The 142,094-nt window shown below is 47.4% G+C and overlaps 4 protein-coding genes and 1 long non-coding RNA gene across 24 annotated transcripts; 3 read left to right on the plus strand and 2 right to left on the minus strand.

Annotated features, from left to right (window-relative positions):
• The first annotated feature begins 39,511 nt into the window (after positions 1 to 39,511).
• Positions 39,512 to 42,547, plus strand: MYOG (myogenin). Its single transcript, XM_004028184.3, has 3 exons — positions 39,512 to 40,182; positions 40,957 to 41,038; positions 41,652 to 42,547. Exons 1-3 carry the CDS (start codon positions 39,637 to 39,639, stop codon positions 41,771 to 41,773), a joined length of 750 nt encoding a protein of 249 aa, XP_004028233.2. The 5' UTR covers positions 39,512 to 39,636; the 3' UTR covers positions 41,774 to 42,547.
• A 4,480-nt stretch (positions 42,548 to 47,027) lies between these two features.
• Positions 47,028 to 99,335, minus strand: PPFIA4 (PTPRF interacting protein alpha 4). 17 transcript variants are annotated; one of them, XR_010135013.1, is made up of 31 exons: positions 99,177 to 99,335; positions 86,581 to 87,212; positions 82,308 to 82,409; positions 81,714 to 81,878; positions 81,356 to 81,430; positions 81,024 to 81,113; positions 80,238 to 80,429; positions 79,811 to 79,957; positions 79,416 to 79,550; positions 77,495 to 77,578; positions 77,091 to 77,222; positions 76,825 to 76,887; positions 76,038 to 76,129; positions 73,923 to 74,031; positions 71,824 to 72,032; positions 70,103 to 70,343; positions 69,620 to 69,655; positions 69,267 to 69,400; positions 68,827 to 68,993; positions 66,505 to 66,598; positions 65,922 to 66,003; positions 65,358 to 65,558; positions 64,747 to 64,809; positions 64,101 to 64,127; positions 61,770 to 61,945; positions 57,993 to 58,090; positions 57,157 to 57,332; positions 54,008 to 54,076; positions 50,010 to 50,190; positions 49,691 to 49,799; positions 49,195 to 49,287 (listed from the first exon to the last, which is right to left on the minus strand). XR_010135013.1 is itself a non-coding variant. In XM_063709386.1 (30 exons), the coding sequence occupies exons 2-30, from the start codon at positions 86,956 to 86,958 to the stop codon at positions 48,938 to 48,940; spliced, it is 4,068 nt and encodes a 1,355-aa protein (XP_063565456.1). In that variant the 5' UTR covers positions 86,959 to 87,212; positions 99,177 to 99,335; the 3' UTR covers positions 47,028 to 48,937. The 17 variants fall into 17 exon arrangements, 12 of the variants coding, with proteins under 12 accessions (XP_063565456.1, XP_030869796.1, XP_063565460.1 ...); XR_010135015.1 differs by lacking the exon at positions 49,195 to 49,287 and adding an exon at positions 49,337 to 49,426; XM_063709386.1 differs by lacking the exon at positions 49,691 to 49,799 and having other exon boundaries at positions 47,028 to 49,287.
• A 2,954-nt stretch (positions 99,336 to 102,289) lies between these two features.
• On the minus strand, positions 102,290 to 118,367 carry TMEM183A (transmembrane protein 183A). Of its 4 annotated transcripts, none has more exons than XM_019028950.4 (8): positions 118,144 to 118,367; positions 117,855 to 117,944; positions 116,915 to 117,082; positions 110,780 to 110,939; positions 109,688 to 109,868; positions 107,275 to 107,355; positions 104,875 to 105,030; positions 102,290 to 102,975 (listed from the first exon to the last, which is right to left on the minus strand). In XM_019028950.4, the coding sequence occupies exons 1-8, from the start codon at positions 118,250 to 118,252 to the stop codon at positions 102,790 to 102,792; spliced, it is 1,131 nt and encodes a 376-aa protein (XP_018884495.1). In that variant the 5' UTR covers positions 118,253 to 118,367; the 3' UTR covers positions 102,290 to 102,789. The 4 variants fall into 4 exon arrangements, with proteins under 4 accessions (XP_018884495.1, XP_018884497.1, XP_018884504.1 ...); XM_019028952.4 differs by having other exon boundaries at positions 110,780 to 110,936; positions 118,144 to 118,346; XM_019028959.4 differs by having other exon boundaries at positions 102,881 to 102,975; positions 104,875 to 105,022; positions 110,780 to 110,936; positions 118,144 to 118,348.
• A 15,971-nt stretch (positions 118,368 to 134,338) lies between these two features.
• Positions 134,339 to 137,188, plus strand: LOC134759113 (uncharacterized). Its single transcript, XR_010135023.1, has 3 exons — positions 134,339 to 134,504; positions 135,246 to 135,373; positions 137,033 to 137,188. It is a non-coding gene; the product is annotated as an uncharacterized lncRNA (long non-coding RNA).
• Positions 137,189 to 138,204: 1,016 nt separating this feature from the next.
• Positions 138,205 to 139,107, plus strand: LOC101140204 (alpha-1,3-mannosyl-glycoprotein 4-beta-N-acetylglucosaminyltransferase-like protein MGAT4E). Its single transcript, XM_004028179.4, has one exon. It carries the CDS (start codon positions 138,296 to 138,298, stop codon positions 139,052 to 139,054), a length of 759 nt encoding a protein of 252 aa, XP_004028228.1. The 5' UTR covers positions 138,205 to 138,295; the 3' UTR covers positions 139,055 to 139,107.
• The last annotated feature ends 2,987 nt before the right edge of the window (positions 139,108 to 142,094 follow it).

Consider the following 142,094-nt stretch of genomic DNA (forward strand, 5'->3'; position numbering starts at 1 on the left):
CTCACTGGCTGCGTGACCTCAAGCAGAACACTTTTCCTCTCCTGGCCTCAGTTTACCCATCCTACACCAACAGCTGGTAAGTCCATTCCAAGGTGGGAGAGATGGGCTGAGATGGAGACCACAGAACTGGGTCCTTCCCCCTGGAAGTCTTCTAACTCCCAGCTCCCCCGTGAGGCACAGATAGCAGGGCTGAGAGAACGGGAAGTTTGTGATGGAGGCGAGTAGAGGAAGAGGCAAGGTCACAGATCTATAATGAGGAAAGGACAATGAGGGAGGCTGTAGGCAGAACAGGTGGAGCCAAGGTGTCTGGAATGTATCCTGAGTCAAAACTCTCTGGCTTTCACAGTGTGTCCAGGACCCTTAGACAAGATGACCCTCCCCACACCAGGGTCCCCTCACACACTGCAGCCATGCAACCCTCCAAGCTTCACCTGCCTTCAAAAGCTGAGCCTTGGTTTCCCCACCTGTAACAGCAGTGTAGGAATACCCCTCAGTGTAGGATGGTTATGAGAACATAATGAGCTGGCTTTTGGAAAGCGTCTAGCACTGATATTTTATCAAAAAGGCAAGCAGGCAGCACCAGGCCAGTGAAGCGTGGGGGTGGAAAGGGAAAGAGAATACAAAATTATGAAATCTGCCCTGCACAGCCAGGGATGCTAATGTTGGTACCAAATCCCACAGGTACCTAGTTTAGGTGCCCTCCAAGATGCCCAATGCAAAGCTTCTATTTTCCATGTGACTCAGGGGGTGAGATAATGCCACAGTAAATGTAAAGATCCCCTGTGGTCCTTTTACCTGTTGATCCTACTTCTTTTCTTCCTAAGCCCCTGTCCTGGGTTTCTCCACTGGCCCCTTGCACCTGCAGCCTTCCCACTGTGGGCAGAGGTGGGTGGGGAAGAGGGAGGGCTGAAGGGGAAGCACTCCTGGGTGAGGGGAACCTTGCTGAGCAGCCCTGCTGTTTTCTCCCTGGAACTCTCCAAATTGGACTATACTCCCCAGGTCAGAAAGTGCTGCCCAAGGAGGCTGAAGTATCCCAGCACACCCCTCCAGAGCCCAGGAAGGAAGGCAAGGAGTACTGGCTGTTAAGGCTTGGCTCAGCCCTGTGGGGAGAACTTGGGGACTGGAGGAGGTTTCAGAATTTTTCTCTGTCCTTTCCAGGAGGCAGAAGGATATTTTGGTCCCTGTCTTGTTTTTTCAGCATTGCTCTGGCCAGTGTGTGCACAAGGAGGAGAACTGTTGGATAAGAGCAGGCATTTGGGACAAAAAGATTTCTGGGTGTCAGGAAAGCCCTTAGCCCTTCCCCCAAGGGGCCCATAACCATGCCTGTCTGCCCCTGCAGTGACTTCCTGGAAGTTCTCTTCCTCTCCTTTTCTACCACCCTCCTTCTGCTCAGATTTGCACCCTGGATCTCTGCCTCCTTCTCCCTCCCTCCTTCCAGCTCACTTCTTCCCAGTCAGGGCTTCTCTGTGCCAGATACTGGGCCCACGGGAAGAACACAGGCTGTGTGTTTCCCTGTGTGTTTGTGAGGCGGTGGGGAGGCATGTGGTAGGTCAAGGCCGTCTAGTTACCATTCCTCCAGACAGCATGGAACTGTTCCTACCTCCTAAAGCAAGGTTGTCCTTCACATTTCTTTCCTAATCTCATCATCATTCATTCATTTATTCTGTTGGGTAAACATTTCTTGAGCCCCTTTTGTGTATCAGACAGTGAGCTGAGCATTGTGGGTAGAGGCATAAAAAGGCCATAGTCTCTCCTGCAGGCTCCAGAAAGAGTTCACACTCAGGTAAGGAAGGCATGAAGGGCCCCAATACACAATCCCTCCAGTGAGAATCAAGACATGTTTCCTGGGTCTTGATACACTGAGGACCACTTAGGGCTCCACAGAGGAGCCTCGGGACCTCCAAGGCTGGGAAGGAGGGTCAGGTCTTGGGGGCTCAGGGAGCCACCCTGTTTTAGATGAAGCAGCTCTGGTTATTTCATGTATGGGTTCCTGGTATAAGCCTTTCTTTGAACATTGTGGCTCTTAAAAAAAAAACAAGTGAACATCTGAGCTTCAATCCAACCTCTCCAGATAAGGAAACTGAGACCCAGAGAAGGAATGAACTTAGCCATACCCATCCAGCAGTGAGGGGCAGGGCTTGGTGCCCAGGAGGGTCCTGGAGGTGAGCATCATTTTGAGGCCTGGTCCCACCTACCCTTCAGGGAATCCCTTGAGAATCCCTCAAGCATCAGCCCTTTAATCTTAGAACTTGATGAAGTGAGGGTTCTGGGCTTTCACACCCTCCCCACCTTACAGCAGAGGGAGGCAGTGTTAGGTGGACACACCTGTATATAATTATAAAAGCCCCTCACGGGTGCACAAAAGTTTAGTGTTTATAAAAGAATTCCCTTCAAGCTCATTCTTGTTGGTATAATAAAAATACAGAAATTCTCACAGACAGTATCCCATTGAATGCTCACTATACACCAGGGAGATAGCAAAGCAGGTGTTACTAGTCCCTGGTCACAGATGAGAGAGGTTCAAGGGAAGCCACATGGCAGAGCTAACACTAGAACCTGGACCGTCCAAGGACTGAGCCAGGTTTGATGTGTGGCTTTTTGTTTGTTTGTTTGATTGTTTTGTTTTGTTTTTTTGAGACAGAGTCTCACTCTGCCACCCAAGGTGGAGTGCAGTGACGCGATCTCAGCTCACTGCAACCTCTGACTCGTGGGTTCATGTGATTCTCCTGCCTCAGCCTCCCAAGCAGCTGGGATTACAGGCGCCCACCACCATGCCCAGCTAATTTTTGCATTTTTAGGAGAGAAGGGTTTTCACCATGTTGGTCAGGCTGGTCTCAAACTCCTAACCTCGTGATCTGCCCGCCTCGGCCTCCCAAAGTGCTGGGATTATGGGTGTGAGCCACTGCACCCGGCCGTGTGATGCATTTTACCCATGAAGGTGTATGCGACGCTCAGGAGGTGATTGGAACTGCTGGGCCAATTGGTCTGAAAGGGCTTCCTCAAGGAGGAGAATCTTGGGCAGCCCCATCCACCATTTGTTTCTTTGGCATTTGTGAAGGGCCTATTATGAAGACACCCCCCAAGAGCTGCAAGCATGGGGATTGGAGGCCCGGCTGGGTCAATCCCTGCTCAGAATCAGCTGGAGCTCCCGGTGGTGTGTTCCAGGGGTCCCAGACAAGGGAGGAGCATACTGGCTGGCAGGGGCTGGGAAGGATTCTGGAGAAAACAACACGTAGCCTGGGCCTTGAAGGAGGCACCGGATGCTCTGTGCTTGCAGAGATGGGCTGGTGGCCTGGAGGAGGACTTTGTGGGCAGAAAGTGAATGAGCAGCCTGAGCAAGGGGCGTGGGAAACTGCCTGGTGTGTTCTGGGCAAGACCAGGGGCTAAGCAGGGGCACTGGATTCAGGCTGGGCAGCAGGGTGATAACTAGGGGCCACATTGCTGAGGTCCCCAGGGCAGACTGAGAGGACTGTAGTGGGCGATGCACCCACTGAAAGGCCTCACCCACAGAAGGCCTCAGCCCCAGTCCCAGATCTGCTCTGTAGCACTGGGTGAAGTCTGACCACTCCCCACACCTCCCTGAGCCTCAGTTCTCTTATCCATAAAAGAAGAAGAATAACATTACCTCTTTGACTTTATGCGAAAGTGCTTTTTAGGTTGTAGATCACTACACAAATATACAGCCTACTCTGTTGATAATGGGAAGCTTTTGAGGATTTTTGAGGATTTTCTGAAGGACCTGAAAGATGCTATAGGAAGATCATCCAAGACGCTGTGCAGAGGGGAGGAGGAGAGGGTGAGAGCAGGCAGACCTGCCAGGAAGCAATCATGGTCAAAGATGACGAAAGGTTAAACCTAAGAGGAAGCAGTGGGAACAGAGATGAAGATGGACAGGAAAGATGTCTCGTGGGAGGACTTCCGGGCATAGTGGCTGGGGGACTGAGGAGGCAAAGATGACTCTATTTCAAGCTGAGTTCCCAGGGAAATGCTGAGGAGGATGAGGGAGATTTGACGGACAGGCTGGTTGGGGGGATGGGGGATGGGATACGAAGTCCACTCCTGGACAGGTTGGGCTGGCTGTGCCCATGGGAGGGGTCCAGCAGCCTTCTGGAAATGGCCAAAGGGTGATCGGAGCTGGAGCTGGGTCATCGCAATGGAGGTGACAGTCAAGGCCCTGGGAGAGATGAGGCCACCCAGGAGAGGATGCAGAAAAGAGGCTGGGGAGAAGCTGGGCTGTGCCCACAGTAATCAAGAGGGAGGACAGCCAAAGGGGAGGAGCAGGCTACCAGACATTTCAGGAAGCAGGGGTGCTGAGTGGTTCGGGGCTGAGGGCTGAAGGGCAGCTATGATAGGTCTGAGGGGGATGTGGTGGATTTCGTGAAAAGAAGGGTGTGGAGACCTCAAAGAAGCTTCAGGGGATGGGGGAGTAGGAGCGCCTCTCAAGGGTTGACACTGCAGCAGGTAGGCAAGGTGGAGGCCGTGGGTGCAGATGAGTCTAGTTTGAAAGAGCTTGGCAGGGATGAGAACAAAAGATGGATGGTGAGCTGCAGGAGAGAGGGGTCAAAAAGAGGTTGGTTTTAGATGGGGAGCTCTGAGCATGCTCACAGTCTGAGGGAGGGAAGCAGTGGCAAGGAAGAGATGAATCAGAGGGAAACGAAGCTGAGCACAGACCCCAAGGAGCTAAGCAGTTAATGACAGCTGGCTGGGCACAGAGCTCTGGATGCCCCCAGACCTGGAAGTATCTAGCTCTTCACCAGCTCCAAGCCCTCCCCCACTGCCACTGGGTCCTAAGGAGAGGCTCCCAGGTCTTCAACCCCAACCCAGGCCTTCCCTGAAGCCCCTCCACTCCCCCACCTGACACAAGGCCAGCAGTTGGCCAGCCATGCTGCAGCTCCATTAAAGACTCAGCCTTCTCCCAGCACCAGCTCCTCTTCATCTGACAGCCTGTGGCCCAGCCCCTACCCCTAACCCTAGCCCAAGGGGCACCAGTCACAGATTTCTTGGCTTCTCTGCCCCTGTCTGAGGCCAAAGAGGTGCCTCTGGGCAATCCACCTGCCACCCCACCACTGTCTGGGAGATCCACCATGTGACTCATAAGCGCTCATGCTGTCCTGTGCAGCCCACCCCAACCCAGCCAGCAAATGCACCCGCCTTCCTGGACTCCTCCAACAGCACCTCCAAGGGTTCAAAGGCAAGCGATCCTCTGTTTCCCCTCCCCTCACTACGCAGAAGGGGAAATTGAGGCAGGGGAGATGATGATATCTGTTGGAGGTGAGGCAGCCTGGTATCTGACTTCCTAATCGCTCCCTTATTCCTCCCCACCCATCAAGAGGTGTCCTTGTCCCTCAAGAAAGACAAATACCCCCACTATCTTCTGTATGTTCCAAAAGGGAGAAGAAGGCTGTCAAGACTAGAGAAAAGAAGGAAGGAGGGGCAGAAGTAAAGTTGCCAGACTAAATTCAGGACACCAAATTAAAAATTTTTAACAGCTTTATTGAGATACAATTTACATAATATAAAGTTCACCCATTTAAGGTGCACAATTCAGTGGTTTGAGTTACTATGGAATTGTACAACCATCACCATCATTTAATTTTAGAACATTTTCATCACCTTTCCTCCAAAAAAACTTTGCACCCATCAGTAGTCACTTCCCAACCCTTCCCTCCACCACCCATCCCTAGCAACCACTAATTTACTTTCTGCCTCCATGGATTTGCCTATTCAGGACATTTCATATAAATGGAATCATATACATAGGATACATGGTCCTTTGTGACTGGCTTCTTTCACTTACCATAATGTTTTCAAGGTTCATCTGAACTGTGGCATGTATCCATACTTCATTCCTTTTTAAGGCTGAATAGTATTCCATCCTGTGGACAAGCCACATTTTGTTTAGCCGTTCTTCAGTTGATGGACATTTAGCTTGTTTCCACTTTTAGGTTATTGTGAATAATGCTGCTATGAACATTCGTGTACACTTTTTTTATTTTTTTATTTATTTTTTTTGAGACGAAGTTTCACTCTTGTTGCCTAGGCTAGAGTGCAATGGTGCAATCTCGGCTCACTGCAACCTCCGCCTCCCAGGTTCAAGCAATTCTCCTGCCTGAGCCTCCTGAGTAGCTGGGATTACAGGTGTGAGCCACCACACCTGGCTAATTTTTTGTATTTCTAGTAGAGACGGGGTTTCACGATGTTGGCCAGTCTGGCCTCAAACTCCTGACCTCAGGTGATCCACCCACCTCAGCCTTCCAAAGTGCTGGGATTACAGGTGTGAGCTACCACACCTGGCCCACGTACAGGTTTTTGTGTGAGGATGTGTTTTCATTTTTCTAGGGTAGATACAGACAGAAGAAAAGGCAGAACACATGTCTGGCCCTTTCTCACGTTTATCCCCTGTGTCATCACCCCACCTGGGTGGGAAGCTATTATGATCCCCTTTGCCAGATTAAAACACTGAGGCTCAAGGAGAGGCCTGAAACCACTGAGTGCTGGAGCTGAAACGTGAGCTCAGGCCTCCTGATTTCCACTCCAAGGTTATTTCCAGTTCATCACAATAGCCCACTCAGAGAGTCTGCAGTCCACTGAGGGAATGAAACAGAAGGAACTGAAAAGCAACATCTTCCACGTGAACCATCACCTCATCCTTCTGAAGTCCTAACTAGTGCTTCATGGACCACGTCCTGGGGTGTAAGGGCTGAGACTGAAGCCAGAGGCTTCATGGAAGGAACGAGTTTTTGCTCCACTCAGTAAAAAGCTAACTGGGATGAAATGGCCCCTGTCCTCACCCAGTATCCCTGGGTCCCCTGAGAGCCTGCAGGAGAGCCCACCATGTACACATTCTCATAGTTATTTCTCTGAGTGAAGCCCCTCCCAGCAGCGATGGAAGCCAGGTGTGGAAACACTAGGCATTCACTCATTATACCGAGGAATCAGAACTGGTCACAGAGGCTTGGCCACTGATTCCGGCTTCAGCCCATTCCCTCAGCTCCAGTCTTATCCTGGCCCCAACTCCCTGATGTTAAGCAGAACTCAAAGGGCTAGTCTAGAATCATTCCCTTCAGATCTGCCTCACCCCCTCTGCCCTGAACCCTGTCACCAGCGAGCACTGGGCATGGAAGGGAATTTGCGCTAAGTGCACGTTCCTCAGGTCAGGATAAAGAGGTGGTGGATGGCCTGGGCTCCCTGGTCCTCTGTGGGCTCATCCCAAAGTCCTACCTTCCACACCAGAAAAGCAAACAGCAGCTTGCTAGAGGGGTCCACTCTACAGTTAAAAGCCACTCACTCCATCTGGCTCGTCAAGTGGGGTGGGAGACACAGAGGAGCCCTTCACTTACTGAGCTTTTCTATTTCAATCACTATCCCCGGCCCGAGTTGGACAGACTTCATCCAGGGCTTAAAATAGCTCCCGGTGCATAGAGCTCAAGAAACATTGATTAAATGTTCAATGTTCAAAATAATACACTTCAAGAGTACAAGAAGGAAGTCTCACAACGCTTTATGGTTTAGAATTATTTAACTATCATAGCATTGCCGGTGAAATAAGTATAATCATTTTCCCATTTCGCAGAGGAGGAAACTGAGGCTGGGAGGCGGGAGGTGGGGAGGGTGGATCGGCTGAGCAGCGGGATCTAGAGCCAGAAGCAGCCGCCCAGCTCAGGGCTGTTGTCCGGGGCTCGGGGTCCCCCTGCTGGCCTAACGGAAGCCTGGGCGTGGGCGATGAGCTGGGCAGGGCCAGACCCCGGTCCCGCAGCCTGAGTTCCCTGCTCCGCCGCGCTGGGTGCTGGGTTCCCGCGGAAGGGAGAAGAAGGAGGAGCCATAGCCGGGCTCAGCATTATAGCGCCTGGCGGAGCACTGCGCAAGGCTTCAGGTGAGATGCTTCACCCGACATCATGGGCCAGAACAGACGAAACAGGCAGCGCCTCAGCTCCCCACCTGCCCGAGCCTCTCCTGAGCTCACCTGCAGAAAGGCCAAAAGGGACGACGCCTATGAAGGCCCAGCAGACCCGCCCCCTTGGAGGGAAGAGACAGATTCGCTCTCCTGACGTCCAGTCCAAAGTGCTTTGTTCCCACAGCATTGTCTCCTCCCGTTTCCAGGCAAATCTAACCCAGCCCCAAGAGAACACTTCCCTCCTCTCTGGATCTTGTTGCCCAGGCTGGAATGCAATGGCGTGGTCTTGGCTCACTGCAACCTTCGCCTCCCGGGTTCAAGCGGTTCTCCTGCCTCAGCCTCCCAAATAACTGGTATTACAGGTGCCTGCCACCACGCCCGGCTAATGTTCTATTTTTGGTAGAGACGGGGTTTCACCGCGTTGGCCAGGCTGGTCTTGAACTCCTGACCTAAGGTGATCCAACCGCCTCGGCCTCCCAAAGTGCTGGGGTTACAGGCGTGAGTCACCGGGCTCGGCCTTCCAGCTCCTTTACTTTCACCCCACTTCATCTAGCTGCTCTACAATTCCCACAGTGAGGAGGGCTAACTTAGACTCATCCACCACGTCCAGAAGTTACCCCTTGTTGGGGGACGGCTGGCCCTCGACTGGGCATGGAACTCTCTGTTATTTCAATACTCCTCAAAGGTTTTAAGTTTGGTCTCTAGTGCCGAAAAATTTGGCATGAAATCTCACTTATGTCTCTTCTTAGTGTGTGACTTTGTGCACATTACTGAACCAAGAAGCCTCCGTTTTCTCATCTGTAAAATAGAAATTATAATACTTTCCTAATGGGCTGTTGGGAGGATTCAGTGATACATTATACAATCAACAGCACTGTTCCTTGCATTACAGCGAGTGTTTGGTAAATGCTAATAATGATCATTACCTTTCCTACCCTAACACCTAACTAAAGAGAGAATGGGGTGAAGGGTACATGGGCAGGTAGTTCTGGAGAGAAAAGTGCAGAGTGCCCCATCACGTGCTTGAGTCTTCTCCAACCTGGCCACCTCCTTGCGTTCCCACCCCGTAACTGCAAGGGGGTGGGTGGCAGCTGCGTCCCTCCCCTGCCCATGCCCTGACAGTGCCAAAGGGCTGGCACAGCTGCTGCAGTGGCCCAAATGCCTCAGGTTAGGGCTAGGTAGGAGACAGCTGGGGGTAAAGGAGACGTGTGAGGAGGCAGAGCAGGGGCACCCTTCTCTACCAGCATGTGCACTCACCCTGCAGCTTCCTACGCCTCTCAGGTCAGCCAGGGACCTCTGACCTCACTCCTGTCCAGCCTGAGGGGGCTTCCCCATCTTTCCCTATGTTGTTCTCTGCCCTCTAGTACCTCCTCCTCCATGGCTGGACCCACCCAGTCTCCCAGCCCCCTTGCCCAACTCCCTCTCCTGCCCACATGCTGCCCAGCTGTCGCTGCCCCTGAGCTGGCACTCTGCCCACCTGCACCACTCATGAATCGCCAGCATTCACACTCTGACCCTGGAACCTCCACCTGTTCCCCTCGGTCTGAGCAGCAGGGCTGTGTGGCCCCATCTGTTGTCCTCCATCCAGGACTCAGTGCAAGGGACTACACTTCAACCCCCGCCAACTTCCACCTGCTAGGAGGGGGTGGGAAGGACTGGCTGGGATGATGTCTGATTTGGGGGGCTCCTTATCTCCTGGAAGAGCAGGCCTTGTTCTCCCCTGCCCCAGGCCCACCAGCACTGTCTTAAAAGACCAGCATTATAACTGAAAAAGCAAAAAGCCCACACTTCCCAAAGGACATTTACATATTTAATAGCATTCTCCTATTACATTTCAGTTGTTGATGGCCAGCCCCTAAATCAGAAGCTGGTCAGTGCAAGATGGTAAGCAGAAAGACACAACAGTGGCAACATTTTCAATTAATGTTTCATTATACAAACAATATGTGAATGCGTTTTCCTTGATAAAAAAGTGAAACCACTGTAGTTCAGGCTCAAATTCCATTTAACCAGTTCCCTAAATCAAGACCCTTTCATCTAAACGCAGAGGTGACCATTGTTACCAGTTTGATGTGTATATTTCCAGGAATTTTTCTATGTATTTGCATAATATAAGTGTGTGTGTATATGTACATTTACACACAAGTGTGTTTACATTACATATAAATAAGAGTATGTATATACCCCTATACACACATTTATATATGCAAATATATATATATTCAAAAAAAATGTAGTACTATCATGGGTTTGGGTTTTGTTATTTTTTACATGAATTGTAAACTACAAATATTCTGCAACTAGATTCACTAAAAAAGTCTTATCGAGTCAGTACATCTAGCTCTGCAATCTCTAAATGATACATAATTCTAGCATAAACACATCATAGTTTGTTTAGCCATTTCCCTATTGATAGGCATTTGTGTCTCATTTTCTCCCACTACAAATAAACATGTCCCTGTCACAGATTTTAGCCTTCTCCAATTTGGTCTTACCTGGTCCCACCTGGTCCTGTGTTCCTACCTCTTGTGAACAAAAAGATTTATCATTTAACTCTTTTTAAGGGCACAAATGTAACAAAAGTGTCCTTGGGAACATTTTATTACAAATGTTTAGTCATTTTTTTCAAAACCCTAGGTCCCACCATGATGATTTCTGTATCCACTCAGAAGCAAATTATTGCTGTAGGAGAGAGAGCTGCAGTCAAGGAGGTAGAAGGAGATGCAAGAAAAAAAAGTGAAGAAAGAAAAAGGTAAAAAAAAAAAAAGGGAAAAGAAGGAGCAAGAAAGAGAAAGAAGTAAAAGAACATGCTTATTTATTACAGCACTCTCTGCAACAGGGAAAAACTGGAACTGTCCAACAGAAAGGAAACAGTTAAGTAAAACTTGGCATGTCCATTCAATGGAATATTACTCAGCCATTAAAATAATAATTGTGAAGATTATGCAGGAGCACGGAAAATGCTTCTGATATTAAGTTACAAAGTAGACTACAAAATTAAAACTACATTATGATGACAACTATGCAAAATGATGTGGGCATACAGACATGGGAAGGCAATATAGACAAATGAAACCAATCTGATTTGTTGGAGTAGCAGAATTGTGGGGGCACTATTATTTACTTACTTCCATTAATATTGCTATAATATGGTTTGTGCAATATATGATTAATGCCAAAGTGAAACAGCAATGGAAAGAAGGCAGGAAAGGAAAGTGAATAAAACAGAAAGAGGGGAAAGGGAGGAAGGGAAGAAGAGCATGAAGGAAGGAATGAGAGGAGAGGGTTGAAGAAGGGAGATGAGAAGAAGGAGGTTGGCGTCAAGCCCACGTTTGAGGCTGGGCTGTCTTCAGCAGATCTGTCAGTCACAGTGTCGATGCAGGCTTTTCTTCCAGACCCTTTGGATCGACAACAGTTTTCACTGTTCATAGAAGATGGGATCTCCCTCCTCCTTCCCTCTTGTATTCTTTGAAGCCTGCCAAGGAGCTAGGGATACCAAGCTCAGGACTGTGCTCTTCAGGGACGGAAAATCTAGTCAGGTGGGGAGAGATGGAGGCATAGATACGTGAGCAAACTATGACAGCCAGCCCACAAATGCTCAAATAGAGATCTAATCCTCTATTTGGACCCTCTATAGGGTCCCAGAAGTCTTCACAGATCAAAGGACATTTGAGCTGGGGCTCAAAGGATGGACAGGAGATTTCCAGGCAGAGAAAAGGCAGTGACATCCTAGGTAAAAGGCACACGTGCAGAGGAACTGGGGCCTAAATACACACCCATACCACGTACACTACCATTCATATGGCTAGACACAGGGCTCAGGAAAGACAGAGACAAGAGATGATGCCTTGACTTTATCCCCAGGGCAATGAGAAGCACTGAAGGGTTTAATCAGAGCAAAGGCACACTCTGATTTGTCCTTTAGAGAGATAACCCTCAAGACAATGAGGAAAGTGAGTGGGAATAGGGCAAAGTGGAGAGAGGGAACATCAGTTAGGAAGTTACTGTAAGAGTTCTGTTGAGAAGAGTAGGACCCTATGTTGGGCAGTCAATGGGGTGAGGGGAGAAGGATAACTCAAGAAATTCTTAAGTAGAAACGACAGAACTTCATTCATTCATTCATTCAGCCAGTGTCTTTTGAGGGCCTGCTATGGAATTGGGTATTCAGAGATCAAAGAGAGTCTGTGTCCTAACAGGGAAGACAGAGGGTTACAGATCAATGTGAAAAGAGCTATGATTGAGATAAGCCAATGGGGCTGCGGCCGTGAGACCAGGAATTGATGGGCCATGGGAAGGGAGGAAGGTCTCATATGACTTCTAAGTTTCTGCCTCCCATGGTGAGTGAAGAGTGGAGCCATCCACTGAGACAGGAGGCACAGAGTAAGGCCATGTCCAGCATATGTCTAGAGGCAGATGATAATTTTTATTTGGGCCTCTCACTCTTCCTTTGCTCCTGACCCATTCAAAAAAGGCAAATGTAGCTTAAAGAGCTTGTTGCCTTCCTGACAGAATGAATTACATGAAAAGCACCTAGAATAGTGCCTGACACATAGTAAATGCTCAACAAATATTAACAAAGAAAACAAGAAAAATTCAGAAACATAAAGCAAGGTTCATACTTAGGAAGGTGCCTCTCTCCCTTCCTCCATGAGACCAGGGAGGAACATGCGACTCCTGGCCCTGAAAGGCAGGTCACAGGAGACTTGACAAAACGAGAACGTAACCAAAACTAAGAAGAGCTTGTTAAAAAGAGAGTGTGACTATAAACATGCAAAAACTGAGCTCACTGCTAGCAGATAGGACACCTGCAATGAGGGGAGAGATGGGGGAAGAGGGGTCTCAGCAGTTTCTTCCCGTGCAAAGAGTTTGCACCATATTATTCGTTTGAAGAGTATAAACTGTGCACATTGCAAATCACATTCATTGCATCATATCATAAAGGAAGCCACCAAAATTGTGAAGTTTTTTTTGTTGTTGTTCTCATGCTTCAACTATTGTGTTTACTGAAATTTTGGAAGATGAAGCAGAGTGTGGAGACATTGTTTATGTTGATGCTGTTGGGTGGTGTAGTCATGGAAACTTGTTAGAAATATTTACTGAACTAATTCCCCAGATGAAGGACCATGGAGAATTAAAAGGCTTTGAAGGCCCCAACTCATCAGACCTCAGGTCTTACTGATGTGACAAGACTTGTAAACACTCTAATCTTGTTTGAAACAATATCGATGTCCGGGTTGAACTTAAGCTGCCCACATGGACAAGGTGACTGACTACTGGAACCTGCTTTCATTTCTTACTGTTTGACTATTCTGAGCACAATAAAATCACTAATCATAAAGAAATGCAGGTCAGGCACGGTGGCTCATGCCTGTAATTGCAATGCTTTGCGAAGCCAGGGCAGGAGGATCACTTGAGGCCAGGAGTTCAAGACCAGCCTGAGCAACATAGGCCTTGTTTCTACAAAAAAATTTAAAAATTCGCTGGGCATGGTGGTGTGTGCTTGTAGTTCCAGCTACTCGGGAGCCTGAGGCAGAAGGATGGCTTGAACCCAGGAATTCAAGGCTGCAATGAGCTACGATTGTGCCACTGCACCCCAGCCTAGGTGGCAGAGTGAGACCCTGTCTTTAAAAAAAAAAAAAAGAAAGAAAAGAAAAGAAAGTAATGCAATGAATGCAATGCTATGTGATGGACATAAAGTCATATTTTAGGATAAATTCTCAGGTTTTGTTAAGTCTGAATCTTGCTCTAAGTTTCTGTATGCTTACCTTTTTGAAGTTCACCTCTGTGTTCCAGGTACATTCCAGGTGTTTCACACGTACTCATGCATTCAAGCCTTACAACAAACCTGCGGGATAGTTTCTAGTATTATCCCCATTTCACAAATGAGAAAACTGAGGCACAGGGAAGAGGCAACCACTTTTAAGTGGGGGAGCCTAGACTCCAAGTCTGGTAGTCTGGCTTGAGTGCTCTTAACCACTTTACGTATAAACTTGAGAATGTATTTATAATAAATAACCAGGCTTCCTCCCTATCAGTGGGGTCTCATTTCCAGGGAACTTACTAAGCTGAAAGTGAATTATGCTCACCAAGAAGACTCAGTTTTCCTAGAGCTTTACAAAGCACTGGATAAATCCCAGAGCCCGAAATGTCGTAGTGGTCAGTGGTCTAACATTGGGAATGTTTGGGTCCATTTTCTCTTTTTTCATGAAGCGATTGGGATCAGCACTGAGAACCATCACAGTGATGAAAATCTGGGACATGTATTGAGATGTACCCTGACTAAGCACACTCCATGGCGCCATTTGTTAAGTACCTGTCCTTGTGGACTTCACTGATGTTCTCAAAATTGACCCACATCTAGCATGGGCCAGTAAGAGTGCATGTTTACATAAATTGTGTTAATTCAACTGCTTTTGTACTGTTGTTAACAAACCATAAATTTGTTCAGCTAGCTTCACTAATATAGAAAACTATATTGTTTTCAAACATTACAGACTTCAGTTATGAAGTATAGTGGAGTAGTTTACTGATTAGTTCTCTCAGTAAAGACAACAACAAATATTCAGACAAAAGATTTAAAACCTCTTTGTAAATGCATTAATAAACTGGAAAAGAATGAAAGGTAAATTCAGAAGCCTAAAATCATGAGAAGCAGGCGCCCAGAGAGGTAAGCCTTATACTGATGTTAGCCTTTACATTGAGCTTCAATTTCCACAAACCGAGGGGGCTTGTCAACAGTGGGAAGTCCAACAGGGGACCATACCCCCAGCATCAACCCATAAACCTGAAACCCAAAGGCTACAATTCAGTCTAATGGTGAATTCAAAATAAATCAGTGCCCCACCTGCCTACCTTAAACCTGACACTGAATAGAAGGGAGGAAAACATCTCCCTTGAAAATTAACAACTACCAGCTAGCCCTTATGTAGCTTTGCTGTACAAATTCACACTATCTTGCTGGTTCTAGAAACCTAAAGCCAATAATTTGCTTTCTTGTGATCCAGGGCTGGCAGTTCCCTCAGGTGACTGGCTGATGCAGATGAAAGACTCTCCTGGAGAAAAGGAAAATATCTTTAAGCCAGGCATCAGAGAATTCCCAGAGATACAGTTTTGTTTTTCTTTTAATTTCAGTTTTCAAGGTACATGTGCAGGCTCGTTACAAGGGTATGTTGTGTGATGCTGAAGTTTGGGCTTCTACTGATTCCATCACCCAGACAGTGAACACAGTACCCAATAGAAAAGTTTTCAGCCCTTTCCCCTCTTCCTCCCACCCTCCTTTTGGAGTCCCTAGCATCTGTTGTTCCTGTCTTTATATAAATGTGTGCCCAAGATTTAGCTCCCACTTATAAATGAGAACACGCAGTATTTGGTTTTCTGTTCCTGAGTTAATTTGCTTAGGATAATAGCCTCCAGCTGTATCCGTGTTGCTGCAAAGGACATGATTTCATTATTTTTCATGACTGTGTAGTATTCAATGGTGTGTATGTACCATATTTTCTTTATCCAGTCTACTGTTAATGGGCACCTAGGTTGATTCCAGGTTTTTGCTATTGTGAATAGTGCTGTGATGAACATTCAAGCGCGTGTGTCTCTATGGTACAACTATTTATCTTCCTTTGGGAATATTCTCAGTAATGGGGTTCCTGAGTTGAACGGTAGTTTTAATTTTAGTCTTTGAGAAATCTCCAAACTGCTTTCCACAGTGGCTGAACTAATTTACCTACCCACCAACAGTGTATAAGCTTTCCCTTTTCTCCACAGCCTCACCTACATCTGTTTTGACATTTTAATAATAATTACTCTGACTGGTGTGAAGTAGTATCTCATTGTGGTTTTGACTTGCATTTATCTAATGATCAGTGATGTTGAGATTGTTGACATACATGCTTGTTGGCTGCATGTATGTCTTCTTTTGAAAAGTGTTCATGTTTTGCCCACTTTTTAATGGGGTTATTTGGGTTTTTTTCTTGTTGATTTGTTTAAGTTCCTTATAGATTCTGGATATCAGTGCTTTGTCAGATGCATGGTTTGTGAATGTTTTCTCCCATTCTGTAGATTGTCTGTTTTCTCTGTTGATAGTTTCTTTTGCTGTGCACAAGCTTTTTAAAGTTTAACTATGTCCCACCTGTCAGTTTTTTGTTTCGTTGCAATTACTTTTGAGGACTTAGTCATATTCTTTGCCAAGGGTGATGTGCAGAAGGGCTGTTTCTAGGCTTTCTTCTAGGATATTTATAGTTTGAGGTCTTACATTTAAGTATCTAACCCATCTTGAGTTTTGTATATGGTGATACACAGGGGTCCAGTTTCATTCTTCTGCATATCGTTAGCCAGTTTTCCCAGCACCATTTATTGAATAGGGAGTCCTTTCTCCACTGCTTCTTTTTGCTGACTTTGTCAAAGATCAATTGGTTGTAGGCTGTGCAGATTTATTTCTGGGTTCTGTATTCTGTTCCATTGGTGTACGTGGCTATTTTTGTACCAGTACCATGCTGTTTTGGCTACTTGTAGCCTTGTAGTGTAGTTTGAAGTTAGGTAATTGATGTCTTTGGCTTTTTTTTTTTCTTTTGCTCACGATTTTTTTTTTTTTTTTTTTTTTTTTTTTGGCTATTCAGGCTCCTTTTTGGTTCCGTATGAATTTTAGAATAGGTTATTCTAATTCTGTGAAAAACAGAATTTGTAATTTGACAGGAATAGCATTGAATCTGTAGATTGCTTTGGGTGGTATGGACATTTAAATGATATTGACTCTCAGTCTACGGACATGGGATGTTTTCCCATTTGTTTGTGTCATCTATGATTTCTTTCAGCAGTGTTTTGTAGCTCTCCTTGTAGAAATCTTTCACTTCCTTGTTTAGATATATCCCTAGGTGCACATGCATGGCTATTGTTGCATTCTTGATTTGGCTGTCAGCTTGAACATTATTGGTGTATAGAAATGTTACTGATTTTGTATGTTGATTTTGTATCCTAAAAGTTTCCTGATGTTGGTTATCAGGTCTCAGAACCTTCTGGCAGAGTCTTGAGGGTTTTCTAGGTATAGAATCATATCAGCAGTAAAGAGAGAGAGTTTGACTTCCTCTCTTCCTATTTGTATGCCTTTTATTTCTTTCTCTTGCCTGATCCCTCAGGCTAGGATTTCCAGTACTATGTGGAATAGGAGTGGTGAAAGGGGGCATCCTTGTCATGTTCCAGTTCTAAAAGGGAATGCTTCCAGCTTTTGCCCATTCAGTTTAATGTTAGCTGTGGGTTTGGTATAGATGGCTCTTATTATTTTGAGGTATGTTACTTCGATGACTACTTTGTTGAGGGTTTTTATCATGAAGGGATGCTGGATTTTATCAAAAGCTTTTTCTGCATCTATTGAGGTGATCATATGGTTTTTGTTTTTAATTTTGTTTATGTGGTGAATCGCATTTATTAATTTGCATATGTTGAGTCAACCTTGTATCCCAGGAATAAAGCCTACTTGGTTGTGGCAAATTAACTTTTTGATATACTGCTGAATTCAGTTGTTGATTTGATCATCTATATTCATCAGGAATATTGGTCTGTAGTTCTCTCTTTTTCGCTGTGTCTTGCCAGACTTTGGTATCAGGATGATACCGGTTTCATGGAATGAATTAGGGAGGAATCCCTCTTTCTCGATTTTTTGGAATCGTTTCTGTAGGATCGGTACCAGCTCTTCTTTATATGTGTGGTAGAATGTGGCTGTGAATCCATCTGATCCAGGGCTTTTTTTTGGCTGTAGGTTTTTATTACTGATTCAACTTTGGAAAAGAATCCATGCTCTTAATCTTGTATTATGTTGCCTCTCATAATGAGTTAAATAAGTGGAAAGAGATATCCTATTTATAGTTTGAAATACATAAAATTATAAATATGTCGATTATCTTCAAATTATAAAGATGTCAATTCTCCCCTATATTAATCTGTAGTTTCAATACAATTTCAATCAAAATCTCAAAATCCCAGGATGTGTTCAGGTGTGAAATCTTTCCAGATTTTGAGGTTCACTTGTAGCACAGGGGGCAAATCAGATCACTGCTCTGCCCCATGTTGAAGTCAAGAACTGGACCAGCCCTTTATTAAGCCCCTAATACATTCTGGTCACTGCACTAGAAACTGGTATACAGTGACGAATGAGACAGACAACGTCCCTCAAATAACTGAAATCATACAGAGTATGTCCTTTGCCCATAGAGAAACTAAGCAAAATACCAGTAACAAAAAACTCGAATATCACCAAATGTCTGGAAATTAAACAACATACTTCTAAATCACCCACAGAGGACAGAAGAATTCACAATGGAAATTAGACAATTCTGTGAACTAAATGGTTATAAAGACCCAAGATATCAAAACATGTGAGACACAACTAAAGCAGTTCTTAGAAGGAAATTTATATTCATATTATTAGAAATAAAGCCTTAATACATACAATAGAAACGAAGCATGAAAATCAATAATCAAAGCATCCATTTCAAGAACCTATTAAAGAAGAGCAAGTTAAACCCCAAAGAAATGCAAGAGAGAGTATAATAAAGATAAGAGCATGAATCAATGAAACAGTTGGAAAAAAAAAAACCACAGAATAAAAAAATCAACAAAGCCAAAAGTTGATTCTTTGTAAAGACTAATCAAAAACTTTTCAAAGACAAAACAGAGAAAACATATATTCCAACATCAGGAGTTAAAAAAGGACCATCACTACAAATCAGATCCTACAAATGTTAAAAATGTAAGGGAATGTTATGAAGAACTGCCAATACATTTGAAACTTTTCACAAAATGGAAAAATTCTTGAAATACACAAGTTACGAAAATTAACACTAAGATAAATAGAACTTATTATGTGTCCTATTTCTAATGAAGAAATTAAATCTGTAATTTTAAAATTTCCTAACTCTAGGACTACATGGATTCCCAGTTGAACTCTTCTAAGTATTTAATAAAGAACTGGGCATAAATTTTCCACAAACACTTCAAGATAATAGAAAAAGAAAAACACTCCCCAATTTGTTTTATGAGGATAGTATTTATAAATGTGGTACTAAAACCTGACAAAACTTTGTAAGAAAGGAAAATTATATATCAGTCTCCCTCATGAACATCATTGAAAGTCTAAACATAATATTAGCTAATCAAATACAATGATATAAAAATTATATATAAAAACGACTTGACATTTAAAAGCCAATAAATGTAATTCACCACATTTACAGAATAAAGGAAAAGAATGAATGATCTCAATAGATGCAGAAAATGCATTCGATGCTTATTTATAGTAAAATACTTTCAAAACTAGAAGTAGAAAGGAACTCCATTAATCTGATTTTGTTAAAATATTTTTAAAATAACACCAAATATTATGCTAAGTAGTAAAATATATAAAGATTTCCCCTTTGAAATCAGGAACAAGATAAGGATGTCTGCTATTATGATTTCAATTCAACATTACACTGGAGATATAGCCAGTACAGTAAGGCAATACGAAATTAAAATGAATAAGAAATGTAAAACCAAAAATCTGTCGTTATTAGAGAATAACATGACTGTGAATATAAAAAGTCCAAAAGAACTTATATATGTAAACTATTAAAACTTAGAAGTGCATTCACCAAGGTCACTGGATATATGGCTAATATTAAAAAGTAATTGTATCCCTATATGCTAGCAATACACAATTTTAAAATAAAAAACTTACAGAGCCTATATATATCAGCATCAAAAATCATATACCTAGGAATAAATCTGGTGAAAAATATTAAAATTCTGTACAATGAAGACTACAGGGCATTACTGAGAGATATTATAGAAAATCTAAACACATGGAGAGATACACCAAATTCATGGGTTAAAAGACTCAATATGGTGAAGATGTTAGTCCTTCCCCAAATTCTAGGAGTCTTTTTGTTTGTTGTTTGCTTGGTTGGTTTTCTGGTAGAAATTGGCAAGCTGGTTCTAAACGAAGAAGACAGTCTTGAAGAACAAAACAACTGGTGCAAGGGTAGGTGGGAGACAATATAGTCCAGAAATGCATATATATAGTTACTTGATTTTCAACGAAGATATCATCGCATTGCAGTGGGGAAACAATCATCTTTTCAATAAATCATATGATGTCAGTTGAACATCCATATGATGGGAAAAAGTAAATGTTTATTCCTCCACCTCAAACCACATACAAAATTCAGTTCCAGGCATATGAAGACATATGTGTGAAACATAAAACAATAAAACTTCTGGGAGAAAACAGAAAAACAGTATCTGTGTGACCTTACAATGAGCAAAGATTTAACAGGAATGAAAAGCATTAACCCTAAAGTAAGAGACTGACAAACTAGACTTCATTTAAATAAAAATTTTCTGTTCACCAAAATACATGCTTAAGGGAGTGAAAAAGCAAACCAGAGGAGAAGACATTTGTAGTTACACACACACACACACACACCACATTACAAAAGACTACCATTAAGAATATCTGAAGAACTTCTGCAATCAATGAGAAAATGACAAATGATCCAATAGAAAAACGGGCAAACTACTTGAACAGGAATTTCACAAATGAAGAAATCTGAATGACCAGTAAACATCTGAAAAAATGTTCAACTTCATTAGTCATCAGGAATATTTAACTTTTAACACAAGAGATACCATTTTATTACCTCCAGATAAACAATTTAAAAAATTAAGTCTGACAACACCACCATTCCTGGAAGTATAAGTTGGTGCAACCACTTTAGAAAAGAATTTTTACACTATTTAGCAACATTTAAAATGCATATCCTCTGTGACTCAGCAATTTCACTTCTATATATTATATATACCCTAGAACAACTTTTCTGTATAGGAAATCAAGAGATATGAAGTAGAATACTCATTGCAGCATAGTAATTAGTACTCCCAAACTTTCCATTGGTAATAAAATTGAGGAATAGTTGTGGTTTATTTATACAATGGAATTCTGCACTACAATGAAAAGAAAATGAATTGAAACACACACAACACAGATGAAAGAAGTTAGTCACAAAAGAAGATGTATATACTTTGACTCCATTAACAAAATATTTAAAAACATATAAAATCAAACCACATATCATTTAAGGATACATATAAACAATAATAAATCTACAAAGAAAAGCAAGGAAATTAGAAGCATGAAATTAACAATGACTTAGCTCAGCTCAAGGAAGGAATGGGTAAGATTATTCAAAGAAAATGCTGCCAGATTATCTTTCTTAAACTGGATTGGCAGGGATATGAATGTTGTTGGATTATTTTATACATTATAATTTGTAAATATCTCCTTCTATTTAGTAAAATTTGGTACAACAATTATAACTTTATGGATGTCGGATCATCTGGCTCAAGATGGAAAAAAACATGGCTGCCTCTGTACTAGAATTCATTAACCCAGCAGACCATCAGTCATCAGCATTGTCCGCAGGAAGCCCCTGATGACATGTTTTTCCTAAGAAGAGGGAATGTCCTGGCCATTCTGTTTATATAGTGTTATTAGTCAATTTGGGCTGCCATAACAAAATATCATAGGCTAGTTGGCTTTAGCAACAGAAATTTATTTTCTCACAGTTCTGGAGGCCAAAACTGAGATCAGTGTGCCAGCATGGTCCGACTGTGGTGAGGGCTTTCTTCCTGAATTGCAGATAGCTGCCTTCTCCCTGTGCACTCATCTGGCATTTTCTTGATGTATGCATGGCCTGTGGGTGCAGACGGGTAGTGAGGGAAAGAGAGTGCATGTGCAGGCAAGCTCATTAGGTCACTGATCCCATCATGAGGGCCCCACACTCATGACTTCATGTAATCCTAATTACCTCTCAAAGGCCTTATTTCCAAAGACCATCACACTGGGGGTTAGGGCTTCAGCACATGAATTTTGGGAACACAAGCATTTAGTCCCTAACATATAGCCACCCAGATTAGCTAATTATCACTTTGGCAGATTGAGAGGGGCCAAAGTGCATAGGACTTATCAAAAGTATGTTTTCTTAGAGGGCGAGAATGACAGTGAGGAAAGAGCCCAAGGATTCTCCCCTCAACCCCCAACAAGGTTGAGGATTTGCTTGGCTTTGAAACTTCGAAGCCCCTCTGCTGTGAGTGGTGCCTGCCTCTGGTACCCTCATGTTTTCCGTGCACATTTCATCTGCCTGGCAGCTGCTGGCCCTGTCCAGCCAATGGCTCAGGAGGGAGCACACCGCTTCTGTGCAATTTCTTGAAATGGGCACTTCCTTCTAAGAGAACTGTTCCCCAGAGAGTTCCTCGACATCTGCAGTGATGGAGAGTCCACGCACAGGCTTTGGGATGGGGGAGGCAGCACAAAGAGAAGAAGCTTTAAATTCTAAAGCAGAGAAAACAAAACTCCTGCCAGAAGCAGGGGAAGATGGGGAACGAGGCAGGAATCTAGGAAGCTTCTGCTTTGGTCTCAGTATTGGGGTTTCATAGCACAGATGGCCAGGGTTATTTATAACTTGCAACAGGCAGAGTTGAGATCGGTGAAATGCAAGAGGCTTGGCTGACGATGGTTGTGGCCAGGGTAGGGATTGAGACCTCCAGAAGCCCTCCTAGAATGCAGGACTTTGTTTTAGGGATGGGGGTACCACCATGGAAAGGTTATGGAGCCCAAGCCCCCTCCTACAGGCTAGATGAGAAGTTTTCCAGAGAGCTACTGCTTTTAGGAATAATCATAGTCCCATTAATAATAATAAATAATACCTAACATTTTATTAGCTGACCGGGTGCCAGGCAATAAGCTAAGTGCGTTATTATCCCCATTTCCAAAATGAGAAAACTGAGGCTTGGTGAGGGTAAGGAACCAACCTAAGGCCTCATATCCATAAGTAGTGAAGCTCTCTATCTGCTCTGTATGAGAAGGAGGAGAGGCCAAGGGCCTAATATCACATCTGTGTCACAGCTATGTCACATCAGCCCTTTGCCACCCAACAGAGGCAAGATCACTGGGGTAGAAAATTGGGCAAGGAGCTTTGATAGGGGGGCAGTGACAGGAATCTGGAAGGATCTGGGGCTTGGCAGGCCCAGGAGAGGTCCAGAAGGGAGGCTCTAGACAACGTGTGTGTGTGTGTGTGTGTGTGTGTGTGTGTGTACCTAAGTGATCACCTAGGTAAAGGTGGTGTGATTATATGTAGAAGATATTAAATGAATATTTCCTGGCTCTTGAAGACAAGGCAGGCAGGCTGCTAAAGTCCAATGTGGCTTACTCCATTCTGCCATCTGTCACTTTAGACAAGGACTTCCTCCTCCCTACTTCTCAGTTTCTCCTCTTTAAAATGATGCAGTTGGCCTAAGATTCTTCCCAGTTCTGATAATTTGTGCATCTGTGATTTCACTGTGGTTAGCACATGTGGAGGAGGGGGAAGGCTGGATGTCAAAGGTCAAAGGTTGGTTATCAACCACCAAGGCTGGCAGCCAAGCCCTGGCAAGGACAGCCAGCAAGATCAAAGCTAAAGGAAAACCAGTCAGGAGGCACTGTCTGCTCCCCAAGCTCGAGCCCAGGAGCAGCATGTGCAGGGAGTGAGACGCCACAAGCACAACTGATCCTGCCAGCACCCACTCCCAGGGCTCCAGGCACTGGTGCCAAGTACCAATGGGTGGATGGAATGCTCAGAAATTCACAACTCCAGGAGCAAGGCTGTCTGTCTCAGGATAAACAAAGCCCCAGGCAACTTGATGCAGCTCACCTACTCTTCCGGCTGCAACAACCTTTTTGAAGGTCAAGTCATCCAGCCCCCGGAAGCAGTCTACAGTTCTACGTCCCTCTGAATTACATCCTTGTTTTTTCCCAAGGTCAAAAGGGCCAGTAATTCACCCCTGGTCATAGAGCACGTGGCTATTCACAGGATTCAGATCTCTGAATTCTCACTCTGTGCCACAGAAGGGACTTGCTTCAATGACATGGACTTTATTGCTTAGTTTCGCTACTCAGTGAGTATGTAGCGAATATCCACAATGTGCACTTGCTGAGTGTCTACTGTATACCCACTCTAAAGAGGAGTTGTCACCAAGGTTGTCCAAAGTCAACCTTAATGGCTATAGATCTTAATGGAGAAGACTGTCCACTGACTTTGGAGTAAGCCAGGCTGGGTTCTAATCCTGCCTTTATCTTCCAATAGCACCACAGCAAATTTCTTAACCATACAATATGATTTGGCTCTGTGTCCCCACCCAATTCTCGTGTCGAATTGTAATCCCCACCTGTTGAAAGTAGAGCTTGATGGGAGGTAATTGGATCATGGGGGCAGTTTCTAAGGGGTTAGCACCATCCCCCTAGTGCTCTCTCGTGATAGAGTTCTCGTGAGAACTGGCTGGGTTTTTTGTTTTTTGTTTGTTTGTTATTTGAGATGGAATCTTGCTCTGTTACCCAGGCTGGAGTGCAGTGGCATGATCTTGGTTCAGTACAACCTCTGCCTCACTACAACCTCTGCCTCCCAGGTTCAAGCAATTATCCTGCCTCAGCCTCCCAAGTAGCTGGGATTACAGGCACCAACCACCACAGCTGGCTAATTTTTGTATTTTTAGTAGAGACGGGGTTTCACCACATGTTGGCCAGGCTGATCTCGAACTCCTGACCTCGTGACCCATCCGCCTCGGCCTCCTGAAGTGCTGGGATTACAGGCATGAGCCACCGCGCCCGGCTGAGATCTGGTTGTTTAAAAGTGTGTGGCACTTCCCCCCACCCGCCTGCCACTATGTGAAGAAGGTGCTTCCTTCTCCTTCACTTTCCGCCATAATTGTAAGTTTCCTCAGGCCTCCAAGTCATGCTTCCTGTACAGCCTGCAGAACTGTGAGTCAATTAAACCTCTTTTCTTCCTAAATTACCCGGTCTCAGGTAGTTCCTTACAGCAGTGTGAAAACAGACTAATACACCATGACTCCTGGTCTGAAAGCTGGTAATAATACCTAGCTCATAGACTCACTGTAGGGACAAAATAGTTAATGTGCCTAATGCATTTATCACAGTACCCAGTAAACAGGAAGGTCCTAAATGATGATGCAACTGTTGATGATGGCATGGTGATGATGGTCACATTGTCCCCCTGAGGCAATCCTACTCTGGACCCAGGTACTTCCTTGACCATCCAACCCCTACCAGGTGACATTACATGAAGAATGCAGCTGGCTCTAGGTTCAAGAATTTAAAACAAACAAACAAACAAACCACAAAACCATTGCTCCTTGCCCTTGGACCAGGAAGTATGAGAGCTCACAAGCCAACAAACAAACAGCTGCTTTCAGAAATCTAGTAACAGCCAAGAAAGATGAGGCCCGTGTTGTGGCCACAGCCCTACTGAAAGAGCAGGGTAGGAGGACCCCGAATCGGGGAAGGACAGGTTCCTGAGCTCCTATCCCAGGCTGGCCCCTGACCCACCTCCCAATGCCTCTACTTCCCCACCTGTAAGCTCAGGAAAGCAAACCACAGGTGAGATGAGCCACAGCTAGAAATCTGAAGTCAGGGCTTTGTCTCCACTGTGGGGGAGCCAAGATGGGCTGAGGATGTGGAACAAGTGAATCACTAAATGTCTGGCTGCATGAACTCCTTCAGTGGTGTGAGGACACAAGGGTTTGGCACTCTAGAAATGGAAACAGCCTGCTGATAAAAATCCTTGTGCCTGGGAAGCAAGTCCACCCAACCCTGCCCCTACCACTAGGAAGCCATCTGCTTTCAGAAACAGAAAAGCAAATGGGTCCTGACTTGGGCTGGCCCAAGCCCCCACAGAAAGGGGAATGCAGACAGGCAGGGTGGCTCAGGGAAAACACTCCAGGCACCAGGGTCTGGAGGGTGGAACACAGTGTTCCCACGGCCCGCTATGCAGGGAACGCAGCAGATGGAACTGCACTGACTCCAGGGAAACATTTGGTTCCTTGTCTCACACCAACTCACTGGAGAGGATGGTAAGGAAGGCCTGAGAATAGACAAACAAAAGAGAAGGTCACGGAAAGGCAAGGAAGCCAAGCCAGGAAGCTGAGCAGAAATTTCCTCAGATCCTTCCAGAGGCCCTGAGCAGGTGGTGACAAAATGCCAACACCAGAAGGAACTTTCTAGAACACTAAATCCAATTCCCTTATTTTATGGATCAGGAAACAGGTCCCTAGGGAAGTCAGCACTGTGCAGTGGAAAAAGACTGTAGAGTCAGGGAGATGTGAACTCCATAGCTGTGTGATTTGGTGCAAGTTTATTAACCTCTCTGATCCTCAGGTTTGTCTTTTGTAAAATGGGGACCCTGTCATCTCCACAGTCATGCCGTGAGAAGGGAGTGAGGTACTCAGCACAGAGCAGAGCCTCAGTAAATACCGGCTTCCAATTCTCAAAGTCACATACGGGTTAACGGCAGAGCTAGAACTAGAATCCAACGTCCGAACTTTCCACACTCCTTACTCCAGTTACAGAAAAGAGTCAAAGAAAAGACATGCCTGTGATGTGCCACTGGGGGTGGGGTAGGGAGAGGGCAATGAGATGTTAGAAGGGATTTTCTCATGACCAAAGTACGGGAATGCATTACCAAGGGTTCCATTTTGGGAGCTTATTTAAGTGTGTGCCTGAGATGGATTAAAGGCTGGGAATGAACTAAATGTCATCTTGATGACCTGTTCAGCCCACAGATGGTAGAATTCAATTTACCAGAGTTAGGGCTGGCTATGCCACTCCCTAAACCCCTCCAAAGAAAGGAAATGATATGCATTCTTTCACTCAACTAACATTCATTGAGCACATAATATGACCTGTGAACAAGGTTTTCTTATTATCATTTTTGCCTATGAGGAAATGAAGGTCCCAAGATATTACAGGAAGGTTCCATGCAGCTAGCAAGTGGCGGAGCCAGAATTCAATGCTATCTTAGTCTGCTCTTTGCCCAATGCCATATTGCATCTCCTGTCTTCTGATAGACTGAAAGGGGTAAAACTGTGCTAAGGCTGAACTTCCTCAGAACAGTGTGCATGGTGTGCATAGACAGAAGGGTTCTTAGAAGAACTCCCCAGCTTGCCCCTTCCTGGGGGTAGAAATAGCTCCTGGAAGCTGCCTTGGGATCTTGTTTCTGGAGCTGCTCTGGGGAGGAATCTGCCTAGGATCTCCTGGCTCCCTCGCCAAGGCCAGATCTATCCACCAGACAGAGCTTCCCAGGCCCCTCCCAGAACATGTTCACTGCCCAGAGCTCCACTGCGCTTCCCATATTCACAGTCCTCTTATTAGAACTGAGAAGCAGGCAAACAAAAAAATTCAGAGCCTGACAGGCAGATGCAGTCCCTGTCTAATGGTGGAGACACCATCCCTGACCTCAGGGAGCCCCCATTCTTTAGGGGAGATGCAGCCCTACTCCGCCAGAGAGCTCACAGGATAATAGAGTGATTGAAGAAACACTACTTATGCTCTCAGGAAGCTCCCAGTGTGATGGAGGAGACAAGGACAAAAGGATGTAAATTAATAACAGAGCCAGGCATGGTGGCTCATGCTATAATCCCACCACTTTGGGAGGCTGAGGTGGGAGGACTGCTTGAGCCCAGGAGTTTGAGACCAGTCTGGGCAACATAGTGTGGTTCCATCTTTACAAAAAAACAAAAAATTAGCTGGGCATGATGGCATGAACCTGTAGTCCCAGCTACTCCAGAGGCTGAGGAAGGAGGATCACATGAACCCAGGAGGCTTAGGCTGTAGTGAGCCATGACTGCACCACTGCACTCCAGCCTAAGCAACAGAGTGAGGCCCTGTTTCATAATAATAATAATAGGGCTAATGCTTATTGAGTGCCAGGCACTTTATAAATATGAAATCATTCAATCTGTATAACAACCCTGTGAGACACATCTCATTTTTATCCTTATTAAACAGATGAAGAAATGGAGGTTGCTATGGTCTGAATGTATCCCCCAAAGTTCATGTGTTGGAAACTTAATCCCCAATGGAACGATATTGAGAGGTGGGGCCTAATAAGAGGTGATTGGGTTTTGAGAGCTCTGCCTTCATGAATAGATTAATGTCATTATCTTGGGAGTGGGTTAGTTATCATGAGAGTGGGTTGTTATAAAACCAAGTTTGGCCCTCCTCTTCCTCTTGCTTTTGCCCTCTCTTGCCCTTCCACCTTTCACCAGCACAAAGGCCCTTGCAAGATGCTGGTGCTATGCTCCTGGACTTCCCAGCCTCCAGAACCATGAGCCAAATAAATTTCTGTCTGTTGTAAATTACCCAGTCTGTGGTATTCTGTTATAGCAGCATAAAGACGAAGACAGAGGCACCAAGAGGTAAAATGACTTACATAAAATTACAAAGCTTTCAAGTGATAATTCCAGGATTTAAAATCCAGGCAGTCTGGTTCAAAGATCTCTTAAATAAAAGAGAAAGATAAAGTGAGCCACTGGGCAGTTCTGGAGACTCTGGGGATCCTCTGGCTACTGGTGGACTCCAGGTGGGCCAATGACAGTTGGTTTGGTCTGATAAGGCTGCCTAAGGATAACAGAAGAATAGTGTTGCAGGTCTTGCAACATCTGGACCTGGATCCACATCTTTCTGGATGAGGGTCCAGAAAGCCCTGGATCACAAAGCAGGCCTGCTGAGATCAGCATGGGGGAGCCAGAAGTAAAAGCAGTGAGGATAAGACCCTTAGAGGAAGAAGGCCTTGTGAGGTGTTTGGATCAAGCACCCAGGAAAAGCCAGTGACCCTGCCAAGGAAAGAGCTCACTGGGGACATAGGAATCTCACAACAGAAGAACGAGAGTGGGGAAGAACATAAGAGAACACCCAATGGTAGAGTTTCCATTGGGAAGGCTCTTGAGCACCAAGCCTAGGGGTGAGATTGTGGACAGGGAGTTGGCGAGAAGGCAAGCAGCATCAACAGCACATTCCCTTCACCCCTCATACCCAACAGGGTACTCAGCACAGCTCTCTGCAGGGTGCCCATCTTGAATGCTGTAACTAGTTGCCTTTGGAATAACACACTGATCATGAGCTGGGCTTTGGCATGAGACAGATCTGGGTTTCTGCTCCTAGGTTTACAACCTACCAGCTGCCTCTCTGAACTCTGGGGGCTCATCTGCAAAACAGTGATCATTGTAATTACCTTATGGCATTATTGTGAGGATTATGTAGCACTTAACTCAGGGCTTTATTTTCACCTAGCTTAGTAATAACCCATGGGTTATATAGAATTTTAATTTCCAAATATTTGGGGATTTTCCAGAAATTTCCATTATTGATTTCTAATTTAATTCCATTGTGATTGGAGCACATACTCTTTGTTATCAGTATTTTAAATTTTATTGAGAATTATTTTATAGCCCAGTGTATGATCTTGGCAAATGTTTCATGTGTCCTTGAAAAAAATGAATATTCAGTTATTGTTGAGTGGAATAGCCTACAAACGTCCAATGGTAAAACTGATGGATAAAGTTTTCTATTTCCATAACGACTTCATCTACTTGTTCTATGAATTACTAAGAGAGCAGCATTGTCATCTCTAACTAAAATTTTTGATTTCTCTATTTCTCCTTTCAGTTTTGCTTTGTGGACTTTGAAGGTCTGTTGTGAGGTATGTATAAATGAAGGATTAATATGTCTTATTGATAAACTGACCCCTTTTATCATTATGTAATGTGTCTCTTTATTCCTGGCAATATTCCTTCTTCTGAAATATACTTTTTCTGATATTAATATAGGTACTCAAGGTTTCTTATGATTAGTTTTTGCATGGCATACACTTTTCCATCCTTGTACTCTAAGCTGTATCTTTATATGTCAAATTAGTTTCTTGCAGACAGCCAATATAGTTGGATCTTGCTTTTAAATCCAGTCTATTTTGTTTAATGCAGCTATAGATATGGCTGAGTTTAAATCTACCATCTTGCTAATAGTTTTCAAATTGTCTCATCTTCTCTTTGTTCCTTTTCTTGCTTCTTTTCCTGTATTCTTCTAGATTAACTGAGTATTTTTAAAACATTCCAATTTATCTCTGATTAGCTATAACGGTTTTGTTTTTTAGTAATTGCTCTAGTGTTAATAATATGCATCTTTAATTTATCACAGTCTACCTTCAAATAATATTATACCACTTCTCATATAATGTGAGAAACTTACAACAGTATACATCTAGTCCCCACTTCCCATTCTTCATCCTATTGTTGTCATACATTTTATCTCTATTTATGCTGTAAACCCCCCAACACATTATTATTTTTGCTTTAAGTAGGCAACTATCTTTGAAAGACATTTTAAAACGAGGGGGAACAGTCTTTTTATATTTGCCATATGTTTACCACTTCTGATGCTCTTCATTCCTTTATGTACTTTACATTCCCATCTTGTATCATTTTCCTTCTGTGTAAAAAACTTCCTCTGACATTTCTTATAGTGAAGAATGGCTAGTGATGAATTCTCCCAGCATATTGTTGTCTGAAAAAGTTATTTTGCCTTCATTCTTGAAATATATTTTCATTGGATATAGAATTCTTGGTTGACAGCCTTTTCTTTTGGCACTTTAAAGATGTTGCTCCATTGTCTTCTGGCCTTCATCGTATCTAATGGGAAATCATCAGTTTTCCTATCTGTTCCTATATACATAATGTGTCTCTTTTTCTTTGGCTGCTTTAAAATTTTTTCTCTTTATCACTGGCTTTCAGCAATTTGATGATGTGCCTTGGTGTGGATTTCTTTGTGTTTATTCTTTTGGGGACTTATTGAATTATTTAGATCTGTGAGTTTACAGTTTTTATTAGATGTGGAACCTAGAACATTATTTCTTCTAGGCTTTTCTGCCCTTTTCTGGAACTTCAATAACACATATGTTAGCCCACTTGATATGATATTATCCCACAGGTATGAAGCTCTTTTTGTTTTGGTATTTTTCTCTGTATTTCATTTTGGGTAGTTTCCATTGCTTTGTACTCAGATTCAACAAACTTTTTCTGCAATGTCTAATCTGCTAGTGATCTAATATTGACTGAGGGTTTGTGTCCTCCAAAATTCATATGTTGAAGCCCTAACCCCCAATGTAATAGTATTTAGAGATGGAGCCTTTGGGGGATAACTGGATGATACGGGAGGGGTCCTGGTCTCATGGGATTAGTGTCCTTATAAGAGATACCATAGACCCTAAGATCTCTCTCTCTGTCTCTCCCTCTCTCTTTCTCTCTCTCTCTCTCTCTCTCTCTCTCTCTCTCTCTCTCTCTCTCTCATCCACACATCAAAGAAAGGCCAGGTAAGCATGAGGGCACAAAGGTAGTCATCTGCAAGCCAGGAAGAGAGCCCTCACCAAAATCTGACCATGCTGGCACCCTAATCTCAGACTTCCAGCCTCCAGAGCTGTGAGAAAATAAAAGTCTGTTGTTTAAACTACCCAGTCTTAGGTATTTTGTTATGGCAGCCTGAGCAGACTAATACATAATACTATCCGGTGAAAGCCTGATTCCTTTTTATAGGATTCCTTCCTATCTGCTAAGTCTTTTTTTTTTTTTTTTAGATAAGGTCTCACACTATCTGGGCTGGAGTACAGTGTCATGATCACAGCTCACCATAGCCTCAACCTCCCAGGCTCAGCCTCAGCCTTCCAAGTAGCTGGGACTACAGGCATGCACCAGCATGCCTGGCTAATTTTTTGGTGTTCTTTATAGAGACCAGGTTTCACCATGTTGCCCAGGCTGGTCTCAAACTTCTGTACTCAAGTGATCTGCCCACCTTGGCCTCCCCAAATGCTGGGATTACAGGTGTGAGCCACTGTGCCCAGACCCCTATCTGCTAATTATATCACGTTCCTACCATTTCTGAGTCTATATCAATTAATTGATTTTTCTCCTGATTATGAGTCACATTTTCCCCTGCTTCTTTGCTGTCTGCTAATTTTTTACTGGATGACTCACTGTGAATTTTACACAACTGAGTGGTTAGATTTTGTTATAATCCTTTAAAAAGTATTGGACTTTGTTTTGGAAGACAGTTAAATTAATTTGATGCTTTTGAGGCTTGTTTGAAACTTTTTGAAGGCAGATCTAGAGTAGCTTTTATTACTAAGGTGTGACCCTTTTGTAATCTCAGTTAAATGCCGCATGTCTTCAATGAGGCCTCTCACTTTGGCTGGTGGAATTGAAAAAATCCCTGGCCCTATGTGAATCTAGGAATTGTTTGGGGCTTTTTTGTTTTGTGTAGTTTTGTTTTGTTTTGCTTTGTTTGAGACAGGGTCTCACTCTGCCACCCAGGCTGGGGGTGCAGTGGTGTGATCACGACTCACTGCTGCCTCAGACCTCTTGGGCTTGAGCAGTCCTCCTACCTTAGCCTCCAGAGTAGCTAGGACTACAGGCATACTCCGTCATGCTCACCCAATTTTTAAAAATTATTTCTTGTAGAGACAGAATCTCATCATGTTGCCCAGGCTGGTCTCTAACTCCTGGACTCGAGTGATCCTCCCACCTTGGCCTCCCAAAGTGTTGAGATTACAAACATGAGCCACCATACCTGGCCTAGGAATTGTTGAGATGAAGAAGACAGCAGGGATTGTTGGACTTGTTGAACAATTAGATGTGGAAGGATAAGAAATGAAGAGCAATTACTGGGTGGGTGGTGGCATCAGTCACCAGTAAGGGGGATATTGGAATGGAGGACAGAGTGAGTGAATTCTTTATCAGATAAATTTAATTTTAGGAGTCCGCATGACATGGAAGTAGAGAAGTCTACTAGCACCTCGGATATGTGATCCAGCTCAGGGAAGAGGCAGAGGCTAGAATATAGACTTGGGAGTAATTAATACATAACATAAATACATAATTTAGTACATAAAGTTAAGAGACGTTAACATTTACCAAGCATTTATACACATGGGAGTTAAACTAGGTGAAAGAACGAGATTACAAAGGGAAACTGTAAAAAAGCAGACTAAAAATTAAAAATCCTTCTTAAAGGGTGGGCAGGGGTGAAGTGCATGAAAAGAACAAAGAGGAGAGGAGAGAGGAAGCAAAGAGAGGAGGAGAAATGGTGAGAAAAGTTAGAGAAGAGCCAGGAGATGAAGGGGTCGTGGAAGCCAAGAGAGCAGAGAGTTTCAAGAGAAGCATGGTCAACATTGTCAAATGACACGGACCAATCATGTAAAATTAAAACTGAGAAATATCCAGGCGATGGTGCCCAGTGAGGGTCTCTTTGATTTGGGGAAGACCCATTTTAGTAACTTGGGAAGGTAGAAGCCAATAAGTAGACAAGCGAATGAGAAGTGAGGAAGTGGAAAGAGTAAGTGTAGACTCCTCTTTCTAGAAATTTGGTGAAGAAGGGAAGGTTAGTTTTCGAGCCCTAGCTGAGGAGGCTCCATGGAAAAGAGAAGGATTTTTTTTTTTTTTTTTTTGACGGGACAGACTTCAGCATGTTTATAGGCTCTTAGGAAAGCCCAGCAGACAGGAACAATGGAATGAAGTCCTCAGAGGAGATAAGAGTAATGGGATCAATAGCACTGGCAGAGTTCCCCAAGTCTCTACAGTTAATAGGTGGCAAAGTTACTTATGACTGGTAGGGAAGAGACATGATTCATCACTGCACTTTAAAGATAGAAAAACGAAGCCCACAGTGAAAAGAGAATTGCCTCAAACCATACAGCCTGGGACTTAATAGAAGAGATCCACCCCCCACCCCTGGCCACATGACTTTCTATCCCAGAAGACTCCCTCTGTATCAATGTAGAGCCTTGGCCACCCCTGCAGAAACCTAGGAAATGGTGGATGTCTGAGTCCCAGAGAGGAGAATGTAGGGAGGGTCATAGGGCACATTCTGGGAAGGGGTGGCTCTCCGGAGAGGGACTGGGGAGGAGAGGACAGAGCTGGGAGGAAAGCAAAGGCATCTCCACCCAGGCAGCAGCTGCTTGCAAATATGTTACAACTTGTCAAACAGGCAGAAATAGATGCAGTCCAGGGAATGGAGGGGGTGGTGGCATGCTAGGGCTTCTGAACCCACAGAGAGGGCAGATTTGGGGGGTGGGAGGGAGTAGCAGGGAAGGGGACAGCCAGGGGAGCAAATCCACAAGTGAGTATGACAAATATATGCCGAGCAGTTCTAAGTAGGTGGAAATGGGTCCAGAGAACCATCTGGTTACCTTTCAGTGAGGTTAAACCTGGGAGCCGAAGAGGAGATGGGAAAAGGACAAAATATCTCTAGAAATCTACCCTCTCTGATCCTGTGAGTCTTCAGAGCTAAACCTGGTTCAGACAAAACAGTCCTCCTACCCTGACTCCAAGAGCACTTCCTCCAGATGCACATGCTAAGTCAGAAAAAAAAAAAAAAAAAAGGCATCCTGACCAGTCAGTTCGGCATCTTGGTTTACAGATGGGGAAATTGAGAACCAGAGAGGAGACAGAACAGCAACATGCCCTGCCTTAACCAGGGCTCCCTCTTCTACTTTCCCTCCGTGTCCTGATAGTATTTGTCCTAACCAGGAGCTGAAGGCCCAAAGGCCCTGTTCCCATAGGAACATAGGATACTTGTAAGAAATCCCTGCCCGTATTTCCAAAGGCCCCACCAGAGCCAGGTCCCCAGTTCACAGTGCTAAGCGTAGTTCTGGTTACTTTTAAAACCAGCTCTCTGCTTTGTCTCCACCAATCACCTCCCCTTGACCCTCATCCACTCTCCTCCAACCCAACCCCTTCCACCTCCGGGTCTGCACCTTCCCACACCCTAAAGCCAGAAATTCTTGAAGAATGATCCTGGCTCTGAGCATCAGATTCCAGGCAGGGACGGGATTTCCCAGTGGTCATCCGATGCTCAGTCCTCCATGGAAACAACGTGTGGCTTCAGAGGCCTGGTGGAGGGGGGACCCTCCCCTCCTCCTCACATCTCAATCCTGGCATCTGCCTCCAAATCTCCCCTGTCTCAATCCCTCAGGCCTCTGCCTGGCACCTCCAGCCCACTCTCTGTCTCACACCTCTCCTGTATCTTCTTTTCATCTCTCCAGCAGTACCTCTCCTGATGTCTCTCTGAACCCTCCATTCAAACTCTCCAACCCCTCACTGTCTGCCTACTTGTGGCCCCAGGCCCACCGGGAAATATCTACTCACTTGCTGCTTACTACTTACTCTTCCTCACCTGCCAGCCTCACAGAGGGAGAGGAGGCTCTGGGATTCAGAACAGGCACCCTTCACACTTCTGACACTCATCCTCTGTACACTTGGGCAAGTCACTTCCCTTCTCTGGGCCTCCATTTCCCTATGTGTGGAGGAAGAAGGTGGACTAGTGGATTCTAGACTGCCTTGCAGCTCTGACATTCTGTGATTCTGTGATCTGTTCTCATCTTGCTGCAAAGCTACTGCCCCACAAATAATCAATGCTGATTTGCATGTAATTTTTATGCATCTACGTCCTATTGAAATGCACAAGCATTTGCCACCCCCCCCCACCCCCCCACCCCTGACCTCGTCCTCATCAATAATACCCAGAGACCCAGCCTAGGAAAATATATGGTGGGACCTGTTTGGAGCAGCCAGAGGCCCCCACCCTTCCAGACCCTTCTCCTTCTTGCTCCTCTATTCCCAAGCACATGAGAATCCAGAATGGAAAATTTGCTTTGATTTTAGCCAAGCACCACGGCAGCCCAGGTCAGCCCACCTGCAACATCAGCAGGGACTACAAGACGCTGAAGGCCAGAGAGCTGTGACTGGGTGTGCAGCAGAAGGGGTAGTAAGGAGCAGGGAGCAGGTGAAGGGGATTTCTGAGCATTTTGAAATCCAGCCGCTACCATGCAAATGACATCAGCCCAGCGTGCAAATAGACAGAATCAAGTTGAAACAGTCAGGGTTGGGGAGCCAACAATGTGGCCCTGGAGCCCCAGTAGGGGATAAGGGCTTCCTCTGGAGGGCGCAGGACTGCTGGAGGAGGAGGCTACAGTCAGGGCAGGGGGCCCTGTGTGCCCAAGCCAGCAGGGATGGGGATTAGGGCCGGACGCCCTGCTGTCAGGTTGGAGCTGATGGATCGCCACTGGTGGCGGAGCACAAAGGCTGTTCTGTGCTTGGCACCAATGTGTTCCCATCCATCAGAGGGCAGCTTGTGGGGGTGGAGGGGTGTACAGGGGGAGGAGGACCAAGCCTCTAGATGAGGTGTCTCCACAGCTCGGCTCTGAGAGAAGAACAAGATGGGTACAGGGCCAATCCCCCCCATCAGGGTATGGACAGGTCAAAGACACCTGGGTCACTCTATCAGCTCAGACCAAGAGGGTCTGTGCTCCACAGCGGGCTTTGACATGGTCCCCAAACCACTGTACTCAGACATACACAAACACACACAGAGACAGGGATTCACAGAAACCAGGCACACAAGGTCACCCTAACCTCCCGGCTCTGCCCTCATGTTTGGTCAGAGGCAAACATCATCCAGACACAAGGCCAAATGCATGCCCAACAGAGCTTCTGCAGGCAAGCGCCGAGTCTAGGCACTGCTCTTGCCCCAGGTCAGGTCCCAGCCAAGGAACTGACACAGAGTGGGTTCTCAGTAAATATGTGTTGAGCAGATGAAGGAGTGAATTAATAAATTCCTTCTCTGGATTACGTCAGCACTTTCTCTAGCCTGCTGTTTCTACCTTGGTTAGATGACTTTGTGTACTCATTCTCCTTACTCATCAGTGAACACGCTGAAGGCAGAGAGGGCATGTCTTAGTAACCCCAGCACCTGACACAACGTGCTGAATGCACAGTACTTGATAGAAAAAAAAAATGGATGAATGAATAAACACATTTGGGGTGGAGCCAGGTTTTCCCTCCTCCATTCCTGCTGCTGTGGTCCCCTGCAGGGCACACAGAAGTAGAAGAGAAGACAAAGCAAGAAAAGGGAATAACATTTACCAGGTGTATCCATGTGCCAAGTACCCTATCATTTAATACAGCCGTTCCCCTATTGCTTGCATACTCACCATCCTTTGCTAGCCTGAAACATGCACCCTCTCCCAGCCGAATCCATCCTCCTGCCTCTGAAGAGGTTGTTCAGACCTTCATCATCTCATTCCTGGATGACCATCACGCTGTTCTGTGCGGTCTCCTTGCCTCAGCTCTCAAGTCCTTCCCTGCCCAGCTGGGCCTCCTCCCCTTGGTGCAAGTTTGTCTCAAATCACCCCCTTACCTGAACCCCAAGCTCCATACAAACAGCCTACCCAATGTCCCCTTCCCCTGCTCCCCTCTTCTCATCTGAATCCTACCAGTTCTCCAAGAGCTGGCCCAGCATGCTCCCCAAGCCTTCTGCAGAGCACCAGTCTTCAGCAGTTTTGCCGTCCCAAAAATTCCCAAAACACTTTTGAAGAATCTACTCGTTTGCAATTGATCAAAGCCCCCATGTTTGCTGTAGAATCAACATAGCTCTCCCTTGTCTTGTAATCCAGCTTTCACATGTCAACCCATGCTCACCAACTACACAGTAAGGTCTGGAAACCACCATAGAGCAAGCCAGCTCTGCCTCCATTTTAGAGGAAGAAGACACATTATTTAGAGGTAGGTCACACTGGATCCTGGAATAACAAAAGATGCAAATATGGGGGTTCCTATAGTGGCTTCAACATGACTTCTTTTCTCAGGGCTCATAGGACTGGAGTGTAAACTGAGGTTTTTTTTTTTCTTTTTTGTTTGGCAGGGGATGTGTTGGAAATAGAGACTCTTCTTCAGCCCAGCTGGTCAGGGGAAAGCAAAGTTTAGAACCCACACAGTACCTATGCTTCTACTTTTTTTTTTTTTTTTTTTTTTTTTGAGGCAGAGTCTCGCTCTGTCACCCAGACTGGAGTACAGTGGTGCGATCTCGGCTCACTGCAACCTCCTCCTCCTGAGTTCAAGCAATTCCCTGCCTCAGCCTCCCAAGTAGCTGGGATTACAGTGCCCACCACCATGCCTGGCTAATTTTTGTATTTTTAGTATTTCACCATCTTGGCCAGGCTGGTCTTGAACTCCTGACCTTGTGATCCACCTGCCTTGGCCTCCCAAAGTGCTAGGATTACAGGCATGAGCCACCACGCCCAGCCTACGCTGCTACTTTCTATCATGCTGGTAAGGCCAAGAACAGAATTAAGACCTCACTGCTCTCCCTCAACATGCTTAGGGTTCTTTTATTGTCCAGCTATGTTCCCTCCTTCCCTCCATTTCCTGTCCCAAAAGGACATCAGAATTCTCCTGGCTCCCTGCTGTGAATAATGAGAGGAAGGAACACTGGTTCTTCACATGCCTCGCAGATCTCACGTTCCCTGTGAAGTCTCCTATGAGTCCCCAGCAGGGTTCCCCTTCCTCTTATTGTCCTTGCCACTGGCTTGAACTTGTCAGTTTGATCTGTCATAGGATAAGGAGCAGGACATTAGTCTATGGGGAGGAAAAAACTGGGAACAAAGGATAAAAGATAGAGGGAGCAGATTGCAGCTCAAAGCAACACGTCAATGGAACGGGCTGTCTCCTGACGTGAGCAGAAGCTGAACAGTAGCCGCCTCGGAGGAGATTTGGGCATCAGGGGCTAGGTAGAAAGAGGTGATCACCGTTGTCTATCAGATGGTAAGTTCGAGGGCAGGGACCCTGTCTGGGGTGTCCCTATAATCCCCAGCCCTAAGACTGAGCCTTGTTCACTGCTGGTGTCTAAGGTCTGCCCACTGCATTGGAAGGAATTTGTCCTCTCAGACCCTGAGGCACCTACTGAGAGGTGACCATGGCCTGAGAGGCCTGAAGATTAAATAGTCGCTGCTCTACCTGACATTTGAGACCTGCATGATACATGTAAAATTGATGGCTCAGACAGGAAGAGGCAGAACAACCAAGCCCAGTGGCCAAGGAGAGAGGAGATTTAAACTGAGTTTGAAGGGCTCTGTTTTTTCTATTTTTTCACCCCCGTCCCCATTAATGAGCCAGGAAAATTCTGGTGTTGGAAAAAGAGTTGAGGAGGTAACATAGAAGGACAGATCAATGGTCCGGAGTGAGACAGGGAGGAGACAGGGAGCTTAGTACATCTTGACCTTGCTGCTCTGGGGAAGGTGGCAACGTGTAGGCTGTAAATTCTAATCTCTGCTCTGACCACGGCTGCTGTATTAAAGAGGAAATTTCTCTTTACCCCTGCCAAGAAAACCAAAACCCAAATAATTTCTCTTGCCTCAATTTACCCCCAGATGACACCTAAGAGAACATACAGCTCAGAGCTGCTTGGGAACCCCAAAAGTGGAATCTGTTAGCTGCTCTGAGTCTTGATCCTTCTTATCCCTGGATACTGAGTGCCCATGAATGCCCAGAATCTGAAGCAGTCCCATTCTTTCCGGAGGGAAGTCTTTAAAAGAGTCTCATCGACTGATGTAGTGTGGTTAAGGTGCTGTCAGGAAGCAAGGAGATGGATAAGTTGGCTCTTAAGGCCCCTTCCAGCCTAAGCCTACCCTTCCTTGTTCCCTCCTCCCCCTATACCCACCAGCTTCTTCGGGACTGCAAGGAGACAGCAGGCAGGCCGCCCAGCTAGGAGTAATTGAAAGGAGCAGATGAGAGGGGAATGTGTCCTCCCCCAACGCCCCTGCCCCACAGGGGTGCTGAGAAATGAAAACTAATCAAATTACACCCGACGGCCTCCCGACCCGTGCACAGGAGCCCGCCTGGGCCAGGGGCAGGCTGGCTGGGTGGGGTGGGGGCCATGGGGGAGAGAGAAGGGGAATCACATCTAATCCACTGTAAACGTCTTGATGTGCAGCAACAGCTTAGAGGGGGCTCAGGTTTCTGTGGCGTTGGCTATATTTATCTCTGGTTCCATGCCAGCGGGGAGGGTTTAAATGGCACCCAGCAGTTGGCGTGAGGGGCTGCTGGAGCTTGGGGGCTGGTGGCAGGAACAAGCCTTTTCCGACCCCATGGAGCTGTATGAGACATCCCCCTACTTCTACCAGGAACCCCGCTTCTATGATGGGGAAAACTACCTGCCTGTCCACCTCCAGGGCTTCGAACCACCAGGCTATGAGCGGACGGAGCTCACCCTGAGCCCCGAGGCCCCAGGGCCCCTCGAGGACAAGGGGCTGGGGACCCCCGAGCACTGTCCAGGCCAGTGCCTGCCGTGGGCGTGTAAGGTGTGTAAGAGGAAGTCGGTGTCCGTGGACCGGCGGCGGGCGGCCACACTGAGGGAGAAGCGCAGGCTCAAGAAGGTGAATGAGGCCTTCGAGGCCCTGAAGAGGAGCACCCTGCTCAACCCCAACCAGCGGCTGCCCAAGGTGGAGATCCTGCGCAGTGCCATCCAGTACATCGAGCGCCTCCAGGCCCTGCTCAGCTCCCTCAACCAGGAGGAGCGGGACCTCCGCTACCGGGGCGGGGGCGGGCCCCAGCCAGGGGTAAGTGGCCATCCCATCCCCCTGCCCCAAGGGGAGGGGGCCAGAGGGAGGCACCTGGACAGCCTCAAGACCCCAAGAGGGGCTCAGAGGGTTGGAGCAGGTGCCAGACAGGGTCGAGGGGCTGCAGGAGCCCTTCCCTGGTCAGAGCTGGGCTATCCAGCTGACCTCCTGTGTCCTGTGTTCTTTCCAGACAAGATAAAGGCAGTGGGGAGGAAGTGCAGAAGGGGTGGGGGTGGAGAACACAGGACTGAAGAAAGATCAGGAGCAAGGCCACAGTCAGCCCGGGTGAGGGTGAGGATTAATCCCAGCGCCTGAGTCAGAGCCTAAAAGGCCAGGCCAAGTTCACCAGAGAAGACTGCTTTGCCCCCTGCCCCACCCCCATCCTGGGTGCGGCTGAGCAGAGAGAAAACCCGCTCAGTCTCATTGGAACTCCAGCAGGCCTGCACAGAGCGACCTTCACTGGGCCACAAAATCTGTCTCCATCACCCTTATCGCCAGAGTCAGGAGAACCAGGGACCCCTTTAAGCTGGTGTCCTGTGAGAGCAGAACCACCACCCAGGATGGAAGCCAGGAAGGCCTGGAAGCAGGGCCTCTGGGGTGTGAGAGGAGCTAGTTACAAAGATTCTGGGGTTGGGGATGGCCTGGGCTGGAAGGCCACAGCCTGTGGCCCACCCTCCAACCCCACCACAGGTACTTCTGCCCACTGGGACTAGGCAGAGAGAGACATCAAAGAATGGCTGTGCCCCGACCTTGGGCCTTCGCCCTGTCTTGCAGGTGCCCAGCGAATGCAGCTCTCACAGCGCCTCCTGCAGTCCAGAGTGGGGCAGTGCACTGGAGTTCAGCGCCAACCCAGGGGGTAAGTGAGGCCTGACTGGTGACCTTGGCTCCAATCCCTCAGTCCCTCCCTGGGCCAGGTTCTCCCCTCTTACCTTATTCCTTGCTCCGGTCCTCTTCCCTTGGGTCTCTCCAGGGACCTGCTGACTCCAGGGCCCAAAGGGTGGGCTGGGAGGTTCTGTGTGCCCCTGCCGTCTTGACCAGCAAAGGAGTGATAGTAGCTCCTGCAGCTCCCCAGCTGATGCCTGGTGGTTGACCTTCTCCACAGAGAGGACAATGTCCCTGCCCCAGGGGTCCCTGTGAAGTGCTGAGTCAATGCTGCAAAACTGGGCCGAGCAAAGGGCAGGTCCAGTCTCTGGGGAGCTCCATCCTGCTCCAACTTGAGTGGCTGCTTCCAAACCCTACCTACTAGGGGAGTTCAGAGAAGAGGCGCATACACACACACACACACACACACACACACACACTCACTCACAGAGCATGGGGAAAGGCAGGGACTAGGGAGTAGAACTCCGGAGCTTTGTCATTCATCTGTCCTGGAAAACCTCTGTCACCCCAAGGGTCCCATCCTCTATTCTGGGCCTCAAGAACCCCCACTGCTCACCCAGGTACCACCTTCCCACCTCCCCTTACAGATCATCTGCTCACGGCTGACCCTACAGATGCCCACAACCTGCACTCCCTCACCTCCATCGTGGACAGCATCACAGTGGAAGATGTGTCTGTGGCCTTCCCAGATGAAACCATGCCCAACTGAGATTGTCTTCCAAGCCGGGCATCCTTGCGAGCCCCCCAAGCTGGCCACAGATGCCACTACTTCTGTAGCAGGGGCCTCCTAAGCCAGGCTGCCCTGATGCTAGGAAGCCAGCTCTGGGGTGCCATAGGCCAGACTATCCCCTTCCTCATCCATGTAAGGTTAACCCACCCCCCAGCAAGGGACTGGACGCCCTCATTCAGCTGCCTCCTTAGAGGAGAGGGCATCCCCTTTCCAGGGAGGTAAAGCAGGGGACCAGAGCGCCCCCTCGTGTATGCCCCAGCTCAGGGGGCAAACTCAGGAGCTTCCTTTTTATCATAACGTGGCCTCTAATTCCACCCCCCAAGTGAAACGGTTTGAGAGACACAGTGTCCTGACCTGGACAAGCTGTGCACGTCTCCTGTTCTGGTCTCTTCCCGATGCCAGTGGCTGGGCTGGGCCTGCCCTGAATTGAGAGAGAAGAAGGGGAGAGGAACAGCCCTCTGTTCCCAAGTCCCTGGGGGGCCAAACTTTTGCAGTGAATATTGGGAACCTTCCAGTGGTTTTATGTTTTGTTTTGTTTCGTGTGTTGTTTGTAAAGCTGCCATCCGACCAAGCTCTCCTGTGCTGAAGTTGCCGGGGACAGGCAGGGAAAAGGGGTTGGGGCCTCGTGGGGGTGATTTCTTTTGTTAACTAAGCATCGTGTGGTTTTGCCATTGTTTTGTATTTTTTTTTTTTTTTTTGCTAACTTATTTGGATTTCCTTTTTTAAAAAATGAATAAAGACTGGTTGCCAGAAGAGTGTCGGTGATGATGCAGAGGGAGGGAAATGACTGACAGCCCTGCCCCTTCCCACTGAGCAGTCCAGACACACCCTAGTGGGCGGGGCTCCACAGCGCTAAGGGCCTCATCTTGCTGGTGGTCACTAGGCACTGGGGACCCCTGCTCTTTTTACCATGATAAAGGAAGTCGAGCATGTCTGGACCTCAGTCTAGGTGGAGACCAGATTCCACAGACATCCTTGTGGGACACGGAGGACAACTGGCTATGACTATACTTCAAAGCCACTGCTCACAGGCTGCTGTGCTCTGTGTTATGTCCCAACAGGTCCTCTGGTTTCAGTTAACTGAGCACCTCGTAAGCCCAGTGCTCAGCCCACAGCCAGGGTGCAGAGCTAGAAGTTGTGGTTTCCCTTCCCTAGTCCCCACCTCTGCCCTGGTGTCACAATACCAGGAGCCCTGTAGAAAAGTGGGAGGTGAGGAAGGGGGATCAGACACTGTCATTTCCTTGCGGGCCAAATAGCATGGCCCCTCCCCATTCTCCTCCATTCCCTCCAGGCAGAAGGGGATTGTGGTTCCTGCTTGCAGCTCCCAGCATGAAGGAGATTCAGATTTAGCTCGGGGAGGGTAAAGGGGGCCACAAAGAACAATCGAAGAGAAGCTGGGGTTCTCTTCAATTGGGGTGCTATTTTCAAATATTAGCTTCCTGAGGTTAGAAGGTGGGTGGGAAATTGAGAACAGAGATTTTTGGGTAGACATTACATAAGGATTAACTGGGGAGTTAACAGGAGCTAGAATTCAAATGGAACATGGACATCTACTGAAAACTTTATTAATTCCAACTGCCTGGGGCTAAGTTCATCAGATTTATTGCAAATTATAAGTTTCAGAATCATTACCGAAGCAGGGATTCAGAGCATGGTACATTCCAGCCCTACTTAATCCTTTGGGGCCCTTGACAATGGACTTAACCCAGTGTTGCCTGAGGCTCTAGCGACCACCTTGCACCAGCTCCGGGCTCAGCTGGGCCATCTCTCCCACGCCCACCCTCCTGACCTTACTGCTGGAGAGGAGAGTTACCACTGTGCCCCCCGAGTTTCTTCAGAAACTCTGCCTCAGGAAAAGAATCAGAAGAAGCCTCTGGAGGCTCCCAGAACTCAGGCGAGGGTGCAGAAGGGAGGGTCTCCCCCACTGCCTGCTTGTCCCAAACCAGTCAGGCAGGGCTTATTGGGAATTGCAAATTGGCCTACTCTGCTCCCATTGGTGGGATTTTCTTCTTTTCAAGTTGGTATCACTGAGTTTACTCTTTCCCCCTTGGAGGGGCTGGAGAGGAAGACCAAGGTCATTTCCATGACTCTTAGCCCTGATTCACTGCCCTGGGGAATGAGGAGGGCAACCGGGTGGGCTGCAGTGCCTTGGCTCTGGAATCTACATTCACTCCCTTATTACCCTCCGAAAATACTCAGAACACATTCATGGAGGATCGTCTCCCTTCAAGTTCATTTCCTCTGCCCCTGGCACCTCCCACACTCCCAGGGTGGAAACCACCCTGTCACCTGCAGCTATAACCTGCCCATCCCTTGCCCTCCTTCTTACTGGGATAAGAAGGGCTGGCCAAGGAAGGCACTCAGCTCTGCTGAAGGACAGGTTCTGGGGCTGCTGGATATATTTTTTAAGTCTGCTCCTCTTCAGTTATCCTGACAATTAGACAGTGAGGGTCACATTCAGACTCGGGAAAGAATGAACAGTCCTCAGCAATGATACTGGGTGCAATAGATCCCTACCATGGTGGAGTGTAGTCACTGTCTACTTACTTTTTCATGTCTTTAAGTCCTTAAGGGAAAAACAGTTTGCTAGAATTCCACAGGTGTGAATGGCAAACTCTGCTAAGCAGCAGGCCAGCCTCACTCGTTATTTTCACAGAATAAACAATTGCTATCAAAGCATGGGGACTTTCTTAAATTAGCAAATGCTTAATCTTCACAACAGAATTACAGAAAAGACTCCAATTAATGAATAATGAGTTGGAGTTCTTTAGGGAGATTAGCTCAAATTTGTTCTTTAGTTGGAAGCACCTACAATAAATCAAACTGGATTAATCAAATGTTGCTTAATAATGGACTTTAGGGAATCCACTACAATGAAAAGATAAATATTACTTAAAATTGGCATACCAATTGTTGGTGTGTAAATAGGAACTTCTTCGAGTGCTTAGATAATTGGTGTGAATTGAACGCTTACAGTACTACTTGTGGCACTCCGACAAGCATTCCTAGGGATCTAACCTCTCAGAGCAATTTATTTGGTAGACTGGAAAACCTTCTTAAGTGCTACAGGTGTAGATGGGGTGGATCAACTGGAGAGGGAGGCGGCAGAGGGATGGCGGAGGGTGAGAGAAAAAGATACCCCTCAGCTCAGGTATCTGTTTCCTGGGTAAAACGCCACCCCAACATGTTAGGTTCCTTGGGCTTCCCCGGGCTTCTGGGCCCCAGGCTTGGGCAGAAAAGCCTGAGGGTGGGCCTGGAAGACTTCAGGCTGAGCCAGGATTTTGGCTAAGGAAGCTCAACCCAGTCCTGAATAGAAACTCCAATCACAGCCCCTCCACGATTCTGGCTGTGCCTCAGCCCTGTCCCCCTCTGCCACAGGTCCCCACTCGGATCCAGACTCCCTGCCCCTCACTGCTTGGAGCATTCCTAGAGGGAGCAAAGGAAAGGGTTCTAGGAAAGACACCTAGATTCTTCTTTCCTACAAGTGCGGATGGAATCATGATGTCCAGTTCTCACCTCAAGCCCAGGATGTCCAAAATCAAACTCCCATTTACACACAAGTCGGCTCCGTCTATATCTCCTGTCCCAGTGGAAGGCAGCACAAGGAAGTCATAGTTTTCCTGGATCCCTTCAGTGAAGATCTCATTCCCATAGCCAGCCAGTCTCCAAGGTTCATCAATTTTACCTTTGATCCTGGAGAGGGTAGCAAGGGACCCCCAGAGGCCTACAGGCACAGGGCCAGTACCTTCCCTCACCTCTGCTTTCCCTCCCTGGGCTGTGTCCAAGGTGCCTTGTCCCACTCCCTCCTGTCACTTGTGCCCATGGACTCTGCTGTCCTTGCTCCATCCATGTTTGGGGCACCATCAGCCTTAAAGAGGACACAGGATGCATGGTGCACTGTGCTACACGAAGGGGAGTTCACCACTCAGGGGAGCAGGGGAAACACAGCCCCCCAAAGATTCACAGCAGCCAAAGACCACATGAGTTGTACACACAAAGGAGTCAGGGAAAGGGAGCTGGGTAGCTGGGGAAGGCTTGTTGAGGGGCAGGGACTTGAGTTCACTTAAAAGAGAGGCTAGCAACATTCGATAAGCATTGCTTTTCATCATGCTACTCCTAATGAAAAAAAAAAAATGATAAATACTCCTGGCACTGGGTCAGGAGTTTGAACATACATATCATAGTTAAGGACAAGGAACCGGAGTCAGGAAGGCCTAGGTTTGAGACCCACAACTGTCTCTTACCAGCTGTATTATCTTAGTCTTAAAATGTCCTGTTCTATAAAATGCTGAGAATATATCAGAATTGTGAGGATTCATGAGTTAATATATTTACTATATTTATTTATATATACTATATATAATATATTTACTATATATATATATATATATATATATATTTGCCAGAACAGTGTCTGGCAAACTATAGTACTCAGTAATTTTTAGCTTTTACTAATATTAATCCTTATACAACCCTCTGAGAGAAGGCTGGTGCATTTATTCATTTGAAGATATACACCTAGGGATGGAGAGATCAACGAGACTGCCCTAAAGGAGGTAACTCACAGCCCAGCGTGGGAGGCAATCACTGCCCAGCCTGTGCAGTGTACAGAATGTCTGGAGAGCAGAGGTTGCTGGTTAACTAGTTCTGCTGGGGAGAGGCAGGTGATGCCTCCCCAGTGATGCTTGAAGTGGTCTTGATGGCTTAAAACTACAAAGGTAAGGACAGAAGCAGTCATGCTGCCTTCTGGTGATGGGGTTGGGTGGACACCATGTTTCTGAGTTAGGTGGACTTGAAACTGGTGGGAGGAGGAGAGGTGAAGAAGCCAAGTCATGAATGGCTTCTTAGGCCACACTGAGGAGGAACTGCAACTCTGATCTAAAGGTGCTGGGAGCTGCTGAAAGTGGGAACGGTGGAGTGATGTGACCAAGGGGCATTCAGGAGAAGGAACTCCAGGAGCAGCAGGAAAGGGTGACAGCCTGACCAGATGAGCGAGATGAAGGAAGACATCAGGTTCCTCTCTCCTTATCTGGTCCTCTACCTACTGGGCACATGCAACCCAAACATTAATCTATCAGTCCTGTGCTTATATAAATAAATAGATAGTTATTGACTACAAGTTCTGAAAATTGTGACATTTCCTTCCAGAGTACAGCAGCCTTTACAACTGTGAAAGAAGCTGGAAATCTCAGGTGAGCTCAGAGTTAAAAAAAAAAAAAAAGACTGGAGGCCATTTGTACATTGTCTTAAAACCAGGTTGTTTATTGGTACGTACACATCCACACTCACACCCACCCACACACACCCATACACCCATTCCTGATGCACTGAGCAAATACAGTACTGAGAAGGGACCTGATGAGATACAGGAGGCTGGTGTGGAGGGCTCGGGTCACTGGTGACTCGCCAAAAAAAAAAATATATTGACTATGAGGCAAGGGATACACCAAGACAACAGCCTTCCATCACTGTTTGCACAGATTTCTCTTCTTAACACCTCCCTCCAACACTTCTCAAGGTGCTCTGAATGGACAGCTATCCTGGCACAGCTGCTGCCTTACGACATGGCCAACAGTGGCAGGAGTTGTACAGGGGAGAGGCTGGGACTGAGTCTCCCTTACAGCCAGCCCATCAAGAGCACCCTGAAGGATTCAGATGGCTATGCATTGCCCAACTCCACCAATCTTAGGAATCTCCATCATCTTAACATTCATTACCCAGGGATGGGAGCTGTTTATCTCTATCCAACTGATTTTCTGCTCAATAATCCCTCCATCTCCACTCCCAGCAACCTGATGGCAGGGAGGCCAGGGAACACTAAGGGAGAGCAAGGGCAGGTGGCTGCCTTGCCCAAGCCTAGGGGAGAGCCCACCCCACCACACCAGTGATGGGCCTCTCCTCTACCAAAAAGGAGCAGCAGGCTCTAAGCCCTGGCACTGCCCAGGTGCCATTGCTCCTTCTGGACTGGGTGCCCTGGCCCATTATCTCACCTGCAAGCCTAGTCCCTGCTCAGAACTCAAGGTGATCAGGTTGCAAAGCAGCTGCTCCAGCCACCTGTAGTATGGCACTGCACTGGCCCCTATCCAAGAAACACGTGCCAGATGCTTTTCCTTTCCTCTCACTTTGATGAAGCCCTCGGTTCCATCATCCCACCCTGAACATAAGTCTTGAACATTTTCAGGCACCTTGGTAGGATGAGGGAGTAGGTGAGGAGGGGGTATTTCTTGGGAATAATATTCCTACCAAATCAGGACCTGTATCCCTCAGCTTGGGTTCCCATCATGCTGCTGGGGAAAGCAATGAAAATGGTGGCAGCTGGGCGGATCTTAGGAGTTCCAGGAGGAGGCAGTCCCTGCCCACCGAAATAGCCCTGGATGAGGGTTAGGTGATTTGGGGACAAGCAAGAGAGTGGCTGCCTTCACCAACATTGGATTTCCTGGACCTGGGACATGAATCACTGTAGGAGAAGCTATTTCCTTCCTGGGAGGTCAGAGAAAGGAGGTCTTAGTCTGCCTTTTCCCCAAACTTGACTTTAGGGTCAATGTATATTCAATCCACCCATTAGGTTCATTTTTATAGGGTTGGGATTACTAAAGAAGTGAGGCAGAGGAGGAGAGAAGGGGAAGGGATGCTGGGAACAGAGCTAGCAATGCATGGTTAGATCTGTTCTGCCCTAGAGTCAAGATCCGCACAACCTCCCTTCCCCACAGCCCAGCAGGAGCTCCACCCGATGGTTGGGGCAGGGGACATTCCCACTGCCCTTTGGGCTTAAGGCTACCAGAAGCCATTGGCTCTCCCTCTGGCTGGTCTACCTATGCTTCTTATTAGGCGGGAGCTTAGAGTTTCCCCATCCTCACCCTTGGCTCAGAGCTCAGGGATCCATTTCTCTCTGGTTCTTCCCAAACCCAAATTTGGGATTCAGCTTATGCCAGGGCCTGGAATCTCTACCTCAGTCTTCCTCCTCCCAGCCTCACCATCCTGTGGGAGAATGGGGCCTTCAGTAGCCCTTCCCAGCCCCTCCCTGACCCCAAGAGAATGGGGGCAGGAACTGCAGTCATGGTGATGGGTTGGGAGAGTGGTGATGCTGGGGATGCCAAAACCAGCTGCCAGACCATTTGGCACAGCCAGACGTGGATAGACACCCTAAGGTTGAATAGCCCAAGCAGGGCTGCGTCTGAAATGACCCTTTCTTGGAAGGATCATCCCAGCCTGTGGCCCAGGATCCCGGTCCTGGTGGAGGTTGCAGTGCAGACCAGGCTGGGTCCAGAAGAGGAAGGGTGGCTTCACATCCACCCTGGGCTGCCCTTCTCTCCTTCCCCCAGAATCCCAAGCATGGACAACCTGGGTGCCTCCACAATACCAGGAAACCCCAGCCACATCCACCGGACTTACAACGGACACACGGTGGGATTCAGGGTAATGGGGTGCCGAGGGGGTGGACGAATATATTCTGAGATCCAGGGCAACCGGAAAGTCACGGACGAGACTAGGAGCTGCGGAAGGAAGGGGAACGAGCAGGAGGGGTCAGGGCCAGAGGAGCCTGTGAAACCCAGAAGGAGGAAGCCAGCCCTGGGGGCCATGGCTAGTCCCGGAAGGCGGAGAGCATGTGTCCGTAGAGATAGTGGGAGTGAGCTGAGGGAGAGAGAGAGACAGGCATCGCACTGTGAGGCAGGTTGCAGGGCATCTGCGAGACAGGTTGTAGGATGTGTGCGACAGCGGCAACGCAGCGTGCTCCAAGCGCAAAGCGCCCCGGGCCAGACGAAGCAGGAAGGGGCAAGCCGGGCAGTGCTGGTAAGCGGGACTGGAGCGGCAGGGCCAGGCCAGCAGCCAAGGGCAGGTGCGTGGGGCCGAGGGCCAGCAGCAAGGTGCCCGCGTCCCCGGGCCTGGCCCACTTACCCCGAGCCACGGGCACACCCCCGTCAGACCCGGGGCGGGAGGATGGGGGGTCAGCAGGAGTAGGTCCGAACCGTGGAGGTCTCCAGTCTCTGCGACCCCGCCGTCCCGGCTGGGAGAAGTCGGCAGCCGCGGGAGAACACACAGAGCGGCGGGTTAGTGCGCGCACACGCTCCCCGCGGAGCGTTAGTGCAGCTGCAGCGCAGGAGCGCGGGGCACCAGCCTCGGCCTCGCCCCTCTCCACCCGGCCCGGCCCTGGGGTGCCAGGAAGAAGCCCGCGCTCGGCTGGGCCTCGGCCATGCCCAGCCCGCCTGTTACTCACCTTCAGGCATGATCTTCTTTGGTGGGGCCGGTGGGGGCTGCAGGGGCCCCAGGGTGGACACACGGAAGCCCGCCGGGAGGGTCTCCGCGGAAGCGCTGAGCATGCCTCCGCGACCGTGGTGCTCACGCGGCCGGAAGCGCTTCCTCCAGGAGGGCGCGCGGCGAAACACCTTGTCATCCCCCTGCACCATGGGGGACACCAGAGGCCCGAGGGCCCTGTTGGAATTGCCATCCTCACGCCCTGCCTGGAGGGCGCCAGTCGCCGCTGGTTCAAGGGGCACCACTCCCACCGCTTTGGAAAGAGGGAGCGAGGTCACTTCCCCTTTCTAGCCTTGAGTTTTTCCATCTGTACAGTGAATCGGGAAACCCTGCGACTCTGAAATTCCCTGTCTCTGGGTGGCGGATGGAGGGTGTGTGTGTGCCGGGGAAGAGTCTTGTTGGATCTGCCATCCTGCAGTTGAACTGTTTCCCAGCCCACCGCAATCTTCTCAAAGTAGGCTTGGCATGACCATTCACCTTTCAAGGCACTCCTCTGCCTCAGCCCATGGGAAGTGACAGCCAGTCCCTACACACACTGTCCTGTCCTTCTGGGGCCTCCGAATGGCTGTAGCCCAGTATACCAGAAGAGTACTATGTCGGGCGGGAGTCAGACACCTGGCTTCTAATCCTGGCTCTGCCATTTTACTGGCTATGTGACCCTGTACCAGGTGAGTGACCCCTCTGAGCCTCAGTTTCCTTATCTGTAAAATGAGAATAATAACATCTGCCCTACCTATTTCTCAGGCTGCCTATCACTAATGAGATCAGATGAGATCACCCTGTAACAGGGATGGGTCAGGCAGACCACCAAGCAGATGCAGTCTCCTCCAAAGGACATGGCAGGCAGCCCCCTGCCACCTGCCCCCCTCACCCATGCCAGCCATGTCTCCAAAATAACCATCTCTGCCACAGGGCACCCAGGGCCACAACCCTACAGGATTCCCCTCTGCACAGGCCTCCCCACCCCACACTTCAGAGCCTTCATCCACCCTGCTTGGAAGCCATGCCCAATCTCCCTCCACCCCATGTTCTCAGAGCTGATGCAGGCAGAGTGGCACTAGCAGGAACAATGGACATTCACCCACCTGTTCTTGCCTCAACAACCCCTCCCAGCCCTGCCCCCCTAGGGTTTGTTGTGTGTGCCAAGTGGGTCAAATGCTCTGATAAATTCTCAGCACCATGTACCTCTCGGTCACAGCACTCATCCTAGTAGCATTTTTATATGTATTTATGAGATTATTTCATTAATACAGTCACACACCACATAATGTTTCAGTCAGTAATGGATGGCATATACAGTGGCGGTCTCATAAGATTATAATACTTTTACTGTCCCTTTTCTATGTTTAGATATACAAACACTTACAAATGCCAACAGTATTCAATACAGTAACAAGCTGTATAGGTTTGCAGCCTAGAAGCAACAGGCTATACCATATAGCCTAGGTGTGCAATAGGCTATACCCCCTAGGTTTGTGTAAGTACATTCTGTGATGTTCACACAGTGATCAAATTGCCTAATGATGCATTTCTCAGAACTCATCCCCGTAGCTAAGCATCATTAAGCCATGCATGACTGTATCTCTTTCCTCCTCCTTTTCCCACCTCCTTCCTTTCTCCCTACCTCCATGCCTTTCACTTTCTCTCTCGCTCTTTCTCTCAAATTCTATGCTCCATGGGGCAGAAACCATAACCTTTTTTGCTCCAACCAATGTATCCCCAACCTCTGAGCAGTGCCTGGGATCACATTAGGCACTCAATAAATATTCATTAAATGAATAGGTGGCAGCTGGCTCTTTATGCAGGAGTCCCATTCCTGAGTTTGTTAGGAACTTCCCTTGTCACTGCTGTCCTCCCCATGATCCTGCTCTTACCCTAGCCAGAGCCTCTTTTCTCTCTCCCGCCTTCCCCTTGTCTCCATTTCCACCTTCAGCCAACCCTAAGGACCTGTTTCTGCATTCCTCCCCTGTCCCCTAACAGTCAGATGTTATTCCTTCCTGCTCCCCTCCTCCTTATTTCCCTTGAGTCCTCATCTCCATGTGCAGGAAGAACTGGATACCGCCCTTAAGAGCCTTGAAGCTTGAGAAGGGACACTAAGAACCAAAATCAGCAGAAGGTGTGGTTGCAAGAGACAACTCAAGGTTGCTGATGATGTGCTAGACAGTTGGACAGGAAGCAGTCTCCTTGGACCCCAGACCCTCCCCTCACCCCTAAATCTTACCTTATTCTCAGGACCTGGCTTCTACTCTACACTTCCCACAAAAACCCTCCTCTCTAGCCCACACCTAGTTGAATCCCAAAAACTCCACTGCACAGCTCTATGTGCACCCCAATGTCTAAACAATAACTCCACCCCAATGTCTGGAGGCTGATAGGCCAGATAGCTCCACAAGCTTCCCGGAGGAAGTGGAACAAGGGGGAAGAGCTCAGAAATCAGACTCACATCTGCTTCAGTCCTGCTCTGCCACAGCAGGTAAGTTCCCTCTTTGAGCTTCAATTTCCTCATCTGTAAGATGGGCATCATAACCTATCTCATGTGGTGATCATTACCATAAAGTGAGACATCGTCATCACTAACCACCATGCCTGGCACAATGCCTGGCACAGGGCAGGCATTCAAAGAATATTTTTGTAAGGATTGAAGGACTACATAGCTTCTAAATTAGACAGCACCACACTAATAGATATATGGGAGTCATTTCTCCAGACAGCAACAAAGAAAGCAGAGATCCTGAGTGCATGTGGAATTAGTGGGAGGGTCAATATCACAGGGGCACTGGGAAAACAGATCTGTCAGAGTTGGGACAGCTCTGGGTCGGGGGAGGGGGGGCTGCCAGTTTAGCCCCTTTAAAGTATCTAAATGACCAAAAAAAAATACATATATAAGTCTATTCTTTTCTCCCAAACTTCAAGGTACCTCTGTGAAGAAAACACTTCCACAAATTCTGTGTATTCCTTAGAGTGCCCTGTGTCCCCCTGAGGCAGAGCAATCCTTCTACAAAGGTGGATTTTCGCCCTGTTAAACCCTACTAAGAAACAGTGATCGGACTGAAGACGGAGCAGCGAAAAACACACACACTCTGGGCTTTCTTTTAACTTGTTTGGAGCCAGATCAACTAGGGCAGACCTGACAGGCAAGGGCAGTGATAGGAAAGTGAGGAGGGAGGAAGAGGAGGCGGGGGCCAAGGAGGGGCTATGACCTCAGCAAACCAGTGCAAAACAAAACAGTAAGATGCTTAGGTTGGCATCTCAAAGGGGACCATATGGCTCAGAATGCCAGGGTCTTCCCTCAACTCAAGGGGAATGCCCGATGAAATCAAGTGCAAGGGACTGTTCCTTCAGTGACCAGGAGGGCGGAGAGAGGAAAACTTTAACTTGGTGTGAAGGTAGACCCAAGGGTGAAACTAGAGAAAGCTGGGATGGTAAAAGCCCGAGCGTGTGTTTAGCTGTGCAGACTGCACTGGTGAGCGAGAGAGCAAACCTGTCATTTAACAACCTCAGCAGGGCATCCGCCTCCACACACCCACACTCTTGGAGGACAGGCTGGAATCTTACTGAGCAGGCTGGAGGTGTGCTGAGCTCAGCACTGAAGATACATGGTCTGAGAGATCAAGAAAAAGGTGTGATCCCAAAGATAGGGCCTTTGGGGAAAATCTTTGATCCTATGTGGATAGGAAGGCGGGGCACAGAATTGGAAGATGCTGGAAGTACAACACATGGGCCTTCAGCTTTTGCACAGGAGTTTCACAGAGACTTCTCGACAGCCTATTACTACCCAAGACAAGTTCTTCTAGGGCTGGTCTACCTCCTCAACCCCCTGACATTATCCCCATCCCCTCTGGCTCTCCTCCCTTAGACTAGCCTTCCAACAACTAGCCCAGGGAAGGCAGAACTCATGAACCTCAATCCAACTAAGATGACCAAATCCCCAAGGCTCCTAATTCATGGCCAGGTACTCACGTCATCCAGCTTCCGGTCTGTGCCCAAGGCCAACAGGTTATTGAACTCTCTTTCCATCACTTGGCGTGCCTGGAGTCCATAGAGCAGGAGAGGGAAAGGTGGGAAGGGCTATAGTTAACTACCTTTATGCCATCTTTCACCATTTTCCTAGGGTCCAAGGGCAGAGATGCAAGGCTCCAGTGCATTTAGCCCATTAGAGGCCTTTACACACCTTTCTGAAGCTGCTTCTTCAAGCAAACTCATAAGTAAAGCTGTAAGCCTAGGATTCTTTCATATACAGCAAATTAGAACAACATAATTTTTTTTTTAAAGTAGTGGCTGGGCGCAGTGGCTCACACCTGTAATCTCAGCACTTTCGGAGGCCGAGGCGGGTAGATCACAAGGTCAGAAGGTCGAGACCATCCTGACTAACACAGTGAAACCCCGTCTCTATGAAAAATACAAAAAATTAGCCAGGCATGGTGTGGCGGGCGCCTATAGTCCCAGCTACTCAGGAGGCTGAGGCAGGAGAATTGCTTGAACCCGGGAGGCGGAGCTTGCAGTGAGCCGAAATGGCACTACTGCACTCCAGCCTGGGGGACAGAGTGAGACTCTGTCTCAAAAAAAAAAAAAAAAAAAAAAATAGCAGCCTTGGCAACATACTGAGACCCTGTCTCAAAAAAAAAAAAAAATTTAATTAACTGGGCATGGTTGTGAACACCTACAGTCCCAGCTACCAGTTGGGCAGGAGGATAGCTTGAGCCCAGGAGTCTGAGGCTGCAGTGAGCTATGATCACACCCGCAACTCCATATCGGGTGATAGAACAAGACCCTGTCTCTAAGAAAAAAAAACAAAAAAGTAGGATCACAGAACACATAGATAAAGAGACGTCACCTACTTGGAAAAAAAATTGTCTGAAAGGGGAAAATTTTGCCTGTCTTTCTCTTTCTGGAGGGGTAAGTAAGCATGTAAACCATGGATAACCAGAACATGACTGATTTGGATTAAATAAATATATCTGATAAGTTTTCACATCAAAAACTTAAAATTAGGAAGCCTGCTCAGCTATGGATACTGGTTGTCCCTGGGCTGTGTGCATACAGACTCTCTCTAGGCCTCCCAGGAGATTAACTCATTCAGAGTTTTCAGAAATGCCAGAAACAGAAAAGTTTCCAAAACTTCCAGATAGTTTTAACCTTTTTTTTTTTCTTTTTTTGAGTGAGACAGGGTCTCATTCTGTTGCCCAGGCTGGAGTGCAGTGACACAATCATGGCTCACTGCAGCCTTAAACTCCTGGGCTCAAGCAAAACTCCCGCCTCAGCCTCCCCAGTAATTGGGACTACAGTCACGCATTACCAAACCCAGTTAATTTTTTAAACTTTTTGTAGAGACTGAGTCTCACTATGTTGCCCAGGCTGGTCTTAAACTCCTGGCCTCAAGCAATCCTCCCACCTTGACCTCCCAAAATGCTGAGCATACAGGCCTGAGCTACCACACCGAGCCATTTTTAACCATTTTAAATGAGGGATTCCATATTGGGTCACACACTACTTCTCCCAACAGCTAAGCTCAATGACTGGGTCAGGAAATTAAGAAAGGTTAGAAAGCCATAGGGAGGTGTCCCTGCTACTATTTACAGAATTACTGCTATCCTCCAAAACTGAATGCATTAGAGACAGGAAATCAAAGAAAGAGAAAAGTCCATTTCTAGGTAGAAAATATTAAGCGTAGAGTTCCATAAGGACAGTCTGTGCCAGTATTGGGAACATAACATTTTTAGAAATGATCTGAAAGGAGAAGCACAGTAAATTTCAAGTATCCAAATGACACTGCTCCTCTGGGCAGTGAAAGGTGAGGAGGATAGGTGTAAATTTCAGAAGCGTCTCACAAAGTGAGGTGAGTGGGCAGCAAAGTGGCAGACGAGGCTTACCCGAAGTGGGCAAGTGGAGAGAACTGCACTTGGGGGAAAAATCCAGGCTTCTCTTGGAGAATGAAGGGATCTGTCCTATCCATTTTGACTGGTTGGGGTTGGGGGGGGGGGGTCACTGCAGAATGCCTACAGGACACAATGGCCCTGTGCACTGCCACCACCCCCAAAAGGCCAACACACTGCCCAGAATTATGAGACAACACAGCCCTACCCTCATTCAAGCCAAAACGTGTCTGCTCCCAGAATAGCCTGTGCAGCTCTGGTGGCTGAATTTCAAAAGAGATCTGACAGCTGCAAACAGTCCAGACAAGGGCAGCTAAAACAATCAGGGGACAGAGGCGAGTCTATATGAGGAAAGCCTAAAAGAATTAAGAACACTCTGTCTGGAGAGACAAAGGCTTGGGCCCAGAGGCAACACAATCAGAGTTTATGAAATCACAAAAGGTGAGAACTAGTTAAATACAAATATCCTTACCAAACCTAAACTATCAAGAGGAGGTAGTTCCTTCCCCAGGGGCCTGACAGGGGCATTTTTAGGACAAATAAAATCAGGAAGTACTCTACACAACAAGCAGTACTTCTAGAATCTATTACCCACAGGAAGTTAGAAAGGCCAAAAATATAAATAGGTTCAAGAGAATTTAGATATATTCTTAGATGACAGCTCCATAAAAATGATGAAATGTAATTTCATGAGATGTTTAATCATTTGAGCTGTTGACAGAGAGCCAAAGCCCTGGTGTGGAGAGGCTCTGGGTTGTGTAATTTGGTATATTTAGCTTTTTTAAGGTTGGGGGCCCAGGAGCAGATCCCTAGAGTGGTAGACAAAGGTAATATGGGCTCTCTGGTCCCTAGGGGCCCTGGGGCTCATTCCCCTCTAAGAAAAGTCAGATCAGAGAAGCAGGATGAAAAGGAAGGCTCAGAGTCTCAGCTATGAAGTGGGGTTAGGAGGAGATAGAGGTACCCAGGGCAGGACGGGGATGCGCATTGTAAGAGCACACTGTGTGCCAGGCCCACACTAGGTGTGCTCTGTATGTGAAGGCCATGTGTTCCCACGAGGGCTTGCTTATGCACAGCGATCACTTGGAGAATTGAGGACATTGCGATCCCCTCTGGCATAGGCCCTAGAAAAGCTCCCCACCCCCCAAGATACCTAAGCCTTTGCGTATGAGGGAAAGAAAGAGAGCAAGTGAGGGATACAGGGAGAGACTGAAGTTGACTGATTAAAAGGCTGCCCACCTGGGTGTTCTGTGTGGGGATCTGGAGGATCAGGGCCAGTGTGTTGTGGTCGAAGTTCTCGTCCAGGGCCAGCAAGGCTCCGTGCACACCACTCTCATGCAGGTTTCCTGCGTAGTCCCGGAGCCCAATAGACTGGACCCAATGAACCACCTGGTCGTTGGTCCAGACTAACACATCTGGAGTGTGGGGGAAGAAAAGGGACGGAAGGAGATACTACGTTTCATCAAGGGCCCTCCAAGGACAGAAACAGAGCTCCCTAAACCCAGAGCCGCAGTCCACCCTGCTCTCTGACCCCCACTCCATCCCTAACTTTCCATATCTTCTTCCTCTCCTCCCTGGCACCTGGGTGCCTGGGGAACCAACCCCCCACTCACTCCATCCCTGCCAGTTTACAGGACCCGGGGTCAGGCCAACAGGCTCCAAGCTTTCTCCCCAGAACCCTTGCACGGGTCATCCCCCTGACCCAAGCTGGAATGGCCTTCTTATTCTTTCCACCTTCAAGGTCTTCTCTAAGACTTGCATCTCCCATCCAACCCCATCCAGATCACCAAGTTCCACAAGCACACCAGTCTATAACACCGTCCCAGAGGATTCATTGCATTTGTCCAGTTGGTGGCTGCTGTCTGGTATGTGGGGTTGAGGGAGGGGAATTATAGCCAACTTGGCATGGACTATGTCTCCTCCATCAGACTGGGAGCTCCCTAAGGTGAGGCTGCATCTTCCTTTTCAGACTGGAAGATTCCCTGAGACACAGCATGCCTCCCCTCCACTTGGCCCAAGGCAGGGACCAGCCAAGCAGGCTGCTCCCGCACCCTCTCCAAGCCTGACGAGCTTACCCTTGATCTCGTGCTGGCTCTCCTCTCGCCTCTTCTCCAGCTCCTTCCGGTCATAATTCAGCCTCTTCAGACACATGATGCCATACTGAAGACTGGTTCTGCAGGCACACAGCCCCCGAGCCAGAGCCTCAGTGGGGCCACATTCCCACACCACCTGTCTCACGTCCAGCATCAGCCACAACACGTCCAGACCTACTGCCTCCAGCACAAAGAGCACCCCAGCCTCTTCATGCTCCTCCTTCCCCAGGGCCTTGCCTGCGACCCATCCCGAGGTTACTCCCTTTCTCTGTCTAACCCATATCCTCCCTCTCAGTCAGGGAGCAGGCCTGGGGATGGATTGATGGGAAAAAAAGTTCTTTGAATGAAACCAACATGTCCCTCTCTCTCCAGGCACTGGAATGACAAAGACCCCTACCACCTGCAAGTGGAAGGAAAAGCAAAAACAAGATACCCCTTTGTATCCCTACTTCACTCGGAGTCCTTACAATGGCCTATAAGATACTCCATGATCTGCTCCACTACCCATTTAACACCCACTTCAGCCACTCTCCCTCTTGCTCTCTCTGCTGCAGCCACACTGACACCCCTGCTGCTCCTCAAACACAGCAGGCTCACTGGGCCTGCAGGCCTCAGGGCCTTTGCACTGGTGGCTGCCTCTGCCTGGAACACTCCTCCCCCAGTTGGCTGTGTAGCTTACTCCTTTTGCCTCCATTAAGTCTTTGCTTAAATGTCACCTTCTCAGTCCAACTCACTAGTCACGTTGTTCATCCGATTTAAAATTGCAATTATCACCATCACCACCCCTGGCCCATACTCCCAATCCCTCTCACCCTGGTCTAATTTTTTCCTAGCATGTTTTGTCCATTAACATACCATATATTTATTATTCCTTGACTGTCTCTTCCAGTTAGAATTCATAAGCTCCATGAGGGCAGGGATCTTTGTTTTGTTCACTGATCCTAAACCCCTAGCACAGAGCAGGGACTCTACAAATGCTTGATGAATTAAATGAAATAATTAATTCGCACAAATTACTAAAAGTACTTAAACAGTATCAGGTGCAGAGCAAGCATTCAGTAACTAAGCCAGGCATAGAACCACAGATTCTGTGGGTCAGAAGGAACCCTGGAGGCCATCAGTCCACGCTCCCACCTAAGGCAGGAGTCACCCCTACAGCTTCCTTCAGAGTAGTCACTGAGCCTGTGCCTGAATGCCTCCAGGGGCAGCGAACTCATTACTTCTCAAGGCAGCTCATTCCATCTTGGAAGAGCTGTAGTGTTCTTCCTTCCTTGAACGCTACTTTGTCATTCAGCTTCTCTGAGTTTTCCCATCTTTAGAGAATTAGAATGGAAGGTCCCTCCCAACTCTATCTGCTTTTGACTCTTATTGAGGGCACTGCTTTGTGAGATTAAATTGTGCAGACTGCTCCCTCCTTTTCTCCCCTCACTTCTCAGCAGGAGGCTCTTCTGCCTAGAACAGAGCTCAGAGATGCCACTTCCAGGAACCCTTTTCTGGCCCAAGCCACCCTTATGTTGCTCAAGCCGCTGGTTTAAGCCTTGGTCCACTGTGAAGGGGCATGCGCACACACAGCTCATGACTGGAAATGCCTTCTGTCTAATTTCAATCTCACTCACTATAATTTTCAGTCCAGTTCCTTTCAAAGCTGCTGCATACCATGGCAAAAATATAAAGCCCTTAAGCTCTGCCCCTTCCTAGCTGAGAGGCACCCAGCAAATGTGAGATGGGGTCACACCTCTCTTGCAGGTGACAATAAATACAAGGGCTTAGCCAGCCCTTGGGAACATTACAGGCACTCAGTAGTGGCAGCACTATTAGGTGACATTTATGACTATCATGCATGCTTGTCCTACCAAAACAGGAGCTCTTCTAGAAGACCTGCTCAGTAGAGCACCATGTCCCAAGGAAAAGAGCTCTGAGTAGGGTGTCAAGAGACAAGGATTTGAGCCCCATTCTGTAATCACCTGGCTGGGTGACCTGATGGAAATCAACCTCTATTGAACTTGTTTTCCTTATCTGTAAAATAAGGTTTTAAAATATCCCTTTCTTGTCATAAAAATCATGATTTAAAAGAAATTTTAAAGATGTAAGAACATGCTTGTGAAATGTTACGTGGAATAAAAGCAGGTAGACACATAGTTTGGCGGTGAGATGTGAAAATGCTTTAGAAACTCTGAAGTACTCAAGATTCAGAGCTGAACCTAGAACCCCATGTTCAGGTCACAATTCTCTCCTGGGGATGGGGCAGAGGTGTTGGGGGGAGGATTTCCATAGTCCTGGCTGGGGCCAGGCTGACAGATCCTCTAGCAGCCCAGGCACATCCCGGCTTGGCGGAGGAGCAGCTCATCTCTCCCCAGCCCTATCAATCACTGAGTAGGGGACAGGTGCAGCTGGGCCTGGCAGCCTCCGGGCAGAGACAAACGATTCCTTTTCAGCCCTAGCTGATTTGCGTGGGGGCGGGTGCAGAGGGGAGGATGCGGTCTTCCCTCACAAGTCAGCCCTCATGCTGGGGTCAGATAGGCCAAGGGTTCCAAGCCAGGAGGCTCTGTGCAGTGCCAAGAGCACTGGACTTGAGTCAGCGTACCTGGGTTCCCCTGTACTCTGCTATCATCCCTAAGTGACCCTGGGCTACTGCTCCTCCCCATGCCTTAATGTTCTCATCCATAAAATGGGGACACTAACAAGATCCCTTCCAGATTTAACTTTCTATAAGATTTCTGAGTTGGAGAGACCACAGGACATCCACAGAGCCCTGAGAGAACCTCGAAGAGCCCTACTCCTGGTCTTATTATCCAGTCAAGACAAAAGACTTGGCTCAAAGAGCCACCCACACGACTTCAAGCTGGATGTTAAGAAGGACTTCCTAAAAACTGCCAACTCCTAGAACCATGGCCACCTACTGCATTCTCCAACACAAATGCCTGCTGGGAACAGGCAGGTAACACAAGTGAGAGAAGCAGGCTGGGGGGCCGGGAGGCCCTGGAGCAGGCCCACCCATCCTGAGTGGACTCCACTCTTCAGCTCCAGCTGGTTGCTTCCATGCTAGAATGTGTTGACAGAGCTTTCAAGTTTTCAAGAGAAGCCAGAAATCCAGAATTGTATATAAAATCTACTGTTTAAATACTAGCAGCTCAATTTGAGTGGTGAAGATTTATGTGGGCTAAACAAAAACAAGTCTGTGGGCCAAATTCTGCCCACAGGCTGCCAGTTTGGGACCTGTGCCGCAGATACTTCTGAACAGAAGATCTTTTCAGCAAAGAGGAGGAGAGGACTGGATGATATCCTATAAAAAGGGATGTGAGCCCAAAGCGGAGAGGTTCTGATCTGGGACGTTGGCATGGCGATGGCCCAGGAAGACCCTCCCTCTCAACTTGGAATGAGACACCTAAATTGAACACCAGGTTCAGTTTGAGACTTGTCAGGTAAACACAGCAAATTCAGCAAGCCCAAAGACATGCAATAAAATTCAGACCTGGGGAAAAATCTCAAAGGAGGTGAAGCTAAAGAAAAATGACTTTTTGTGTCTTTAGGACAAGACACAATGACCTAGTCATTATGAGGACAGAAACCTGGTCAATCTGAGGATCGAATCCTCAAATTACAGGATTTGACAAGGGAGACTTTCCCAAGGGGTAGACCTGTTGCCACTCAGAACAGGCCACGGAAAGAGATGGAGGCACCTCTGTTCCTGGAGGCAGACCCTCAGAGCTAGGGGAGGCCCCCACGAGGAAGGTGGCCCTGGGTCCCAGCTGCACTCACCGATGGAAGCTGTCCACCATCTTCAGGTGGACCCGCAGGTCCTTCTTGGTGAGGTGGTCCAGCATGCGGGCGTCCACCAGGCACTCCATGAAGTAGCTGCGGTACTGTGGGAGCCCCAGGCTGGGTAGCCATTCATTCCCAATCCACTCATGGTTCATGTCCCCATAGGCCAGGGTCTAGGGAAATGAGATGCAGGAGGCTATTATGGGGGGGAAGGTAGAGCCAGCAGGCTGAGGCTGGTATAGCTGGTTGGGAGACACATGAATCCATCCTCCCCCCATGAGGGAGGAAGGGCAGTCCAATACAATTTCAGTTGATCTTCAATAAGGGGGCTGGTAGTGGTGGGAGGTGAGGATTTTAAATGGAACTTTTTAAGATCTCGAAATGATACAGTTCCACTCACATATCAATTATCTACACTAATGAACAGAAGTAGCTATCCCGGCAGCAGCTAATATGAAATCCTTCCTGTTGACTCTGGATTGCATTTGCGGTATTGTGCAGCAGACGTGCCTTCCTGACTCTCAGTGAGCCTCAAGCCCGCTGAGCCCAGGGGAGAGGCTGTGTTACAGAGGACCTGCAGCGTGGCAAAGGAAGCCTGTCTCACTCCGGGACAAGGCTGGCTTCATGGAGGAAGCAAGGAAGTTAAATGTTGGCAGAAGATTGAAAAAAATAAAGGGTGGTGGCCTGTGCCTGAATAGCCAGCAGCACTCATTCTCTAAGGCCTGAGCCTCTGCTCCGAGAACACTCCAGGTCCTCTGTTGCTTTCCCACGCACACTCTGCCGTGTGGTCCTGCAGGGCCTGTGCCATGTGGACGTGGCCTCCTGACCTGGGCGGGGTGCTCCGTGACCACCCATCTTGAGAAAGCTTTAGTTTTCACAGCGACCCTACCTCACTCTTTCCTTACCCTTACTTGATGTTTTTAGATGGAAAAAGTCTATTTTGTTCTCTTTTACAATGTAATAGCTGATACATATAAGACTATATGTAACGTGCCCATTATGAAGCATATAAATGAAGTTAGCAACAGTGGGCACCAACCAAGCTAAGCAGCAGAGCATTACCCACACTGTACTGTTTGCACACTGATGCTCGCTGTCAGCACACGTCTCCTACTGCCCCTCTAAAAGGGAACCACTATGCTGAGTTTTCTGACTATTCCTTTGGTTGTAAAAAACTGTTTTACACTTTTTACAATCATCCATGTATATTTCCCTAAACAACATATTATTAATTTTGTTTGGTTTTGAGTTTTGGTATCAAATTCCATGCACCTTTTAGGATCTGCATTCTTCATTTCACACCCTATGGCTCGGATCCCCCCCCCGACCAATCACCTCTGCCAGGGGTGTTTTATGGCATGAATGATTCAGCCAGTCTCCTGCTGGTGGGGTTTTCCCTGAGCAGATATACACAGTGCTGCTCCCTGCTTCATTCTTCTTCACAGCTCGCATCACTATCCAATATTGTCCCTTTATTTGTTTACTTATTGAGACTATCTTGTTTTTTTTTTTTGTTTTTTTTTTTTTTTGAGACGGAGTCTTGCTCTGTCACCCAGGCTGGAGTGCAGTGGTGTGATCTCGGCTCACTGCAAGCTCCGCCTCCCAGGTTCACGCCATTCTCCTGCCTCAGCCTCGCGAGTAGCTGGGACTACAGGCGTCCGCCACCATGCCTGGCTAATTTTTTTTTTGTATTTTTAGTAAAGACGGGGTTTCACCGTGTTAGCCAGGATGGTCTCGATCTCCTGACCTCGTGATCCGCCCGCCTCAGCCTCCCAAAGTGCTGGGATTACAGGTGTCAGCCACCGCGCCCAGCCGAGACTGTCTTTTTTATCCCTATTGACATGGTTTGTTTACTGATATTATTCCTTTATTTGTTTACTGCCTCCATGAGGGCTTGCTTTCTTTACTTCTATATCCAGAGAGCCAGGAAAGGCCTAATCCTTATATTTGCTCAATAAATGTTTGCTCATGAAATGGATGAAAGACCTTCGCTCAGTTCACCAGGGTGCCCCTGAGAGGGACAGGGAGAGGAAGACTCATACTAATCTAGGTCTGATTATTCCCAGGAAAAGAGTGAGACTGAGGAGAAGGGCCAGGAATGCAGGGGCCACAGCCCTCCAGGGCTCCTCACCTGCCACCCTGAGAAACCAGAACAAGCAGTTAGAGGGAACTGGGTGGGGGCGGGGGGCGCTCTGATGGGAGCAGAGAACCTGTGTCCAGGGTTTTTCATATGAAGGACTCAGAGATTCCTGCTGCGGAGAGAACCTACCAGAAGAACACTGTCCTGAAGTTTTGGGAGCTGGTTCTAGACAGGGTAGGGAGTCTTACCTGAGCCCAGCTGCCCTCCTCACTGTCCTAGCAGGAACGAGTGCAGCGTGTTAGGGGAAACAGGCAAAGTCAAGAAACCCATCAGCTCTACCCTAGGCCCCATCAAGGAGAGGAAAAAGACGTCCCAGTATCTGGCTGGGTGACTGGGGAAAGCTCGTCAGGATGGTTAAGAGAGAACACAAGGTTGGTGTGTGCACCCATGTTTGCATTGAGGCGGGGCAAATGTGTGTGTGGCAAAAACACACACCTCCAAGGCTTGACTGGGAGCCAGGCAAGGTGCCCAGCTCTCCCAACACTCCCCATTCCTCCACCAGGGAGGAAGCACAAGGGCAGAGACTCTGTGGCTCGGGTCCATAGCAGGGCAAAGCCCTCCCCAGCCCAACTCTCCTCCGCTGTAGCACACCAGTGGCCCAGGGCAAGCTTGTGACCTCCTGGGAAGGATCACACACATACAAACTGCTCCGCTCCCAGCCTCACCCCTCTCCCGACAACCCTCCACCCTGAGAACAGATCACACCTCAGGGATACCAACCTCACATGAGATCAATGGCAGCCCACTCTGACTGCCCACAGCCTTCCCCTCATCCTCACGGGAGTATCAGTCCCAACCCCAGGCCCAGGGACAAAGGCCAAGGGCCAGACTCACTGTTTTAGTAGATGTTTCCAGAGTTTCCATCTCTTCATGGGTGACCCAGACATTCCCAGAAGACTGCAGGCAGAGAGGAAACCTAGCTGGTCCTGGGTGTGGGTCCCCAGGATCCCCATCAGGCTGGGAGCCCAAAGGACAAGGACAAAGCTCCCTCCCTGAGTCCTCTGAAATGGGGGCTGGTCTCAATCATGGAGATGGCCAACAGTGAAAGACTCCACCCCAGGGGCCCATAGAGCAGTCCGCATTCTTGTGTTAGAGGACCAAGACAATATTCACAAATGCCCTCTTCCCTTTGTTTCCCCCAACCTGACAACCATATAAAACCCCAGAAAGCCCATCCTGGAAACTGCCCAGAGACCTGGAAATTTTGGCAGAGTAGGGATGGGGAGATGGAGCCCCATGGGTGGTATGTGAAAGGCAGGGAACCAAGGCTGCTGGTATCCTCCTAGCATCAACATCATATCCTCCTGAAGACCAGGGAGAGCCCTTTGTGAGGATGGGAAGGGGCAGGGCTCAATGCTGCCATCTTCCCAAAGCCCAACAGGAGACCTTGCAAACTATGTTCCAGGACCTCTGAAAATGTCCTGGGCAAAGGAGGGGCCACTCACAGTCCTGGAGGTGGGTGGGGCAGAGGGGCTGGTCAATGACACCATCTCCTGAATGGCCAGGCGGAGCTTGAGCCGGTGCAGGGCATTGCTGATGCCGATCTCCCGTTGGATCTCTGTGTCCGACAGAGCGGACATGATGGCACCACTCTTGACGTTGGCCCGGCAGGCTGCCACGTACCAGGCAGGCATCCCCACCCAGAGCTGCAGACACCGGGCACAGGGAGGTAATTCAAGGCCTGGGCCCTACCACCAAGAGTTTGGCAACAGCAAGGGGCAAGGGCCAGGCCTCATCCACGGACTTGAATAGCAAATACAGATCATAGGAATGTGGAGGTCATCAAACCCCTCACTCTCCCATTTTACAGATTAAAAGTAGCATCAACTCTCTCCTGCGACTGGTATGTGTGTGTGTTGGGGAGGGGAGGGGGCTAAATGCTAGGTATGGCACACGTCCACTTGGCAGGGGAGAAACACACTGTAAAAGTTCTAGGACACCACCCCTCTGCCCACCCCAAGCATCCTTCCCTCCAGACCCCTGAGTGGACTCCCTTTGCTCAGGCTTACCTCCAACCAGGAGACCACAGTAGGACCATCCCACTGGGCAAAGGGCATTCCTTTCCTGCGGGCATCTTCAAGCAGCTGGTGTCTTATAGGAAGAGGAACAACAGACTCACTAGTTCTTCCTTCTCCCTTAACTGTTCTTGCTCCAGGGACCACTGGGCTGTGCAAGAGCTGGAGACCCACAACCCTTGCTCCCCACCCTGGACTTCCTCTGCTCTGCTCTTCCTTCTTCCTCTGAAGAAATACGACAACAAGAAATGGGGCAGGAACACCTCACCACCCCAAGAGGGCGAGGAGCTCTCTGTTTGCATGTGACCTGACATTGACTTAGAGATTTCAATCTGCCCTGCCAGAGACCCAGAGGACCCAGGTCACTCTCCCATAACCCCCTTGCCTCCTTCTCCCTAGGCTTATCCTAAGAACCTCCTCCCAGCCCTGTTGTGCCCACATGGACCAGACCAACTCAGTTCAGGAAGGGCCTTGCTGGGGTCTGGGTCCCTGAGCTCAGTTTCACAGCAGCCCAGGGGAAGGGAAGTGGGTAGGGGGCTGGGCCCCACCCTGGCAGACCCTGGCCTGTGGCTCTTACTTCTTCTTTAGCCGCCGGTCCTTCTCTGCCTGGGTCCCCAGCTTGGCAGGCACCATAGGCTCCTGCATACTGAATTCGGAGTCTGTTAGCAGAACTACAAGGAAAGAGATGTGTGTGTCAGCCAGCCCCTCTGCCTCTCCTCCCTTGCCTGCATCAGGGGTGGGGAACAGAAGCAGCAGGAGGCTCCTCGGCAGAGGACAACCCATGGCCTGACGGGACCATTATTCCTGGAGCTTCTGCTCAGTGTCCCTGCATCCAAGCAGTCTCAGAGAATGGCATCAAGCGGGTCATCCCCAGTTCAGAGAGTCTCCCCAGGAGCCTCAGCCTTGGGGGTGTTTTCCAGCCAGATGGACCCAAGTTATCGACCCTAGAATCCTAGACAGAACCTGTCCTTCCTCCAAGCCAAGGTGCAAAGGAAACCCAAAGCCCCAAACACAAGTGGGCTACAAGGCTCAGAGAGAAGGATGACCCTGGCTTGGGTCAGGGGTATGGAAATCCACACACTGAGAGCTGTGTCTCTGAGCCTCCTTCTCTGGGTGCATTCACTTGCACAAAACCGCAAAGGGGAACATGCAGAGTTCTGTCTTCTACTAAATATCTCCTTGAATTGATGCTAGAACCCTTCAGAATTCGTGGCCAGAGGCAGAATCTTAGAATTCTTTTAAGTCCCGGTCACCCCCACACAGTGCACAGTAGGCAACAAGTTTGGGTAACCCAGAAACCAATCTGAGGTGCTGTCTCAGGTTTAGGTGCCAACGTGGTGTGGAGAGCATCGAAAATCATAAGGCTTCACCCAAAATGCTTCTTCCACTGATCAAACCGTTCAGCTTCCCCTGTCTGTGGCCAGCTCCACAACTCCCCTCGCCCCTGTGGACTGGGGAAGAAGGAGCTGGACCTCATTCTCTGGGCTGACACTCCCATATTCTGAGCAGAGGTGGCCATGTTCCTCCTCCCCGTTCCCAGACCACCCCTTTCCTTCACACACAGACCTCTCCCTGTCTCAGCGAATTCCTCTTTCTCCTTCCTCTTTCCCCAACCTCCTCCTCTCATGCTCTCCCTCCTCCTCCTCCTCAGCGAGCTAGCTATCTTCTGATTCACATCTTCCTGAGCTGCAGAAAGCTCTAATTATGCATTTGGGTCCAAAGGTTCCTTTATTCTAGTTGATGAGTTCCTCCCCTGCACGAAATTCATCAATGCTCCCACTGCCTCAGGGGAACTCTTAAACTAAAACAGACGCTGCAAGGCCCTTACGGCTGGCCCCAGCCTAGCTGTCCAGTCCCATCTCCCCACTCCGCCCACCCTCCTCCTTCTCAACTCAGAACATGCATAAGTACATACCAACCTCTCACACCCACAAACCTTTGCCTTTCCCAGACCAACCCCTTCCTCCACACACAGACGTCTCCCTGGCTCGGCTAATTCCTATGTGGCCTTCACACTTTAGCTCAGGTGTCGCTATCAAAGGAGGCCGCCCCTGTTGTCCCCACCATTCCATAGCCGAGTTCTGAGTCCCACAAGCACCCTGGGCACATCTCTATCAATAGGTTGTTCTGGAATTGTCTCTTCTTCCTTTTCATTAGACACTGAACTCCTTGAAGGAGTGAACTGTTGGTCAGCACCTGTTACTAAGACATACAGTAGTTACTCAATAAATGTTTGTGGAACAAATGGCTGAATAGATGACAGAAAGAAAAGGTGGAAGAACAGGAAGGAAAAGAGAAAAGAAGAAATAGAAGAGAGGGGGCAGATGAAAGCTAACATTTAACGTGTACTCACCACATGCCAAGCATGTACTAGACATTTATACTACCACAGAGGTGATAACGATGCCACGCTTGCCTAAGCTCTTCCTTGAATTTAATGTCTACAAAGCTATAATTAGGTGTTATCACATTTTGAGTCCCAGAGGCCAGATGTACCCAGAAATAAGTTCCAATCAAGAACTGACTCTTCTAAAGAAACAACCAAGAGATTTCTCCTCAAGGTCCCAAGCACAGTACATCAGAAAATCTCCAAATTCAAAGAAACCCCAGACACCCAATCTTTCACTCAATACAGGAGACCTTTCCACAGCATGCCAAATAAAGCCATTCAGCCACTTCCTGACGCTTGTAGAGGCAGAAGCTTACCCCCTCACAAGGCAATCCACCCCGCCATGAATAGCTCTAACCAAAAACTGCTTCTGCAGATCTGAGGTCACCTGCCTGGGGCTTCCCCCAACTGGTCCCTGGGACGCAGGCAGAGAAGGCCAGTCCAAGTACACCTTCCTGCTTCTGATGCCCCAATGCCCACCCAGACCTCCGTTAGGAAGGGAACAGAGACCATGGCCTGTGGCTCCATCCCGACTCAGCTGGATCAGCCTGCCCTTCTCCTTCTTCCCAAACAGGCGGCCAATGGACGACTTGATGCCCTTGCGCTTGGCGCCCTTGTGCAGGGAGTCCTGGCTGCTGTTGCTGCTGCTGGGGTTGCTGCCCTGATCCTCCAAGGCACTACAGGGTGACAGCCAGAAGGGGGCGGAATAAGAAGAAACATACTTAAGTGACAGCAGGAAAGACGGAAGTTAGACCTCAGGAAGAACTTCTATTAAGTCAGAACTGGGATGGGGGAAAGGGAGACACAGGAACTCCCTTCCCTGATGGTGTTTCAGAGAAGTAAGACATTCAGAAACTGGGACAGGGGAGATGCGGTCCCTGCAGAGGCAGAGGAAGGGAGGAGAGGACCCTGTGGATGGAGAGACTGGAGGTGGGGCCTGCTCTACTTACCTCTTGCCTTCTTCCTGGCTCAGGGCTGGGTGGCCAAGCTTCTCTAGCCGCAGCGTCCTGGGTGAGGAAGGAGGAGAAGTCTCACATTTTATGGTGGCTTTATCCTCTCGGTTCTCTTCCCGAGACACTGGCGACTGAACAGACAGTGGAGCCGTCAGGGGATAGAGGGAGAGATCTCGGGCCTGCCTACCCAGCCCAGAAGAGGTGGCGGAGCATGGAGAAATGCAGTGGGGAGGCCCTAGGTGCCTCTCTGAGTTCAGACTCAGACTCAAGGGCCCTGGGGGAGGAAGCTGAAAGGAAAGGGCATGGGAGCAGTGAACCCGTTAGTACCTGGGCCATCAGGCAGCACTCACCAGCAGCTTCCTCCTATGCTTTCTTAAGTCACTGGGCTGCAAGAGAGAGGGATGGGTAAGCTCGGACTCACCCTCTGGGTGCCCTAGAGCCAACCCCAGGGGAGCCCAGTGGTCTTAGGATGAGAAGATAGGATTCAGTGCCTCACACAGGCCCGGAGAGAATATCACGCCAGAAAAAAAAAAAAAAGCTGGCCTAGAAAAACAAGCCAGGGCTTATTTCTCTGGAAGAAAGGAAGAGGTGAGGGCAGTGGGTGGGTTTCTTAAGCAGTCTGGGCTCATCCAAGGGAGAGGGCAAAGAAGATATGACCTAGGCCCTTCCCAAACCCAGAAGGACAGGCTGGTGGCCTGACATGTCGGGGTCTGCACACACCATGGGAAGAAGATGGCAGGCCCAGCTGAGAGCACGTGAGTCCTACCATCCCTTAAAACCTCCCCCGGTGCAGGGTCCAGTGATGCCAGGCCTGCTCCTCAGCTGCCTCTCACCAGGGTCATGACCCCCATTCGGTCCAGGTCCTGGGCAGCACTGCGGGAGGTGAGCTTAGCTGTGGAGCGGCCGCTGAGTGGTGGGGACGCGCTGGCCAGGGACAGGGCCGTCAGAGAGGTGGGGATGGAACCACGCTTGCGCAGCTGCTTCAGGTTTAGGGCTTCCATGCTGCCGCTGGTTACACGCGTCTCAATCTCCTCCGCGCGGAGCTCCGTGGACTCCTTCTCTTCCTGAATCATCCTGGAAGGGAGGCAAAATCAGACCTCACCACTAGCCCCAGCCAGGACCAGCAGGAGGCAGTGCGGGTCGATGCCTGCACTCGCCACCAAGGACCATATGCGGTGTACACCCGCCAGGCTTTGTCTGTCCCACTGGAGCTTAGAAACACATCTCTTTCTTGTTAGCTTGCCTACTCCCTCCGTTTAACAAAAGCAGCTGCTGGGGAAGGAGGCACTTTCATCAGTGGAACATAAACCATCCTGAAAATCAGAATTCTTGACATACCCCTAACTATAGGGTGGCCTTGAGTCAGGTATTTTGCTGTCGGTGCCTCAGTTTCCCAACATATGCTATGTCTGAAGTGGTATAAGTCAGCAGTTTCCAAGTGTAGGACTTTTAAATGACGCTGACCCCTGGTAGGGTTTTCCCTGTCCCACAGAAAAATGAGAGAAATAATAAAAATGGTACACGTGTGTGCCTGGGAGGCACTCAGCAAGGAGTGCATGCACGCGCACACACACACACACTCACACACACACACACTCTCTCACACACACATGCTCCAGTAAAGATGCCCACTCCCTTTCACAAAGAAGGACTCGCCTTTATTCTGAGTATGTCTTTCTTACTTCAGGAATGTTAAAATGTCCTTTTGCAAAATGATTGTGATAATAGATAGTCATTATCATTAATGTTTTACTTTGCAAAATAAAAAGCTGGTGGTCCTATGTTTGTACCTTTCTCTCTCTCTCTCTGTGTATGTGTATCTGTGTGTGTGTGTGTGTGTGTCTTCTTTGTAACTGGTCTGTGCAATACATTGAACCATTGAACTGGATGTCCTGTACAGCTTATAAAGCTCTGATACACTCCAGCTCAGATATTGCCCTGCTGTTTGTCATTAACATTAATAAACTCATTAAAAAGGCAGGACAAAGTGAAGGTTTTCACAATGTTCCCTGTCACTGTTTCTGTTTGATGCCTTATTAGGGACAGGAGGCATGGTGCAGTGGACCAAGTTCAGACTTGAGTTTGAATCCTGGCTCTGTCACTTCTGTGTGGCTTTGGGCAAGTCACTTAACCTCTCTGAGTTTCTGTTCCCTTGTCTGTAAAACAGGGATCATGCTGCCTACCTCAGGCACTGTGGTAAGATGGACAGTGACATTTACAAAGCTCTCACCCTGAGCTAGCCTCAGTAAGCAGGAGCTACACTCTTAGTGGTTAAGATCAGCTGCAGGGCTGCAGGAACACAGCACGCATCCTCCTGAGCCCAGCCACATCACAAGCCCTGAGAGGGGAGGTGAAGCCTGAGAAGTCCACTGAGGCCCTGCTCCTCTCACTCCGGCACTGGGCCAGCGGGCCTGATGACCCACAGAGGGTCCCTGAACTGTGGTACTCTAAGTTGCAGCTGTAAGAGTTGGGCAAACCCATATAGGGTTTTTCCAACACAAAGGGCCCCCCTGCCCTTCAAGGCACTTCCCAAGCCCTCCAGCCCTGCCCTAACCTGATTTCCTCATTGATGGCATCCAGCTGCTCCTGCAGCATCATGGCCAGGGTCTGGGCATCTGAGTGGCCGCTGGGGGAGACAACATCCGCAGAGCCCACCAGACCCCCTGGCTCATCCTCATCCACGTCGGAGATCTCAGGGTCACTGTCAAAGGCAGGGGCAGCTGCCGGGGCCAGCATCCCAGGCAGTGGAGAAGTCTCCCAGTCCTTAGCAAAGGAGGAGGGTAAAGGAGTCGGAATAAGACACCCAGATAACTGCAGAGCAGGACCCTCCCTACCTCTACCCACCAGCACTGGCATCTCCTGGGAGCTTGCTGGAAATGCAGAATCTCAGGCCGCACCACCAAACCTACTGATTCATCATCTGCATTTTAACAAGACCCCGGGGTGGTTTTTTGGTTTTTGGTTTTTGGTTTGTTTGTTTTTTAAGATGGAGTCTCACTCTGTCGCCCAGGCTGGAGGGCAGTGGCATGATCTCGGCTCACTGCAACCTCCGCCTCCCAGGTTCAAGCAATTCTCCTGCCTCAGACTCCCGAGTAGCTAGGATTACAGGCGCACGCCACCACGCCCGGCTAATTTTTTGTATTTTAGTAGAGACGGGGTTTCACCATGTTGCCCAGGCTGGTAGTGAACTTCTGAGCTCAAGCAATCCGCCCACCTCGGCCTTCCAAAGTGCTGGGATTACAAGCGTGAGCCACCGTGCCCGGCTGACCCCTGGGTGATTTGTTTGCACATTACAGTCTAAGAAATACTGCTCTGTTAAGAAGAGAATCCAGAGAGAGACTGCTTTGGTTTGAATCTCATCTCCACCAAACACTAGTTGTGCAACCATAGGAAAATTTTTTAACCTCTCTGTGCCTCAGTTTCTTCATCTGTAAAATAGGGATGGTAAAGTACTTACCTCATAGATAGCTGTGAGGATCAAATGAGGAAAATACATGTAAAGCCCTTAGCACTGTGCCTGGCACAAAGCAAGCAAGGCACATTTATCTATTTATGTAGATAAATGCTATCAGTTTCCATCCATACAAACTCAAAGGCTGACTACACCCAGAGAACAGAAAGGCCAAGCAGGCCTGACTAGACAGTCTGCAGAGTTTCAGATCATCACAGGACAGTCTGGTCAACCCTGAGAGGCGGCAGCTTCTCTGAAATCATCCTACAAACCTATCCAGCGGACAAAGGTCCAGAAGAGGGGAGGGTGGAGAACAGAAGAGTAGAGAAAGAAGGAAGGGAGCCAGGGACAGAAAGGTACTCTAACACCCATCCTCTATGACCCAAGCCCCCTAGCTCCCCCTCAGGCTCCTGCAGCCTCTCAGCTCCTGGATAGCTGCTATATTCTTATAAACAGAAAGAGCAAAGAAGTCGGGGGAGAAAGAAAAAGAGGCACCTTCAGACTGTGACTCCCCCATCAGACTGAGGGTTTCTTAAGGGCAGAATGAATCTTCCCCTGAGACTAGGAGTTCCCTCTTTCTCCATCTATATCTTCTAATACCCCAGTGCTCTAAATGATATTTAGAGGACCTGGACTCAGGACAGAGCATGACGAATAATCGCACTTTCCCAAAAGATCAAACTCGGCATTTTTCTGCCCCATATCTTTCCTCATTCTCCCCTAATCTCCCTAGGCAGACTCAGACAGCATGAACTCACAGCTGCTTCTCGGAAAACTCCAGGTGCCATCCCAAGGGCCAGTTAACCTGTCATCCCTCCCTCGTCTCCGCCATGAACCACAGCTTTTGTTCCAGAAAGTCTGCCAATTCCATCTTACCCGTGAAGCTCCCCCGCCCCCCACGCCCGACCACCAGATACACACGCCTGCACGCCCAGGCACACGCACACACACTTCAGTGGGGCCTCAGGGACTGTTGGCTGCCTGCCAGCCCCCACCTCTTGCCCACCAGGAGGCCAAGGCAAGCGGGGGGGGCACAGCTGTTGCAGCTGACGATGGCCTCAACCCCAGGGCTGCAGCTGTCATTGACACAGGGGAGGGAAGGGGAAGGATTTGCCCCACACACCAGCCGTCTGCGTAACTGGAGCCAGGCACGCGGCCGAATTGACCCCAAACTCCCTGAGGAGATCCCTCCACCCCCTCACCTTGGCAGACTCTTCCCTCAATGCCGAGTAGCGGCGATGCACGCCTGGGGCTGCGTGTGTGGTTGTGCCCAGGGAGAACCGCACGTCTGCTGCACTGCCCATGTGAGACCTTGAGCGGTGATGGGGGAGAGAAAAGACAGGCCCTGAGGACTGAGACCCCCAGCTCACACCCAGTGGGCCCAAAGAGTCGAGGGATCTTCAGCTCAGAGAAGAGACATCTTAGCAGGACATAGAGCTGTCACAAATGTCTGAAGGGCTGCTGTGTAAGCAAGAGAGCAGACGTATGCCCTGGTGCTCCAGGGGTCAGAATGAGCCAGGGGAGAAAGTTCCAGAGAGCGGTTTTCCATCTGGCATAAGAAGGATCTTCTAATGGCAAGAGTTGGCTTACGATGCAACTGGTGGCTTTTAAAAAGTTGAGCTCCCCATCAAAGAGGTATTCGAGCAGAGGCTCTCCGGCCATCTGACACACGTGGCGCAGGAGGGCTCCAGGCACTGGGAGACGTTGGAAGGGATGATGTCTAGAGGCCCTTTTCACTCTGAGGGTCTTTGTTTTTTGGTCTTCTACCCAGCACTTTTCCTCGGGTCTCCCCATAATCTGGACTGAGTCCCTGGTTAAAATTCAAGCCAGGCATACCCCTATGCCTAGGAAGCTTTAGGAGGCCCTGACACTGTCAGAAACACAAGCCAGAGAAAATACTTTGACTGCCCCAAGAGTCTATTCCAACCCTGAGATTTTAGGACCCAAGCAACAATCCCCTGGAATATCTGGAAGCCTCCCCTAGTGATACTTCCTCCCTGCGCCTTCCTACTTGGAACCCTTGAGGGAGTCCAGAGTGAAGGGACACAGTGAGCCTACAATAGACCATACAAGGTCACTGGAGGGAGAGGGAAGTTCCTGCACGTTCCCCTTTTCTCCCTGCAACTCAGCCCCAATTCCACGATGAATCCAATGATTCTATAGTCGAACCCAAGCATTCCCAACCATTAAGAAAAAAAAAAAAAAGCCAAGCAGTGGCAAATGGCTTGGTGTACTGTGGGCCGTATTTTACTAATTGAGGGGTTGTCTCTTCTGGTCAGGATGGGAGAAGTAGGAGAAATGCCAACTACTGTTGCCTGTCTCCATCCTCTGCTTCCCTTCATACCCATATACAATAATTCCTGGCGAGCGTGGAGATGGCACTTAAGTCTCTACCACCCCAGACACCCGTGGGCTTCTCTTCTTCAAGCTCAACATCCCCTTCCCTATTTCAACCACTGCTCCTCCACACATATCCATATGGATATTTCCATTAACCTTTCTTCATGGTAGTTCATCCCCATTTCCCTGATAGAGCAAGCACATGACCAAAGGGAACGGCAAGGGTTCTGATCTAAGAGACTTTGGTTTGGAGAGAAAACAGCCAAGAGCCATGAACCTTGAGTGGCACCATCCACTTCATTCTCCCCTGTCTTCACCCCACCTCTCTGGCCTGGGTACTGAGGACAGGCTCGAGGTCTGAATTCAATACCCATCGCTCCACAAAATGTGGGGGAAATCCCGAGGTTCCCTAAACATGGGCCTAATTCAAGCATTAGGAGATAAGCTCCACCTCTCACAATGGTTTCAAGAAAAGGGATGCCAAGTACATAGGATTGCCATGGCGTCTCAACTTCCAGTAAGGAAGTTTCTGATGCTTCATTCCAATCTCTCCTGCTGCCTTTCTGCCCGCTGCCTGAACTCAGGTGGTCCTTGACTCTCAAGAGAACTGGAGTGAGTGGCTCTCCCTACCAGTGGGCCTTGTGGGACATGGCTAAGCAAGGGATGTGCAGGCCTCTCTCAGGGGTGTGCCCTCTGTCAAGGAAGCAGAAATCATGGCCTATGTCCTACCACAGCGGGGACAGAGCACTGGCTGTCTGATGACTCGCCTCTCAGCAGCCCTCGGAGGACAGGTGTTCCCTCCCAAACTGCCCAAGTAAGCTGGGTGACTCTGACCAAGTTATCTGAGCCTCAGTGTCCCACCCTGAACAGGAGGAGGACCCTGAGGTCCTGGGCAGTCTTTTGTTGGAAGGAAGTCTCCTTCCTCACGGTCCATCAGGACCCCGTCCTGGCATGCCCAGCCTCTGGCGCTGCAGTACCTGGAGTGGACGCCATCCACAAACGGCCCCCCTCGGCCCTTCAGCTGGTCCACCTCTTGGCGCAGCTTCTCAATCTCTTCAGACAGGCGGCCCTGTGCCAGCAGACCCGGGGTGGGGGCGGGAGTGAGGGCCAGGGAGGGACAGAGAGGGAGAGTGGGAGTCAGAGAGGGACAAAGAGGACAGCAGAGTTGGGGAGAAGCTGAAGAATGTACTGCAAAGTCCAAAGCCAGGGGCCCCAGGCCAGGCCCACAGATGACACCAAACGAGAAGAGGTCCAACCAGAGAGTGAGTGGAAGGATGGGCAGGGGCAGGGCCAGGAGGGGGTCTGTCTGGGGAGGGCTCTGCTAGCCTAGGCCTGCCGACCCCTCACTACTGCACAGATGCACAGCAGATGAGGCTGGGCAGCAGAGGGCCCCAGCACCCTCTCAGGCCTCACAGACATTGCCGAGGCCAGGACAGAGGCAAATCCTCCCAGAATCACCAGGCTCTGGCCGCACCAGGGTTTGAAGCTCCCTCCAAATCCTGGGGTGGAGCCCCTCACTGGGCCCTGCCTCTCTGCTGTCCACCTCTGCCCTACGCTTCTGGCCTCAGTTTCTTCTTTCCCTGTGGGCAGTAATGTACCTACCATGATGGGCTCTAGTGAGAAATCACGGAATAATGTATGTAGTGCACTAACATATGCACCAACACTGCCAGGTATCAGAGCAGCAGCGTTAAAAGCAGGGTGTCCTTTCCTCCCTGCAACCCGGCCCTCCCAGGCTGGGCGGGGCTGGCCACAGCCGGGTACCTTGTGGTGGTGCTGCTCCTCAATCTGCCGCTGGGAGCTCTCCAACTCCTGGATCAACGTGTTCTGGGGGAGAGCAGCTGTGAGCCAGGCCCCTGCCTTCCTCTCCCATTCCAGACCTGAGCCTCTGGGTGTGCAGTCTCAGCCCCATCTCTCCAGGCTGGCCACCCACCCCATTGAGACCCCGCCTGCGCCCATCACAGTCCCGCCTCCCCCCTCCCCACACCCAGCACTAACCTCTCGCATCCCAACCCCGCCCCTCTGGGCACCTTCTCTTCCAGGGCAGCCATGCGCTCCTTCAGGTGGAGCTGCAGACGCTCGTTGGACTCGCTGAGCAGCCGGTCCACTGTGTCCGACAGCCGCTTGTTGTGGTCCTCATTCATCTTTTCCCGCTGGCGCACCTGCACAGCCGTCTGCCTCGCACCAGGCCGCCCTCCCAGGGAGGACCACCCCCTCCTGCTGGGGTTTGACTCCCTCCCCTGTCCTCTTCTCATTCTCTGGGAGCCCCTCTCTCCAGTCTCCTGACCACCTCCCCCCTCACCTGCCAGCCTCCTCCCACTCTCTGTGGCTATGTCCCTGGCCAGGCCCTTCCTCCGTGCCCCTTCCACAGACCGCCCTGGGAGCCTGTCCTGCGGGAAGGAGGGGGCCTGAGGGCCCAGCCTGGTGCCCTCACCCGTGCCAGCTCCTGGTTCTTCTCCTCCAGCTGTCCCTCCAGCTGCCGCAGGTGCTCCTCAATGTTGCCATGCCGTTCTTCAGCCTAGGGGCAGGGATGGGTCGGTGCAGCCCGCAGATCTCTGTTCTTCCTGCTCAGGCCCTGCATCCCCTGCACCCTGGTGCCAGGGTGGCCCTGGGGATCATGGCCCCCAGTACCAGTGAAGCTCAGCCTCCACTTATCATCTTGGAGCAGGACCACCATCCCCATTGCCTTTCTTCCCAGGTACTTCAATACCTGCCAGGTCTCCCCTGCCTCCTCCTCGCTCAGGCCTAGCCTTAAAACATCCTGAAGCTAGCAGTTCAAGAGACTGTAAATAATCCCCATGCTTCCAGAAAAAGCTCCACTTGAAAGCATGAGCTACCATAAACCTCTACGCCTCCAGATGGATAGAACCACACTGAAGAGCATGGGCTCATGCCACACCGCCTGGGTTCAAATCCTGGCTCCCTCTTACCACCTGTGTGACCTCAGACAAGTTACCAAACCTCTATGTGCCTTCGTTTCCACAACTGTAAAATGTGGGTAATAATAGCACCCAGGCCCACTGGACCATCACAAAGACTAAATGAAATAATCCAAGGCGAACACTGAGAACATAGTAAGCACTCAACAAATGTTAGCCCCGCATGGTTACGGCTCTGCCATTAAACCAGCCCAGGTGGAGTAGTCTCCCTTTCCAGTCATGGATGTCCAGAGATGGAGACCCTACTGTCTCTGCTGGCAAGATATTCTAGAAAGCCACATCTCTTATAGTCAGGAAATCCTTCCTTAAACTCCTCCTGCGATGACTCACTTGACTGTATTAATCATTTCAGCCCATGCCTTCATGTCAGCTTTGGGAGACACTAAGGCTGACTGCTCAGCAGCCCACACATAACATCCTCTGCTGTGATTTCAACCCAATCCTTCATTCCTCGAGGCTGGAAAGACCTCCGAGACCATCCCGTCTAACTCCACCATAGTGATAAGGACATTGAGGCCCAGATAAGGGAGGGGATGACTTTTCCCAGGTCGCAGAGACAGTCAGTGGCAGAAGCAGTCTTGGTCCTGGGTCTGCTGGGACACAGCCAGGCTGCAGGTTCCGTCCTCGAAGCAGCTGAGCTGCACACTGGCCGGCCAGCCTCTCCCTTCCGAGCACTGTGCCTGGTGCTTCCTAAACACCGGTTTTCTTCTCGCCACGGGTTCGAAGATCCCATATGAGGCTGACCAGCTGAAAACACTCCTAAATTATTTTGATTAACACCTGCATGTCTAAATCCAGGCATTTACCTGGCTCTTCCAGAACCTATTATGTTTTCAGCCAGCACACCTCTCAGGAATTACTACTTCATAAAGTATCCATTAAATAAAATTGTATTCTTTTTTCTTCATCCTAAAACTGCAGCCTTCAAACAACCAGGAGCAGTCCCTAGATCTAGAAGCTTCAATTTGGCAATCAAAGATGTACTCAACCTAACTCTCACCCCTTTGCCCTTCAGGGATATATATACCATTTCTCTTCTAAGGTTTCATCTTTCCAGAGATGAAAGTCCTAATCTTTCTGCTCCAGCCCCAAGTGAAAGAAAGTATTCACCACAATGGTGTAGAGGATTAAAAAAAAAAGAAAGAAAAACACTTTGCATCAACATAGTTTCTTCTCCTTCAAGTACTTTTACACCCCTTCTTATGAGATTGTCACATCCCTGCAGGGTGATGAGGACAGGGATTACTCTTCCAACTGACAGGCACAAGGCAGTGTGCTCCCTGGAATCACACGGCGGGAAGCAGTTTTCTGGCTCCTGGCCCAGTGCGCCTCCCACGCGCTCCCTTCCCTGCCTGGCTCCCTGAGAGCTCAGAACATGGGGGACAGAGGCAGATCCCAGGCCCCTGGCCCACTTGCCTTGGTGAGGGCTGCAATTCTCTGGGCCAGCTCAGCCTCCACCTCTGGCAGCGTCTCTGCCTTGCGCATCGTCTGCTGCAGCTTCTGCTCTGCCACCTCCAGCAGCTCCTGCAGGTGTCGGGCCTTCTCCTCACACTAGCAATGTGGGGGTGGTGAAGTGATTCAAAAGGGAGCACTGAAGCCCCCACCCCCACCCCAGCCTCAGCAGAGAGCAGATGACAGGTCAGAAGCAGCAAGGGACAATCTTGGTTGTTGGCTGCCCGAGACGCCTGACTTCCCCTTTCAAAGGGTGACCTGCAGGACCCCAGGGGCTCCTCAGCCATCACCAGTAGGTTCACGAGGACACCTCCAGGGCTAAGTACAATGCCCATCCCCACCCCACCCTGAGGAAGTACCTGGCGGTGCAGGGACTCCTTGTTGGCCAGCTCATTCTCCAGCTTGTCATTGAGGTCATGGATGGATGTTGCCTCACGCTGAGCAGCCAGGTAGCGCTTCTCCAGTGTAGTAATGCGCTCTTCCATGTCCTCCTTCTGGGCCAGAGCCTGGGAGAAGAGGGGACAAGAAGGATGGTAACCAGCCTTTCCTTGTCCCCATCCTGTCTACACCTCCCCACCCACACCTGGCTGATTGGAATCCATTAAGGGGCATGAGCTACACTCTCCTGTCAGTTTCTGGCTTTGGCCCACCCCTTCCATGACTGCCCCCCACAATGGAGCCAGGCAAGGAGGCAGGTGTTCAGTCTCACGCCCCAGAGCCTTTGCCTGGCTCTCCCTCCACATGCTCCACAATGAGGTCACAGAGCAGGTCTGCGCCCTCACGCACCTCCCGGAGGTCCCGCTGATGCTTGCTGCTCAGCTCCTCCGACTTGATGAGGTCCCGGCGGGCCGTGCCCAGGTCCTCCTCGAGTTCAGTCACGGTTGTTGTTAGGGTGACCAGTCGCTCCCGGGCCTGGCTCAACTCAAAGTTCTGCTTCTCCAGGAGCTCCTGCAGCTCCTCTACCCGGCCCGTATCCTCCTCCAGGGATAGGGACAGTAGCTCTGTGAGTCACACCCACCCCACTCCCCTATCCCACCCACCCCACTCCCCTATCCCAGGGGTGGAAGGAGGAATAGCACACCCAGAGCAGGTCAAGGCTCTGCCCCCAACATCACAGCACTCCTCTGGCTACAACTGCCTCCCTCTGGGCCCCAGGAGGTCACTCCTGACAATGACCAAACACCTTGCTATTCTTTGTCTCTCTTGAAAAACAAGGTTCTAGTTTTATCTGCTATGCCAGCCTCTTGTAACCCAGAAAGGGGCATGACTGGGGGAACAAAGGTTCAGACAGAGAAGGAATCTTGCCTGATGCTGCCACATGAGGCAGACGGTGCCTAACAATTCAAGCAGACAAGCGTATGATGTGCCCAGCATGTGTTGGGCACTAAAATAAAAATCTACAGATTTCATTGTAGATGGGGTAGGGAGAAGAAGAAAAGAGAAGGGGGAATATCAGAGAAAGCCTCAAATTTAATTCAAGCAGTTAGTCTACTGAACTAAGGCAGAGCCGGGCCTCCAACCTCCCACCTTGGGGAACACATGACCCCTGCTACACAGCTCTCCATGACCTACCTTCCACAGGCGTTTCGGCCCCAGCTCCACAGTCCCCTCCTCTTCTGCCGCTCCATCCCGCACCCCTGCCCCCTGCTGCAGGGCAGACACCTGTAGGGCACAAGCCCCAGGGCAATGAGTCAAAGAGAAGAGAACCTCCCATACATTCCAGACCCTTCCAAAGCCCCTGTCTTAGTTAAAAAATGTCTCCTAGAAAGAGGTGCTCAGCCTAGCCTTGCCTAGCAGCTTCCAGCCATGGCAGGGAGAAATCTGACAAGAAACAGAGTAGGGCACAGGGGTGAACCAGCCTGGACTTCCAGGAGCTGCAGACTGAGGGTGAGCAGGCAGATTACCTGCTGGTGGGCACCTGCCAGCTGCTCCTCCAAGGTGGTGACTCGCTCCAGCGCTGCCCGGAGCCGCTCTCGCACCTGCTCAAGGTAAGGGGAGATGCAGGAAGAAAGGGGGACCCCACTTGAGTCAGGCTGGAAGAGACTGGGCTTGGTCTACCACCACCAAGCATGAGGACAGTGAAGGGCCTACTAAGTAGCACATTTGCAGGAGGGAGCCTAACAGGAGGACCTTGAAGTTAAGACAATGTTTGGAGGGAGCCAGTGCTCCCTAAATACCGGATGTGGAAATCTCAGAGAAGGGATACATGGGAGGCTCCAGGGCAGCCTGGCTGGATGTGGGGGCTGGCGGGCAGGTGGGCACCTTCTCATCCAGGGCCTTGTGGTGCTCAAACAGTGACTTGAGGGCTTTCAGCACCTCCACCTCACTGGAGACCCCCGAAGGTGACTGGGCCTGGCGCTTCACCACAGTCATCCGCAGTGACCGTTCATGGCGGGACACCAGGCACTCCAGATGTTCCAGAAGCAGCTGGCAGGGAGAGCAGGGGAGGGTGAGAGGGAGGGCTATAAGCATGTGCCCCAGGGGCTACAAGCAGGGTCCACGTGATCCCCGAGCAGACATGAGTAAAGCCACCCCACTGTGAAAACACTGAAATACTTCCAAATGGGCACAGAGCTCCTGCCCCAACTGATACTACTCAAGGTGACTGCCCCGGCCTCTCCCCAGGACCCTGAGCTTTCTGTGAACCAGCAACTACAGGTGGAGAGCCCAGCACTGGTGGTTAAACGATGTAACTCTCACCCCAGGATGGGAGACAGGAAGAGGGAAGGATGGGGCTTGAGCTAGGACTGTGCCTGGCCCCACTCTTGCCTGCTCTCTTGGTCAAGGTGTTCACAACACACCCCCATACACACACACACACGCACGCGCGCGCGACACAAGGTCATCCCCACTTACCCGTGTGTTATTCCGTTCTGCTTTCAGTTCTGATATCTCTTCCTCCCGCTCTAGAAGCTGCTCCCGACACATGCTCAACTCCCGGGTTAAGGTGGCAAATTCCTGAAAACCCCCAAGGCCCCTCAGTGCTTGGGGATTCACCCCCAAAGCAGTGTCCTGCACGTGCAAGTCAGTGGTGGGATCCTCTCACCCATCCCTTACTTCCACCACCTCCCCCACAAAATCCCAATCCATCCACACTGCAGGTCAGTAAACCTGTAGCTAGCATGTGCTTCTCCAGAGGGGTCCACATCTCTGGGTCCTCCATGCATTCCATGTATTAGAATCCAAGGGAACAGAGTTGTACACAAGAGTGAGAAAGTCACTGAGTCTGCTCTGCAGACCCTTCCCCATCCAGCCACCAATATGACCAGATTACATCCTCCCTCCCACTTGGCATTTCCATTTCTCCAGGAATTCAATGACATTTTCCTTTAGAAGCTAATGGAGGGGAATTCTGCTTCTGGTTTGGCGGATTAAGGTCCAAACAGAAACTGATGGATATGAAAGAGGGAAGAGAAGGCCCAGCACAGTGACTCACGCCTGTAATCCCAACACTTTGGGAGGCTGAGCCGGGCAGATCACCTGAGGTCAGGAGTTTGAGACCAGTCTGGCCAACATGGTGAAACCCTGTCTCGACTAAAAATACAAAAATTAGTCAGGCGTGGTGGCACACACCTGTAATTCCAGCTACTCCAGAGGCTGAGGCAGGAGAATCACTTGAACCCGGGAGGCGGAGGTTGCAGTGAGCTGAGGTGGCACCACTGCACTCCAGCCTGGGCGACAGGGTGAGCCTCCGTCTCGAAAAATAAAAATAAATAAATAAAAGAAACAGGGAAGAGAAAGAGCTTTTGAAGATAATGCCTGCATGAGTGCCCCAGGGAGCTCTTCCAGCCCCATCCCAAGGCTTTGCAAACTGCAAGTAGCGGGTGAAATAAGCAGATCAAAGGACCTACCTACATAGGAGCAAGAGGGTATGCAGACCTGCCCAGTCAGGCTTTCTAGGAGCCCTGCTCAACCAAGCAAGGGCTACGTCCCAGCTCCTGATGCCAAGGCAGTTGCCCTGGCTTTACCAAATATCCATGTACCAAGTATCACTTCTAGAGGGACCCATTTCCACACTGTCAGGCCCAGATAACTTCAGAGACCTTGCCAGCCCACCCTCCCCCATCAGGACAAGCATACAGGGGTGAGAGACTGCTCCCACATTCCAGGCTCATCATATCCTGTTTAGCTAAACATCACCTCCTTCCAGGGAGGTTTTCAAATGAGTGGCCCCAACTCTGCGGATGTCCAAGGTCTAAGAGCGATGCAACAGGCCTCATCCCTGTCCTAACCTGCAGCCTCCCTCACACACCAAGGATTCATGACCAAAGAAAGAACTCCCAATCCCCTCTCATCACTCCAGATAGGGCAAAAGGGGCTAGAAGGGTTGTGGGAGGGCAGAAGGGACAAGAGACGCCAGAGCATGAGAAACCATGAACCTCTGACATTATTACTCAATTACTGCCTTTCTGTCAGGGCCATGGCCAAAGGTGGTCAAGGTCAAGCATCTCATACTCCAGAAGCCCAGGCCTGATGCTGTCTCACCCCTCAGCTTATGCACAAACACAGTCACACTTTCACAGGCACACGCAGTCATGTACACATGCTTGTAATCAGAGACAGGGCTTGACAGCCTGCCACCCAGCCCTACACCATGACACCACCACCAAAAGGCTGGTGCTGCCCCCTCTCCTGGCCTCAAGCTCAGCAGCTGTCTTATCTCCCCCCACCACAGGATACCTGTCCCCTCCCTTCCACCTCTAACCTATCTGACACCCTGCTGTCTACAAATCTCCCAAAGCACAATGCTGTCTACAAACACAGGAGACAGGGTCTCCTCTGTCACCCAGGCTGGAGTGCAGTGGCTCAATTTCAACTCACTGCAGCCTGGACCTCCTGGGCTCAGGTGATCCTCCCACCTCAGCCCCACGAGTAGCTGGCAGCATAGGCATTTGCCACCATGCCCAGCTAATTTTTGGGATTTTTGTAGAGATGAGGTTTTGCCACATTGCTCAGGCTGATCTTGAACTCCTGACCTCAAGCAATCCATCCACCTCAGCCTCCTGAAGTGCTGGGATTACAGGAGTGAGGCACTGCACCCAGCCTACAAATACAAACTTCTTATCCTGGTTTTCAAACTTCTCTCTCATGTCATTTCCATAACCCCTAAGACCCAGTCAACCTGGATCACCTGCTGCTTCTAAACACCAGCATGCCTTCCTAATATCACATCTTGGCTCAGTGGACTCCCTCCCCCTGGAAAAGCTCTGTCACCACCCGATGAAATAAATCATAATCATCCTTCAAAGCCCATCTCAAAGGATACAGCCTTGCTGGGAGCTGTCCAGACTCCCCACGGGGAGGCTCTCTCCCTCTCCTGAAAGCCATTTGGAGGAGTGGTCAAGAACACCACCTTGGGAGTCCATCATTCAACCACAAATATTTGTGAGCACCTATCATGTACCAGGTCCTGTGCAGGTCACTGGGGATATAGTGACAAGAAAGACACAACCCCTGACCTCATGAAGCTTCAGTGTGGGAAGTCAAGTAGGCCTGGGATCAAATCTCAGCTCTGCCCCTGTTAGCTGTATGATCTTGAATAAGTTACCTAATCTCTCTGAGCCTCATTCTCTGATCTGTAAGACAGAGGTAACAGTCCTCCCTCCAGGTGCTGGTATGAGAGTCAAATGAGCCAATATATAGAAAGCACTTAGCCCAAGCCCATCAAAAGCAGCTATTTTTATCACTGATACTATGCTTCATAACCCTTTTGGGCCTCTCTTATCTTCCTCTGCATTCTCTCCGGTCACATGGGTTGTGTATCTCCTTCCTAGTCTATGAGCTCCTTGGTGGCAGGAACTAGTTCATTCACTCTAGGGCAAGTTCAGAGCTTCATGCACAATGAAAGAGGAGGTCCCCACCTGCCCACCCAACTGCTTCACCAGGGCTCTGTATTCTTGTCCACCAAGCATCACTTTTGTGTAGGAAACTCACCCACTCAGGCCCAGCCCTGGTTCTCTTCCCCACACACCGGGAAGGGCCTGGCGCTGAGGCTTGAGCTCTTCAGCTCCTCATGGCTGCCTTCCCAACCCCAGCAGCGCCCCCACTGGGTCAGGGTAGGCTATGCCATGTGTCCTCAGCTGGCTTTCAATACCCATCTCTCTGCTCATACGAGGGGCAGAGAGGGCAGGATGTTCCCACAGTCACTGTGAGCACTGTCTCACAGACACATAACCCCCAGCCCTCTCTGGGCCTGGTTATCAGGCAGAGTTCACAGCTTCTTTGACAAGCAGCAGCTAAACAGCCCAAGAACCAAATCATCCAGGCTCCTGCTCCCTCCTGCATCCCCAGAGCATGCGCCATGCCTGGAATATCTACCAAGTGGGTGATAAGCAGGCATCAGCAGGGAGCTCCCAGGCCAATGTAGTGATGGAGAAATAGGTGCAGTGGTGAGAAACTTGGCCTCTCCAGGCACTTAGCCCCAGGCTCAGTTCCCGCCTCCACCACACACTACCTGCATGGCCACGAGCAACTTACTCATCTCCCCAGCTTTTGTTCCGTGATTTGTACAATGGGATGATGGTGGTAACAGCACCAACTTCAGGGTTGTAAGAATTTAGTGAGAGAATCCTTATAAAGTGCTTGGTCCACAGAAAGGACACAGTACACGGGACTACAGGACAGCTGGTGGTTGTGCTGTTGAGTGCGAGACAGGATGTCGAGACATCCGGCTGCTAGATTCAGCCCTTCCTATCATCTTCCATGTGATGTCTCTTGCTTTTTTGATCTATGCAATAACGGAGCTGGACGAGATGATCTCTAAGAACTCACCCATCTCTACTGTCTGTGATTCCCCACCCACCTCCAAGAACAGGGCACCGGAGAGTAGTACGCAGGGAGGTTTCTTTCCAGTCTAGGGTGCCACCTACTGGCCGCCTGAGCTCACTGTAGCTGACACCTATGGCTGCGTTTTTCTACCCACATCAAATTCCATCCATTTCACCTTCCAGACTGAGGAGCTTGGGAGTGACAGGGAAAGAATTCAAGTAGAGAGATGAAGGAGAGTAAATGCTCAGTGAATTCCAATTGTTGATATGCAAATAGATGCAGATGAGCTGAGGGCCCAGTGGATCTAGCAGGGCTAGAGGAGGGAAAGGGGTTAAGAGAGACGCAGGCCTTCGGGCCTTACCTGGGGGAGGGCGGAGTTAAGGTGGCGCTGGAGCTGGTCCCGCTCGTGTAGGGCATCCTGGAGCCGGCTCTGTGTGGCCGCCAAGGTCTCCTGACTCTCCCGAAGAGACTCCAGCAACTTCTCCCGCTCGTCCAGCATGTTCACCATCAGCTGCTCGAAGTTGGCGTCAGCATCGGCGCCATGAGGGGGACCCAGGGGGTCCCCCTCATTGATTGTGGGCATCACCTCACACATGGTGGGGGTTGGCAGGGCCTTCTCAGCGTCAGGGGACAGGGAGGGACTCACAGGGTTGGCACCTCCAGGGGAACCCAGTGCATGGGTCTCAGAGTGGGCAGTGCCAGGCGAGTGGACAGGTGGGCAGGGCTTCTCCCATAGCATCAGTTGCTTTTGCTCTGAAAGGGGCCTGGGGTCTGGAGTGCCCCTGTGGAACCGAGCCAGAAGGCCTGGCTTAACTTCTCAGGGCTGGGGCTGGGTGCCCTGTGTCCCCAGACATGCAGACAGCAGCTGAATGTGGCCATGACAGGCAGGGACAGCAGGGCTGGAAGATGGCCCTTCTCTTAGACTGAGTGCCGGAGGCTGGCAGAGTCCCAGCTGGATCTAGCGACACCCATCGTTTCTGGAGGGCAGTGTGTCTGTGGGAAAAGAGACTGCTGTGAGTACCAACTGGGTGGAGAAGGGCATCAGGGGAGGGGGTGGAGCAGAGGAGACAGGACCTGAACTAGAACGTGGGGGAGGAGAGGGAGGTGCTGGCGCATGCCCCTTCTCCAGGCTTACTCACTCTGATGGCACCTCCTTAGTTCTCCCAAGGAATGCACATGCCTACTGCCCAGCCTCTGCCTCCCCCTGCTCCCCACAGCTGTCAGAAGTGCAGCCGCAGTGGCAGTGGTTCCCCTACCCACGTGGCTCACTGGCCAAATATAGAAATGATTCAGTCAGCGGCAGGGGAGCAGCCGGCAGGATGCCCAGAGTCCTCCTGAGACCTGGGGGTTGGAGGGGAGGAAATAGGGTCTCTGTGCCACCCCCAACCTTTTCCCCATCACTTAAGCCAACCAAGGCAAATGCAGATGGGTAGAAAGGACTCTTAGTGGGAGTGGCTGTGAGTCCTAAAGGCTGGACTCTTGGGGTCATAGGAAACAGGGGCAGAGTAGTTCCTGCCCTGGATACTGGCACAACATGGCTAAGGGTTTGGAGAGGCACAGACTGGGTACTGGGGCAGGCAGAGAGCCCTGACCTGCTACATTGCCCAAATTCAGGGAGGAGGCTCTGGCTCAAGTCATTCCCCACTTCCAAAACCTGCCAAGGAGGACAGCACGCAGGCCTAGCAGACAGCAGGCTTGGATTCGGAGTTCACAGCCTCCTACCTTTGCATCAGAGCAGGGACTGAATGATGGAAAGGAACCCAGGGGTGATATAGAGGTGCAGGGTGCCACTCTCCTAGGGTGGGGCTACAGTGTGGCCCCTATCATGGCTGAGAATCTGCTCTCTTGGCGTCATTACCCATTGCTGACACTGCAGAAGTCACCAGTGAGGTCAGTTAGCATGTGCATAGCCTGGCTCTGCTGATACGTTGAGCCTGGCACAGGAGCCCAATGGTCAGAGCAAAGGAAGCTGGCGACGAAGTAACACGAAAGTAATGAGAAAAAGGCCGCATGCAGCTAGGGATTTCTCTGCCTACAATCAGATTTCAACCTCCCTGTCTACATTAGAAAGCTACCACCTTAGTCGTTTTTCAGAGAGGACTGTCTTCAGAGGCCCCAGTTGCAGGACAGAAGGGGTGTGAAGCCCCCAGCACAGCAATAGGCACACTAGAGGTGGCCCAAAAATGATGTTTTCCCTCCTTCCCCTCTCTTTTATCTTATGGGAGACACAAGGAAAGCCTTCTGTCTACCCTCGGGGTGAGAATAACAGGCAGACTAGGAGGGTCAGGGTGGACAAGAAGCATCAGGACCCAGTGTGAGGTGAGAGGTCAGACACTGCACAAGCCTGTGGCAGGACTGAACCCAGCAGGGAAAACAGAGAAGGGCCGGGCCTCTCCTACCTGGACCCCCTCCCCAGAGTACTGATGCTCTAGGCAGAAACAGGGGAAAGGAAGAGGGAGACTAGGGAGCAATGTGGGGTCTAGATCCGAGGAAAGTTAGTGCACCAGCTTGAAAATTCAGAGCTCACACTCACAGCCCTTCCCAGAGGGGCGCAGTAGTGCAAGCAGGCACGTGGGCATGCACACACACATGCCCCAAGACAGAAATACAGAGACCTAGAACAGATACACATGTGGCCACATACACACTCCCATGCATAGAAACTGGACACAAACTCTGGTCAAGGGGATCCTTCCCCAAGCCAGACAGCCACTGTGGAGGGCAGGGTCCCAGAAGGCTACAGAAGTAAAAAGTAGAAGCTTGGTCTGCCTCCTCCTTTCCCCAACACTGCTGCTGCCAGGGCAGCCTACTCGCACCTCCCTGCTCCTCAGAGCAGCTGGGAGTGGAGAGGAGGGGCTGCTGCCCCAGTCTGCCCAGAGCTGCCATCTCCCTGATGCTGATAACAGCCGTTCCTCCAATTCTCCCACCCACCATGCCCAGGTCCCTCCACCCTGAATGTTCCAGCCCTGAGGCTGAAAGGCCCTATGGCCCCAGCCTACCCCACCAAGCTCATCCACATCCAGGCCCACCTCCCCATCTTCCCCCACCCCTCCACACACACCAAGATGCCACGAGAGGCCAAAAGAGAAGACTAGGCTAGGGAAGGGGTCCCCTGTGGCAGAGCCTAACTTTGGAGAAGACTATAGTGTGCCAGGAAGGAGCTTAGGTATCCCAGGAATGGCCCCAGCCCAGCAGATCCCCAGGCAGCCCGTAGCGTAGCATAAAGGAAGAAGCCCAGAGCAGGGACTCAGGAGACTGGGGTACAGTCCTGCCACAGACCAGCTGGCTGACCTCAGGCTTGTTATCACCTACTGAGGCTTTGGCTACAAGACAAAACCCACAACCCTGGTTTTGCCTACCTTAGAGGGATGAGATCATGGCTGGGCAGCAAATGAAGAGTAGAAAGCACCCTGTGATTGCACGGGAATGTGAATTACCTTAGTGTTGGCCGCCTGTGGGTGGAGTTTTTAAAGCTTCTTACAGGAAAGGGGCTGGAGAAGTTCTCAGGAAGGAAGAACAGGACCTCAGGCTGCCCACTGTGAGGTACTGGCTATCTGGTCCAACTTGGCCTCCCCAAATCCTCCTGGTCATTTTAGCAACTGAGAAGCTGGCTTTGGTTGCTTCTCTTCTCACTAGCCCTTTCCTGGCCTCTCTCTAAACCAGGTGCCAGCGAGCAACTCCACTTCCCCTGGCCAAATGGCATCATGTAGAGCTGGTCTGAAGATAGCCCAGAGAGGACTGCCAGGCAGATGCCCCTGAGATGACTGTCCAGGACCTCCTGCCCCTGTCCTGTCCGCTGCACAGAAACAGTGAGCAGAAGGGAGCCCCAGGACAGCCACGTGGGGCACCTGGCTCCTTCCAGCTCCTTCTGGCTCCAGGGCCGTCTTTAAATAGCGCAATTATCATCTCAGCCTAACAGAAGCCTCCTCAACTCCCGCACAATTTCTAAGTAACACTCACAGGTCCTGATTCAGAGGCGAAAGCTGCCAGTCCCCAAAGCAAGCATTTGCAAGGGGCTTTGCCGGGGAGGAGTGTAGGCAGGCTGTGAAAGAGCGGAAGAGGGCTCAAGAGCGAGTGGGTGTGAGTGTGCGTGTGTGGGGGGTGGGAGATTGGACAAAAAGTAGGCCTTGGGCCTTTAGAAACACAAAAGAGGTAACTTGGGGGCCTCTTTGGCATCCCAAATGTCACCCCCACCTTTTCCTAACACACAGGAGGGATGGGCATTTGGGTCTGTTGCTCTGGCTGGCCCCACACACAGGCCTGGCTCCCTCCTGCCTACCAGATGGCCGGCCTGGCCACGGAGAGAGCTGGACAAAGGCAAGGTTGCCAGCCCCTGCAGAGACCACAGCCCGGGGCAGGGCTGCTAGGAGCGTCTGAGGGGCTATTCAGCTGGGCAAAAAGGGAGCCTCCAGGTGGCAGCCACGAGGGAAAACAGGAGGGTCGGACACCCGCCCAGCTGGAGGTCAGAGGAGGATCTGAAGAAATGGGGAGGGCGGGGGTCTTCCAGAAAAATAATGGTCGCCAGAGCTGCTATAAGTCACTCACATTTACCATGTGCCCAGCACTGTGCTTCCAAGTGGTATGGATTAATTTATTTTAATCCTCATAATTATTTGCAAGGAAGATGTAATTCTTCTTCCCATTTCACAGAAGTGAGAACTGAGATGCAATGTCATGTAACCAAGTCTACGCAGCTAGTGAAATGAAGAACCAGGATTCAATTTGTCTGTCTCATGCCAAAGAGGGGTAGAAGGAGGAAGAAGAGAGAGGGTAAAGACAACTCCTTCAGACTTCATGTCCTCTCCAAGAAACCTTCCCCACCCTCATCAGGGTGATGGCAGCCAGAGGACAGCTCTCCCTGGCCTTCCCTGTCCTTCTCCTCCTCCAGCCTGGGGAAGGCTTCTGCAGAGCAGCCAAGATGGTCATGAGGCCATGGGTGACTGAAAGGCCCCACTGGAAGGCCCCATCCTCCACGCACCCAAATCTCTGCTCCCAGCCCCTAGCTGGCTCCACACCAAGTTGTAGGCAGCTTCCCTGAGTTCCCCCCACTGCCCCCCACTCCCATAGGCGCTGCAGAAACAGACACTCTTCGGAGCCCTCGTCCTTGGGACTCTCAGACAGTCTCCCCAACGTGGGCCTGCAGCCCAGCTGCCCATGCCTCAGGCTGCCCAGAAGCTTCTCCTTCTTCCCTGTCCAGCTTTGCACCCCCAGAAGCCTGGCCCTCACCCATCCTCTCCTCCAGAAATCCAGCCCTACCTCCTCTCCTGCTGTTCCGTAGCCCTTCCCTAGCCCTGCTCACTGAGGCCTGCTCCCAGGACCCACCTATAGCTCCTGTTTGTCCAGCTCCTCACTGGCCTGCCTCTCATCTCCCTTTCCATGTTGGTCTCATGAGCTTAGATCACCTTGCTAAGCTCATCTCAAACACCACTTCCTCCATGGAGTCTCTTCTGATCCCTCCAGTGTGTGAGATCTGCCCTTCCGCTGACCCAGCATTGCCCTCTAGTTATACCTCTCTTCATGGGATTTCTCTTACTTTACATCATCTCATCTGTAGACCCATCTCTGAGTACTCTAACACAGGGCCCTAACACCCATGGAACTGAACAGACCTGTGCTGACGGTCATTCCAGGGCAGTCCATCCCTGACTGACTTCAAAGAAGCGGAACTCCAAAACAGGACTGACATGGCCACCTCTTGGGTTCAAGTGATTCTCCTGCCTCAGCCTCCCGAGTAGCTGGGATTACAGGTGCACACCACCACATCTGGCTATTTTTATTTTTAGTAGAGATGGCATTTCACCATTTTGGCCAGGGTGGTCTTAAACTCCTGACCTCAGCTGTCTGCCCACCTCGGCCTCCCAAAGTGCTAGTATTATAGGCGTGAGCCACCACACCTGGTCTGAAAATTAAACCTTCTTGAGAGCAAGATGGGGGCTGCTCCTGTCTTGAAAGGCAGACTCCAGAGCAGCTGATGATGCAGGTGACCCTGAGAAGATCCTGAATCTCTCTGAGCTTCCATTCCCCAACCTCTGTGAATGGGGATGATAACAGTACCCACCTCAGACAGCTGGGACAGAGGATGTCTAGAGTCAGCCTACACAAAGTGCTGATATCAGCACCCAGCAAAACTCGGTAAGTGTTAATGAACTCTCAGCACCCTAGGCTCCCAAAGCGCCTCAAGGCTAGGCCCACTGAACTACAATAAGAAAATTAAAAATCTATTCTGGCTACAGGAAGCCATTCCCAGAGAAAAAACTCTTGGAAAAGCCCCACTTAAGAGTTTCCACTGCTAGCCACAGATCCCTTCAAAAGCATCCAGTTCTCTGGGCCCCCAACACGACTAGCAGTGAGACTTTACCCCTCTGTGCTTCAGGTTCCCAAATCTGGAAAATGAACATTATAACACACAATACGCTCCAGTGCTCTCACAGGTTGTCATGAGGCTCAAAGAGGTAACAGACATGAAACAGTTCTGAGAAGTATAAAATGCCGCCCAAGCACAGGTTAGTACCAGCTGCCGAATACACTCAGCCTCCTAATGCCAGGCTCATTCAGGGGACACGGAAGGAAGCATCTGTTCAGACAGGCTCCCCTGGGCCTGAGTCTGTGAAGCCCAGCTCTCCAGCTGCTCCCCAGGAGTTAGACATGGGCCACCTCTTCCCAAGACATGGCCTATCACTTGAGTGAGCACAGAACTTACTGTCCAAACCATGACCCTCTTGGTTTAGAGGGTCATGGCTTAGACAGTAAACCACTGTTAACAATCACAGCAGAACACAGGTTTCACCTGGCCATATGGTCACCCTTGCCATTGCTACCCTAGTAGGACTAATGTCAAAACTAATGGGGAAGGCCGGGCATGGTAGCTCATGCCTCTAATCCCAGCACTTTGGGAGGATGAGGTGAAAGATTGCTTGAGCCCAAGAGTTCAAGACCAGCCTAGGCAACATGGTGAGACATCCTCTCTTAAAAAAAAAAAAAATATATTAGCTGGGCACAGCGGCATGCGTCTGTAGTCCCAGTTACTCAGGAGGCTGAAGTGGGAGGATCACTTAACCCTAGGAGATGGAGGCTGCAGTAAGCCAAGATCACACTACTTACTCCAGCCTGGGTAACAGAGCAAGACCCTATTTCAAAAACAACAACAACAACAACAAAAAAAAAAAGCGGGGAAGGGAGAACTACAAGCCTCTGGGCCCCCATCCGCAAATAGTTCCTCTTCTGAAATACCCAAAATTATAGACATCACACCTACCTCTTTAACTTAAGACTGGTGTTTGCAAACTAGGCTTTACGACAAAGTACCTTTAGGGGCAGTCCAAGGCCAAAAGGAGGGTGAAGAGGTGTGACAAACTCAAAAGGCTCTAAATTCCCTTTTCTTACTTTAATCCCATCAACTCCAAATCTGTCCGTTTTATGGGACATCTGATTAAGGTTTCAATTGTATAAAAGGATTCCAAGTCCATGAAGAGGTTAGAAAATCCCTAGTTTAAATATTGTCTACAGAAGCCCCCTGCTAAAAAAAAAAAACACACACACACACACGTTCTCTCAGAAAGGCTGTACATCAGTGCAACAGTGACAACCCTGGGAACGCTACACAAGTAACACCAGGAGCCAACCCCAACTATTTTCCACACTCCAAATGTCTAATAGAGATCATATAGTTACCAAGTCAAAATATGAGTCTGCACCACCGAATACAGACACAGCTTTTGCTGAACTTACATCATTAAGTACATTCCCAGAGAAAACCCTAGACATCTTCTGCTAATCAGAGCCATTAATCAACACAAATGTCCTCAAATAATGTTTGCAGAAGAAGAAACAAAGTAATAAGCATAGCAAATTTGGAGAATAAAAATATTTCAAAACTAGGGATCCATGTGGGACAAATATTAAACAGGGTCCTCTGGTGGTAAAAAAATGCTCAAAGTCACTGCATTCGTAGATCAACCCATCAGATTAGGGAGCCATCGCAGAGGAGAGAAGAGGACGGGTCCAGAGTGCTAATAGGCACCAGGTGTAAGAAGTCCAGAGTACAGAACTGCAGGGAGGAATGTAGGCATCATTAAAAATGTGCATTAGTATGTGGTCACAGAAGTGGCGGGCAGTATGAAAAGAGAATGGGGGGGTGTCACGTGTCGTCATGCAACAGAGTGTGTGTGTGATCATGAGAACGCATGGTATATATGTGTGGCCATGAAAAAGGAAGAGAAGCCAGTGCAGTAGTAGTTCATGCCTCGGGCATAAGCCCTCGGTGCAGTAGCACTTTGGAAGGCCAAGGCAGGGAGATTGCTTAAGCTCAGGACTTAGAAACCAGCCTGGGCAACATGGCAAAACCCCATCTCTACTAAAAATATGAAAACTAGCTGGGCATGGTGGCATGCACCTGTATTCCCAGCTACTCGGGAGACTGAGGTGGGAGGAGCACTTGAACCCAGGAGGTTGAGGCTGCAGTGAGCCATGATCATGCCACTGCACTCCAGCCTGGGCAATAGGGAGAGAGAGGCGAAAAGGGGACCGAGAGAGAGAGTATATGTTGTATGTATGTCTGTGTATAAAGGTATGGTCATAAGAATGGCGTCCTGAGAGCATAGGCATGAGAGCAAGTAGGTATATAGACTCATGACAGTGTGTAGATGTATGTGGTCATAAGTACATCAGGGATCTTGACTGCATGTAATTGTGGTCATGAGAACACGTGTGGGTACACAGCCATGACAGTAAATGTGTGTGGTCATACATGCATAAGCATCTGGGATTCATAACATCATACATGCTCCCAGGAGCACATGGAAGCTGTGAGAGCTTGTGCAAGTATGCGTGTGTGATCATGAAAGTGTATTGCTGCTCATGAGACAGCGTTAAGTCCACGTGTGGCCTCGAACCTGTGTGAGAAGGTATAATCGAGAGAGGAGGGAGGGATGGGGTGATACTGAAAGAATGAAAGCTCCACTTGCTCCAGGTGCTCTGCCCCAAAGTAGGACCAAAAATTTGGGGCACTCCACAACTAGCCTAGTTTGAGCTGAAGTCATGGAACTGGGGCCATCCCATCTTTCTACCTACCCCCACCCATCAGGGATGCACTGCACCATCTCCCAAGCCCAGGCCTCCATGTCCGTGAGATTGCTGGGGTCACCCCCCTGCATGTCCCAAAATGCCCACTCCTCACGGAACAGCTCATGCAAAGCTGCAGGCCCTGCCCCACTCCCCAGGCCTCCAATCCCAGCAGCGCTCCTCTAGGCCAAAGGAGAGCCATCTTCTGAAGCAGCTGCCGAGGCTCTCTCCCATCCAGCCTCACCTCACACCTGGACTCAGAAGGGCTCTCGGAGGTCACACAGGCCACTTCCCACCCTGTGTGGGAGTTCCTTTCACAACATCCCTGGCAGCCCAGTCTTGACTTGATTATCCTTCAGGAACAAGCAGCTCACTATCAAATGAGGAAGGCTTCATCGTTCTAAGGAAGCTTTTTCTTAAATTGAATGGAAAACCCATCTCTCTTTGAAATGACAGTTATCTATCTGAAGACAGTGGCCATGAAGGCACATCAAGTATATATCTAACTTATGAGAATTCAACTCTTAACAGCTGGGCGAAATAAGCAATAAAGGCCTCTAAAATCAAATCAGCTATTTCATCTGACACTTCACTACAAAATCATATTGTGCGTATGCACTCTTTGTAAAATCACTCTACAGTAGTATATACAGTATCTATTTACATAATATAGAATACATATATACCATATCTATACATTCATATTACTGTTCAGGGTTATAAACCCATATGCCATGCTTTATGAGAGACTGGGAAGTTTTCACTTCATCTACTGCCCACAGAATCTAATGCCCCCAAAGGGATGTAACACCAGTGTTCTGGGTCCCCAGAGGCTTCGCTGCTCCAGGTTAAATATCTCCAGTGGCAAGGAGGCCCTGCTTCATGGAACTCAGGGGATCAGAAGACAGACCTCTTCAATTCAATCCAATGATCACTTACTGAGTGATTTCCATGCATCTGATACTGTTATGAAAGCAAAAGACATGTAAGACAGAAAGTTCACAGGCTACTTGAGAGAACACAGATACACATGTAATCATTGGAGAGCAGTACAGAGAAGCATGTGACCAAACACTCAGTCTCTGGCACAGCCAGGGGGTCAGTGCTGAGCACCACTTGGAGTTTGACCAACAGAATTAGCTGGTGGCAGCTTCTCCTCCAACTCTCTCAGAACGAAGCATCCCCAGCCAAGGCCTCTCAACCACCAAGTGAAAGGCAGATGGCTATTCCACGCTAGAGCTGACTTCACCTGGGGGGATGGAGACACCTCAAGGAGGCCCCAAGGTTGCAGCACCCGAGCCTCTCTGAAGGCAGAGCAATGAGCTGGGCAGCAATCGTGCTTCTTGTGCAGTGGGCCAGCAGCCAGGCAACAAGCGGGGAGGTCTCAGGCTCAGCCCAGCCCTGGAGTCTCCTGCCATCCTCGTTTAGAGCTCCTTCCCCCACTGCTGTTTCCCCCACCAGCCCTGTCCCTGTGACATTCTCAGTTGCCTCAGGCCCCTCCCAGTACAGCAAATGCAGAGGGTCCCCTAGAAGCAGCCCCTTCCACAGTACATCAAGGACCATGGTCCCTCTGAATCCTCCACTCTGCTGGCCACCCGAAGTCCCACGCTCCTGTGAGCCAGCACCGTATGCCCTCCAGAGCTAATTATAGGTCCGTGAGCTAGCAGGCCAGAGGGGGACAGATGGTGACTTCATGTGGCTGCAATACACACTTGTCCCTCCCTCTGACCCCACTCCCTCCCCTCCATTTCTCTCAATTCCCTACGTAGGACCCAGACTTTGAGGCAGCTTTCACTCCCTCAGTCCTCCCTGCTCCTCACCACTCCTCCTCTCCAACACATGCACAAGCACACACACTCACACACGCGTGTGCGCACACACACACACACACCCATACCACTCAATTGCCACACCTTGTTTCTACAGCAACTCACCTATGGAGCCAACACAGTAGGGCCTAAAGCCCAGGGAAGAATGTCCTTGGCATTCGAAGGCCTCGGCTAGCTGCCCATATCTTAAAACGCCCTTAACACCCAGCTCCCCAGCCCTGCTGAGCCTTCACCCCCACCTCATCACCACCACAGCCTGACTACTCATTCTCTTGCCTAGCTCTAGCTCTGCCATCCTCAGAGGCTCTGTGAGGACCTACAAGCCATCCCTGACAACTCTTTCCAACTCTAAGATTTCAGCAATCAACTCAGAGATGAGACCCAGGAGCCTGGCTGCCTGCCATGCCCTGCCCCTCCAGCCCTCCTTTACAGCCCAGCAGCCAGACCTCGTGCACCGCACGGTTCTGACATCACGACATGCTCAGCAGCACAAACCCCAACTCCACTGGATGCGAATTCCCTTCCACACCCTCCTCCCCCACACTATTCCATCTTCCAGAGATGGCGTCTCCCACTACACAGAGTGTCTAGGACATTCGTGGCCCCCAATAACCATTTTGTCATTCATTATCTCCTTACTTTGAGATACCGTTTACCCCAGGAAGCCTCCTCAAGCCTCAGGACAAAATCTGAGAAAATAACCAAGGGAAATCATTCAAGCTGCCCTTTTGCTTAGGCAGCTTCCCTGGGACTACCTGGCCAGTTAATAGTGGTAGGGGGTGTGTAGGTTGGAGTCTAATTCAGACAGCTGTTTGAAAGCACGTGGACACAGTTCTTTCTTTTTCTAATCCAACAGCAATGTAACAGAATGGGGATGGGGGGTGAGAAAGGTGTTAACAGAATACCTGCTATGTGTGCCTCCTATGTGTACCTTTCAGCTACTCCGTGGCTGTAAATTGCCTTCAGAAGACCTAGCACCGAGCATAGTATCTGGCAGATAGTAGGTGTCCAACAAATGTTTGCTGGATGTTGAGCAAAGTACTAGGTACCAGACCCAAGAACTCTGGAAAGGACTATGGGAAATCCCTGAAACCTGGCTCCTGGAGGGGACCCTTAAGCTCACACCAGGAGGGGATCTCCCTGCGAAGCAGCGCCTCCTTAACCACTTGCTCTCCACACAGAACGGCCCCAACTCTCCTGCTCCTCTGATGGAAACTACCAGCACACCTCTCCTCAAAGGTGACATCAGCTCCTAGTGGCACCTTGTTCTGGATCCCTCCTCCTTCTCGAAGAAAACCACCTACACCATGTCTCCAAGTCCTCCAGCCCGACCTCTCTCTTCCCACCCACCATCAAAACCTCAAAATCTGCGCTGGAAAACATCCCTACTGCATGGACGTAAGTCAGCGCCCCACTCCCACCCTCCCAGTTCAGGCGTCTCTATTCCAGCCCTCTTTTCCTGTTGCGCCCACCCCTGTCCCCACCCCCACCAGGCCTCGGGTTGGCCGCTCCTTCCACCCCACCGCCCTGGCACTGCGGAGATGGGGGCATCTCTGGCACAGACTGAGGCTGGCAGTTCGAGGAATGGAGAGCTAGCGACAGGAACAGGGGTGCTATGAGCAACTCGGGATTAAGACCCCCGCGAAGAGCGAAGACCTCAGCCCCTCAGAATCGCGTCCCCAAAGGAGTGGGTTTGGCCCCGGAGCCGAGAGGCGCTTTTTCTGACTCTCCTGGAGGGGAAATGGGGGCGCAGTCTGCTCCGTTCCCACCGGGAGACTCGCCAACTCGGCCCCCTCCCCTGAAGCCGATGGAGCAGAGGGCGCACTCCACGCCCTCCCCGCACATCGGGCATCGCCCCTATCTTCACCCCCAAGGGCACATGGCACCGCAAAGGCCGGCGAGGGGCAGCAGGGGAAGCAGTACCGACGCCTGCCGGAGACAGCACATACGGAGTCAAAAAGGGCTGTTTCCCGAGGTGCCATAGACGAGACCCCTCCCCAAACTGTCGAGGGGAGCTGGAGATGGGGAAAAGACGCATCCTACCCCAGTCCAGGCTCTGGGCGCTCACCTGCCTGCAAATGCCGAAGGCCAGGCGCCTAGGCTCGGAAGCAGCAGGGAGCCGCCCCCGACCCGGGCAGCCCGACACGTCCTAAGGCCGAGCCGGCGCCGAGGTAGCTGCAGCCTCCGCCGCCCAAGAGCGCGGCCGCGAGGCCCCGCCCCCTTCCTCCGCCGACAACCCCTCCCCGGCTCCGCCCCCTAGGCGGGGCTGGGCTGCCGCGACCGAGGCCACGCCTCCCGCCCCCAAGCGCCTCGGGTCCGGGCACGTGACGAGAGCGCCGCTTTGAGGCCGCGCGCCATCTTGGTTCAGCCTAGGAGGTGGCGAAGTGCCAGAGTTTTACTCCGCAGGAGGGTCTCAGGGCCCAGGAGTGCTGCCCACATTCTGCCCCTCCCTCTGAACTCGCCCCTGTTCCTAGTCTAACAGCCCGTTCCCTAAATTGGCGTTAGTCTCGGCCTTGTAATTGTTGTCAATAGTTTGTCACCTTTCACGCTTGCTCTCTCCTGCCTGTTACTTGCTTTTCCTTTGATCGCACCCATTTTTTAAGTGGGGAAACTTGATATCCAGATACTACATCTGTAGTATGCTCTTCAGTGAATTGTGTCGCTTGCTTTCAGGCACCTGGCTGTTCTAACACTGTTACTACAAAATGAAGGGTTTGTCTATTACATATACATAGTATGAAAACAAGTCTCAAATGCCAAAATTCCTGACTGACAAATTTTAGCTAAGCCTCTCCATTTTCCTGAATTGCTCCCTTACCCTGCCCCCTGTGGCTATTAATGCATCTTTTCCATCTGCTTTGTGAAGTTTCATCACAGTGCCTACTCAATCTTTTACCAATACCCAGTAAGCACCACTAAAAGTGTGAACAATTTTTATATACATGCAATGTGTTCATGTGTGCGTATTTATAGATATATACACAGCATGTTCTATATCAGCAGCAAATGCTATAGTTGAGATCAGTGACACATACAACCTTCTCTCATTTATCTTCCACCCAATATATTCACCATTTGGCATAATTTCCTTGCGTCTCTTTGAAGACAGGGAAATCTGAGTAATTCTGATCTGAGGGGTGGGTAAGTGAAGCTAAATCTGTGACCCTTGAACAACAGGGCCTTCAACTGCACAGGGCCACTTGCATGCAGATTTTCTTCCTTCCCCGCCACCCCTGAGACAGCAAGACTACCCCTCCTCTTCTTACTCGTCAGCCTGCTCAACATGATGACCCACTTAATGAACAGTAAATGTACTTCCTCTTCTTTGATTTTCTTAATAATTTTCTTTTCTCGAGCTTATTTTATTATAATAAGGTATATACTACATATACAAAATACACATTAATCAACTGTTTATGTTATCAATAAGGCTTCCAGTCAACAGTAGGCTATTAAGTTTTGGGGCAGTCAAAAGTCATAGCAGATTTTCAACTGTGTGAGGGTCTGTGTCCATAACTCTCACAGCGTTCAAGGATCAATTTATGTTGCTTGACAGAGCAAAATCACGGTATATAACCTGTAGTCCAGAAAGTTCTAATTCTTCTTCGGGTGGTCTGGGGTCCTCACCAAAAGGAAATCCCTGAGACACTTCACATCCTGTCACTAATAAAGCATGCATCATGCTAGACACAGCAACTCAGCCAATGCAGAGGAAGGCTGAAGCCAAGATAACCACTGATAACACATTTTACCAAATGTTTGTCAATATTATGCTGAGAGCGAGCTGAGGCAGTATCTAGTACTGTATCTGTCACCATACCATGGAATTTGACACAAAAAACTCAGAGCTGAGTCAGAATACAATTATTAAGCCAAATTTATTTCACCCCCTTTTTAAAGGTACTCCTAAGCGGGGAACAATGCACCAAGACACTCCTGCTCCATGGCATCTTTAGTTCAGGCAACCAGGCAGGGACTGTGCTTCTCTCCTCCTGCCTCAAAGAGGCAACTTTTAATTGTTGAGATCTGCAAAGTGCTCATTGTCCTTAGGTTGTCTGTTATCACTTAAATGCCCAAATTCTGTTTTTGACTGACCCAGGCTCACTCTGTGTGAACAGTTTTAATACCACCCTCGACGTGGGATAAGGTTAGCTGTTAGCAGCAAAATTAAGCAGATGCTTTCTAGGAATATTCCTAGGGAAGATGGTAAAAAAAAAAAAAAAAAAAAAAAAGTGAATTTAGCAGTTTGCCTCACAAGATTTTCCTCCACAAGATTTTCACTTTTAAAGAATACTGTCTTAATGCCCACCTCCTGGCAATATCCAGGTAATATCCAGCTCACTGGTTAATTTTGGATGGTGGAGGGTGGGAGGAGAGACAAGCAGCAAGGTTTTCTCCTGAGCAAAACAGAAAAACGTGATTCTCTTCAGAGTACACCTGAACAACAGGAGTCATCTAAACAACAGGAAGACATAAGCATTTCTGCATGGACGGAAGACCAGGCTTCTGTAGGCACACGGGATGACAGCAGAAGCAGCACAGTACAGGGCAGAGCAAAGTCGCTAAGTGCTTATGGTTCAAGAGGCTGGTTTCAACATGCAATGCATTTTGTTAATGACGGTTTAGCCTAATAAATGCCCTTCTAACAGTTCAATGAAAGGGTCACTATCCTTCCTGAAATAACTTTCTTGGTTTTACATTTTATTCAGAAATACATATTTAAAAGATCATTTCATCAATCTTCTACACTTTTTCGGCTGATTAGAATAAGATATACCACAATCAATTTTTTACTTACCCTTTTACTTTTTTTATCTATGTACACTCTGCCTACTCCTTTTTACCACCATCTACCACAAGAAAAATGAGACTCATCTTTTAAACTTATGGTACAACAAAAAGACCTGGGTCAGAATCTTGGCTCTGCATTTACTGGTGTTATAGGTAAAGTCACTAATTCCGTTTTCTCAACTATAAAATGGGAATAATATCACCTACTTTGCAAGACTGTGAGAAGTAGAGATACTATGTAAAGTTCCTAGTATAGTACCAAGGGTATAAAGTCATCATCACCATTATCAGCCTCATGCAAAAAAAATACCTAAAATCCAAAACTGGCAAAAAATGTATGCAATAAATATCACAAATTATTTTTTAAAAAAGATACACAAGTCAATCTGGTAAGATTCTGAAAACCCTGTCACCTGCTTTATTTCTGGAGAAGGGTAAAGGGAGAAGGGAAAATATTCACTTGAATTTGAGGGGCAGCTAAACTGGAAGCAACAATTTCAGGCCTCTAAGGTTCCTCTGATCCATAAGGGAATGCTGAAACTTCCTTGTTTGGAGATTCAAAGAGTTTAATTTTTCCCTACAGCAAGATCAACAATTTTCACTGGGATAAAAGAATAAAGAACAAACTCAATAGCACCAAATGGGGTTTTAACACAGATAACAGGGCCACTCCTTTTAAATGCAAATTTTTACATTAAAATATGTTTATAAATCATAGTAGTTGTTTTCCCTTTTGATTCAACATTTCTCCCTCCCCTAACAGGAGCCCTAGAACCTGAAGAGCATGTACATTACTAACGAGATATACAATCCAGCCACCCTGTCCAAACTGGAATCTGATTACTAATGGACTACACTCGAGGCTGCCCCCAAGGGATGGGAAGCAGTAACTACGCTCTCAGGGAGAATGGGTACTGAGGATGCCACCAGTCAAAGAGCCGAACGCTGTGCACTGGGTCCAGGATGACTTGCACACCCTGTTCACTGCGCAGTTTCCGACCACCATGGACAGGGGAATCTTGGAACACAAGTCTCACTCGATGATGCCGCATGTCCGTGCTCACATTGATAGTAAACTGAAATGGAAAAGCAAATTCAGTATCCAACTTACACAACCTTGGTTTCCAAGAGCTCACTCTGAAATGAAATAGTCCAGACTAATTTATACTGGCTAGGCGACAAGATTAATCTCTAAATTATAACACAAACACCTTTTTTTTTTTTTTTGAGAAAGGACCTCGTTCTGTTGCCCAGGCTGTAGTGCAGTGATGTGATCTCGGCTCACTGCAACCTCCGCCTCCCAGGATCAAACGATTCTTGTGCCTCAGCCTCCCAAGTAGCCAGGAATATAGGCATGCACCACCATGACCGGCTAATTTTTGTATTTTTAATAGAGACAGGGTTTTGCCATGTTGGCCAGGCTGGTCTCAAACTCCTGACCTCAAGTGATCTGCCCACCTGTAATCCCAAAGTGCTGGGATTACAGGCATGAGCCACCACGCCCAGCCAACTTTAAAGATATAAAAAATTAAGGAGAATTTTATAAGGCCTTCTCAGCTTCACGTTTAAACTATGCTAAAGAAAGCCTCCCTAATGAGCACTTTGGGAGGCTAAGGCAGGCAGATTGTCTGAGGTCAGGAGTTTGAGACCAGCCTGAGCAAACCCCATTTCTACCAAAAATACAAAAATTAGCTGGGTGTGGTGGCAGGCACCTGTAATCCCAGCTACTTGGGAGGCGGAGGCAGGAGAATCACTTGAAACCAGGAGACAGAGGTTGCAGGGAGCCGAGACTGCGCACCACGGCACTCCAGCACGGACTACAGAGCGAGACTCCATCTCAAAAAAAAACAAAACAAAACTGTATATATGACACAATCTCAATTATACAAAATTATTTGAGAGAGAGAGAGTATATACATATTAACAGACACATTAAGGGAACAGTTCCCAAAAGATTAATTGCAGTTACAGGATAGTGGAAGTCTAAGTCACCTTTACTTTGTCACTATATTTATGTATTATTTAAAGTCATTTACCATTTAAAAAAAAGCTACTTTCATTGTGGAAGCGGAACCTCATGTATTTCTGAACGTAAGCCTAAGATACAGAGAAGACAAATTACATGAACTCTCCAGTTGCCAAGCCAATGAAAAATTTTTAAAACCTGTAAAAATATGCCAGAGGCACATACGTTGTTTACTAATTACCGGCCAAGCCTTGAACACTGATAATATCACACAAAGGACAGAGCTGAGCTGGTCACCCTGTATTTTAATATCCCATTTGTAACCCCATATGCATGCCTCAAGGTCCTGACATACAGTGCCCATGTATATATCTCATCATTCTTCCTAATAGGATAATGTTTCTCAATCATTAATCATCACTACATATGAAAATGCAAAAACATTCCCTTTCCTACAAAGAAGGAAACAAGGTAAAATACTCTCAGATATAATTAATGTCTCCACAAATCTGTCTGTTGCTAATATACAGGACTGAGTTCAAACTTTTTTTTTGAAAAAAGATACCTTCCTTCATGGTTAAATTTACAAATATCCTTCAAACCTCAGATATAGCAAAAATCTATAAAAAAGCTGAATGCAGTGGCTCACACCTATAATCTCAGCACTTGAGAGGCCAACGTGGAAGAACTGCTTGAGGCTAGGAGTCTGAGACAAGCCTCAGCAACGCTGTGAGACACCCATTGCAACAAAAAATAAAAATTAGCTAGGGGTGGTGGCGCACACCTGTAGTCCTAACTACTTGGGAGGTTGAAGCAAGAGGATAGCTTAAGCCCAGGAGTTTTGAGGTTGCAGTGAGTGATGATTCCATCACTGCACTTCAGCCTGAGTGACAGAGTGAGACCACGTCTCTTTAAAAAAAAAAAAAAAAAAAAAGAGCTGCGGTTCACCTCCTTTCAGAATGAAAAAAAAAAAAAGGAGCTGAGAATGACATCCTGAGTCCCCACTTACCAGAGTAAATATCATTCCCATGACAATCGGAATAAAGATGAAATTGAGGGTGGTGACCTGCAGTAGGCAGCAATCCTGGTCTGGATTGGTATGAACATCTTCGTACTGAACGGGAGGCTGCAATCCTCCTGTACACTTGCTCTTTAACCTAGGGGACTGAAGAGAACTGAGAATTAATCCAATGGCTTAGAAGAAACATTATATGGCTCTAAGAGTCCACCAAAGAAAATCCTATGGCTCAACTAAAGCTAGTGAGATACACTTTTATCTTCTCTCTTTATACATGTTTCTATACAGAGATCAAAGAAAACCTACCCTTTGAAAGAAGGGGAAATACATTTGGATGAGCAAATGTGGCAATGGGTTTATGCTTCGGTTAGATGGTATTCCTTGCCATCTGACAAGAAATGGAAACTTACAGCCTCTACCAGAGGTTCTACAATGTTTGAAAGACTGCAAATTCCTTGTAACTTGTCAGACTCCAAAGAACATCTGCTGCACAAAAGGGATGGAAGCAGAAGTGGCCACCTAATTCCAGACACCATAAAACAAAAGAATCACAAGTCTCGGAACTAAAGGAAAATCTCGGCATTCACTTTCCTGCAGTAATCCTAGTGTCTGCTTCTAGTCACATTTCACCACTAAGACTGCCTCTCAATCCCTTCTCAGAAAGGTCTATGGTGGACTTTCTACCAGTGTCTAATGGATATCACAGACTGTGCAGATCTTATTAAATGCAAGATATCAGAACTAAAATTCTTCCCCAGAACCATGTTTTTGAAATAAATCAATAGGAAAATAAGGTTTACTTTAATTACAAACTTATCTGTAACCCACCTGCCATCACGTGAGACTAATTCATAGTATTTGTGTCTCATCAGTGAGATACTAAGTAGAGGAGACAAGTGAAAACATCTCCCTCCCCACCCCATCCCCGCACCCCCCCCCACCCCACCCCATTCCATGTGTTTTCACCTGTCTCCTCTACTTACTAATGAGTTTATGGGTTTCATATGCATAGTGAGAGAGAAACCCATAAACCTATTGCCATATCTGCTCATAATTCCACATAAGAATATAGGGTGATCATAATTACACCTAATAATACAGGTGTCCTTTGAGTAATACTCTCACTATTCAAGGCTTGGACAGTAATCAGATTAGTAAACAATATATGTGCCTCTGGCATAATTTTTCCAGGTTTTAAAAAATTTTCATTGGCTTGGCAACTGGAGAGTTCATGTAATTTGTCTTCTCTGTCTCTTAGGCTTACGTTCAGAAATACATGAGGCTCCTCCTTCCACAATGAAAGCTTTTTTTAATGGTAAATAAGCTTAAATAATATATAAATATATTGACAAAGTAAAGGTGACTTAAGACTTCCACTATCCTGTAACTGCAATTAATCTTTTGGGAACTATTCTCTTAATATGTTCTCTTAACATTTATACTTCACTTTTAAATAATTCAGCATACACTTACATATAACCACATTATCATTATCACCCATAAGAAAATTAACAATTATTTCATCTTATCCATAGCACATTCTGATTTCCTAAATTGCCTCAAAATGTCTTTTATAGCTTTGTTCCCTTATCCAGGATCCACTCAAGATTTACTCTTTGCAGTAGGTTGTTATCCTTGTCTTTCAATACAGCATAGTTCCTCTTACCTTTTGTTTTCATGGCATTTCGGATTAAGTATCCCTTATCCAAAACGCTTGGGGCCAGAAGTGTTCCCCATTTTTTCAGATTTTGGAATATTTGCATTATACCAGTTGAGCATCTGAAATCCACAAACCCAAAATCCAAAATGCTCCAATAGGCATTTCCTTTGAGCATCATGTTGCCACTCAGAAAGTTCCAGATTATGAGGCATTTCAGATTTTGGATTTTTAGGCTGTATACTGTTTTAGTCAGGCAATTTCATGCCTAGTGTTATTATTTGAATGTTTGTGTCTCCTCCAAAATTCATGTGGACACTTAATCTCCAACACAATAGCATTAAGAGGTAGGGCCTTTAGGAGGTGACCTACTGGGGAGGCCCTCTCTCATGAATGGGATTAAGGCCTTTATAAGAGAGTCTTCACACTAGGTTCAGCCCCTTTTGGCATTCCACCTTCCACCATGTGAGGACAAAGTGTTCCTCCCCTCTGAAGGATGCAATCAGACACCATCTTGGAAGCAAAGGGACCAGGCCCTCACCAAACACCAAACCTGCAAGCACCTTGATCTTGGACTTCCCAGCCTCCAGAACTGTTAAGAAATAAAGTTCGTTCTTTTTAAGTTACCCAGAATCTGTGGTACTGTTATAGCAGCACAAACAGACTAAGAAAGATATCTAGGGAAATCTCTTAGAACAAGGTATTATCTGAAAAACAAAGAGAAGACCACGTACCTGTTTTTTGAACTTGAAGTTGAATTCCCACATTGGTTCCTGTCTGTTCCCAACAATCTTTCTGCACCAGAAAAGTAAGCACTACAAGAAAGTAAAAATAAACCAAGAAAAAGAAAAAGAAAAAAATCAAAATACACTACAACCAAAATAATCACCAAAAACCTTTCTGTTTGACAGCTCTAAAGCCAGCCACGGTCCCAATGCTGAGATTTTACTTCGGCACAGATAGACCCCCAAGTTGACACTGGTGCAACATAAAAACGGACAATCCCAGGGCTGTTCAATAAGGACAGGAGGGACCAATATAAGTCAACCTCAGAGGCTACTGACATCAACTCCTATTGTTCTTATCTTCAAAGACAGAAACATAGTATCTAGAGACTGGAGCATCCTCTCTGATTCAGCAGGCTAATCCTCTACATTAAAATGTAAGGAGAGCCAGCAGCCACCAGGCAAGATGATACAAGGCCATAAGGTAGGCAGAGAGGGCTGGCCCTATAATAGAAGCAAACTGCTCAGGACCGGGAGCAGACAGCCAGTAAGGAAACTACAGAGCTAGGCTGAATTCTGTCTAGAATAAGCCGCTCAGTGAAAGTCAGGCTACAGCTAGGGTTAAGCACAAGAAGTGAAGTACCTCCCAGGGGATAAGGGGTGGGTCGTCCGCCGTGCCAGCTGTCCTGCCCTTCAGACATGCCCTGTACGTCCTGCTGTTCCATCAAAATTAATGGGCTTGGCTTTAAGGGGAAAACACTTCTGCTGCCATCACAACGGCTCCAGTGTCCCACACAAGCTATGCTACTGAAAAGAGAGAGAGGGGGAATCAAATACGAAAAGCTGGAGTCCAGAAACATGGGACAACTTCCTTTAGGCATGCTGGCAACTCCCTGAATGCCACGCAATCATGGGTATACAAGTGGCAAGGCCATGCACGGGATACCTGCCACTGCAGGCCCCATACCCTCTTCAGAAGATCTCTAACAAGGCACAAAAGCAGCAGCCAGATGGCCTGGGCTTACTATCTGGATTAAGACCTTAGTTTTCATTCTACTTTGGCTTTTTACAGTCCATTTTAAAAAAATTAATAGACAATGATAAGAATATGAAGATAGGGGTATTTTAGAATTTAGGCAGTAGCACTTGCATTGTGCACTGGAGCCGCTAAGATGTGTCAAGCATGAGGAGTTTGCCCAATGCTGCTCTGCCCCCAGCAATTGATTCACTCCTGGCATGGCTAACTTTGGGATGATCCCCATGCTCACCACAGTTAATCTGATACTATCAAATGTTTTGGGGGAAAGGGACACTGTAAATGTGAGAAGATACACTGTCCACTCATATTACAAGCAGAAGCAGCTGCTGGGTGAAATCCTACTCTCCTGGCATTGTACTCCTTCTCTAAATCCACCAGTTAGCATGATATTAAATTGAGCTCATCCAACAGCCCTGACCACCTCAGTTTACAAGGCTGGGGGGAACCTTGATAATCTTGAAATCAAAAGTACCCTTTTAATTAATATGTATCAGGTAGGATATGATCACCCTAGAGCTAAACTAGGGGAGAAGAATCATTATATAATGTGGAATACCATAAAAACAAACTACAAGAGAATGGGAAATGCTATGGAACATCAGATTTGGGGTAGGAACAGAGTAACCTTGTTTGCCAAAGGTGATTTAGTAATTTCATCGGGTAGGAGAAAAAGAGAGAGTGGACCAAAGGCTAGTAGACATATTTACAAATCAGAAGAATGACAGAAACTTGAATATAAATATATGAATATAAAATATCAGGGAAATCCTGAGATAAAAAGAACCTAGAACACAGAAAGAACTTGAGAGAACTAAGGTTTATGAATCAGGGTACCTTATAGTCTATGAGATGACCTACCAGAGCCTGGCAATAGCCTGGCACAGGGCACTTCCAAATGCTACAGAAGTCAAGTCTACACCAGAATCCTTAAGGAGGTCAACAATAAAGGGGAATCCCTGATGTCAAGGTTGCATTAGAAAGAGAAAAATAGTGAGATGTTCATGTTATACCTCTGTACTGTGATTTAAAGCCCCTCTTAAAAATTACAGCATACATCTACCATTTGAGTTATGCTCTTCCTAGCCCAAACCATCAAAACCATTATATCTAGAGTGGTCCAATGTACAATGTATGCAAATACATTAAAATAAAAAGAATAAGGAATACACTAAAAGCACCAGAAAGCTTTAAGGTAAGATAAGCCAGCCAGCACAGCAGAAAGGTCTTGGAGAAGTGAAATTTCTGAGCCCTGAAGTTTACATTAGTCCCCTAGCAGCCTGGGACCTACACCCCTCCCCATCAAGGAAGCTGGAGACAAGCCATGATAACAGGCCTACCATACAAGAGTCCATTAGTCAAACCCCAACACAAATTCTCACTTACTTTGGAATTCTTTAATGTGCTGGGGGTGCTTTCTGGAATGGCTGGATTCTTGGAGATTCGAGCAGCAAATGGCTCATACATATGGTACAGAGATCGGATCACACAAGCCCGGAGACAGCGCAGCTTCTCCATTGACTCTGGTCGCAGACGCAAAGGCAGGGAAGCATCCAGCGTGTAGTGCCTGAAACATGACACATTACTCCTACCAATATGTGACCAGTCTCTCCTGCTCTAGGTCAGTTTTCTAAGACTCCTGGTCTCTGTATGAACTTTACTGCACTATTCCACCGGCCAGTAGATAGCTTGTCCCCAGTGCTACTTGACCTCTTGGCGACTTTTACGTCTTTGCCTTGTAATCCTGCAGTTCTCCATCCATTTTTAAAGTTGAAGTCCTCACTTTTTCACTGAACAAAAGAGCAAACTCTGAATTGGTATCAGTATATTATGCTTTAGCTGCTCAAAAAGAACCTGTCCTGGAGGAACCTATACTGGAGAAGACCCACCAGGTTCTCCAGTCAGATCTCACAGTGAGTTCTCTACTCCTTTCTACTTCAACATTCCTTCCCACCACAGCCTGACAGTTTACAATTGTCACTACACTTCCACACCTAGCATCAAAAACTAGCCCTTTTACTAATCACATAATTTACCTACTCCTCACCACTACAACTATACATAAGGCTGCATGAATACAAAAACTGTGTAATACTTAAAGACAACTAGCAAATCTAAGCAACACCTAATCCAGCTGGAAAGATGAGCAGATAGGCATCTGTAGCTTTAAACATTCTAGCTAAAATAAGCATCTGAAGAAAAGTCAAAGACTCTTCTATCTGGGACTTGAAGCAAGACGTTTTGCTGAAAGTGGATACTGGAGTGGGGAAGGAGGCAACCACACGGAAGACAATTACCTGGATAATTAATAATATCAAATTTAAATTAGAGAGGGGCTCAAGGAGTCCAAAGCTGGGTCATGCCCAGACATGGAGTAGAGAAAGTGAAAAGAGGTCACCATCCAGTGAGTAGCTCCAAATCACAAACAGTAATGAAATCAGCCACACAGATAAAAGAGTGAGCTCTCTGTGGTCGCACCTTCGGTACAACCTGGTCCAAAAGGCAGCAGTGCAAGTGACAGTCCAGGCATTCTTACAAATCAGGGAAAAATTCACAATGTCCTCAGGACGGATATACGAGGCCAGCAATAGCCAAATATCCATGGGATACTCTTCTCCTCCAGCCCCGTCCAGTTCTTCTGAAACAGAAAAAAGAATAATCTCTGATCTTCTATACCATATCTAAAGATACTCGATAATTTCATTTCTCCCAAGGATTGATTGCACAGTTAAGAAAATGGTTTTAAATAGGTCCAAGGAAACCCCTCAAACTTATCATTTCCTGCTCATCCTAGCTGCTGGAAACTTTTACCTCCTGTTGCCCAAGTAAATAGGTTTTGTTCTTAAGGCCTTTATTTAACAACTATTGGCAATACCATTTTGAAGTTTAACTTTTTTTTTTGAGACAGAGTCTCACTCTGTTGCCCAGGCTGGAATGCAGTGGTGCCCAGGCTAGAATGCAGTGGTGCAATCTCAGCTCAGTACAACCTCCGCCTCCTGGTTTCAAGCAATTCTCATGCCTCAGCCACCAGAGCAGTTAGGACTACAGGCACACTCCACCGCACCCAGCAAATTTTTGTATTTTTAGTAGGGATGGGGTTTCACCATGTTGACCAGGCTGGTCTCGAACTCCTGGCCTCAAGTGATCCACCCGCCTTGGCCTCCCAAAGTGCTGAGATTACTGGCGTGAGCCACTGCACCTGACCATCATTTTAAAGTTTCAAAAGTGCCTTTGCACACATTGTATCATTCAACTCTAATAATTCTTCAATGGAATAAGAAAAATATTATTGCGCCCATTTTACTAATAAGAAAACAAAACCTTGCCACTCAGTCAAGGGAAATAGAACCAAGATTTTCTGACTCTGAATTCCAGCTTTACGCTATTAAGCCCTGCTCATGGCTTCTCTTTAAGTCTCCACCCACTAAACATTTTCAGTCAGGAAAAAAAACAAAATTGACTTTAAGATGGTATAGGGAGGCCGGGTGTAGTGGCTCATGCCTGTAATCCCAGCACTTTGGGAGGCCAAGGCAGGCAGATCACGAGGTCAAGAGATCGAGACCATCCTGGCCAACATGGTGAAACTCCATCTCTACTAAAAATACAAAAATTAGCTGGGCGTGGTGGCACGTGCCTGTAATCCAGCTACTTGGGAGACTGAGGCAGGAAAATCGCTTGAACCAGGAGGTGGAGGTTGCAGTGAGCTGAGATGGCACTTAGGCCGGGCGCGGTGGCTCACACCTGTAATCCCAACACTTTGGGAGGCCGAGGCGGGCGAATCGCGAGGTCAGCAGATCAAGACCATCCTGGCTAACATGGTGAAACCCCGTCTCTACTAAAAAATACAAAAAAATTAGCCGGGCGTGGTGGCAGCTGCCTGTAGTTCCAGCTACTTGGGAGGCTGAGGCAGGAGAATGGCGTGAACCCAGGAGGCGGAGCTTGCAGTGAGCCAAGATAGCGCCACTGCACTCCAGCCTGGGCGACAGAGTGAAACTCCATCTCAAAAAAAAAAAAAAAAAAAAGTGTCCCTATCTCTTCCTTCTTTAGAACTCATTAGCATTAATTCTCTTGACCTTGATGTCCACTATACTTCTCAGGTTCAGGTAATACACATGCTTTGTAAAGATACCTGAATCTGAGCTAATCCTAACCTTAACCCTTATTTCAAACCTAGTCATAGAACTATCCTAAAATGACCAGCTTTCTTCCTTCCTGGGGAAAAAGCCCCTACACCATCTCCCCAAAGTTGCCCCCACTTTTCTAGCTAACTGCTTCCTACAGCTCTATGATTAGATCAGGTTATTTGGTTAGGTTCTTCACAACAGAGACCCAATATGTCTAAAACATCATCATCTTTTCTAATTCTTATCCTTCTTATAATCTCTAGCAATCATGCAAGACACAGTCTACCAATGTCTAGGCCCCACTTTCTCCCACATTACCTCTTCTCTCTTTGAAAGAGAAGGCAAACGACTATTAAAATTTCCTCTATTGTGGCTGAGTGCAGTGGCTTATGCCTGTAATCTCAACACTTTGGGAGGCCAAGGTGAGAGGATGGCTTGAGCCCAGGAGTTCGAGATCGGCTTGGGCAACACAGTCTCTACAAAAAACTTAAAAATTAGCCAGCCATGGTGGTGCATGCCTGTAGTCTCAGCTACTCAGGAGGCTGAGGTGCAAGGATCAATCAAGCCCAGGATGTCAAGGCTGCAGTGAGCCATGACTGCACCACTGCAATCCAGCCTGGGCAACAGAGTGAGTCCCTATCTCAAAAAACCAAAACAAAAACCAAAAAAACAAACAAAAATTTCCTCTACTGAGACCCATAAGGACTTTTACAAAGCAGAGTGCTATTACAAATTTTCTGTCTTTAGAGACAAAATTTAGTAAATAATGAAGAATTGTCAGTGTTTTATACATAATTATTAAGAGCTTTCAAAATGAAGGAAATAGAATCAGTAAATAAAAGCTTCATGGAGATAAATCATGAAGGATAGGAAGAATTTTGATAGGCATAGGTTAAGAGGAAAAGCATGTCAAGTGAGTAAGTGCTAACATGAAACCAAGGGACTCAGAAAAGCAAAACATGTGAGAACAGTAAACAGAAAAGTCTAACAAGATTTTAATAACATTGAGAAATTACTGTTAAGTCTTTTAGATGTGATAACGGTATTTTTAAAAAGATAACTACTAAAATATTTACAGAGATGATGATGGTATATCTGGAAATTGTTTCAAAATAACCGTGTGTGTGTGTGTGTGTGTGTGTGTGATGGAGTGGCGGATAATGGTTGAAGTAAAAATGGCCGTGAGTTGACAGCATATAAAAACAAAATGTTAATTAAAAAAAGAGAAAAAAAACTTTTTAATAGCCATGAGTTGATCATTGTTGAAGCAGGGAATAGTTATATGGAGTTATAATCAGACTATTCTCTCTTCTTCTACATGTTTCATTTAAAAAAAGGCTTTTAAAAAAAGAAGAAAAATACATTATACCTGCTAAAACAATAAAATAAAAAGAAATTTAAAAAGAAAAAAAAAAAGACCAGTCTGATGGAATGGAGAAAACTAATGGAGGTAAAGTAGAATAAGGAAGTAAAATATGAATTATGGTTAAGTGCCTGTAAGCCATAAATCATGTATCTGATAAGTGACTAGTAATCTGAATAGATAAAGAAGTCTTACAATTCAATAATAAAAAGATAGCCGGGTGCGGTGGCTCACACCTGTAAACCCAACACTTTGGGAGGCTGAGGCAGGTGGATCACCGGAGGTCTGGAGTTCGAGACCAGCCTGACCAATATGGAGAAATCCCATCTCTACTAAAAATTACAAAAAATTAGCTGTGCGTGGTGGCGCATGCCTGTAATCCCAGCTACTTGGGAGGCTGAGGTAGGAGAATCGCTTGAACCCGGGAGGCAGAGGTTGCAGTGAGCCGAAATCACGACATTGCACTCCAGCCTGGTCAACAAGAGTGAAACTCCATCTCAAAAAATAAAAAAATAATAATAATAAGATAACCCAATTTAAAAATGGGCAAATATCATTAGCCATCAGGGAAATGCAAATCAAAACCACAAGGAGATAGATACCAATCCACATCCACTATAATTTAAAAAGTCAGACAATAACAAGTGTTGATAAGGATGTAGAGAAACTGGAACTCTTATACACTGCTGGTGGAAATATAAAACGATGCACGCACTTTGGAAAACAGTTTGGCAATTCCCCAAAAAGTTAAACATAGAGTTTCTGTATAACCCAGCAATTTCACTCCTATCTAACCAAAACTAAAAAAACCTATGTCCACAGAAAAAGTTGTCCATGAATGTTCACAGCAGCATTATTCATAGCAGCCAAATAAAAAGGAATAAAAAAGAATGAGATACTGATACACGCATAGTATGGATGAACCTTGAAAACATTATGCTAAATGAAAGAAGCTACATGCAAAAGACTATATATTGTATGATTCCATTTACATGAAATGTCAGAATAGGTAAATCTGTAGAGACAGAAAGTAGATTAGTGGTTTCCAAGGGCTGGAGGAGGGTTTGGAATGAGAAGGGATGCTAATAAGTATGGGGTTTCTTTTTAGAGTAATGGAAATGTTCTAAACTTAGACCATGTTGATGGTTGCACAACTCTGTGAATATGCTAAAACCACTGAATTGTACACTTTAAAAGAATAAATTTTATCTCAATTTTTTGTTTTAAGTCAAAGCCATTCTGTGGAACAAGTCCAAAACAACAAGAAGATAAATCCCTAATAGAACGGTGATAAGTAGAGATTTCAAGTGAAAAATTAAGGACAAAGAAGTATGAAGAATGTCAATACTGGTTGAGTATCCCTTATCAGAAATGCTCAGGACCAGCAGTGTTTCAGATTTTGGCTTTTCCCGCATTTTGGAATATCTTGACCGTACTTATTGGTCAAGCAGCCCTAATCGAAAATCAGAAATCCAAAGTGCTCCAATAAGCATTTCCTTTCAGCATCATGTCATTGCTCCAAAAATTTCAAATTTTGGAGCTTTTCAGATTTGGAATGCTCGACCTGTATTAATTTTGGGATCCTGAAAAAGAGGGATATGACTAACAATAACTAGAATAATTCCAAAGCAATCATATCATTAATTTCATTAACTTATTACTTCAATATACTTTAACAAATAAAAATATCTATTATCTGATTCTCAGGTACAGGTGAAAGTGCTGGTAAATCTGAGACCAAAAATACATACATCATTTACTATTATTATTATTTTTTTTTTTTTTTTTGAGACGGAGTCTTGCTCTGTCGCCAGGCTGGAGATGTAGTGGCGCAATGCAATCTCGGCTCACTGCTACCTTCGCCTCCCAGGTTCAAGTGATTCTCCTGCCTCAGCCTCCCTGGTAGCTGGGACTACAGGTGCACACCACCACGCCCAGCTAATTTTTGTATTTTTAGTAGAGACAGGGTTTCACCATAATGGCCAGGCTGGTCTCGAACTCCTGACCTTGTGATCTGCCCACCTCAGCCTCCCAAAGTGTTGGGATTACAAGCGTGAGCCACCATGCCTGGCCTCACCATTATTTATCGGCTTTCACCTAAACGTAGCTGATCATTGGAACCACTTTAGCTTTAAAAATTCTGGGCTAAGCATGGTAGCTTATGCCTATAATCTCAGCACTTTGGGAGGCCAAGGTGGGTGGACTGCTTGAGCCCAGGAGCTCAAAACTAGCCTAGGCAACACAGTGAGACCCGTCTCTACAAAAAATAGAAAAAATTAGCAGGCATGATGACATAGCACCTGTAGTCCCAACTACTCAAAAGGCTAAGATGGGGGGATCGCTTAAACCTGGGAAGTCAAGGCTGCAGTGCGCCATGATCTTTCCACTACACTCCAGCCTAGGCAAGAGACCAAAACCGTGTCTCCAAAAAAAAAAAAAAAAAAAAAAAAATTCTGAGTTCCACCCCAAGAGATTCTGACTCATTAAGTCTGAAGGAAAACCCAGAATCTGAATGATGGTTTGGCACGTTATATTATCATCAGTTTATTATTCTTTGTTTCATTTGTGTACATTTCACTGCCATTAGGATATAAAAAAATCACCTACTTTTATATTTCCCACAGTACTTATTAGACATAAAGCAGACATTACTAATTGCAGAGCACTTAAAAGCCCACGATAATGTCTATGTTTGTGTGTAACAAAACTAGTTAACATAAAATCCACATATTTCGGAAAACATTTTTTGGTTACATCTCTGCTTCCTTACACATTCAGAAATCCAGAAATGCAAAGGCCTTTTATTTTCACATTGCCTTATGGGTTTTTACCTGATAATAACATGTTCTCAATGAAGGGCTACTAGAGTCCAGTTCGCAGCTCCAGAACTCTACTAACACGTACTAATCTCTTTCCCTCTCGAATTCAGACAAAAGCAAAAAGAAAAAAGAAAGCCCAGGTGTATTAAATCCCGTCCCACTACCAAGGTTCTTAGGGAGAGCCAAGTTTTCTTTAAACTCTCCTGGTATCACCTCTTATATCTCCTCCTGTGCTACTGGGAAAGTAACATCTTCAATTTGACACCACAAGCAGGTCTAATAAACCAAAAGAGAACAAGCTCCATACCTTTGTGTCTCTTGCTTTTCTTTTTTCTGGAGACAGTTCTCTCATGGATGCTTTCCTCCTGGGCATCCATCTCATCACTGCTGTCGATGATGTCACAGGGCTCACCAGCCCCAGAAAGAGCTTCCTCTGCAGGAACCTGAGAGGCTTCCAAGCCACAAAGAGATTTTACTAGAAGAAAATAAAAGGAGAATGAGATGGCACACAGCTCCACCCAGAAATACAAACAACTTAGCCAAGGTATCAGCATCCATTCAGGAAAGGGGGGGAAAAAAACATCGTTGAGAGAGAAAGGTGAGAATCTGTCACCAAAAAAAATAAAGATTTTAGTATTTTAAATACAAAAAAAAAAAATAGGAAAGCAATGGGCAAACTGACTCCAAAGTTGCAGAAACTCCTTTTTTCAGCCCTGAAGAAAAAAGGTGTGTACAATTTTTCCACTATAAACCCTGCAGGATAAAAGCTGATTTGTATTCTCATAAGGTCTACAGAGAAATGTTTGAGACAAATTGAATCCAATTTAATCCTGGTCCTGAGCTGGAGGCAGTAGGTGTCATAAAACACAAGTCTCAGACCCATGAGTAAACAGACTGAAAGCAAGAGAAACACCGGAAAAGGAAAAGAACACTCCAAGGTTATTAAACAAGGAAGCAAACTGCAGAGTAAAACGTGAACTACAGCAAAGAGATTAATAACCAAGAAGAATGCAGTGGAAACTAAAGAGTATGCAAAACATGTTTTTAAACGCAAAGAAAGAAAATATTTCTGCTACAGAAACTGCTACTCTTGACTAATCCTCCTCCACCCCCAATATGTAAGTTAACACTAACGAAAGCAAACACGGTTACAGGAAGACGACTAAAGGACTGCAAGAAAAACAGAAAATAAAATACCCAGTTCTGTCTTCGCGGCATGAGTCTTTAAAGGCTCGCGCAAAGCTTACCTTCCTGCTGAACAGCGTTGGCTACGGCTTTCTTGACTCGTCCAGACCTCACGACCGCCGGATCCGAGTTGGCGTAATCCGCCACGGTCACTGCAACACAGCACCAACCCTCAAGGAAGAGGCCTTCTCTCATCAGCGTCTTCCCCGCCAACACCTCCTCCTCGCTGCAGGCCCCCGGACCGAGCCGCCCTCCAGCCGCGGGCACGCGAGCGCTCACCTCGGCACGGTCCAGCCCCCTCCCAGCCGCCAGCCCCCAAAATGTTTCAGCGCCCCTGCCCCCCTCGCCCACCTCGGCCGGAGCAGGCGTCGTGGGCCCGGAACTTGAGTCGTTTTCCTCTCTTGGGCATGGCGACCGTATCGGGGCGAGGCCTGCCTAGCGGGCCGGGCCCCCGGGCCATGTCTCCGGCCGGAGAGCCGGCCCCGGGAGCCGCAAGCCAGCTCCGCCCGGCTCCGCGGCCATCCCACTCCGGAGCCCGCTAACTCTCGCGAGAACATAGGTCCGGGTTCCGAGTCGCCTTGTCGGACGTCGCCTCTCCACGCGAACCAATCATCGCCAGGTGCAAGGATACGTCATCATCCGGCACCCGCGAATCAAGCTGGGTCCGGGTTCCACGTGGAGAGAGAGCTGTTGTACTGGGTGGTGTCGGGTATCGCCGTACCTCGTGTGAGATGAATGGTGTCTCAGAACCATAGCCCACACCTGTGTTGATTAGAATTGAGAGTTTACATCCTGGTCTCCGGGATTCTTCTTAGTAACTCCTCTGTCCACACTCCAGGTCCGCTTCAGCACCAAAATGCATATACACTGTCATCTTCGTGCTCTATCTCGGACCACAGAGACTGAGCGCCTGCTAGTCTAACATAGGTCTGTAAGAGTCTTCACTCTATTTTACGAAAGCTATAAATAAATTTCTGAATTCTCAAAATAGGAGAAGGAGTTCTTAAAAGTTTCCAATCGGCCGGGTGCGGTGGCTCACGCCCGTAATCCCAGTACTTTGGAAGGCCGAGGCGGGCGGATCACGAGGTCAGGAGATCGAGACCATCCTGGCTAACACGGTGAAACCCCGTCTCTACTAAAAATACAAAATATTAGCCTGGCGTGGTGGCGGGCGCCTGTAGTCCCAGCTACTCGGGAGGCTGAGGTGGAAGAATGGCATGAACCCGGGAGGCGGAGCTTGCAGTAAGCTGAGATCGGGTCACTGCACTCCAGCCTGGGCGACAGAGCAAGACTCCGTCTCAAAAAAAAAAAAAAGTTTCCAATCTATCACCATATAAGGTTAGCCGAGAGAAAGGACGAAAGAGAGACCCAAGGTCAGCCGAGGAAGTTTATTAACCTGACGGCTGCTCCACCACAGACAGAGGAGGCACCCCTGAGCTTACAAAATGAGGGGTTTATATGGGGGAGAGAGACCCTGGGGTTGTTTGCTGGTTAATTTTGCCACATATTAGCTTGTGACGTTTATTACAGGAGGGTGTAGGTAAAGTTTGTTTATGCTTCCCATCACCTTCCCCTGTGCGGTCCGGATGATTTGTAATTGGGGTTTGTTTATTGCAGCAAGGTCTGATAAGTGAAGTCTGCTGGCTTCATAAGGACTTAGAAGGTAAAGAGGCTTGGGGGAAGGAGAAGAGTTGCAGAGCATTAGGGGGAGGGGTGGGCAGCACGGAGAGGTTTGGGGGAAGTGTCGGCAGTACCAAGAAGCTTTTTGGGGCAGTTTGTTCCTAACACACCATACCTCCAAAAAACTACTAGAAGCATCCATGAAAAACTATCGCAGAGGCAGGAAGGTCACTTGAGTCCAGGAGGTCAAGGCTGCAGTGGGCCGTGATTGCGCCACTGCGCTCCAGCCTGGGCGACAGATCGAGACCCTGCCTCAAAAAAAAAAAAGGATAAAAAGAAAAAATAACGTCTTTCCTTTGTATTGAGACAGAAGCGAGTCACTGAGTGAAGATTACAGAACTGTAAGGAAGCAGGACCCTGGGCTAGTATTATCAGGCCTCTGAGCCCAAGCCAAGCCACCGCATCCCTGGTGACTTGCACGTGTACGCCCAGATGGCCTGAAGTAACTGAAGAATCACAAAAGTGAAAATGCCCTGCCCCGCCTTAACTGATGACATTCCACCACAAAAGAAGTGAAAATGGCCAGTCCTTGCCTTAAGTGGTGACATTACCTTAAGTGATGACATTACTTTGTGAAAGTCTTTTCCTGGCTCAAAAAGCTCCCCCACTGAGCACCTTGCGACCCCCACTCCTGCCCACCAGAGAACAAATCCCCTTTGACTGTAATTTTCCTTTATCTGCCCAAATCCTATGAAACGGCCCCACCCTTATCTCCCTTCACTGACTCTCTTTTCCGACTCAGCCCGCCTGCACCCAGGTGATTAAAAGCTTTATTGCTCACACAAAGCCTGTTTGGTGGTCTCTTCACACGGACGCGCATGAAAAGTACCACCGCGACGCATAAGAAGTTATTTGGTTTCCTAAGTTATTCTCCTTTATCCTTCTAACTTCCTTGCAGCTCCTAAAAGGTGATAATCCCTGGCTTGGGAAACTTAGGACCCAGGCATCCAATCCGCTGGATCTACCAGAGAGTATCTTATTTTCAGTCTAACGAGCTGGCACCAAGTTTGTTAGGAGAAAAACCTCAGGCCTTTTACTAACATTATGTAACAGACTACCACCAGGGGTCTTGCTAATAGGCTTGAATCAATTAGGAATTAAAATTGAAGCTGAAGAGAATTGAATACAATTATGAAATATTCAAATTTAATTTATCTAAAGTTACAACATGAAACAAATGTCTAATAAACTGTTAACAAAAGAAAATTCTTTCAAATAAGGTTTCTATTTATATGTAATTCATGTTTGTAGTCCAGTTCAAAATGCAGATGGTAAGTGCTGAGGCTTCTCATTTCACAACGTTATCAATAAAAAATTCATGGCCGGGTATGGTGGCTCACGCTCGTAATCCCAGCACCTAGGGAGGTGGAGGCGGGAGGATACTTGAGCTCAGGAGTTTGAGACCTGCATGGGCAACAAGACCCCATTCTCCACAAAAAGGTAAAAAAAAAAAAAAAAAGACCAAAAAAAAGTGTAATAAAAATTTCACAAGGTTCACATAGATGTAGATTTCTACTCATGTGGCACCCTGTTGAAAACACTCAGGCATTCAGATTCTGGAGGGAATCAAAGTTACAAGAAACATAAACCCTATTACAATGTCACTATAAAAAACTTGGGTTTTAACAAGAATGTTGTCTCATGTTTCAGCAGTATAATTACTATTTTAATGCATTGGATGAAAGAAATGCTAGTTCCCAAAACTGTTTATTTCTTTTTTTTTTTTTTTGAGACGGAGTCTCACTCTGTCACCCAGGCTGGAGTGCAGTGGCACGATCTCAGCTCACTGCAACCTCTGCCTCCCGGATTCAAGCAATTCTCCTGCCTCAGCCTCCCGAGTAGCTGGGATTACAGGCATGCGCCACCACGCCTGGCTAATTTTTTTGTATTTTTAGTACAGATGGAGTTTCACCAAATTGGCCAGGCTGGTCTTGAACTCCTAACCTTGTGATCCACCCACCTCGACCTCCCAAACTGCTGGGATTACAGGCGTGAGCCACCACGCCCGGCCTCAAAACTGTTTATTTCATCTTTCAAAATTTCTAGACTGAGAAGATTTTAAGCAAATCCTCTGAGACTCTTAAGTCCTTGGGCCAATATAGTGGAACAAATGATCCTACTCTTTCATTCCACCTTTTATTAAAAAGCAACAATTTTTAATTAATAGCACTGTTAATCTCCAGACCAGAAGATACAAGTTCTTGCTAGGAAGACAAGTAAAAGTTACTAAAATTGTTATTATGTTTAAATGCAAGTGGCTTAACCTAGCTATTAGGAAGAAAGTGAAAGGAAAATGTTGTTTTCAAATATTTTCCTCAGAAAAGTGGGAAATTCAAGGACAGCAGATAAATATATACAGCATTCGAACGCTATATTTCTAGATTATGTCCACCCTACTTTTTTGGTATTAAACTGTCCTTTAGACCCGGCACGGTAGCACACACCTGTACTCCCAGCACTTCGGGAGGCCGAGGCGGGTGCATTACAAGGGCAGGAGTTCAAGATCAGCCTGGCCAACATGGTAAAACCCCGTTTCTACTAAAAAACAAACAAACAAAAACAAAAATTAGCCGGGCATGGTGGCGGGCGACTATAGTCCCAACTACTTGGGAGGCTGAGGCAGGAGAATAGCTTGAACCCAGGAGGCGAAGGTTGCAGTGAGCCGAGATCGCACCACTGCACTCCAGCCTGGGCGACAGAGCGAGACTCCATCTCAAAAAAAAAAAAAAAGTTGTTATTTATTTTGCAGTAATAGTAAATGCTCACAGGAGGTGTTTGCTTTTTAAGGTTCCTTTATCTTGAAAACTTAAAGATGGCAAATCTATGTTGGTTGTCATAATTTTCTTTCAAATTTTAATAGCCTGTGAAACCCTAAAGCCTGGGAATCATTGCTTTGGAGGTATTGGAAAAGTATCCCTTCGGTTTGAATAAATAAATACATGACAGTGGGATTTCCTACTGAAGGCAGTTTAGTATAAAAAAGCAATATTTTGAAAGTAGTCAAGAGTGCAGCTTGTGAAGTCAGACTTGCTTGCATTCAAAACTTCCCTCTGCCATTTATTATCTGTGTGACCTTGGAAAAGTTACTTAACCTCTCTGAACCTCAGTTTCCTTGCCTGTAAATTTCAGATAATAAAAACACCTGCTTCACTGGGTTATTGAAATAATTAATTGAATTAACCCATAAAAAGCATTAAAAATAGCACATAGTAAGCCTCTCAGCTGTTATTATAGTGGTGAAAAAGTTGTGGTAGTTGTTATTTGAAAACATCTTAGGTGACTGATTCCTTTTTGCTTCTACTGCATGAGGACAGAATACATAGAGTCAGAAGGAAGGCAACCCGTTCCAGTTTATTAAAATGCTAAGACTAGTTAGTACCTAACATACAAGTGGCAGGGTTAGAATTCAGACTATCTCCAAAGTTCATATATTAAAAAAACACTGTTCACTTTGGGAGGCTGAGGCAGGTGGATGATTGAGGTCAGTAGTTCGAGACCACCCTGGCCAACATGGTAAAACCCCATCTCTACTAAAAATACGAAAAAAAAAAAAAATTAGTCAGGCATGCTGGGACATGTCTGTAGTCCCAGCCACTCGGGAGGCTGAGGCAGGAAAAAACACTGTCTTGGCCAGGTGCAGTGGCTCCCAGCACTTTGGGTGGTAGAGATGGGAGGATCACTTGATGCCAGGAGTTCGATACCAGCCTGGTCACCATAGTGAGACACCATCTCTGTTAAATAAATAAATAAGAATAAGAAATAAAAATAAAAACCACTGTCTTATACTGCCTCTAAGATTAAAAGAGTCATACTGAACTTTTGCCTTTGATTAATATTAGTAGTCTAAGTGTAAGTTCCTCTGAGCTGGCCGCACCATGGTCAAGCCATTGTGACATTCCCCCACCCTTGTGATAATGTACTTTGTGATATTCCCTATCCCTGTGAATGTGCTTTGTAACATTCCTCCCCGCCCTTGTGACAATGCGTCCTCTCTGCCCTTGTGAATGTACTTCGTAACATCCTCCCCGCCCTTGAGAATGTACTTTGTAACATCCATCCTTTGCCCACAAAAATTGCTCCTAACTCCACGGCCTATCCCAAACTTATAAGAACCAATGATAATCCCACCACACTTCGCTGACTCCTTTCTCGGACTCAGCCCACTTGCACCCAAGTGAATAAACAGCCTTGTTGCTCACACTAAGCCTGCTCAGGTGGTCTCTTATACAGATGCGTGTAACAGTTAGTACACGTGGAGTCAAACTAAGTTAGAGAAAACCTGTAACAGAAAACAAACTGAAAGTGTACTTAAACAATGAATTTCTATGATGTGCTAAAGCTGTGGAAAAGATCTGAGAAGAATCTGATTCATAAGAAGAATGCAGTGAGCCAAGATCACGCCACTGCACTCCAGCCTGGTGACAGAGTGAGACTCCATCTCAAAAAAAAAAAAAAAAAAAAGCTGTGGCACTAGAAAAACTGCATTTATTGCATTTATTAAATCTAGGGAAAATTGCTTGTGACTAACTTTACCCGCCTTATTTAAAATATAGTATATTGATGCCGGGCGCGGTGGCTCACGCCTGTAATCCTGGCACTCTGGGAGGCCGAGGCCGGCAGATCACCTGAGGTCAGGAATTCAAGACCGGCCTGGCCATCATGGTGAAACCCCATCTCTACTAAAAATACAAAAATCAGCCAGGCATTGTAGCGGGCATCTGTAGTCCCAGCCACTTGGGAGGCTGAGGCATGAGAATCACTTGAGCCCAGGAGATCGCACCACTGCACCCCAGCCTGGGTGACAGACTGAGACTGTCTCAAAAGCAAAAAATAAAATACAATATAGTATATGGCCAGGTGTGGTGGCTTACACCTGTAATCCCAATACTTTGGGAGGCCGAGGCAGGAGGATTGCTTGAGGCCAGGAGTTTGAGACCAGCCTGGTCAACATAGTGAGACCCCATCTCTATTTTATAAAATAAATTTTAAAAATAAAATATAGTATATGATACAAATAGTTCAATTCACATAGTTCTCAGTGGTTTTCAGTTAAAAATAATAGTAACAAATAGAGTAGCCTAGCGATGGGAAGCTCAGGCTCTAGAGGCAGATGTTCTCAGTTTGAATCACTGTTCTTCTCTTAATAGCTACATAACCTTGAGCAGATTACTTAATCTCACAAAAATTCAGTTTCCTTATCTATAAGATGAGCTTAATAATGGTTCCCAATTCATAGAGTTGCTTTAAGGATTAAATGAGATAATACAATATACGGAAAGCTCTTAGCTCAGCACCTGGCACATAATAAGCACTCAATAAAGGTGGGCTGCACTTAAAACTAGAAGCATATTCATTTGAATCAGTAGCTCTCAGCCATGACTGCACAATGGACTCCCTCCCTGGTGGTGGCATTTTATAAAGTACTAGCGACCTGGCCCTACACCCAAAGTTTCATATTCAATCAGTCTGAGGTGTATCCTGGGCACTCACATTATTTTAAAACAATCCCTAGAGGGCCAGGCTGGTGGGCCACACCTGTAGTTCCAGCTACTCTGGAGGCTGAGGAGGGAGGATCCTTCAAGACCAGGAGTTATTCTCTTAAAAACAAAGCAAACAAAAATAATCCCCAGATAACTTTAATGTTCCGTCCAAATATTGAGAACACAGGTTTAGATCAAGGGCCAGCAAACCAGAGGCTGCAGGCCAAATCTGACCCCTACATATTTTTTGTAAATAAAGTTTTATTGAAATACTCCTACCTATTTATGTATTATCTGTGGCTACTTTTTTTCTTTTTTAACCAACTGATAATCACTTAAAGAACATTGATTAATCCTGTGCAGAGGTGACTTCAACACCTGGCTCAATACTGATGAAAGTAATCAATTCAGCAATTCAGAAGTTCTGTGTCAGTCAGTGAGTCGCTTGTGGATTCTTATGGGGATTTATCTTGGATTTTTACAAGTCTTAAACAACCTTCACCACAGGAGTTTTTCTCTTAGTGATTCTTAGAATCTTGGTAGGGATCTAAAATGGTCCTTTCACTTTGAGATTATTTTCCTTTGCACTTTTGATCAAGTCAGCACACATCTTCGCCAGGGATGTTAGGTTGCAGCTAGTTAGGGTAATTTTATTTTCAGAGACAGGGTCTCGCTCTGTCGCCTAGGCTGGAGTTCAGTGGCGCGATATCAGCTCACTGCAGCCTCGACCTCCTGGGCTCAAGAGATCCTCCCACCTCAGCCCCCCAAATAGCTGGGACCACAGGTGCGCACCACCACGCCCGAATAAATTTTGTATTTTTTGTAGAGAAAGAGTCTCCCTATATTGTCCAGGCTAGTCTTGAACATGGGCTCAAGTGATCCACCACCTGCCTTGGCCTTCCGAAATGCTGGGACTACAAACGTGAGCCAACGCACCTGGCCGGTTAGGATAATTCTAATTCAGTGAATTAACTTGTGGTTCCAGGGATGTCTTTCTCTTGTTGTTAAAAGCTGCATCTGTGGCATGATTTCCTCTGGAGAGTGAACAGCGGCGAGTCAGTTGCAGGAGCGGGTGGACCAGAGTTCCGGTACAGCTGGGACCAGGTCTTCCTCAAAGAGCTATCTGTGGCTCCTTTCACTCTACAAGGCGTAATAATGACAAAGACCGAATGATCCTCAAAGTCTAAAATATTTGCTGTCTGGCCCTTTACAGCAAGTTTGCAGACTTCTAATTTAGAATAAAGTTTCTGGGCACTCTGCACCACAAGAGGGCAGTATAGCCTCAGTACGTGATAACTGAGTCTACAAAAATTTGCACATCAGGAATTACAGAAATGAACATATTTTTCCCACGTATAGGCTCCTTTCTCTAATTTACGAACATGCACAAGTCTACTCTGTCCTGAAAACCTCCATGACAAACACTGTTCCCTCCTCTATCTACCATGACTAATAAGAACAGCTTTTGCCCATTGTCTTTGTTTCTTCAGCACCTAGACAATTCTTGTGTCACCAAACTTGGGCTTCAAAATTCACCTGTCCATTGAAACTACTCTTAAGGTAGCCAGTGACCTCTTCATCGCATTTTCTACATTCTCTTTCTTATATTTATATGAGATCTCATCCTTCTTGAAATCATCTTTACGATGATACTCCATTTTTTTTAGCTCTCTTCATTATCTCTCTGGCTACTCTCACGGTGACAATGCTCTTTTTTCTCCTTCTGTAACCTGTGTTCCCTATTCCACTCTGTTTAAGATGGGCATCAGTCCAGATAAATGCTGTTTTTGCTTTTGCAAATTATTAGCCTTACAAAGTTTTGGGCCGGGTATGGTGGCTCACGCCTGTAATCCCAGCACTTTGGGAGTCCGAGGCGGGTGGATCACGAGGTCAGGGGTTTGAGACAAGCCTGACCAACATGGTGAAACCCCGTCTCTACTAAAAAACAAAAATTAGCTGGGCATGGTAGCGGGTGCCTGTAATCCCAGCTACTCAGGAGGCTGAGGCAAGAGAATTGCTTGAACCCGGGAGGCGGAGGTTGCAGTGAGCCGAGATCGCGCCACTGCACTCCAGCCTGGGCGACAGAGCGAGACTCGTCTCAAAAATCAAAAACAAAACAAAACAAAACAAAACAAAACAAAGTTTGGGAATCAGATTGCTAATTTATAAGGGGCATGGCCAGGACTTAGTATGCAATGGGGCCAGGTAAGAAGGAATTGCTATTAACTGAAGAGGTTTGATCAAGTACCACGTCCCAAGGGCAGACCAGAATGAGCTGGGGGGTGAACACAATCTTCCTCAGCTTCATAATCCCACACTTCATGATCCAGTCAATTTTGGGGGCCAGACCCAAGTCTAATCCTTAGGATCTTTATACTGTTTCCTCTATCAGGGAATACCTGCTCCATTCCTTTCTCCTGGGTAACGTAGGAGCTCTGTAGGATTAAAAAAAAAGGAGTTCCATGCTAGCTATAAACACTCTACTTGCAGTTACTATAATTAGCTGAGAGCTCTGGGAATTTTCGAGCTTCATTCACGCTGTAGTATGAATCAGAACTTCATCTCTTTTTCTTGCTAAATAGTGTTCCATTTTATGTACGCACCACATTGTGTTTTTCCGTTCATCTGTTGAGGGACATTTGAGTTGCTAATGTGAATAATGCTGCTATAAATATGGGTCCACAAATATTATTTCAAGACCCTGCTTTCAATTCTTTTGGTATATATCCAGCCGTGGAATTACTGGATCATGTGGCAATTCTATTTCTAATTTTTTGAGGAATCACCATACAGTTTTCCACAGCAGCTGCACCATTTTACATTTCCACAAACAGTGCACAAGGATTTCAACTTTTGTTCATCCTAGCCAACACTTGTTATTTCCTGTTTCTTTTTAATAGTAGTCATCCTAATATGTGTGGGATGGAATCTCATTGTGGTTTTGATTTGCACTCCCCTGATGATCAGTGATATTAAGCATCTTTTCATGTGCTTATTGGCCATTTATATATCTTCTTTGGAGAAATGTCTATTCAACTCCTTTTGCCCATTTTTGAATCAGGTTTTTTTGTTGTTGTTGCTGCTGTTGAGTGTTTGGAGTTCTCTATATAAACTGGATACTAGTCCCTTATAAGATACATGATTTGGGCTGGATGTGGGGGCTCATGCCAGTAATCCCAGCACTTTGGGAGACTGAGGCAAGAGGATTGCTTGAGCCCAGGAGTTTGAGATCAGCCTGGACAACATAGCAAGACCCTGTCTTTACAAAAAATTTAAAAATTAACCAGATGTGGTGGTGCAGACCTGTGGTCCCAGCTACTCAGGAGGCTGAGGTGAGGATTACTTGAGCCTGGTAGGTTGAGGCTGCAGTGAGCTGTGATTGTGCCACTGCACTTCAGCCTGGGTGGCACAGAAAGAAACTGTCTCAAAAAAAAAAAAAAAGATGTAGGATTTTCAAATATTTTTTCCAACTTTGTGGGTTGCCGTTTTACTCTGTTGATAGTGTTTTTGATGCACAAAAGCTTTTAATTTTCATAAAGTCTACATTGCCTATTCTTTCTTTTATTGCCAGTCCCTTTGGTGTCATATCCAAAAATTCATTGTCATATCCAATACTGTGAAGCTTTTGCCTATGTTTTCTTCTAAGAGTTTTATAGTTTTAGCTCTCAAGTTTGTCTTTCATCCATATCAGTTTAGTTTTTGTATGTGATGTAAGGTAAGGATCCAACTTCATTCTTATGTGTGTGCATATCCAGCTTTCAGAGCACCATTTGTTGAAAAGACTGTCCTTTTCCCATTGAATGGTCTTGGCTCCCTTATCAAAAATCATTTGGCTGTATGTTAGAGTTTATTTCTGGGCTTTCTTTTCCATTCCATTAGTCTATATGTCTTCCTTTATGCCAATACCAAACGTTTTGATTACTGTAGCTTTGTAGTGAGTTTTGAAATAAGGAAATGTGAGTCCTCCAACTTTGCTCTTCTTTTTCAAGACTGTTTTGCCTACTCAAGGCAAATTCCATATGAATTTTAGGAAGGATTTTTCTATTTCTGCAAAAGACATCATTGGCATTTTGATGGGTATTGCATTGAATCTGTAGATGACTTTGAAAGTATTAACATCTTAACAATATTAAGTGTTCCAATCAATGAACATAGGATGGCTTTCCATTTATTTATGCTTTCTTTAATTTCTTTGGCAATATTTTGTGGTTTTCATTGTACAAGTCACATCCTTGGCTAAGTGAATTCCTAAGGACTTTGTTCTCTTTGATGGTATTAGAAATAGATTTCTTTTTCATTAATTTCATTTTCAGAGTGTTTATTCTGTTTATTACTTCATAGAAATTCAACTGATGTTTTTGTGTTGATTTTGTATCCTGCTAATTTGCTGAATTAGTTTAATAGTTCTAACAGGTTTTTTTTGGTAGAATCTTTAGGACTTTGTACATATAAGATCATATCATCTTCAAACAGAAAATTTTGCTCTTCTTTTCAAATTTGGATTTTTTTTCTGTCTTTCTTTGTGCCTAATTGCTCTGGCTAGAATTTCCAGTACTATGTTGAGTAGAAGTGGCAAAAGCGGGCATCCTTGCCTTGTACCTGATCTTACAGGAAAAGTTTTTAGTCTTTTATATTCAGTATGACGTTCACTGTGAATTCTTTATATATGATTTTATTATGTTGTGGTAATTTTCTTCTATTCCCAGGTTGTGGAATGTTTTTGTAATGAAAGTGTGTTGAATTTTGTCAAATGCTTTTTTTGCATCAATTGAGATAATTATGTGGTTTTCTTCCCCTTCGTTATGTTAGTGTGGTGTATTACATTGGTTTTCATATGTTAATCCATTATTACATCCAGGAATAAATCCCCCTTGATCACGGTATATAATCCTTAAGATGCTGCTTAATTCTTTTGGCTAGTATTTTATTGAGGATTTTTATATGAATGTTCAAAAGGGATATTGATCTGTAGTTTCCTTGTTGTATCTTTGCTAGCTTTGGTATCAGGGCAAAACCAGCCTCACAGGATGAACTAGGGAGTGTTTCCTCCTCTTAAATTTTTTGGAACAGCTTGAGGATTCATGTTAGCTCTTTAAATGTTTGGTAGAATTCACCACAGAAGCCATCGGATCCAGGGCTTTCTTTGTCAGGAGATTTTTTTTATTACTTATTAGATCTTACTAATTATGAGTCAACTCATAGTTTCTATTTTTTAATGATTCAGTCTGGGTAGGTTTTGTGTTTCTAGGAATTTGTCCGTTTAATCTGGGATATCCAATTTGTTGGCATACAGTTGTTCATAATACTCTCTTATAATCCTTTTTATTTCTGTGAATCAATAGTAATGTCCCACTTTCTGATTTTAGTATTTTAGTCTTCTCTCCTTTTATTCTTACTCAGTCTAGCTAAAGATTTATCCATTTTGTTCGTCTCTTCAAAGAACAACTTTTGGATTAGTTTCTTTTCTTTTTCTTTGAGACACAGTCTCGCTCTGTCACCCAGGCTGGAATGCAGTGGTGCAATCTCAGCTCACTGCAAACTCTGCCTCCCGGGTTCAAGTGATCCCCTCACCTCAGCCTCCCGAGTAGCTGGGATTACAGATGTGCACCACCACACCTAGCTAATTTTTGCATTTTTTGCGGAGACAGAGTTTCACCACGTTGGCCAGGCTGGTCTTGACCTCCTGGCCTCAAGTGATCCACCCACCTCGGCCTCCCAAAGTGCTGGGATTACAGGTGTGAGTCATCGTATTTTCTTTATTATTTTTCTGTTCTCTATTTTGTTTATCTCTGCTTTTTTCTTTATTAGTTCCTTCCTTCTGCTAGCTTTGAACTTTGTTATCTTTTTCTAGTTCTTGAAACTGTAAGTTAGATTGTTAATTTGAGATCTTTCTTCTTTCTAAATATGAGAATTTATAGCTATAAATTAACCCCTCCACATGGCTTTTGTTGCATCCTCTAAGTTTTGGTATGTTGTATTTTAATTTTCATTTATCTCTAAGTATTTTCCAATTTCCCTCTGTGATTTCTTCTTCCTCTTCTAAAGGGAGGTCCTAGAATATAGTTCCTTGATAAGCTATGACAAAATTTTAGTATGTCGAGTGGGGTACCTCAGTAGTCACTCTCATAGAAGTAGACTATAATAGGCCGGGCACAGTGGCTCACGCCTGTAATCCCAGCACTTTGGGAGGCCGAGGCGAGCGGATCACGAGGTCAGGAAATCGAGACCATCCTGGCTAGCACGGTGAAACCCCATCTCTACTAAAAATACAAAAAAATTAGCCGGGCGTGGTGGCGAGTGCCTGTAGTCCCAGCTACTCGGGAGGCTGAGGCAGGAGAATGGCGTGAACCTGGGAGGCGGAGCTTGCAGTGAGCCGAGATCACGCCACTGCACTCCAGCCTGGGCGACAGAGCGAGACTCTGTCTCAAAAAAAAAAAGAAAAAAGAAAAGAAGTAGACTAGAATAGTGGTTACCACAGGATGGGGAGAGTAGTTGGGGAGCAAGGATCATGAGAGATTGTTCAGTGAGCACAAAGCTGTAGTTAGATAGGGGGAATAAGTTCTGGTGGTCTATTGTATACTAGGATGACTAGAGTTAACAATAATGTCTGTTTCAAAAGAGCTAGAGGAGAGGTTTGTTAATGTTATCCTCACAAATAAATAAATGTTCAAGGTGATGGGTATGCTAATTACTCTAATTTTGTCATTGCACAATTTATACAGGTATTGAAACATCACATTACACTCCATAATATGTACAATTATTATGTGCCAGTCACAAAATTTTTTTAATGTACATAGGATAATGGTCCAATGATCAAGAATGTCAGGATAGCTAACAAATACTTTGAATAAAATATAATACAGTAGGATGATTTTAAAAAAAAAAACTCGGGGTAAGAAAGAATATTTTGCCAGGCACAATGGCTCACACCTGTAATCTCAGCACTTTGGGAGGCCGAGGTGGGCAAATCGTTTGGACTCAGGAGTTCAAGACCAGCCTGAGCAACATGGCAAAAACCTGTCTCCACTAAAAATACAGAAAATTAGCTGGGTGTGGTGGTGCACACCTGTAGTCTCAGCTACTTGGGAGGCTGAGGCAGGAGGATTGCCTGAACCAGGGAAGTTGTCTGCAGTGAACCATGATTGCACCACTGCACTCCAGCCTGGGCAACAGGAGTAAAAAAACACTGCCTCAAAACAAAAAAGAAAGAATATTTGTAGAATATATAAAAGTTCTCTAATAGCATCAACACTGGGTAATAGGAAAGAATCACTATTGTAGTACTCAGAATTGTCAAGTTATAAAATGTAAAGGAAGAACAGCTGAATAAGAGAAAACTATATTTTGAAAAATAACATCGTGGGCCAATTTTTAAACAAACCATATAAATACCAGGGCTATGTAGGAAAATCTCACACAGGTTTTGCTATTGTTTTCCTATATACCTTATAACTCTGGTTCCTCGTTCCTGCATTACTGTCTTCTTTTGTGTTTAGCTGGGGTTTTTTGTAGTGTAATGTTTTACTTTTCTTCTCATTCCCTTTTGTGTATATTCTATAACCATTTTATTTAAGGTTGCCATGGGGATTACACTTCACATCCTGAAGTTATGACACTCTAATTTGAATTTATACCAACTTAACTTCAATAGATACAAAAACTCTGCTCCTATACTGCTGACTCCCCACCCCTTTCAGTTATTGATATCATAAAATATCTTTATACATTGTGTGTCCAAAAACATAGACTAATAGTTGTTTTTTAAAATGTATTAGTCTCTAAAATGACGTAGAAAACAAAATGTGGAGTCTCAAACTGAAGTTACAATAATACTAGCTCTTAGACTAATAATTGTATTTTATACTGGAAATTTTATGCTCATTTTTACTTCTACATAAATTTTTTTAAAAGAAGCATTTTGATTGAGAGAGAAGAAAGAAGATGAGGAAGCTTTTTTTAAAGACTAAGAAGAAAAAGTAGAAAGGGGTAGGAGAAGGAAAAGGAAAAAGATGCTTATTTAATCTCAAGTGAGTCATGACCTATAGCATAATGCTATAGTTTTATACATGTGCCTTTAGCAAAATAATACTATCACTAAGTAAAGCTCTTCTATAATTGTAGATGTTTTTAGATTTAAAAGTTGAATTTAGGATCTTTATGGGGTAATTAGAACTGGTATTAACTTCCTATTATAAACAACTAGAAAATTGGATAAAATATAAGAAAAAAAATGCCTTCGGACACTGAACAACAAGTAACCCAGGAGAGAAAGCACAGACACAAAGTAAGCCTTACAGTTTCCCTGGCTTTCTGCATTGAGGTAATTTCTGAACCACAGACATTACAGAGCAGAATTCCAGGAAGGAGAGAACAATGCAGGAAAAAGAGCTCCAGAAATCTGCATGGGAGTTTCCTCAAGTCAAGACTACTGGGCCATGCACACATACAGTAAAATTCCACAAGGCCAGGGGAAAAGTGGGATGATGTCAATGATAAAACTGAAGCAGAGCAGAGGAAGAATATGGAAATTTCTTGGGTCAAACATTAACATCAAGGGGTCTAGGAAAGAATAGAGGTTTAATGACCAATTTGTGGTAACTAACAGATCTACTTACCTGTTGGGCCTGATCTTAGCCTGGAAAGGGGACGTGGAATGAGAGTAATGAAGAAAGACTCAACAGCTCACTGTAGCTCTTCTTTACAATTCTCCATGAGGGCTTTGTAAGTTGTTGAAGGTATTATTCAAAACCTGCCAATTTAATTCAAAGTGGTGGAATTGCATTCTGAACGATTTCTAAAATACTGGGTCAAATCAGGATAGCTAAGTTATGCTGTGGTAACAAACAACCCCAAATCTCAGTGGTTAAAGACAATAAAAGTTTATTTCTCCCCCAAATTATATGTCTCATCCAGGTGTTGACTCTGCTCCATATAGTCACTCAGGGAACTAGGCTGACAGATGCTCCACTGTCTTGCAGCTATGCCATCTGGAATGCATAGCCAACTTAGTCACCAGAGTAAGGGAGGAGAAAAAATGGAGAATTTCATGTGGGTTTTTTACTGTCTTACCACAGAAAGGACACATACTAATTTCCACTCATTTTTCATTGGCTAGAGTTAGTATTGTGGCCTCACTTAACTGCAAGGGGGCCAGGAATAGAGGAGCAAATGGAATATTTAGGGAGACTTACTGTGTTTACCGCAGCTAGAAAGCTGGTGTTAACATTTCTCACCACCCAAATCTAACCTTCACTTACAAGTGATGGGGGAGATGGTGAGCTGCCTGCTCCCCATTCAGAAAGAACAATGGTTGCTAGGTAGTGTCTCCTGAGAGTGTTGACCAGGCTTGGCTGTCTTATAGGAGACATTCAGTGGCTTCAACCTACTCTGTGCAGTCAGAGCCCTGCCCTTCAGACACTAAGGCTGTTTTATTTTTAGTTTCAGAAAAAACCCTGCTTTCAGAGGAACTTCAAATTATATTTGTCTGTGTGTGATCCAAGAGCCAAAGACAGATTAAATGATTCCAGTGGACATACTGCTCTGATTATGGTGAGAATTTTCACATGGTTAGAAACTTCCAGTTAGTTTCCATTTTCCTTGCTACCTCAATATTTCCCTTGGAAATGTGGCACATGCAATGAAGGGCTTATACTCAAATATCGATTTTTTACTTGACTCTGAGGTAGAAGTTCCTACAAAAATTCTACTGCCCCAACCAAACATGAGTTTGGAAGGGTAAGCCTTGAGGAATCAGTCAGCATAATGGCTGAGAGACAGGACGGGGGAGGTTTAGTGGAGATGTGGGATTTGAAAGGATCATACTCGGGCCCTTTACGTTCTATTTTGGTTTCCTTTCCTTGGTACAACACCTCTTCTGGTTGCATCCCTTCTCCAAGAGAGTTTTTCCCTTCTGTTGCATGATCCTCCTAAGACGTATCCTTGGCTTAAGCAGGTGAATAAATGTATCTTTAGTTAACTTCCTGTCATAAAAAAACTAGAAAATAAGAATACATCTGAAAACCCATGAGGAAGGTACAGAATGTAAAGAATAAATAGAATCAAGCTCCTTGGCCTTTTAAAAGGCCATGTAGATGGCAATTTTTGCCGTTTTTAGATAGCAAAAATTTGGGGTGAGAGGTGTTAGTATGCAGAGGGAGAAAGCTCAGGAAAGAATAAGCCAGTGATACCTTGAAGTAGGAACAGAAAGGGAAAGGGTAAGAAAATGGCGCCTGTGTGCTTCTCTGAGGAGGAGGTACTTAAAATCCATGTGCTGCCCACATTTCTCTGCAGAGCTACATCCAACCCCTGGCAGCATGCATCATTGCCTTGGAAAATATGTCACAGCAATTATATCCTTATTCCTCTTGAGCTTCTTCCTCCGTGAGAAAATCCAAAATGCTGAATATAAACTTCTGTTGGTGAGTACCAGAACCTGATAGTGGAACCCATTTTCAATTATTAAGTAGGAAAATAGCTAAATAAAAGTCAACATTTAGGCCCCATCTATGTGGGAAACTCTAGAATCGCTGTAAATGTTCTCAGAAAAGAGAAGTAAAGACAGAATACTTTTTTTAATAAACATAAAGCAAGTGAAATAATTTTGTTTTGTTTTTCTTAAGAAAAGATGGCTGGGCGCAGTTGCTCATGCCTGTAATTCCAGCAATTTGGGAGACCGAGGTAGTCAGATCAGGAGTTTGAGACCAGCCTGGCTAACATGGTGAAACCCCATCTCTACCAAAAATACAAAAAATTAGCCAGGCCTGGTGGTGCACACCTGTAGTCCCAGCTACTTGGGAGGCTGTGGTGGGAGGATGGCTTTAGCTCACGAGGGAGAGGTTGCAGTGAGCCAAGATCACACCAGTGCACTCCAGCCTGGGCAACAGAGTGAAACCCTGTCTCAAAAAAAAAAAAAAAAAAAAAAAAAGGCAATTTACTTTCTGTAAATTGCTAACCCATGAAAGAAATACATGAGTAATTTGTTATAACCATCAATGGTGACAGTGGAAAAGTATAGATAAAGAAAACAGACATTTCCAGGGGAAAACAGAGTAGTACCAGACATAGGAGACAACTGACAATGAGATGCCTAATTTGTGGTTACTAGGAGACTCGCTTGCCAGAGGGGTATGGAATAGGAGTGATAGAGACTTCCTGTAGCTTTCCTTCAAAAACTCTGCAAAGGACTTGTGTATTATTGAAAAAATCATTCAAAACCAACACTACCAGCTTGATTCACAGTTACTTTCTAAATCCCTGAATTTAAAACAGCCACTTTCCACTATCCCTTCATATATCAGTGGGATTTGACTAGGAGCAGGGAGGAAGAAAGGGGACTCCAGGTGTGGAGAGGGCAGTGCACACCCACCTCTAAAGTACCAGGCTGACTGGCAGGACTAGCAGGCAATGAGGACCTGGGTGCTGGCCACTTCCCAACCAGGACCTAGCATGGAGATGTGATTTTTCCCATTTCTCACCTGAAGGATTGGAAATAGCTTCCCTAAGTGGACAACATCTGCAAGTGAGAAGACCAAACCCCACACAGTTCCTGGCCAGGCTTTGAAATCCACATTTTTGCCAAAACATCTCAGACCAGCTGGAGCTAAGCACAGGGCAGGTGTGGGGAGTGGTTCAGAAATGTGTGCACCGTCAGACGTGAGCAAAAGAAAGGACTCTAGAATTGAGGCAGTGGGGCCTATGTTCCTTGAGGACAGGGACAGGCACTGAGTGCCAGCACATCTCACAGAACCTAGCCCAGGCCTAAGCCAAGGTAGACGACACTGGGCAGCCTGACAACGGTGAGGGCAGGCAAGTGCTTACTCCGCACAAGACTTAACCCTTCCCACAGGCACTCCACACAAACCAGGGAGCCCCACTTCCCAACCTAGGACCCATGGCCTCTGCTGGAAAGCCCTGTGTGGTTTCATGATGAGGTGGGGAAAGCGGTTCCCTGAGCCCCACACTCGGCTCCCCTGGGCACAGGAAGCTGAGGCTTGCCCAGCCTGTCCTCAAAGGCTGCTCCTCAATTGTCTCCAGAGAATCTGGGGGTGAACCTCAGGACTGACATATCTTATCCTCAGAAGGAAAAGGAGGACATAGCTTGGAAATAGCTGTCAAACAAATCAACTCTGAAAGCAAGAACCATCTGCGAACCTTCAAGGAGATGCAGAGAGACTCCCATCTTCTCCAGCAGGCTAGCTACCAATCCCTGGCTGGAGCCCCTCCCCAGGAAAAGAGTGAGTACCTGGGAGGGAGTGGCCTGACTGAGGGAAGATCAGCCAGGGTATTTTGGCCAGAAAGAGGAAGGAGGGTTGAAAAGGGAACTGACTGGCCTGTGGCAAGGAAAGAGTGTGTGTGCTCTGAGGCAGGGCCATGCTGTGGAATTTGGTCCATGTTATGATCCTGAGTGTGTTTTCCTCCCACCTGGTCACCCCTTGAATGACCAACAGGACAGAAGGGCCATAGTGACCCTGGGAAGGAGCTGTCCCATAGTGAAGCTCAGTCATGGTCGGCCCCCAGGGAGGGGAAAACAGGAAGGGGGAGGAGCCGGAGGGAGCACAGGAAAAGGCATTGGGTAGAGGGTAGGCAAAGAGGGCCATGTGGACTTCAGATCTCGGTGCAGTAGACTGTTGGACCCTTGGGTTTACATGGGTTTCCAGAGATCCTCTAATCCAGGTCTGGTTGACCTGTGGTAGCTGAGATAACTCTGAAGGTCAAGGCCTGGCTAAGATACTTTGCCAAGCCAGCAATTTGCCTTTGGTATCCGGCAGTCTTGCCCATGAGAGAGAGCCTTGCCCTTCATAAAGCTTCCCCAAGAGCCTTCCAAATATTGACCAAAATACTTTGACCAAAGAAAATCACATCACAATTTCTGATCAGATATTAACCTCCTATCTGGACTACATGTCCCAGGAAAAGGAATGTGAATTGTCACTGGGATCAGCCTAAGGAGAAGACCTGGGAGGAGAGTCCTAGGAATGCTTCACCATCCTGAAGTGCTCATGTGCCTCATGTCTCCCCCAGGACTGCTGACCGTGGGGATTGCCTCAATGCAGCATCCTCGTGGGAGCTACCTCTTGGACAACCTGCAGTCCATGTTCCAAGCTTCCTCATAATGTGAGCTGGAGTATATCGTGGTGCTGGTCCACCTGTCAGGTCCCGACCCTGAATGGCTTGGCCAAACAGCTGCCACTATTTCAGGTCTCTTCACACCACAGATTAGGGCCGGGAAGCTGCTGGTGATCAATCATAGCTCCCCTCCCCCAGGAGATCTGAGTGACATTAATCACTCATCACTCTGTGAAGCCCTCTATTCCAGACAGAAAGTAGATCATGCCCTCCTCATGAACTTTGCTAGCAACCTCTCTGATTACTTTCTTTTGTTGGAAGATCATATTCATTGCACCCCCAAATTCGCTGCTGCCATCTCTTCGGCCTTATCAGCCTGGAAAGAACTACCTTGGGTGATCCTGGAGTTCTCCCACCTGAGCATCTCTGGGAAAGTTTTCTGCACCAGTGACCTCTCCCGCCTGAACACTTTTTTCCTTCTCTTCCATAAGGACACTCCTACTCACTTGCTTCTCTCTGAATTTCGTCTTCTCTTGGCCCAGAATGTTCCTATTCATTTCAGTCCCTCTGTCTTCCACCACACAGGCAATTATTCTGTGTTTGATGACATGTGCTTTTCTGTGGAGAAGGACAGGGTCTTTGGTGAACCAGACAACCCTGTTGCTACTGTCCTTACTGACATGGTATCAACGTTGGCTGTGATTCTACAATACACTTATACACTGAACAAGGAGGGCTACTCTACCTTAAATCCTTTAAAAGGAAACTACTTGACAGTGATTCTGGACAGGCCACAAAAAGACACCCAGATAGCAGTGCTGACAGGCTCCGACAAAGACGGGAGGTACCGACTGCAGCAGGGGCAAGTGGAACTGGGCTATGACCCCCAGGAGGATCCCAAAAGCTGTGCTCACTATGCCCTGCTAGGGCCACTGGTGGGAGGAAATTTGGACCAGGTAGTATTTTCTGAAGAAGAGTCTGTGGAACAGTTGAATTGTATCTGGCTGCTGGTGTTGGCATCTCAAGAGTCTTGACTCCTGATCAAGCAGATCAAAGTCTGGACTGAGCCTGAGGAAGAGGAGAGATAGAGGGCACAATGGGGATTCTGGAAGAATTGGGTCTGAGAATGGAATCTACATGGTTGGGAAGAAATAAACCCAGGCACCGATCAAAGGCTACTCATTTTAGTAGAGTGGTCATACAATTTATTGCTCAAACTAGTACACTTTTTCTCTTTCTGGTTTTTTTTTTTTTTTTTTTTTTTTTTTTTTGAGAAGAGTTTTGCTCTTGTTGCCCAGCTGGAGTGCAATGGCACAATCTCGGCTCACCGCAACCTCCGCCTCCCAGGTTCAAGCGATTCTCGTGCCTCAGTCTCCTGAGTAGCTGGGATTACAGGCATGCACCACCACAACTGGCTAATTTTTTTTGTATTTTCAGTAGAGACGGAGTTTCTCCATGTTTGTCAGGCTGGTCTCAAACTCCCGACCTCAGATGATCCACCCGCCTCGGCCTCCCAAAGGGCTGGGATTACAGGCGTGAAGCACTGTGCCCAGCCCAAACTAGGACACTTTTGAAAGTGAAAGGAAAGGAAGCACTCTTAAAAACTGCACTAGAACAAGAGATATAAACCAGGACTGTCCCAGGCAAGATGAGATGTAATGTCCCCCTAATGATGAGTTTTAAGATAGATGACACAGTCTGATGAGGGGTGAAACCAAGACAATATCCTTCTGGCTTCCAAGCACCAGGGAGAGGGAAGGTGTCACCATGAACTGCCTTGTTCTTGTCTATATACAGGTATAACGCCCTTGGATCTCTCTTTGAGGGAATTATTGCTCTATTTAGAGTAGGCAATAGTCTTTTTTTTTTTTTTTTTTTTTTTGAGGCGGAGTCTCGCTCTGTCGCCCAGGCTGGAGTGCAGTGGCGCGATCTCGGCTCACTGCAAGCTCCAAGAGTAGGCAATAGTCTTAATAGTATATTCACGAGGGTGGAACTGACTTTAGTTCACATCTGTAGACCCAAACCTCCAATGTACCAAGGTTGAGACCTTTCCAGAGCAAAGTTTGCTGAGCTGGGTTTCAGATGGATGCTTCAAGTATCCATTAATTTCCTAGAACTATGTGCAAAATTTGTTGTAGGCTCATATGTGCATTTTTTCTAAGGAGAAGATACTTTACTTTCATTCAAGCATTGATATGTTCCATATCTTCTCCTAAAAAGTTAAGAATAGGGCCGAGCGTGGTGGCTCATGCCTGTAATCCCAGCACTTTGGGAGGCAGAGGCGGGCAGATCATGAGATCAGGAGATCGAGACCATCCTGCCTAACACGGTGAAACCCTGTGTCTACTAAAAATGCAAAAACATTAGCCAGGCATGGTGGCGGGCGCCTGTAGTCTCAGCTACTTGGGAGGCTGAGGCAGGAGAATGGTGTGAACCCAGGAGGCAGAGCTTGCAGTGAGCTGAGATCGCGCCACTGCACTCCAGCCTGGGTGACAGAGCGAGACTCTGTCTCAAAAAAAAAAAAAAAAAAAAGAGTTAAGAATAGCTAAACCAGCAGCTGTAACCTTCTTGAGGGAAGAAACAATATGTCACTTACAGCAGAATCTTTCTATTTCCACTGGAAAATAAGAAGTTAGGCTCACACATTCTTTCATGTATCTAATCAGCAAATATCTGGATGCATACTTAGTGTTGGATGCTTTTAAAGATGTATGAATAATAAGATGAACCAAATATTGATGACAGCAGTAAGGGACTCAACAGCAAAAATCAGTAATCACACCTCACACCTGTAATCCCAGCACTTTGGGAGGCTGAGGTGGGTGCATCACCTGAGGTCAGGAGTTTGAGACCAGCCTGGCCAACATAGTGAAACCCCATCTCTACTAAAAATACAAAAATTAGCCAGGCATGGTGGCATGTGCCTGTAATCCCAACTACCCAGGAGGTTTATGCAGGAGAATCGCTGGAACCCGGGAGGCAGAAGCTGCAGTAAGCCAAGATCACGCCACTGCACTCCAGTCTGGGCCACAGAGCAAGACTCAAAAAAAAAAAAAAAAAAAAAAAAAAGAAAAGAAAAGAAAAGAAAGAAAAGAAATTAGTAAATGTTAAGGCCGGGCGTGGTTGCTCACACCTGTAATCTCAGCAGTTTGGGAGGCCGAGGCGGGTGGATCACAAGGTCAGGAGTTTGAGACCAGCCTGACCAACATGGTGAAACCCCATCTCTATAAAAAAAATACAAAACTTAGCCTTGTGTGGTGGTGCGCACCTGCAATCCCAGCTACTCGGGAGGCTGAGGCAGGAGAATTGCTTGAACCCAAGAGGCGGAGGTTGCAGTGAGCAGAGATTGTGCCACTGCTCTCCAGCCTGGGTGACAAAGTGAGACTCCATCTCAAAAAAAAAAAAAAAAAGAAAGAAAGAAAGAAAGAAATTAGTAAATGTTGGCTGGGCACGGTGGCTCATGTCTGTAATCCCAGCACTTCAGGAGAAGTGTTGACAGGGAGAAAGTTTGAGTGGTCTGGTTAGATCAAACCAGCCAAAACATTCCCTTAAGCCAAAGCCTAATCCAGAGCAAGGCCCTAACTCTTTTCAATTCTATGAAGGCTAAGAGAGGTGAGGAAGCTGCAGAATACAAGTTTGAAGCTAGCAGAGATTGGTTCATAAGTTTAAGGAAAGAAGCCCTCCCCATAATATAAAAGTGCAAGGTAAAGCAGCAAGAGCTGAAGTGTAGCAAGTTATCCAGAAGATCTAGCTAAGATTATTAATGAAAGTGGCTACACTAAACAACAGATTGTCAATGTGAATGAAACAGTCTTCTAATGGAAGAAGATGCCATCTAGGACTTTCATAGCTAGAGAGGAGAAGTCAATGCCTGGCTTCAAAGCGTCAAAGGACAGGCTCACTCTCCTGTTTGGGGCTAATGCAGCTGGTTGCTTTAAGTTGAAGCCAATGCTCATTTACCATTCCAAAAATCCTAGGGCCCTAAAGAAATAGCTAAATCTACTCTACCTGTGCTCTAGAAATGGAATAACAAAGCCTGGATGACAGCACATCTGTTGATAGCATGGTTTGCTG

This window comes from Gorilla gorilla, chromosome 1 (assembly GCF_029281585.2).
Source record: "Gorilla gorilla gorilla isolate KB3781 chromosome 1, NHGRI_mGorGor1-v2.1_pri, whole genome shotgun sequence".
NCBI classification, from domain to species: domain Eukaryota; kingdom Metazoa; phylum Chordata; class Mammalia; order Primates; family Hominidae; genus Gorilla; species Gorilla gorilla.

Coding starts and splice junctions, on each gene's coding strand:
- MYOG (XM_004028184.3), top strand. CDS start 39,637: ATGGCACCCAGCAGTTGGCGTGAGGGGCTGCTGGAGCTTGGGGGCTGG. Junction 40,183..40,956: donor GGGGCGGGCCCCAGCCAGGG/GTAAGTGGCCAT, acceptor CCTGTCTTGCAG/GTGCCCAGCGAATGCAGCTC. Junction 41,039..41,651: donor GTTCAGCGCCAACCCAGGGG/GTAAGTGAGGCC, acceptor CTCCCCTTACAG/ATCATCTGCTCACGGCTGAC.
- PPFIA4 (XM_063709386.1), bottom strand. CDS start 86,958: ATGCTATGGGAGAAGCCCTGCCCACCTGTCCACTCGCCTGGCACTGCC. Junction 81,114..81,355: donor TGGCAGGTGCCCACCAGCAG/GTAATCTGCCTG, acceptor TGTGCCCTACAG/GTGTCTGCCCTGCAGCAGGG. Junction 76,130..76,824: donor AGGAGCAGCACCACCACAAG/GTACCCGGCTGT, acceptor CTGCTGGCACAG/GGCCGCCTGTCTGAAGAGAT.
- TMEM183A (XM_019028950.4), bottom strand. CDS start 118,252: ATGGCCCGGGGGCCCGGCCCGCTAGGCAGGCCTCGCCCCGATACGGTC. Junction 110,940..116,914: donor GAAAAGCAAGAGACACAAAG/GTATGGAGCTTG, acceptor TTTCTGTTTCAG/AAGAACTGGACGGGGCTGGA. Junction 105,031..107,274: donor ACTTCAAGTTCAAAAAACAG/GTACGTGGTCTT, acceptor AGTTCTCTTCAG/TCCCCTAGGTTAAAGAGCAA.
- LOC101140204 (XM_004028179.4), top strand. CDS start 138,296: ATGAACTTTGCTAGCAACCTCTCTGATTACTTTCTTTTGTTGGAAGAT.